Source organism: Oncorhynchus gorbuscha, linkage group LG03 (genome assembly GCF_021184085.1).
Source record: "Oncorhynchus gorbuscha isolate QuinsamMale2020 ecotype Even-year linkage group LG03, OgorEven_v1.0, whole genome shotgun sequence".
NCBI classification, from domain to species: Eukaryota; Metazoa; Chordata; class Actinopteri; order Salmoniformes; family Salmonidae; genus Oncorhynchus; species Oncorhynchus gorbuscha.
This window is the reverse complement of record NC_060175.1, coordinates 17,868,620-18,004,691: the sequence shown is the minus strand read 5'-3', so window position 1 is coordinate 18,004,691 and position 136,072 is coordinate 17,868,620. Positions and strand designations below refer to the sequence as shown.

Sequence of the window (136,072 nt, the reverse complement as noted above, 5' to 3'; positions counted from 1 at the left end):
AAATAGCAGCAGTAAAATAACAGTAGCAAGGCTATATTCGGGGTACCGGTACAGAGTCAATGTGCGGGGTCACAGGTTAGTCGAGGTAATATGTACATGTAGGTAGAGTTATTAGCGACTGCATAGATGACAGAGTAACAGCAGTGTAATAATTATCAATATATTCAGAGACAACCTATCAGATCCCCACTGACGGGCTGTGGCGCCAGGTGATAAAGGTAGGACACAACACAACCACCATGTGGGCCCCTCCGGGGTGTGTGCATAGTCCTCTCCTGTACTCCCTATTCACCCACAACTCTAACACCAAGTTTGCTGGCATGGTGGTAGGCCTGAACACCGATGTCGATGGGAGCCTTAAGGGAGGAGGTCAGAGACATGGCAGGGTTGTGCCAGGACAACAAGCTCTCCCTCAATGTTAGTAAGATCAATGAGCTGATTGTGGATTACATTTTTGAGAGGGGAGAGCATGCCCCCATCCACATCGACAGGACTGTAGTGGAGCAGGACGAGAGGTTCAAGTTTCTTGGCGTTGACATCACTAAGGGCTTAACATGGACCACACAGTCACGAAAATGCCACGGGAGCGCCTCTTCCCTTTCAGGAGGCTGGAAAGATTTGGCATGGGCCTTTTGGATCCTCAAAGTTCTACAACTGCACCATCAAGTGCATCTTGACTGGCTGCATCACCGCTTGGTATGGCAAATGCACCACCCTTGACCGCAAAGCACTACAGAAGTGCTGACAGCCCAGTGCATCACTGGGGCCAAGCTCCCTGCCATCCAGGACCCCCATTTCAGACAGTGTCAGAGGAAGGCCAGAAAAATTGCCAAAGACTCCAGCCACCCAAGCCATAGACTACAGTGCGGCAAACAGTACCGGAGCATCGGCTCTTGGACCAACAGGCTCCGAGACAGCTTCTATTCCCAAGCCAACAGACTGCTAAATAGTTAGTCCGGGTAACCGTTTTAATTATCTGCACTTACCTGACTATCCACATTCACAAGACTATATATACACACATTATATACTCACACACTGCACTGACACTAATGCAAAAACCCCTCACATACACACACACAACACCAACACACTATGCTGCGGCTACTCTGTCCTTTATTTTACTCGTATTATGATCTATCCTGATTCCTAGTCCCTTTACCCTGCTTTCATGTACATAACTACCTCAAAAACCTTGTATACCTGAACATTGATCTGGTACACCCTGTATATAGCTCAATTCTTATGTATTGTATTCCATTTGTGGTACTATTTTTCGTTCTATTATTTAACTGTATGGTTTGGAAGGGCTCGTAATCAAGCGTTTCACGGTTAAGTCACCATTTTATTGGGCGTATGTGACAAATTAGAGTAATTGTTTTACTTTAAGCTATGAGGTTTTGATTATACCAGATTTGATATGGGGAGGCAAACTGCATCCCAATTCCCAATTAATTGGAAAAAATGTAAATGAATATTTTGATAGGTTTTGAAGATACTCATCAAAACTGACATTTCTTGTACAGCACTTGTTCTACGGGGACATCAATTTTTTGTTTTCAAATGCACCGTAAACAACCGGTGTAGACTTTATGATAAAGGTTATTACTAACAATGAAGAGTTAAAAATATAAATCATTTAAATAACACAAGGAATAAAAAAACACAAGAATTAAGCAATATACAAGAAATACCATATCAATGTAATCCAGACATAAGTTACTTGTACAGCATTTCAACAGAGGCCTTTAGGTGGGTCTTTGTTACTGTTGGCAGCCAACAGTAATAATGCCTCCCCACAGACTCATCTCAACTTAATCTCATCACCATTATCCCCCATCACAGTGCAGATGTATACATTTCTCAACACTCGCTGACTGGCGCAATAGTGACATTAAAAAGCCATCAACTACATATTTCGGCCAGCTGTTGGTGATTCAGACTTCATTCTGTGAAAATATATTATTATATAATATAATTATTTATTAAAAGCTGAAATGTCTTGAGTCAAGTTTTCAACCCTGTTGTTATGACAAGCCTAAATAAATTCAGGAGTAAAAATGTGCTTAAGTCACAAATTGACTTAAGGACTCCCTTAGTGCAATAATAGTATTTAACATGATTTTTGAAAGGATACCTGATCTCTGTACCCCACTGACAATACTCTTTATGGTCCATCAGGCGAGCAGTGGATTTCAACCACAAAGACCATGGTTTTCCAATGCCTTGCAAAGAATGGCACTTATTATAGATTGGTAAAAATATAATAAAAAGCAGACATTGAATGTCCGTTTGAGCTTGAAGTTAAGTGAAGTTATTAATTACGCTTTGGATGGTGTATCATTTTTGTTTAACCAGGCAAGTCGTTTTAGAACAAATTCTTAATAACAATGACAGCCTACACCGGCCAAACCCGGACGACCCTGGGCCAATTGTGCGCTGCCCTATGGGCCTCCCAATAATGGCTGGTTGTGATACAGCCTGGGTTTGAGCCAGGGTGTCTGTAGTGACGCCTATAGCACTGAGATGCAGTGTCTTAGACCGCTGCGCCACTCAGGAGCCCGGTTGCTACAAAACAACAGGTGCCCTTCCTAACTCAGTTGCTGGATAGGAAAATAACCGCCCAGGGATTTCACCATGAGGCCAATGGTGACTTTAAAACAGTTTAATGGATGGATGGATCAGCAACATTGTAGTTACTCCACAATACTAACCTAATTGACAGAGTGAAAAGAAGGAACCCTGTATAGAATACAAATATTCCGAAACCTGTTTGCAACAAGTCACTAAATACTGCAAAAAAATGTGATAAAGCAATTCACTTTTTGTCCTGAACATAGTTATGTTTGGGGCAAATCCAATACAACACATTACGGAGTACCCCTTTCCATAACTTCAAGCATAGTGGTGGCTGCATCATGTTAGACTACCTGTGGTGCAGCAGGTAGTCGTGGTTAGAACGTTGGGCCAGTAACCGAAAGGTTGCTGACCCACTGGGAATGCGATGAAAGAAATTAAGGCTCAAATAAATCATTCTCTCTACTATTATTCTGACATTTCACCTTCTTAAAATAAAGTTGTGATCCTAACTAACCAAAGACAGGGAATTATTACTAGGATTAAATGTTGGGAATTGTCAAAAATGGAGTTTAAATGTATTTGGCTAAGGTGTTTGTAATCGTCCTTCTTCATCTGTATATGTAACGTTATTCCATAGAGCCCATTATATTAATTTGTATTTATGCAGTTCCTTGACAAGGACGGCCATTAATCAGCAATAATTAGATGTCAGTTTGCATTGTGCCGCAGTTAAACCTTCAGATAGAAATGAATTATGTTGAACAGATATGATTGTCATGCAGAATATGGAAGTGTCTGCTCTATTTCAATCTGCACCGTTGTGAACATTTCACCTCAATGAATAGACCCCATGGTGTGGTCCTGACCTGAACATGGATGTAAGTTTGTTTCTCTGGTGGTGATCACTCTTCAACCACCGCTGTGTACAGAACTCATGGTGGTGAGGGTCCTGCTGTGCCACCTGTCACCTCCCTCACACCTGTCTCGACAGGGACATGAGGGTCCTGGACTCCTCTGCTAAAACAGTCATCAGCTGCTTGATGATTTGCCTCAGGAATACTGACAGGTGTTTGTGTACACATTTTAATTTACTTGAATACTAGAAGTCCTTACAAGAATAGTAAACCACCTAAAATCCAGAGAATTGAGGACATTTTGCCGGTCCTTAATTGTAAAAAGGCTATTTTATGGTCAGAGAAAATAGGATTTTGAATTGGGAATTCAATGTTGGGGGGGAGGGGTGTAACTGTGTTTGTGTTCCCCACCCCCTGTTCTTTGCTGTGGAGTGTTATTCCTGATGGTTGGGCCGGAATACCAGCTGGCTCTCCGAGGAGGTCCAGCTCCCCATGTGACTCCTTCAGGACAGGAGCAGACCCTCTCCAGCCTCGCTACTTTTACTACCACAACATCCCCTTGATATATACAGTTCTAAAGGAACAGAGTCTTTCATTGTTTTCAGTTGAGAGAGATTTTTAGGGAAAACATAGAGGGTGAAGGGGTGAGAAATGGAGAGAACTACAGTGCTGATGTCCTGTGTGTGTTCTCTCCACAAGCAGAGTTTCAGGTTCCGGGTGGGTGGACAGGTTATTTGAGTGTGTGAGGCACTCTCTCTTGTCGTTCCCACATGACATAGAGAAGGAGGAGATGAAAAATGGTAGGAAGGAACCGTTTCACTGTCTGCTCCCTTCAAGTGCAAAGTTGCGGAGTCCGTGCAGGGTGTCGTAGTGAGCGGCGCTATCTAATCGCTCCCATATGAGAGGAGTGAAAGAGAGAGGCTGAACATACACCAAGAAATGGGGAAGGGCCGGATGTCAGCCTGACCAAAACAGCTGCCCCTCTCCCTGTAGAGGGGAGGGTCTGTGCAGCAAGCTGACAGGAGAGGGGGAACAGCTAGAGAGAACATTGTAAAAAGAGATGGGGAGCGACAGAGAGCAAGAGAAGGGTGTTTCTTTAAAGGTTGAAAGGGGAGAGAGAGGGCAGTCAGAGAGGTGTAACAGGAGATGAGAGAGAGGAAGGTTTGTGCAGGCTGGAAGGGAGAACAGCTAGTGACAGAGGGAGAAAGGGAGAGATGGGACAGCCAGAGAGAGGAGAGAGGGACTGAGTGGAGGCTGAGGGGTCCAGTCCTGGCAGATTAGAGTGAGCAGTCAAGGGGTTTGGGGGGGGGCTAAGAAGCAAAGGCAGAACCAAGATTCACTGTGAAGGAGTGAAGAAACGAGAGTGGGTCCCTTTGAAAAGAAATATAAGGAAGGAGAGCAGGTCCTTGGGATAACTGGATAACTGACATAAAAAACTAGAGAAGCGTACTACCATATCTATGGGATGTGTTCACAGTACCCAGCGCCTGATGGATCCACAAAGGTAGTGGTCCACGATGTCCCAGTTGAAATCCTGCAGCTGGCTGAGGTGAGGTTTAACCCTTCAGTGGTTAATGGTTGAGCATGGCATTTGCAATGTCAGGGTTGTGCATTTGAATCACACTGGGGCAACCCATCGGAAGATGTATGGATGTATTACTGTAAGTGGCTTTGGATAAAAGCATTGGCTAAATGGCAAATTCTAATATTACTACAATATTACCTCAGGAGACAATCATTTTGGGGGACTTGCATGGGATATGAATAGATTGACCATGATTCTGTACTATCTAGGTAGTTATACCACTTCTCAATTTATTGTGCTGTGAGTATCTCGCCTAATGCTTTTTGGAGTTGTCTTGTGACCCATCAACATGTAAACAAAACCAATGATTCTAGCCAGGACCCCCAGTCTTAAACCATAATGTAGCAACCTAGTCTATGGAGAATGCTCTGTCTGTGACACAACCAATAGCAATTTACGGGACATGTTTATGGATAGTGTCATGCAGGACCGCAACTTTCACTGGTGACGGGGTGGGCATGTTCCCCCCACATTCTGAAATTGCATTTTTGTCCCCTCCCCCATTTTTATAATTGGAATGTGATACAAAACGCGGTACCGGTGCGCTTTAGGAACATGCGGACACCTCCGAGCGGCCGTGTAGGCTATACACCCAACTGAAAATATATATAAATTAACAAAATACTAGTCCAATTGCCACCCCACTTTTAAAACCAAAGTGGCGCCCCTGGTGTCATGTGAGATATAACAAACACAATCAAAAACGGTTCAGATTGAACTTCTAATCAGTGGTTTCAAAGTCAGTTCCTCGAGGCTAGATGTATGTGCAATCGTTTTTGTTCCAGCCCAGCCCTACCACACTTCATCTAACTTAACAACACCCTGATTAGTTGAATCTGGTAGTGTATGTGGATAATTGTCATTTTAATCACAGTATCACATGGCATGGTGGTTACTGGAGTTTGCTAATGATTGTTCCTCACTGTCTTTTGGACTCTGGGCAATGTATGACTCCGTAGCTGTTGGCAGTATTTAACCATGTCAACCTGATTTAGCATGACACAGGACTTTGTAGGATGCTTTGACCTCATTCATTGATGTTGATAAGAAATACAGTATAATTTCCAATGGAATTATTACCTGGCGGAAATTGAATCGGTGGCTAACTTAGAGAATTCCTGAAGCACGTAGCTCGTAAAAATAGTCTGTCCTTGGTTGCAACACTCACAACCAAGTTCCAAACTGCCTTTGGAAGCAACGTCAGCACCAGAACTGTTTTTCAGGAGCTTGATGAAATGGGTTTCTATGGCCGAGCAGCTGCACACAAGCCTAAGATCACCATGCACAATGCAAAGCGTTGGCTGGAGTGGTGTAAAGCTCACCGCCATTGGACACACTTCACCATCTGGCAGTCCGGCGGACAAATCTGGGTTTGGCGGATGCTAGGATAACGCTACCTCCCCCAATGCATAGTACCAACTGTAAAGTTTGGTGGAGGAGGAATAATGGTCTGGGGCTGATGTTCATGGTCCCCTTAGTTCCAGTTGAGGGAAATCTTAACGCTACAGCATACAATTACATTCTAGATGATTCTGTGCTTCCAACTTTTTGGCAAAAATTTGGGGAAGGCTTTTTTCTGTTTCAGCATGACAATGCCCCAGTGCACAAAGCAAGGTCCATACAGAAATGGTTTGTCGAGATCGGTGTGGAAGAACTTTACTGGCCTGCAAAGAACCCTGACCTCAACCCCGTCAAACACCTTTGGGATGAATTGGAATGCCGATTGTGAACCAGGCCTAATCGCCTAACATCAGTGCCCGACCTCACTAATGTTCTTGTGGCTAAATGGAAGCCCCCGCAGCAATGTTCCAACATCTAATGGAAAGCCTTCCAAGAAGAGTGGAGGCTGTCATAGCAGCAAAGAGGGGACCAAGTCCATATTAATGCCCATGATTTTGTAATGACATTTTTGATCAATGTCCACATATAGTACCTGGACCTCAATGTCAGTTGCACTGCTTTCCCCCCCATTCTTCCCTCTTGTCAGGGACTGATTTACACCTGGGACACCAGGTGGATGCAATTAATTATCAGGTAGAAGAGCAAAAAAGCAACTGTACTCTGGACCTCCAGGGTAGGACTTGAATATCCCTGATCTAAAGAAAAAACAGTGGCATGGGTAGACACACACATGTAAACACAGCGATCCATTTGTCTTTATTTGTTGTATAATATTAATGTTTATGATGGGCAATGTTGTCTACACGTTACATTACTCCAACCCACGGATACTGCAATGTCACCAATGCACATCGCTCTCTTGTATGCCATTGCCAATGTTTGAGTTGTTCATATCAATGTTTGAGCCAAAATAGGGTCCTTGTTGACTAGGTGCATTCCTCAATGGAGAGCGATGTTTTGTCTTACACACGCTTTCCCATTCCTATTCGGAGAGTTGCATGGCTATTTTTGAGGTGACACTCCTGCTCATGGAAAGTGGGGATACACAGTGCCTTGCGAAAGTATTCGGCCCCCTTGAACTTTGTGACCTTTTGCCACATTTCAGGCTTCAAACATAAAGATATAAAACTGTATTTTTTTGTGAAGAATCAACAACAAGTGGGACACAATCATGATGTGGAACGACATTTATTGGATATTTCAAACTTTTTTAACAAATCAAAAACTGAGAAATCGGGCATGCAAAATTATTCAGCCCCTTTACTTTTTACTTCAATGTTTCAATAGTTGTTTTTTTAAAGTATGCTTGCGTAACACAGCCCTTCTAGGACAGCCATTCCACTTCCTATTAGTCCCATTCCAATGAATATAATTTGCAGTACGTCTTGCAGTGACAGCAGGTTAAGGGTAGAAAAAATTGAGGTTAGTTATAAAAAGTAATTTTATATAAATCAATGGAATTACATAACAACCCATTAGTCATATAGGCTATGTTAGTGATCATATCATTACTTTTATTTATTTAAGCAGAACTTTGCGCGTTTAAAAAAAAATTGATTGAGAAACAAAACAGTCGGTTGCTTTAGCAATGAGAAAATTCCATTGGTCATAAAGTAATATTCCTCTCACCTTGCGAGTTTAAATGAAATCACCAAATCGACGCATATCTTAGTGGCTAGCTATGTGAACAGTGTCTGGTAAACATTAACGTTAGCCAGTACAATCTTTGCTTCCGAAGCAGCACGTGGAAAATTGATTCAGATTATATGGTAAGAAATGAAAATAATAAATATGACGTACCAGAAGAAACCGAATTACATGTTTCATTCAATAATTAAGTGGATTGGAAAGGAGAAAGTATAATTGGTCCATTTGGCGCAAGCTACCTAACGTTCGCTAGCTTGCTATCGTTATCTAACGTGACCTGGCTGGCATGCATTTTGGTAATATAACTTAGTTAGCTAGCTAGATACGATGCCGTGCTTATCATGTCTTTGTAACGATATTTGATAAATTAACCAGTGATTTAAAAAATAAATAATAATTAGCTGTTAGGGCTAAACTATGACATTATATTAAAAGATTTTGAAAATTATATAGCTAGCTACAAGCTAACTAGCCAACTTTGAGTTGCGAGTGTGACTAACCTTGACTTTATAATTTGTATTGTTTGCATGTCCTTGCAGAGACCACATGGTATATTCAATTACAAACCAAAATAAAACACCGTCAGGAAAAAGTTTGGAGTAATGAAAACACGGAGGAGGCTATAGGGTCATGTCAATCAGTAATGGCATATGTAATGTTTAAAGTACCAAGGTCCACCACAGGTGACAGAAAAAGTGGAAAGGTTCCTTCCCCCCACCAAGGCCAGAGTGGCATACGGCACTGCCATTAGGAGTTAGAAGAAACTCCGGAGGTAACGTCACCCCATTAGGCCAAACATAGTGGTTGTTTTTTAGACGGAGGCAAAACCCCAGAGCATGCAGAAGGTAGACGACGTCCTTAATAGATGCACAGCCAACCAGGCTACAAAACCGGATATGACTGAATACTTTGAGCTCCTGGAGAAGACGCTGGAGCAACATGGGTTGAAGGATAAACCCTGTCAGATTTACAACTGTGCTGAGACAGGGTTCCAGATGGATGCATCTAAAAGAAAGGTCCTTGCACCAAAGCGCTCAAAATAATTGCATCCAGTCACTTGGTACACGTCACCGTGTGTCAGTACTGGCTTGCTTTAATGCGGCTGGTGAAGATGTCCCCCCTTTCATAATTTTTGTAAAGAGATTCCCAGGAGGACCTTACACCAAGGAAGGTACAGCTAATGCTCTGAAACATCGCCATCAGGATACATTGACTATGAACTCGTCAGGGGGTGGTTTAGGAATCATTTAATCAAGTATGCTGTGAAAACACGCCCCCTGCTGCTGGTGTTTGATGGAAACAAAAGTCACCTTGATCCGGATGTGATTGAGGCAGCAAGAAAATAACATTGTGGTCCTAGTTCTTCCTCCAAACAGCTCTCACGTTCTGCAGCCCTTGGATTTGACCTACTTCTCTGCTTTGAAGACTGGGTTTTTCAAGGTGGTTGGAGACCTTTGCCACTTAAACTCCGTAGTCATTTCCAATATGGACTTTCCCGTGGTTCTCCGTAAGCCGTACCAGCAATGTAAAGAGCGGAAGATTGTAGTCAGTGGGTTCAGAAAAATTGTGATCTTCCCCTTTAATCCCAGTGCCATAGATTGGAGTAAAGTAGTTCCCTTGACATCCAAAAAGCAACAGCCCCAAAAGACTGCGACTCCATCAGCGCCACTCCATCAGCGCCACCATCAGCAGTAACTCCCAGCAAGTACATGTCCACACCCTGGTGGCAGCAGGACTGAATAATCCAGAATTGGCTGAGGTCTTCACAGAGATGGATAATTAAAAGAAGACTGCACCAAGACCAAGTAAGATGAAGACCCCACTGTAAGCTAGGGTTATTGAGGAAGAGTATGAGAGGGAGATGAGACTGGAGTCTGCAAGGAAAAGAGACAGCAAGACACCACCTCCTCGTAGCACAACCCCCCCGATGCCACGGAGAACCTCCAACCAGCCCTGCTACTTCTCCATCAGAGGGGGAAACTGCATCTCCCGCAGGTAATTATCAGACATTTTAGTTCATAACGCCTGACTGAGAAATACGTTAATGATATAGAGTGGCTCATTATCATGAAATATATGTAGGCATGTGAATCATGCTTTCATCATGCTTTCAGCCATTTCAACTCGTATTAGGCTGAAATACTCACCTTAAAAATCCCACCGACGCCATCAATGTACACCCCCATTATACTTAATTTCTCTACAGTCAAATTAAGAAAAGGTGCCCCTCCCTGAACTCCGAGCAGGTCACATCAGAGTACTGAGGAGGGGAGAGACTGAGAACTGGAAGCTGAACAACAAAATAGCAGAGGTCCTCAAACCAAGAGAGCTGGGTTGAGGCACAAGAGATTGGACTATGGTGATAACTCCCAACGATGAGGATGGTTATGGTATCAATCAAGCCTCAGCCAAGGTAAGAGGAAATGTGATCATCTTTCACCTGACTGATTTGGAATGGGAGTTCTTCAGGTCTTGGAGTCTTTCAATACTGTGAATTTATTGGCTGAGCAAAGCTTTGAACAAGCAGGGCTGTATTGAATCTGCTATAATGTACCAGAATCTATGCATTTAAGCTATACTGTAAATATTCCCATAGATATTCACCTCATCCTAATCTTTACATGCAGTAAAGTGCAGAACTTCACTGGAATGCTAACACATGTTGTTCCCTGCAGACTATTTCTCCCCTGAAGAGAGTATTGCCAAACACACACACACAAGGATCGAGGTAGTACACAGAAATATGTGGCAACCATGTTCAGATGAGGATGTTTCTGAGATCTCTGACATGACCTCAACAGATTTTGAGGACAACGAATATGAACAGCAGGCTAGTTTAAATTAATTTGGATGATATAGGCTAAATTAGAGCTGGGCGATATAGACATAAATCCATATCGCGATGAATTGCCTGAACTGATGCGATAATGGTAAATAGAATGATATGTCTAACATTAATGTACACCACAGTTTTTATTCTCTACTACTACTAGTTTAATGGTTGTAGCCATCAATTGTCCCATTTACAAACACCATGTTAGCAAACTTATTTCATTGCAAACTTCATATTTCTCAAGTGTAAAATAATCATTGTAATAAATATCATCAAAATGCCTGTGAAAAGTGATCGGTACGGTCGGTGTCAATAATTTTCGCTTTATCGTCCCATGTCTAGGCTTAATGGCTGTGCATAGCAGGTTGTCATTAGTCTCTATATCGATTTGAGATTATTTGAATGTCATGTGAATGATGGTTTCTTAGTGACAGGTATTAAATTGGCCCCTGTTGGATTACAGATTGAAGCATTGAGGAGAGCAAAGATAAGGCGTTTGATGTAAAGGAAAACAGTTAGTTAAGACATTGCAGTTTAGGATGTGTAGGCCCGGAACAAACAACAATGTTAAACTGCAAGGTAGCCTAATAAATGCTTTCACAGGGTGCTCTATGTTTTTTACAGCACTGACACAACTCTTTAAAAAAAAAATGTGTATCTTTCAGAATCGGATGATGACATCACCGATGACAGTTCAGATGACGAACCCTTGGTTAAGATGATGACCAGGAAGCCATCAAATGAGGAGCTGAAAACAACAGTTAAGAAACTGGGTGCCCATGTCGACCTGGAGAAAGTCACAAGGACATTTTCAAGAAGGTTAGTCATTCTAATCTTTTAGTTCATTGAGTTCATACACTGAACGCTCACATATTTCCTCATGGATGAATTTAGGCTATACAGTGCATCTTAAGAACCTGATAGATTAACAATTTAAAAATATATATATATACATATATATAGTCATTGTCGTTACTTACAGTTTGCTTATTCTCTTACGATGGGTTTCAGGTTTTTAAAATGTACCCTCGTCATGACCTGTCAAACAAGAATTCCTACATCAAGGAGACAGTGAAAAAGGTGATTTCCTTTGTACCATGTTTGACTTCCCATTGCCATAAAAATAAAATGTTGCCAAAATGATAGCATATTTACAGTAACACGTCTTGAATAAATCTGCACAGCTGGAGTTTAAAATATAAGGTATAATGAGTTCTGTGATAATTATTATTCTAGCTTTGAATGGTTGTATTTATCCATTTTATCGTCCATGGTTGAATATGGTTTCCAACTCTGTTACACTATTGTGTTTTGCCTTTTTGTTTTTCAGTTGTCGGAGTGAAGTCTGGAGTTCTTTGCTAAACGCCACCCTCCATGAGGCGGCAGCAAGTAGCCTAGTGGTTAGCATTGGGACAGTAACCAAAAAGGTTTCTGGATCGAATCCCGTGCGGACAAGGTAAAAAGTGTCATTCTGCCCCTGAAGCAAGGCAGTTTAACTCACTGTTCCCCGTGCGCCGAAGACGTGGATGTTGATTAAGGCAGCCCCTCCCCCCCACCCCGCACCTCTCTGATTCAACTGACACAATCAGTTGTGTTGTGACTAGGTAGGGGTGGTATACAGAAGATAGCCCTATTTGGTAAAAGACCAAGTCCATTTTATGGCAAGAATAGCTCAAATAACCAAAGAGAAACGACAGTCCATCATTACTTTAAGACATGAAGGTAGGTTAAAATGGACTTTGAAAGTTTCTTCAAGTGCATTCACAAAAACCATCAAGCGCTATGATGAAACTGGCTCTCATGAGGACCGCCACAGGAGAGGAAGACCGAGAGTTACCTCTGCTGCAGAGTATAAGTTCATTATAGAGTTACCATCCTCAGAAATATCAGCCCAAATAAATGCTTCACAGAGCTCAAGTAACAGACACATCTCAACATCAAATGCTAAATGACTTAAATGTAAATGTTTAGAGTTGACTGCGTGAATCAGACCTTCATGGTTGTATTTCTGCAAGGAAACCACTACTAAAGGACACCAATAGGAAGAAGGGACTTGCTTCTGACGAGAAACACAAGCAATGGACATTAGACCGGTGGAAATGGTCTGAGTCCAAATTTACGATTTATGGTTCCAACCGCCGTGTCCTTGTGAGACGCAGTAAGTGAATGGATGATCTCCGCATGTGTGGTTCCCACCATGAAGCATGGAGTAGGTGGTATGGGGCGCTTTGCTGGTGACACTGTCTGATGTATTTATTTAATTCAAGGCACACTTAACCAGCATGGCTACCACACCATCCCATCTGGTTTGGGCTTAGTGGGACTATGACCCAACACATCTCCAGGCTGAGTAGGCTATTTGACCAAGAAGGAGAGTGATGGAGTGTTGCCTCAGATTACCTGGCCTCCACAATCACCCAACCTCAACCCAATTGAGATGGTTTGGGAAGAGTTGGACCGCACACTGACAGAAAAGCAGCCAACAAGTGCCCAAGCATATGTGCGAACTCCAAGACTGTTTGATAAGCATTCCTCATGAAGCTGGTTGAGAGAATGCCAAGAGTGTGCAATGCTGTCATCAATGCAAAAGGTGGCTACTTTGAAGAATCTAAAAATCTATTTTGATTTGTTAAATACTTTTTTGATTACTACATGATCCGTAAGTGTTATTTCATAATTTTGATGTCTTCATTATTATTCTACAATATAGAAAATAGTAAAAAATAAAGAAAACCCTAATGAGTAGGTGTATCCAAACTTTTGGTACTGTATGTTGCCCACATTGTTGACTGTACTATGCATTGTAGCCTATTTTACTGTATCATAGTGCTGTCCTCTTCCACTGATGGTCCTGTTAGTTTATTAAAGCTAATTCCAGTCAACCTTTTGAATTCACAATGAAACATTGTATCCTATGTTATTTAAAAACTAATTTTACCCATCAATGATAATGAATTACCAAATCACTTGTAAGAGAGGAAGTTCCTCCTCTCCTTACAGTCCCTGGTTCTCCAAAGCTTGCTCTCTCAGGCCAGGGTCCAACAGCGGAAGGGTTGCGTAGGGCAGCCTTTCCCCGGTCCAGGCCTGGTACTCCAGGGGTCCCTGTTCACCCACATCCAGAAGCCACTGAAGAAGCATGGACTGGTCCCTCTGGGCACGCTTTAAATGAATCAATTTCTGGAGCTGTTCAGTCTTAGACAGCAAGCTGGTGAGGTCTGTGATCCCTGAAGTGCTTCAACGCCTCCTTCCACATCTTGTTCTCCTGTACCATCATGTTTAGCTACAACCTTGCCTGCCCTGTGAACGGTCTTGGTTTCCACTGATGCGATGCTGCCTGGCCAGAGAAGGAGAGCTTTGGGGAACTTTCTCTGTTAGTGAATTACCAAATCAATTATCAGGTAAAAATGATTGGGATACAATTAGGATGGACAATATTATCATTATTATTTAATAATTATAACATTTTAAATGTCATCGTTATTTCCAATTCAAATAAAGATAACATGATATTGTTTGTTTGTAAGATTCTAACCACCTTTATCAAAGGCTCATAATCTTCTTTTGAGGGGGATTCAAGACAAGTTATCTTCATCAGGCAAATAGTGAAATCAATAAAGGTATTTGATAAGTTTAAATCCCTTGAGATAGAAAGAAGAATTCCAAATTGGTTTGGTACCGAATGTCTGCTGCAATGTGGCTGAGACCTATCTGCTCTTCTCCTTTTTCGCCACTAGGTGCTGCTATTTTATAATCTGCACTCATTGTAGGCTTGTGAGGGACTGACATGACAGGCAAAGATGAGAATACAGTGTGCACAATTTATCCTATTGTAAATGTTTTTAATATTTTAACCAAATTAATGTGGTAATATTATTCACATTGGTGTTTTGCGGGGACTATTTAATGAAGCTGCCAGTTGAGGACTTGTGAGGCATCTGTTTCTCAAACTAGACACTCTAATGTACTTGTCCTCTTGCTCAGTTGTGCACTGAGGCCTCCCACTTTCTATTCTGGTTAGTGCCAGTTTGTGTTGTTCTTTGAAGGGAGTAGAACACAGCGTTGTACGAGATCTTCAGCTTCTTGGCAATTTATCGCATGGAATAGCTTTCATTTCTCAGAACAAGAATAGACTGATGAGTTTTAGAAGAAAAGTCTCTGTTTCTGGCCATTTTGAGCCTGTAATCAAACCCACAAATGCTGATGCTCCAGATACTCAACTTGTCTAAAGAAGGCCAGTTTTATTGCTTCTTTAATCAGAACAACAGTTTTCAGCTGTGCTAACTGCAAAATGGTTTTCTAATGATCAAATAGCCTTGGATGAGCTCACACAGTGTGCCATTGGAACAGGAGTGATGGTTGCTGATAATGAGCCTCTGTACGCCTATGTAGATATCCCATTTAAAAAATCTGCCGTTTCTAGCTACAATAGTCATTTACAACATTAATGATGTCTACACTGTATTTCTTATCAATTTTGTTATTTTAATGCACAACAAATGTGATTTTCTTTCAAAAACAAGGACATTTCTAAATGACCCCAAACTTTTGACCTGTAGTGTACATCAGAATCAGATAATTAACCCTTAGTTTGACCTGGCCAATTGATTTGTGCATATCTGCTTTGTTGTTGACCTTACTCCCTATGTCGGCAATAGATCTGAAAGAGCGCACATTCGAGAAGAGCGACATAATGTTAGCAATGATATATGCTAAGATGTATGGACGTCATTAATCATATATGAACAATGTGAACAGGTTTTAAAAGAGGACCAAACCCCGAGACGAGTAAGGTATGAGGACTTGTAACATGCCCTAACCTGCCCTTATTCATCAATATATCGACAATTTAATTGAAAAACATTTTGTGTAGTCTTTTGCTCACATACGTCACTACGGTAAAAGCTTCTGTGTTAGATATTTCTGGCGAACGTATTGGTCTGTAACGTTAGCCTACTTCTGTCATTTTTTCATTGCTTATTATCTGCTTGCAAAAGTGAATGACTTCAAATTCTACCATTGCCAAATTATTGTACTCTTACCAAAACTGCTATGCCAATTCGTTGACTCCATTCAACAGCATTTATACTAAACTAAATATCACTTTACGAAAAAATATTGCAGTCAGAGTACAGTATAACTGTAGTATGCTGCAAATACTGCATCCAAAATAAGTTTATTTATTTATTTTTTAACTGCAGTAATTTTGCAGAGTAACTGCAGTTACAGTGCCGTTTAATTGCAGTTACTGTGTCCAAAACACCACAGTGGACAGCAGTTTAAAAATGGCAATCTTTTTTTGTAAGGGATAGGCTAGTATAGCATCTCATATTACACTACAATATTACGTTTAGAATACTTGTGAAAAATTGTATCATTCAATTTTTACTGAACTTTCTATCCACTTTTACAATTGAGTTTGAGTCAGTTAATTTCTAGATGGTTCCCACATATCTTACGTAGTCTAATTTTCCATGGATGGAAAGCATTACTTACAAATTAAACAAGTTAAGTCACTTGTCTTTGCTAGGGGTGTAGGCGAGTTCACATTGTGTCCACCACCCAAATCTTTTTCCAGATTCATCAGATATTTTCCCTTATCATTTGACTATTCTTTTAGAACACTGGAGTTTGGACACAGAATTGCTTAACTCAAATTGATTCCAGAAGAACTCACTAATGAGTTATATAACAGTGTATATCCTAATCTAATAGAAATTGTAGACATAGTATCGAATGAGAGGGACCTAGACAGAGATAGGCGCGCGAATTCATACATACATTCTGATGCATCCAGTCCCAGTTAGTAGCACTTTAATGAATGTGCGATGGGACCACGACCAGTCTGGACACATATCAATCAATCATTGAATAAATGTTCTATGTGTCTATTTTCACACTGTGCTCTGGCAATCTGAATGTCAATAGAATGGCCACTATGCTATTGAACATATGTCAGCTAGACATGTTAAAAGCATGCCAGGGGCATCATCAGTGGTCTACATGAACTCTATTCACACACAACATATTTAAATAATGTCTTAAGCATACGTTAAGCATTTACTGTACTAAGACCCATTAATGGTCTATTAAGCTTTTACGGTCTTCACTCAACATGATTTAAATCACGGCAAAGCTACATATTGTGATTGTGTGTCCTATCAGAATTTAGGATTGAAGGAGAGAGGGAGGGGCGGGCGGTCAACACAGAGATGTGCCTTGTGATGGAGTGAGTGAATAAATCAAGGTGTTTGCAAGGGTGTTTTTTGAGGGAGTTAGAGAGACTGTGAGGTGGTGTTTTGGGTGCCTAGTTCAATACCCCTCCTGTTCTTGAGTTAGATGGAAAAACGCTAACTTCAGAAATGCTCTTTCAGTCCAGAGAAATTCACCAGCCATTTAGTCAGAAGAGAAAGCCCTGTGTTTGTCGCTGGAGTTGGTGTAATTTGTTGACCCAGACTACACTCTCCACATCTCCTCCCTTCTTGCTCAAGGATAGATTAATGAGCTAATGTAGTTCACATGCAGTCAGATGCTACTGCTTTTGGAAGGCGTTGCCACAACGTTCGCAGACATTTGTCATACCTTGCTTTTTGCCCAAAATAAGCTAAGAGTGTATGGAAGCATAAAGGACAATGAGGCAGGAGAGGATGTAGATATTATAGAGCTACGCCCTAACAGAGACTGTCTGTGTACCCGTGTGCCCCTCCTGTCCTCTTCGGCTCCCCGACATCTTGTGATTTGACTCACATAAAAACCTTTCAAGTTGTATTGCGACCCACAAATAGGCAAAGCCATGCTTCAGCGAGCCTATTTGCCTATTTGTGGGTCGCAATACAACTTGAGGCTTTAGCCACAGGCATCAGTGGGATCCAATATGCCATTTGTTGTTCTAGATTTGACCTTTCTTTGTTTTTAGTGTCCTAGATTTAATCATTGAAGTTGGTGGTCTGCGGAAGCAACTGTTGGTAGTGCCCGCCTGGTGACCACTGTCTACCATAGATTTCCACTGAAAGGGACGGTGCCAGTCCAGGCAGCTGTGTAAACATCTCCTCTCTTCCTGTTTTGAGGAAAATAGGAGAAGAGGCCTCTTGTCTGTCACACTCTCTCAATTTCAATTTAAGGGGCATAATTGGCATGGGAAACATATGTTTATATTGCCAAAGCAAGTGAAATAGATAACAAAAGTTTTAAAAAATTACACTCACAAAAGTTCCAAAATAATTAAGACATTTGAAACGTCTCATATCTATATACTGTTATGTAATGATGTGCAAATAGTTCAATTGCAAAAGGGAAAATAAGTAAACATAAATATAGGTTGCATCTGTGTTTGTTCTTCACTGGTTGCACTTTTCTTGTGGCAACAGGTCACAGATCTTGCAGCAGTGATGGCACACTGTATTATTTCACCCAATGGATATGGGAGTTTATCAAAATGTGTTTTTTTTTCTTCTAATTCTTTTTGGGTCTGTAATCTGGCCTAATTCTACTCTGCATGCATTATTTGGTGTTGTACACAGAGGATATTTTTGCATAATTCTGCATGCAGAGTCTCAATTTGTCCCATTCTGGGACTTTTTCTGGTTGTATTTCTGGTCCTGGCGACAGGAACACCATTATTTTTATCTTCCTGAGATTTACTGTCAGAGCCCAGGTCTGTCAGGGCCCAGGGTAGCCTGGTGGTTAGAGCGTTGGGCTAGTGACCGGAAGGTTGCAAGTTCAAATCCCCGAGCTGACAAGGTACAAATCTGTCGTTCTGCCCCTGAACAGGCAGTTAACCCACTGTTCCTAGGCCGTCAGAATTTGTTCTTTACTGACTTGCCTGGTTAAATAAAGGTAAAATAAAAGTTCTGTCAGGGCCCAGGTCTGACAGAATCTGTGCAGAAGATCTGTAGACCCTCCTTGGTTGGGGACAGAAGCACCAGATCATCAGCAAACAGTAGACTTCAGATTCTAGTAGGGTGAGGCCGGGTACTGCAGACTATTCTAGTGCCCTTGCCAATTCGTTGATGTATACAGTACCAGTCAAAAGTTTGGATTCAAGGGTTTTTCTTTGTTTTCTACATTGTACAATATTAGTGAAGAAATCAAAACTATGACTAGTAACCCATAAAGTCTTAAACAAATCACAATATATGCATGCGCTCGTTCCTCTTGTCGCATTTCTTGAGGATTTAATCGACTGAGTGCAAGCTTAATACACAAGTTACAACGGTAGTTAAAGCGGTCAGGGTTAGTCGGCACAAGTTACAACGGTCAGGGTTAGTCGGCACAAGTTACAACGGTCAGGGTTAGTCGGCACAAGTTACAACGGTCAGGGTTAGTCGGCACAAGTTACAACGGTCAGGGTTAGTCGGCACAAGTTACAACGGTCAGGGTTAGTCGGCACAAGTTACAACGGTCAGGGTTAGTCGGCACAAGTTAGAGCGGTCAGGGTTAGTCGGCACAAGTTAGAGCGGTCAGGGTTAGTCGGCACAAGTTAGAGCGGTCAGGGTTAGTCGGCACAAGTTAGAGCGGTCGGGGTTAGTCGGCACAAGTTAGAGCGGTCGGGGTTAGTCGGCACAAGTTAGAGCGGTCGGGGTTAGTCGGCACAAGTTAGAGCGGTCAGGGTTAGTCGGCACAAGTTAAAGGTTCAGTAAAATGGGTCTCCCGGGTGGCGCAGTGGTCTAGGGCACTGCATCGCAGTGCTAGCTCTTCCACCAGGGTCGCAGCCGGCCGCGACCGGGAGGTCCGTGGGGCGACGCACAATTAGCCTAGCGTCGTCCGGGTTAGGGAGGGTTTGGCCAGTAGGGATATCCTTGTCTCATCGCACACTAGCGACTCCTGTGGCGGGCCGGGTGCAGTGCACGCTAACCAGGTCGCTAGGTGCACGGTGTTTCCTCCTACACATTGGTGCGGCTGGCTTCCGGGCTGTGTTACGAAGCAGTGCGGCTTGGTTGGGTTGTGTTTCGGAGGACGCATGGCCTTCGACCTTCGTCTCTCCCGAACTACTACCACGGAATTGAGGAGAAAAGGGGGTAAAAAAAATATATATATAATAAAAAAGGTTAAGTAAAATCAGTCAGGGTCAGGTTAGGGCAATATTAACCCAACACCAAAAGGTTAGTCGGTTAGGGTAAGTCAGGTTCACAGCCACCGTGCGTCTACACCTGCATTGCTTGCTGTTTGGGGTTTTTAGGTTGGGTTTCTGTACAGCACTTTGAGATATCAGCTGATGTACGAAGGGCTATAAACATCCATTTGATTTGATTTATTTGGCAGATGACAAATACGGTTTGATTTGATTATATATTTTGATACTCCTCTTCTGTGGTATTATAATAACTGTAACCTGACCAAAAACAACAGTAGGGCCGAAAGGCTTGTGAGGAGAGGTGAGGAGTGTGCATCACACAGAGTAATGATCAATCTGAAAAAGACACTAAGGTGGGTAAAATATAGAAGTAACCGTGGTGCTCGCAAGGGAGTGATTGGGGAGTGATTGACAGCAGGCACAAATAAGTGTGCGGCAGCTGGAGAAAGAGTGAGAGAGAAATGGAGAGAGAGAGAGAGGGAAGACAAAGGGAGTATGATTAGACAGCTTCCATCTGGGAATATTCAGAAATACACGAGGGTCACTACATGGCTACAAATGTTGTTTAAAAGCTTCACAGTAGAGTCAAGGCCATAAATGTAGTTTAAAAGCTGCACATTTTGCTTGTTTGATTGCCTTGTGGAGGGACGGTAATCAAATAAGTGAAATGTAGGTATAGGGACAAAGTGGAGTCGCAATTCAACGGCCCAGACAGGAGACGTATGTGGCAGGGTCTACAGGCAATCACGGACTACAAAAAGAGAACCAGCCACATCACAGACACCGACGTCTTGCTTCCAGACAAACTAAACAGCTTCTTTGCTTGCTTTGAGGATAATACAGTGCCACCGAAGCAGCCCACCAACCGAGGACTGCAGGCCCCCCCTTTCCTTCTCTGTGGCCGACGTGAGTAAGACATTTAAACGTGTTAACCCTCGCAAAGCTGTTGGCCCAGACGGTATCCCTAGCTGCGTCCTCAGAGCATGCGCAGACCAGCTGGCTGGTGTGTTTACGGACATTCAACTGCTCCCTATCCCAGTCTGCTGTCCCCACATGCTTCAAGAGGGCCACCATTGTTGCTGTTCCCAAGATTGCAAAGGTAACTGAAATAAATTACTATCGCCCCCTAGCACTCACTTCTGTCATTATGAAGACTAGTCAAGCATCACATCACCTCCATCTTACCGGTCACCCTAGAACCACTTCAATTTGCATACCACTCCAATAGGTCCACAGATGACGCAATCGCCATAACGCTGCACACTGCCCTATCCCATCTGGACAAGAGAAATACCTATGTAAGAATGCTGTTCATTGACTACAGCTCAGCATTCAACACCATAGTAATCTCCAAGTTCATTTTTTAATTTTTTTAATTTGACCTTTATTTAACTAGGCAAGTCAGTTAAGAACAAATTCTTATTTTCAATGACGGCCTAGGAACAGTGGGTTAACTGCCTGTTCAGGGGCAGAACGACAGATTTGTACCTTGTCAGCTCGAGGATTCAAACTTGCAACCTTTCGGTTACTAGTCCAACGCTCTAACCACTAGGCTACCCAAGCTGGAGGCCCTGGGTCTCAACCCCGCCCTGTGCAATTGGTTCCTGGACTTCCTGACAGGCCACCCCCGGCTGGTGAAGGTAGGAAACAACATCTCCACCCCGCTGATCCTCAACACTCGGGCCCCACAAGGGTGCGTGCTCAGCTCTCTCCTGTACTCCCTGTTCAACCATGCCTGCGTGACCATGCATGCCTCCAAATCAATCATCAAGTTTGCAAATGACACAACAGTAGTAGGCTTGATCTCCAACAACAATGAGACAGCCTATAGTGAGGAGGTGAGGGCACTCAGTGTGGTGTCAGGAAAACAACCTCTCACTCTATGTCAACAAAACAAAGGAGATGATCATGGACTTCAGAGGGCGCACCCCCCTATCCACATCGACGGGAAAGCAGTGGACAAGGTGGAAAGTTTTAAGATTCTCAGCGTACACATCACGGACAGGCTGATATGGTCCACCCACACAGACAGTGTGGTGAAGAATGCGCAACAGTGCCTCTTCAACCTCCGGAGGCTGAAGAAATTTGGCTTGTCATCTAAAATCCTCACAAACTTTTACAGATCCACAATTGAGAGCATCCTGTAAGGCTGTATCACAACTGCAGCACCCACAACCATAGGGCTCTCCAGATGGTGGTGCGGTCTGCAAAACGCATCACCGTGGGTAAACTACCTGCCCTCCAGGACACCTACAGCACCCGTTGTCACAGGAAGGCCAAAAACATCAAGGACAACAACCACCCGAGCCACTGCCTGTTCATCCCGCTATCATCCAGAAGGCGAGGTCAGTACAGGTGCATCAAAGCTGGGACCGAGAGACTGAAAAACAGCTCAAGGCCATCAGACTGTTAAACCGCTGTCAGTAACACACAGAGTCTGCTGCCTACATACAGACTTGAAATCCTTGGCCACATTAATAAATAGATCACTAGGCACTTTAATAATGCCACTTTAATAATGTTTATATGTTTTGCATTACTCGTCCTATATATATATATATATATATACACACTGTATTTTATACCATCTATTGCATTTTGCCTATGCCGCTCGGTCATCGCTCATCCATGTATTTATATGTATATATTCTTATTACATCCCTTTACTTAGATTTGTGTGTATTAGGTAGTTGTTATGGAATTGTTAGATTACTTGTTAGATATTATTGCACTGTCGGAACTAGAAGCACAAGCATTTCGCTACACTTGCAATAACATCTGCTAACCATGTGTATGTGACCAATAAAATTGTTTGATTTGAGCCGAAACAAGGCTACAAATGTTGTTTAAAAGCTCCACAGCATGCTATCTCCCCCCCCCCCCATTGTTCTCTCAATATATTTTCCATTCTCCCTACATCCCTCTGTTTCTCTCTCCATATCTCTTTTACTTCATGTCCTATGACTATGTATTTATCTCCAATATTTATTTTTCTTTATTAAATGATTCTGGTCAATTGTTTTGGATTGGCATGGCTGTGCAATGCAGTGTTACCCTACTTAAGGTGATACACAGTTATTTGGTCATACAAGTTGGATGATAATTTGATCAGTTTGCCTGTCTATCACAGTCCTCTCCTTTTTCTTTCCCTCTCATCTGTCGCTTTCTTCATACCATTTCTGTTTCTCTCTCTCTCTCCCATTCTCTCTGCCTCTTTCAATATGTTTTCCTTCCTCTCCCTCTCTTCATTTATCTCCCCTCTCTCTTCATCTCTCTCTCTCTCGCGTTAACACATTCTCTCTGTCCTCTCCCCTCCTATCCACTCTGCCTCTTTATCTTCCCTCCCTCCATCAGTGTCTCTTCACTCCCTCCCTCTATCAGTGTCTCTTCCTCTCCCTTCCTCCCTCTATCCATCTTCCTCACCCCAAGGGAGGGAATAGGGCGTCAGTAACCAGAGCCCTTTGACTGCCCAGTTGTGCCCATGGGGGTGTGTGTGCTGGCACATTGGATTTGTATGTGTGTGAGTGTGAGAGAGAGAAAGGAAGTGAGGGAGGGAAAATATTACTGTATCGTATGCCTGCACAGCGGCAGCGCGTGTTACTGTTAGAGGGCGAGAGAGCGAGAGAGGCACTGTATAATGTTCTCTCTCTACAGAGAAGGCTCTTCTGTGACAGAGAGAGAGTTAAGAGGGAACTGAAGCAGCTTGCTGAAAGGTAAAATGCGCTCCATGGTTCATTCATGATATTGAGGAAATAGAGTAGTGTTGAGTTTATAATGGGCACTGAATGGAAAGATTAACAGCATAATCTTCCCATCTTGTGCACTGCTTTGTGTACTGTGTTTGCACTATGATTTGTTAAACCCTTATCTATTATAGGTTTTCAAGTGGCAGACGTGACGAGAAGAGAGTATTGAGTAGTACTGTATATAGAGTATTGAGTAGTACTGTGTACAGAGTATTGAGTATTGTGTATATAGAGTACTGCGGTACAGCAAAGCTGAGAAGTATGGTAAGAGCTAGCTAGTTGAAAGCAGTGGAAGAATACTTCGAACGCGTGTGTGTCTGTTGTGTGTGTCTAGACGATTCTGTTTGAAAGGACACAGAAGCAACAGTGTTCGGGAAACAGCCAGCTGTCCTAACAATATCTGTGGACCTACCGCTTCTGGTCGTCTGAGCAATACAGATTGTCATGATATATGCACTTTGTCAGCTGTTCAGAGAAAGCACTGGTCTGTTGACATGAATTGAGGTAGAGATCAGAGTGATATGTTACACTCATGTATTAGTGTATGGATGGTTTAGAATGTAAAAGGGTAAAAAGGTCACCTGTTTTTATGGAGTTCGTCCCATTGTTTTTATACTTAATTAATTTGTCCACTAATAATTTTTTATTGCACTGTGCAATGACCTGCTTACAATACATTTAATGTAAAATTTAAGCCAAATAACTACAGATAGTAGCAGGGTGTCTTGATAGGGTGAAATTCAAGACATGCTATCCCTTCATAGCAAGCTCTAGGTATAGCAGGAGATTGCTTGCAAGTCAGAAATAGTTCTGTCAGTTTACATAGAGCTCTCTACTGTAGTGCTAGAGCTCATTAGCAAAGGAGGTGAAGTGGATTGTTCTTTAGAAAGGACATGCATCCTTAGAACTAAATGTCATGCAGGTGAAAGAGGACCCAAAAGCGACTTGGCGAAAACAGAGTCTTTAATCCAGTAAAGTAAATACAAACAAAAAACACAACTTTCACTCGAAATGACGAGGACAAACTGGAGACTCGATCTTGAACAGCAGGTGAACAGCAGGTTGCCTCGGGAAGGCACTTGAACCAGACAGACTCAGACACCTGCTCACCACGCAGCATCTGAGGAAAACACGACACGACAGGGCGATACACAAACACAGCACGGTGAATTCTAGACAAGGAACCGACAGGACAGGAACGGAACACAAAGGAAGAAATAGGGACTCTAATCAGGGGAAAGGATCGGGAACAGGTGTGGGAAGACTAAATGATTGATTAGGGGAATAGGAACAGCTGGGAGCAGGAACGGAACGATAGAGAGAAGAGAGAGCGAGAGAGTGAGAGAGGGAGGGGGAGAGAGAGGGATAGAAAGAGGGAAAGAACCTAATAAGACCAGCAGAGGGAAACGAATAGAATGGGAAGCACAGGGACAAGACAAGATAATAAATGACAAAACATGACAGTACCCCCCCACTCACTGAGCGCCTCCTGGCGCACTCGAGGAGGAATCCTGGCGGCAACGGAGGAAATCATCAATGAGTGAACGGTCCAGCACATCCCGAGACGGAACCCAACTCCTCTCCTCAGGACCGTAACCCTCCCAATCCACTAAGTATTGGTGACCCCGTCCCCGAGAACGCATGTCCATGATCTTATGTACCTTGTAAATAGGTGCGCTCTCGACAAGGACGGGAGGGGGGGAGGGAAGACGAACGGGGGTGCGAAGAAAGGGCTTAACACAGGAGACATGGAAGACAGGATGGACGCGACGAAGATGTCGCGGAAGAAGCAGTCGCACAGCGACAGGATTGACGACCTGGGAGACACGGAACGGACCAATGAACCGCGGAGTCAACTTACGAGAAGCTGTCGTAAGAGGAAGGTTGCGAGTGGAAAGCCACACTCTCTGGCCGCAACAATACCTTGGACTCTTAATCCTGCGTTTATTGGCGGCTCTCACAGTCTGTGCCCTGTAACGGCAAAGTGCAGACCTCACCCTCCTCCAGGTGCGCTCACAACGTTGGACAAACGCTTGAGCGGAGGGAACGCTGGACTCGGCAAGCTGGGATGAGAACAGAGGAGGCTGGTAACCCAGACTACTCTGAAACGGAGATAACCCGGTAGCAGACGAAGGAAGCGAATTGTGAGCGTATTCTGCCCAGGGGAGCTGTTCTGCCCAAGACGCAGGGTTTCTGAAAGAAAGGCTGCGTAGTATGCGACCAATCGTCTGATTGGCCCTCTCTGCTTGACCGTTAGACTGGGGATGAAACCCGGAAGAGAGACTGACGGACGCACCAATCAAACGACAGAACTCCCTCCAAAACTGTGACGTGAATTGCGGGCCTCTGTCTGAAACGGCGTCTAACGGGAGGCCATGAATTCTGAATACATTCTCGATAATGATTTGTGCCGTCTCCTTAGCGGAAGGAAGTTTAGCGAGGGGAATGAAATGTGCCGCCTTAGAGAACCTATCGACAACCGTAAGGATCACAGTCTTCCCCGCAGACAAAGGCAGACCGGTAATGAAGTCTAGGGCGATGTGAGACCATGGTCGAGAAGGAATGGGGAGCGGTCTGAGACGACCGGCAGGAGGAGAGTTACCCGACTTAGTCTGCGCGCAGTCCGAACAAGCAGCCACGAAACGGCGCGTGTCACGCTCCTGAGTCGGCCACCAAAAGTGCTGGCGAATAGACGCAAGAGTGCCTCGAACACCGGGATGACCAGCTAACTTGGCAGAGTGAGCCCACTGAAGAACAGCCAGACGAGTGGAAACAGGAACGAAAAGGAGGTTACTAGGACAAGCGTGCGGCGACGCAGTGTGCGTGAGTGCTTGCTTAACCTGTCTTTCAATTCCCCAGACTGTTAACCCGACAACACGCCCATAAGGAAGAATCCCCTCGGGATCAGTAGAAGCCACAGAAGAACTAAACAGACGGGATAAGGCATCAGGCTTGGTGTTCTTGCTACCCGGACGGTAAGAAATCACAAACTCGAAACGAGCGAAAAACAACGCCCAACGAGCTTGACGGGCATTAAGTCGTTTGGCAGAACGGATGTACTCAAGGTTCTTATGGTCTGTCCAAACGACAAAAGGAACGGTCGCCCCCTCCAACCACTGTCGCCATTCGCCTAGGGCTAAGCGGATGGCGAGCAGTTCACGGTTACCCACATCATAGTTGCGCTCAGATGGCGACAGGCGATGAGAAAAATAAGCGCAAGGATGAACCTTATCGTCAGACTGGAAGCGCTGGGATAGAATGGCTCCCACGCCTACCTCTGAAGCGTCAACCTCGACAATGAATTGTCTAGTGACGTCAGGAGTAACGAGGATAGGAGCGGACGTAAAACGTTCTTTTAGAAGATCAAAAGCTCCCTGGGCGGAACCGGACCACTTAAAACACGTCTTGACAGAAGTAAGAGCTGTGAGAGGGGCAGCAACTTGACCGAAATTACGAATGAAACGCCGATAGAAATTAGCGAAACCTAAAAAGCGCTGCAACTCGACACGTGACCTTGGAACGGGCCAATCACTGACAGCTTGGACCTTAGCGGAATCCATCTGAATGCCTTCAGCGGAAATAACGGAACCGAGAAAAGTAACGGAGAAGACATGAAAAGAGCACTTCTCAGACTTTACGTAGAGACAATTCTCTAAAAGGCGCTGTAGAACACGTCGAACGTGCTGAACATGAATCTCGAGTGACGGAGAAAAAATCAGGATATCGTCAAGATAGACAAAAACAAAGATGTTCAGCATGTCTCTCAGAACATCATTAACTAATGCCTGAAAAACAGCTGGCGCATTGGCGAGACCAAACGGCAGAACCCGGTACTCAAAATGCCCTAACGGAGTGTTAAACGCCGTTTTCCACTCGTCCCCCTCTCTGATGCGCACGAGATGGTAAGCGTTACGAAGGTCCAACTTAGTAAAGCACCTGGCTCCCTGCAGAATCTCGAAGGCTGATGACATAAGGGGAAGCGGATAACGATTCTTAACCGTTATGTCATTCAGCCCTCGATAATCCACGCAGGGGCGCAGAGTACCGTCCTTCTTCTTAACAAAAAGAACCCCGCCCCGGCCGGAGAGGAAGAAGGCACTATGGTACCGGCGTCAAGAGACACAGACAAATAATCCTCGAGAGCCTTACGTTCGGGAGCCGACAGAGAGTATAGTCTACCCCGAGGAGGAGTGGTCCCCGGAAGGAGATCAATACTACAATCATACGACCGGTGAGGAGGAAGGGAGTTGGCTCGGGACCGACTGAAGACCGTGCGCAGATCATGATATTCCTCCGGCACTCCTGTCAAATCGCCAGGTTCCTCCTGAGAAGTAGGGACAGAAGAAACGGGAGGGATGGCAGACATTAAACACTTCACATGACAAGAAACGTTCCAGGATAGGATAGAATTACTAGACCAATTAATAGAAGGATTATGACATACTAGCCAGGGATGACCCAAAACAACAGGTGTAAACGGTGAACGAAAAATCAAAAAAGAAATAGTCTCACTGTGGTTACCAGATACTGTGAGGGTTAAAGGTAGTGTCTCAAATCTGATACTGGGAAGATGACTACCATCTAAGGCGAACATGGGCGTAGGCTTCTCTAACTCTCTGAAAGGAATGTCATGTTTCCGAACCCATGCTTCGTCCATGAAACAACCCTCAGCCCCAGAGTCTATCAAGGCACTACATGTAGCACCCGAACCGGTCCAGCGTAGATGGACCGACAAAGTAGTACAGGATCTTGATGGAGAGACTTGAGTAGTTGCGCTCACCTGTAGCCCTCCGCTTACAGATGAGCTCTGGCTTTTACTGGACATGAATTAACAAAATGTCCAGCAACTCCGCAATAGAGGCACAGGCGGTTGGTGATCCTCCGTTCCCTCTCCTTAGTCGAGATGCGAATCCCTCCCAGCTGCATGGGCTCAGACTCTGAGCCAGAGGAGGGAGATGGTTGCGATGCGGAGCAGGGAAACACCGTTGATGCGAGCTCTCTTCCACGAGCCCGGTGACGAAGATCTACCCGTCGTTCTATGCGGATGGCGAGAGCAATCAAAGAGTCCACATCTGAAGGAACCTCCCGGGAGAGAATCTCATCCTTAACCACTGCGTGGAGTCCCTCCAGAAAACGAGCGAGCAGCGCCGGCTCGTTCCACTCACTAGAGGCAGCAAGAGTGCGAAACTCAATAGAATAATCCGTTATGGACCGTTCACCTTGGCATAAGGAAGCCAGGGCCCTAGAAGCCTCCCTACCAAAAACTGAACGGTCAAAAACCCGAATCATCTCCTCTTTAAAGTTCTGGAACTTGTTAGAGCAATCAGCCCTTGCCTCCCAGATAGCTGTGCCCCATTCTCGAGCCCGGCCAGTAAGGAGTGAAATGACGTAAGCAACCCGAGCTCTCTCTCTAGAGTATGTGTTGGGTTGGAGAGAGAACACAATCTCACACTGCGTGAGAAAGGAGCGGCACTCAGTGGGCTGCCCGGAGTAGCAAGGTGGGTTATTAACCCTAGGTTCTGGAGGCTCGGCAGGCCAGGAAGTAACAGGTGGCACGAGACGTAGACTCTGGAACTGTCCAGAGAGGTCGGAAACCTGAGCGGCCAGGTTCTCCACGGCATGGCGAGCAGCAGACAATTCCTGCTCGTGTCTGCCGAGCATGGCTCCTTGGATCTCGACGGCAGTGTAACGAGCGTCTGAAGTCGCTGGGTCCATTCCTTGGTCGGTTCCTTCTGTCATGCAGGTGAAAGAGGACCCAAAAGCGACTTGGCGAAAACAGAGTCTTTAATCCAGTAAAGTAAATACAAACAAAAAACACAACTTTCACTCGAAATGACGAGGACAAACTGGAGACTCGATCTTGAACAGCAGGTGAACAGCAGGTTGCCTCGGGAAGGCACTTGAACCAGACAGACTCAGACACCTGCTCACCACGCAGCATCTGAGGAAAACACGACACGACAGGGCGATACACAAACACAGCACGGTGAATTCTAGACAAGGAACCGACAGGACAGGAACGGAACACAAAGGAAGAAATAGGGACTCTAATCAGGGGAAAGGATCGGGAACAGGTGTGGGAAGACTAAATGATTGATTAGGGGAATAGGAACAGCTGGGAGCAGGAACGGAACGATAGAGAGAAGAGAGAGCGAGAGAGTGAGAGAGGGAGGGGGAGAGAGAGGGATAGAAAGAGGGAAAGAACCTAATAAGACCAGCAGAGGGAAACGAATAGAATGGGAAGCACAGGGACAAGACAAGATAATAAATGACAAAACATGACACTAAATGCAAAAGCAGTGGACTGAGCAGATGTTACGGTGTTGAGCTTATTGGTCATCTCCGTCACCATTCCAGCTGAAACCTCTGCATTTACTGTAATGTACAGTGCATTCGGAAAGTATTCAGACCCCTTCAAATCCAATCAAATGTATTTATATAGCCCTCGTACATCAGCTGATATCTCAAAGTGCTGTACAGAAACCCAGCATAAAACCCCAAACAGCAAGCAATGCAAGTGTAGAAGCACGGTGGCTAGGAAAAACTCCCTAGAAAGGCCAGAACCTAGGAAGAAACCTAGAGAGGAACCAGGCTATGTGGGGTGGCCAATCCTCTTCTGGCTGTGCCAGGTGGAGATTATAACAGAACATGGCCAAGATGTTCAAATGTTCATAAATGACCAGCATGGTCAAATAATAATAATCACAGGCAGAACAGTTGAAACTGGAGCAGCAGCACGGCCAGGTGGACTGGGGACCGCAAGAAGTCATCATGTCAGGTAGTCCTGAGGCATGGTCCTAGGGCTCAGGTCCTCCGAGAGAGAGGAAGAAAGAAAGAGAGAGCACACTTAAATTCACACAGGACACAGGATAGGACAGGAGAAGTACTCCAGATATAACAAATTGACCCTAGTCCCCCAACACACAAACTACTGCAGCATAAATACTGGAGGCTGAGACAGGAGGGGTTAGGAGACACTGTGGCCCCATCCGATGACACCCCCAGACAGGGCCAAACAGGAAGGATATAACCCCACCCACTTTGCCAAAGCACAGCCCCCACACCACTAGAGGGATATCTTCAACCACCAACTTATCATCCTGAGACAAGGCCGCGTATAGCCCACAAAGATCTCCGCCACAGCACAACCCAAGGGGGGGGCGCCAACCCAGAACCGGCCAGGCAGAGACAGCAAGGGCGGTTTGTTGCTCCAGAGCCTTTCCTTTCACCTTCACACTCCTGGGCCAGAATACACTCAATCATATGACCCACTGAAGAGATGAGTCTTCAGTAAAGACTTAAAGGTTGAGACCGAGTTTGCGTCTCTCACATTGGTAGGCAGACCATTCCATAAAAATGGAGCTCTATAGGAGAAAGCCCTGCCTCGAGCTGTTTGCTTAGAAATTCTAGGGACAATTAGGAGGCCTTCCCCCTTTCCACATTTTGTTACGTTACAGCCTTATTGTAAAATGTAATAAATATTTTTTTTGCTCATCAATCTACACACAATACACCATAATGACAAAGTGAAAACAGGTTTTTAAACATTTTTCAGTATTCAGACCCTTTGCGACGAGACTTGAAATTGAGCTCAGGTTCGTCCTGTTTCCATTGATCATCCTTGAGATGTTTCTACAACTTGTTTGGAGTCCAGCTGTGGTAAAGTCAGTAGATTGGACATGATTTGGAAAGGCACACACCTGTCCATATACGGTCCCACAGTTGCCAGTGCATGTCAGAGCAAAAACCAAGCCATGAGGTCGATGTAATTGTCCGTAGCGCTCCGAGACAGAATTGTGTCGAGGAACAGATCTGGGTAAGGGTACCAAAACATTTCTGCAGCATTAAAGGTCCCCAAGAACACAGTAGCCTCCGTCATTCTTAAATGGAAGAAGTTTGGAACCACCAAGACTCTTTCTAGAGCTGGCCGCCTGGCCAAACTGAGCAAGAAGGGCCTTGGTCAGGGATGGTCACTCTGACAAAGCTTTTTTCAAATTTTTGTTATGTTGCAGCCTTGTTCTAAAATGGGTTGAATTGTTTTTTTGCTCAGTCTGACAGAGCTCTGACAGAGCTCCAGAGTTCCTCAATGGAAATGGGAGAACCTTCCAGAAGTACAACCATCTCCGCAGCACTCCAGCTAGTAGACCTTTTTATGGTAGAATTGCCAAATGGAAGCCACTCTTCAGTAAAAGGCACATAACCGCCCACTTTGAGTTTTCAAAAGGTACCCAAAGGACTCCCAGACAATGAGGAACAAGATTCTCTGGTCTGATGAAACCAAGACAGAACTCTTTGGCCTGAATGCAGAGCGTCACGTCTGGAGGAAACCTGACACCATCCCTACAGTGAAGCATGGTGGTGCCAACATCATGCTGTGGGGATGTTTTTCAGTGGCAGGGTCTTGGAGACTAGTCAGGGTTGAGGGAAAGATGAACGGAGCGAAGTACAGAGCGATCCTTGATGAAAATCTGCTCCAGAGCTCTCAGGACCTCAGACTGGGGTGAAGGTTCACCCTCCAACAGGATAAAGACTCTTAAGCACACAGTTAAAACAACGCAGGAGTGGCTGTGGGACAAGTCTCTGAATCTCCTTGAGTGGCCCAGCCAGAGCCTGGACTTGAGCCCGATGGAACATCTCTGGAGAGACCTGAAAATAGCTGTGCAGTGACCCTCCCCCTCCAACCTGACAGACCTTTAGAGGATATGCAGAGAAGAATGGGAGAAACTCTCTAAATACAGGTGTGCCAAGCTTGTAGCATCATACGCAAGAAGACTTGAGGCTGTAATCACTGCCAAAGGTGCTTCAACAAAGTACTGAGTAAAGGGTCTGAATACTTATGAAAATGTGATATCAGTTTTTGCTTTGTTATTATGGGGTATTGTGTTTAGATTGATGAGGGGAAAACAACTATTTCATCCATTTTAAAGGCTGTAATATAACAAAATGTGCAAAAAGTCAAGATGGCTGAATACTTTTCAAATGCACTGTATATGCTTTAGTGGATGCATACTGCGTAAATGTCTTAAGCCTTCTCCCCACTTAGTATGGAAGCAATACAGGGAAAACGTGCCCACACACAACGTGTGTGTTTATATTTACCCAGGGTTTTTCATTTCCTGTGTAGCTGAGCTGGGAGATACAGACAACAATAGGCCTCATCTAACTGGGAATAGAGGGTTGCTATTTTCCGCACTGTGGCCATGGCAAGACCTCTGGTACTACTGAGGCTTAAAGGGTCTTTAAGTTGTTTCTTTTGTTACGGGCATGACTTTTGGATTGATAGGGTTTAATTGATTTTTATGAATCAAATATAGTTGCTTTTGCCTAGGAAGTTGGCTAGATTAGTTACACTGAGTATACAAAACATTAGGAACACCTTCCTAATATTGAGTTTCACCCCCCCGCCCCTTTTGCCAATAGAACAGCCTCAACTCGTCAGGTCATGGATTCTATAAGGTGCTGAAAGCGTTCCATAGGGATGCTGGCCCATGTTGACTTCAATGCTTCCCACAGTTGTGTCAAAATGGCTGGATGTCCTTTGGGTGGTGGACCATTGTTGATACACATCGGAAACTGTTGAGAGTGAAAAACCCAGAAGTGCTGCTGTTCTTGACACAAACATTTCCCCCTAAATAAATCCTTATTAACCAGTCTCCTCCCCTTCATCTACACTGATTGATGTTGATTTAACAGGTGACAACAATAAGGGATCACAGCTTTCACCTGGATTCACCTGGTCAGTCTACGTCATGGAGAGAGCAAGTGGAATATCCAGAAGCATGAAAGGGTTAGAGAGAGAGAGAGAGAGAGAGAGAGAGAGAGAGAGAGAGAGAGAGAGAGAGAGAGAGAGAGAGAGACCGGTTTGTGTGTACAGTTTCATGCACACTTGATCATTTGCCTGTGTCAAAAAACATGGTGAAATAGCAGGGTCTGTACACTTTGTAAAGCTGTTACATGAACAGCAAGTCGAGATCTGAGTTGACGAATGAACAAACAAACAAATGCCTTGATGAGCGCTCAGAGCAGTGTAGGGTCTAAAGTAAGGAGGTCTACCAAACTCTGTCTGGTCTCAATGGTTGAAAGACATTTTCAGCTGTTGATACCCCCCCAAGCACTCTTTCACTCACTAACTCACATGCTCGCTCACATTCTCATTCCCTCTCTCTCTCTCCCCTTCTCACTTTCCATCATTATTTGTCTCTGTCTACCCCAAGGTCTCCCCTTCTCTTTCACCCAAATGCTTTTGTTCTCCCACCTTCTCCTCCAAGCTTTTTCTCCCCTCAGCTCTTGTGTGCCCACTCCCTCTATCCAATGTCTCTCTTCCCCATGCCTCGTACCCCCCCCCACCCATCCTCTCGTGCATTATCTTAATCTCTGTGTCTTTTGTTTATTTGGTGGAAAGGGGGAGGAGAGGTACATGCTTGTGTCCCATGGCGGCATGACTGTGGTTAGTGTACATTTGACTGTAGCCCCTGTACATAAGGACCCGTGGGACAGACAGACAGACAGGCAGGCAGATGGAAACAGAGAGAGGGAGAGAAAGAGCTTTCTCACTGCCTACTTATTCATAGCAACATGGCTTCTAAATCTAGCCTGTGCTCTGTGTGGAATGTGGAAACGTTTCCACTGTCTGTCTCTTTGACTCAATTACACAGTGGTTAAGAGGAGAGAAGAAGATGCTTAGAATATATAAGATGTAATATATTATTAGATCCTTGAGAGTCAGACTTCGAGCTGGAGTGGAGATTGTGTGTGTCAGCTGTCTGAACTGCTGTCTTAGAATATTCTCAGCTCAACAATCTCAGAGTTTAATTGTTTATCTCACTATGTTAAAAGTGTATGATTTACTCACTTCTTCCCCCTCTCTCCTCCCTCCCCTCTCTTTTTGCACTAACAACTGGAAATTAGGTCTGTTCTGTCTTGGAAGTCGTCCTGATAAAACCTATTATTGGATGACAGAGAGAAAGTAACCTCTGACTCAAACTGTCAGAATTAGTCTTTGGTCCCACTGACTCAGAATACCTAGCCACTTTCTTTATTTGCCTTTTGCCTTCCTGCTGCTGAGACCTGGCCCAAAATAGCACCAGACAAAGTTACAGCCAATGACCAACATTGAATATCCAATAGCAGGCCTACAATAAGCAAAAAAAAGGGTCACAAAGTAGTTTGAGTGGAAATTCCGCCCCAATAGCCTAGATCTGTATGCCCAGATCCAGAGCACTCCCAAGTCTCAGGAAGGCAGTAGTGATGCACTTATTTATCCGCTTCATATAGTTAGGCTCATGCTTGGCACAAGTTTGAGCAAGATGTCTGTGTCCTGAAAAAGTATTTTGTGGTTCATTGGAATCCATTTATATTGTGTCATGATGGCATTGGCAGTCATATGTGGCACTCCCATTCATTGGAATCCAGTCGTCTTTCCATCGCAGTAAAGTTCTACTAGGTTGTTAGGTCACAGCTGCACTGAGGAAGGTACTGTTGTCTAGTTCTTCTTTCTATGCCCATGACTTGGCCTCTCTGTCTCATGCTGGCTGTAGGGAGGGCCACATGGGCAGCTGTACTTGTGTAATACCAGTCAGTAGTCCCTGAGGGTTGGATGGGAGACGGGCAGGCACCTCTGTAAGTGGTAGCTAGTCTAGCTGATGGACAAGGCAAACGTAACCAGATGGCCCTAGCAGCACACTGGCTAAAGGATCTAATGAAGCTCCTCAGGCTGCTGCTGCCCTGGACACGTGTCCAGTGTGTGTGTGTGTGTGAACATCCTGTTGACTCATGAGGTTGTGTGTGTGTGTGCACTAGGCTACTATGTTCAACACCAATCTTGAGGGGCTTCAGTCCATGTCTGTCTGCATCCTTTCCTTCCTGTGGCTTACTCCATCACTTTATCCCGTTTACCACCATTATTACAACCAATTAATTAACAGTGGCTTCCTACCCTGTCGGATGAATCTCTATTCAAAAACTAGAGATATGTCCCAAAAGCCCTATGAGCCCTGGTGAAAAGTACTGCATTAGAAAGAGAACAGAGCCCTATGGGCCTGGTGAAAAGTACTGCATTAGAAAGAGAACAGAGCCCTGTGGACCCTGGTGAAAAGTACTGCATTAGAAAGAGAACAGAGCCCTATGGACCCTGGTGAAAAGTACTGCATTAGAAAGAGAACAGAGCCCTATGAGCCCGGGTGAAAAGTACTGCATTAGAAAGAGAACAGAGCCCTATGAGCCCGGGTGAAAAGTACTGCATTAGAAAGAGAACAGAGCCCTATGAGCCCGGGTGAAAAGTACTGCATTAGAAAGAGAACAGAGCCCTATGGGCCCTGGTGAAAAGTACTGCATTAGAAAGAGAACAGAGCCCTATGGGCCCTGGTGAAAAGTATTGCACTATAAAGGGAATAGGGTGCCATTTGGGATGTTGCCTAGAACTGTTGTGCTTTCCTGCTCATCTGGGTTGCGTTCAATGGGACGCAATGTTAGAGAACATTCACATATAAATAGACCATGTGGAACAGACATGCTTTTCTGTCATGTAGGACAGGGAATCGTGTCAGTCTCTATGCAAGTCATTTCTATCTGCTCCCGAACATGACCCTGGTAAACAGGTCACATGGTCATGATGTCATGACTTCTGGTTACATAAAACACACACACACACACACACACACACACACACACACTTCCACTGGAACTCTGCCATTGATTTTATAATGGCATAATGTTACTGTTCTATACCAGGGTTCTATACCACTCCCTCTCTCCCTCAATTGAATTGACATTCAATTCAATGAGCTTTCTCGGGAAATGACAAGTCAATGTTTCCCACATTGCGACAGTGAGTGGAACACATCAAAATTAACAAGGAGAAATTTTAAAATATATATATTTTCTTCATGTTCATCCTTTTCAAACCTCTCTCAACTCTTCTCTATCTCTTCCTCTCTGATTCTGACTCCCTTTCCCTCCCTCCGTCTTACACCCTTTCTAGCACACTCTGTCTGTTTCTTTCTCTTTCTCTGTTTTTTTTCTTGTCATGTTAGGACAGGCAGCAGAGTGAAGTGGTTGAAATGAAGTGGTACACTCAGCTGTGATCGAGGGCTGTTCAACAGGCTGATGATGGTGTTTAAAGAGCTGCCTGCAGAAGCTCCCTCAGCCCAGCAGTAAACAATATGACACAGCACAGACCTTTCTCTCTCTTTATCTCTCTTTATTTTACTCTTTCTTTTACTCCGTCTCTCTTTCTTTCTCTCTCACTCCCTCTTTCTCCTCACCCTGTCCATCCCTCCACCAGAAACATGAGCGAGGGAGAAGGTTGTATGTGTGAGACAGGGAGAGAAAGAGAGGCTCTCTCTCTCTCTCATCACACAAACAACTCTCTCCCCATTGCTCGTGTTTCTGTCCTTCTCTCTTTCCCTCCCTCGCTTCTCTTTGACTCCCTGTTTAGTTTCATATCACACCTCTTCACATTTTGCCCTGTTGAGTTTTCAGTCCAAACCAAGATTAGATTTTGTCTAGTTTAGCACAAAATGGCAGATATGGCTTAGTCAGGGTCAATGGGTCACGGTCTGGCTGCTTTGTATAGATGTGTGCATCACATGGTATTAACATGGTATTGACTTAGAACCGGTACACGTGTGTGTGTGTGTATGTTTGTGTGTGTGTGCGAGCGAGCGAGTGAATATTCTATCTTAATGTGTCCATTAGTATGTGGAATGAAGAGGAGGCCTCTGTGCATTCAGGAAACATCTGTCTAACTGCCAACCAGGGAGGGAGATTTAATGTGGTGCTTTACCCCCCCCGTCCTCCCCTTCCCCTCCTGCTTTTCTCTTCTTCTTTTCTCTCCGTCTCTCAGATAAAGATAGGTAGGGACGGTGTGACCGTCCAATAAACAGATTGGAAAGTGTAATGATGTTAATAAATTGTATATAAAGCTCTTGACCTTTTCGTTAATGTGGACAGTGCTTTACAATGACAATCTTCAAAGCTTCTTCTTGAGGTGATTCTGTCTGGTATTTCATACTTGTGTAACATGTTGACATTCACCTGTCAACAACTAGTAGACCTTAGCCCAAGGGTCAAATGCCACTCATGTCCTGTCAGTGCAATGATGTAATGAGGTCAGAGGTAAAAATGGAATGACATTTATCCTTTGGGGCGACGTTCTGCTCCCCTATCCTCCTCTCTAATGTCTGCAGTGTGCACTTGCTCGACTCCATATATTATATTGGTGTAAGGTAAGCTTAAGCTAGTGGGGGTTTATCCTATTTCTTACACCAGACAATGAGGGGAAGTGCAGACCAGGAAGAGGGGTAGAGAATAGGACCTCAGCTTATGGTTTTGGAAGGACTCGGGTTGTGTCCCAATATCTGAGATGGCATCTTTTCCTCATCTCCTTTCCTTCATGACCAAAAAGATCTTGATCAATACTTGATCAATATAAATTCATGGAACATTGAGGACAACATACATTCTGTATTATCACATGTTGTGAGGATCGCAATTATGAGAAGTATGGAAAACGACACATTTCTGTCTAGGAATACAGAGAACTTTATACCGATTCATCTCTGGAACATGATGCTACAGAGTGCAAACCGGTGTGTGTCTAGTCTGGCATCACGCCCCGCTACTCTGTCATAGGGAAGGGGTACTCTGGAGTCACGCCCCGCTACTCTGTCATAGGGAAGGGGTACTCTGGAGTCACGCCCCGCTACTCTGTCATAGGGAAGGGGTACTCTGGAGTCACGCCCGCTACTCTGTCATAGGGAAGGGGTACTCTGGAGTCACGCCCCGCTACTCTGTCATAGGGAAGGGGTACTCTGGAGTCACGCCCTGCTACTCTGTCATAGGGAAGGGGTACTCTGGAGTCACGCCCCACTACTCTGTCATAGGGAAGGGGTACTCTGGAGTCACGCCCCGCTACTCTGTCATAGGGAAGGGGTACTCTGGAGTCACGCCCCGCTACTCTGTCATAGGGAAGGGGTACTCTGGAGCCACGCCCCGCTACTCTGTCATAGGGAAGGGGTACTCTGGAGTCATGCCCCGCTACTCTGTCATAGGGAAGGGGTACTCTGGAGTCACGCCCCGCTACTCTGTCATAGGGAAGGGGTACTCTGGAGTCACGCCCCGCTACTCTGTCATAGGGAAGGGGTACTCTGGAGTCACGCCCCGCTACTCTGTCATAGGGAAGGGGTACTCTGTCATAGGGAAGGGGTACTCTGGAGTCACGCCCCGCTACTCTGTCATAGGGAAGGGGTACTCTGGAGTCACGCCCCGCTACTCTGTCATAGGGAAGGGGTACTCTGGAGTCACGCCCCGCTACTCTGTCATAGGGAAGGGGTACTCTGGAGTCACGCCCCGCTACTCTGTCATAGGGAAGGGGTACTCTGGAGTCACGCCCCGCTACTCTGTCATAGGGAAGGGGTACTCTGGAGTCACGCCCGCTACTCTGTCATAGGGAAGGGGTACTCTGGAGTCACGCCCCGCTACTCTGTCATAGGGAAGGGGTACTCTGGAGTCACGCCCGCTACTCTGTCATAGGGAAGGGGTACTCTGGAGTCACGCCCCGCTACTCTGTCATAGGGAAGGGGTACTCTGGAGTCACGCCCTGCTACTCTGTCATAGGGAAGGGGTACTCTGGAGTCACGCCCCACTACTCTGTCATAGGGAAGGGGTACTCTGTAGTCACGCCCCGCTACTCTGTCATAGGGAAGGGGTACTCTGGAGTCACGCCCCGCTACTCTGTCATAGGGAAGGGGTACTCTGGAGTCACGCCCCGCTACTCTGTCATAGGGAAGGGGTACTCTGGAGTCATGCCCCGCTACTCTGTCATAGGGAAGGGGTACTCTGGAGTCACGCCCCGCTACTCTGTCATAGGGAAGGGGTACTCTGGAGTCACGCCCCGCTACTCTGTCATAGGGAAGGGGTACTCTGGAGTCACGCCCGCTACTCTGTCATAGGGAAGGGGTACTCTGGAGTCACGCCCGCTACTCTGTCATAGGGAAGGGGTACTCTGGAGTCACGCCCGCTACTCTGTCATAGGGAAGGGGTACTCTGGAGTCACGCCCCGCTACTCTGTCATAGGGAAGGGGTACTCTGGAGTCACGCCCCGCTACTCTGTCATAGGGAAGGGGTACTCTGGAGTCACGCCCGCTACCCTGTCATAGGGAAGGGGTACTCTGGAGTCACGTCCCGCTACTCTGTCATAGGGAAGGGGTACTCTGGAGTCACGCCCCGCTACTCTGTCATAGGGAAGGGGTACTCTGGAGTCACGCCCCGCTACTCTGTCATAGGGAAGGGGTACTCTGGAGTCACGCCCCGCTACTCTGTCATAGGGAAGGGGTACTCTGGAGTCACGCCCCGCTACTCTGTCATAGGGAAGGGGTACTCTGTCATAGGGAAGGGGTACTCTGGAGTCACGCCCCGCTACTCTGTCATAGGGAAGGGGTACTCTGTCATAGGGAAGGGGTACTCTGTTTGTATGGATGAGAATGTTTTTAGTTACCATCATTATGAAACTGGTATCTTCTGTATGACATATGTATGATATACCAATATGTATTAATAAAGTACAGTACTCTATATTCAAAAAGTGTTTTTATATTGATGTGTAGATTTTGTACTTACCTGTGTTCTGTCTTTCAGGTGACATCCACCTGCGTCCCAGCCCCAGACCTGGTGAGGATTCATTTAACTCTGTCCTCCTGCCTTCATGTCATTGTAATTTGGTTTGTTTGAACTTAGTTTGGCATTAGTAAGGTGTTCTCCACTTTGTCTTCACATTCTGATACTCACTGCAATGTTGTACTACAAAAGCCCCAAACTAAAATAGTTGATCTCTTTCCCTCATTCTCAGCAGGGCTCCACAAGGTCTTCGTCCCAGAAGAAGAGGAACTCCCTTCCCAGGTACCAATCACATATTTACCAGTGAAGGACTTGTTATATTTCTACTTAGTAGTGAAGGACGTGTTCTCTTTCAGTCAGTAGTGAAGGACTTGGGACAAGATTAAATCTGTTGCAGGTAGTGTATTATTTACTCAGGAGTGTGAGTGTGGAGTAATTAGATTTATTAGGATCCACATTAACCAATGTCACGTCCTGACCTTAGTTCCTTTTGTATGTCTCTGTTTTAGTTTGGTTGGGGTAGGCATTCTATGTTTTTGTTCTATGCTTTCTATTTCTATGTGTTTGGCCTGGTATGGTTCCCAATCGGAGGCAGCTGGCAATCGTTGTCTCTGATTGAGAACCATACATAGGCAGCCTGTTTTCCCACTATGGGTAGTTATTTTCTGTTTAGTGTTTTTGTTGCACCTTGCGAAACTGTTAGTTTGTCGGTTTGTTGTTTTTGTTTGAGTATTCATCTTTATTAAAAGTATCAGTCAAAAGTACCAGTCAAAGGTTTGGACACAACAACTCATTCAAGGGTTTTTCTTTATTTTTTACTATTTTCTACATCGTAGAATAATAGTGAAGACATCACAACTATTAAATAATAATGGAATCATGTAGTAACCAAAAAAGTGTTAAAAAAATCAAAATATGTTTTATATTTGAGATTTTTCAAAGTAGCCACCATTTGCCTTGATGACAGCTTTGCACAATCTTGGCATTCTCTCAACCAACTTCATGAATGCTTGTCCAACAGTCTTGAAGGAGTTCCCACATATCCTGAGCACTTGTTGGCTGCTTTTCTTTCACTCTGCGGTCCAACAAATCCCAAACCATCTCAATTGGGTTGAGGTTGGGTGATTGTGGAGGCCAGGTCATCTGATGCAGCACTCAATCACTCTCCTTGGTCAAATAGTCCTTACACAGCCTGGAGGTGTGTTTTCGGTCATTGTCCTGTTGAAAAACAAATGATAGTCCCAAGCACAAACCAGATGGGATGGTGTTTCGCTGCAGAATGCTGTGGTAGACATGCTGGTTAAGTATGCCTTGAATTCTAAATAAATCACTGACAGTGTCACCAGCAAAGCACCCCCACACCATCACACCATGTTTCATGGTGGGAACCACACATGCGGAGATCATCCGTTCACCTACTTTGTGTCTCATAAAGACACGGTGGTTGTAACCAAAAATCCCCAAAATCTCATCAGACCAAAGGACAGATTTCCACCAGTCTAATGTTCATTGCTCATGTTTCTAGGCCCAAGAAAGTCTCTTCTTCTCATTCTCGCTTGATGGTTTTTGCGACTGCATTTGAAGAAACTTTCAAAGTTCTTGACATTTTCCAGATTGACTGACCTTCAGGTCTTAAAGTAATGATGGACTGTCGTTTCTCTTTGCTTATTTGAGCTGTTCTTGCCATAATATGGACTTTTACCAAATAGGGCTATCTTCTGTATACCAATACTACCTTGTCACAACATAACTGATTTGCTCAAACACAGTAAGAAGGAAAGAAATACCACAAATGAACTTTTAACAAGGCACACCTGTTAATTAAAATGCATTCCAGGTCATGAATCTGGTTGAGAGTATTTCAAGAGTGTGCAAAGCTGTCATCAAGGCAAAGGGTGGCTACTTTGAAGAATCTCAAATCTCAAATATATTATGATTTGTTTAACACTTTTTTGGTTACGACATGATTCCATATGTGTTATTTAATAGTTTTGATGTCTTCACTATTATTCTACAATGTTTGCTAAGAGCTGGCAGCAAACTGATAGGTCTGCTTTTAGAACCAGTAAAGGTTGCTTTACTGCTCTTGGGTAGCAGAATGACTTTGTCTTCCCACCAGGCCTGAGGACAAAGACTTTCCTCTAGGCTCAGATTAAATAAAGGAGTGACTATAGAGTCAGTTACCATCCTCAGTAGCTTTCCATCTAAGTTGTCAATGCCAGGAGGTTTGTCGTTATTGATCAAAACTAATAATAATTGTTCTACTTCTCCCACACTAGCTTTACAACATTCTAACTTACATTACTTTTCTTTCATTATTATTTTTTTTATGCATGAGTATGATGGCTCACTTTCAGTTGTTGGCATATCCTGCGTAATTTTGCCCACTTCACAAATTAAATTAATCAAGACCTGGCCAGATGAAAAACGCAAAGTGATTGTTTTTGTGGTTTCCCAGCAAGAAATGTGAATCTTTGAGTGGGTGATGAAGGAGAAATGAAGATAGACAGCGATGATGGAGAGATCGATAGAGTAATTGACCCTCTTTCTCCCTTTCCTCCTTCCCCTCTCTCCTCTCCTCCAGGAGTGTGAATCATGTGATGGAGAGAGTGATGGCGAGGCACTATGACTTTGACCTCACCTACATCACTGAGCGGATTATTTCTGTCTTCTTTCTGCCTCACCTGGAAGAACAACGTTACCGTGGCAACCTACAGGAAGTGGCTGCTATGCTCAAGTCCAAACATCAAGATAAGTTCCTGGTGAGTTGGGGGAAGGGGGAGGGGGGGGGACTACTGTATTTGGAAAAAAGCAATTCACACATCCAAAATGTGAACTGTGTTGGCAACTAAGCAGACTGAAACAGGGAGGGAGGAACTATGCTCGTTTAAAAGTTCTTGCAAATTGTTTTCAAACTTTTGCGTGCGATAATGAACATGACCCTGGTGCTGGCAACATCAGTCGATACATATGTATAAAAAGAAGCCCACATGCCGTGTTGCCACTCCACAGATTTAATTTATTGTCTTATCACCCCGCCATGAGAGGACTGGCATGGGTGCGGGCTTTTGCTCCTGCCAAGCAGTAACATTCCTAATTCAATTTATCAACTAATCATTGTCCTGAATTAAGGCTCTGATTTTTGGAATGGGGCGTTATAATACTTGGGTGAAGTAAATACATGTACCCACAACGGCCCTTACAAGGTAAGGTTTCCCACTTCTGTCCATATGGAGATAAAATGGACATTTAAATGGAATACATTTATTGTATGATCCATTTTATCAAACATTATACTCACAAATTGCAAAGAAAAGGAGATCACATTTAATTTGAAACAGATTTTAATTTGTCCCTGACACTTTTATAATACCAAAAACAAAGGTGTGTGTGTGTTTGTTTCCTTGTTCTGGCAGAAATGTAATGATCCGTGAACAACAGTGTTTTGTATCGTAACCTGCGAACCATTGAGCGCTAATGCCATCTTCTCCCATTAGTCTTTTATGTAGCTAGTAAGAGACCATAAGTCATGCTTACATTCCGTTTCGGTATTAACTACGTTACTGTGTGGTGTTATGAAGAAGCAATGCAAACAGTATATTGTTGTTTGTAAACAAACGCTCATTGTTTTGTTTCCTGTAATCACATACGTGATGTGCATTTTTGCCACACAACTTGCAGTCAACGTTGAGACAAAGTTGTGTTGTGGTTGTGTGCTTGCCGGGTATGACATTGTTGATTTCCTCGTCTTTTTGTCTCAACATCTACCTCTCCCAGCTCTTAAACCTGTCTGAGAAGCGTCATGACATCACACGACTCAGCCCCAAGGTAGGTTGACTACATACACACTAGGGCTGACCCCATGTAGTCAACTGATCGTTTGTTTGGTCGATAGGCTGTTGGTCGACCAAGATTTTTAAAGTTTTTAGTCAAACAGTCGTAAATATATAAATCAGACAGGTGTCACGATGTCTGATTCATGCCTGTGTGAGTGGACTAATCCATTGTGGAGGCCGTGGGGGTGGCACACCAGTATCACCAGTAGTACATTTACCGTTAATTGCCATAATTTCTCATCTGCAATGTTTACCGTTCTCATTGTCAAGACTGGAAACGTTGTTTTCAGATCGCACCACCTCGGCATTTCATTCCATTTATGAGTTGTCAATTTATTAATTGTCTTTCATTTGTAGTTCTCCTGTCAGTGTTGAGTAAGGACGAGCACCTGATTATGCAGAGAAGTAGGCCTTAGGCTACATGGCATGCGCGCAAATATAGGCCTATAAAATGTGCCCATTTGGGGATCTGTTAGCATTTAAAAAAAAAATATATATATATTACTTGAAAGGGTTTTCTTTTGCAATTCTGTACAAACAAAAGCACACAAGAAAAAAAAAGAAAGTAAAACACAGCTGCCAGACATATGAAATGAAGTATTGCTTAGGCAAGACAAATCAAATCAAATTTTATTTGTCACATACACATGGTTAGCAGATGTTAATGCGAGTGTAGCGAAATGCTTGTGCTTCTAGTTCCGACAATGCAGTAATAACCAACAAGTAATCTAACTAACAATTCCAAAACTACTGTCTTATACACAGTGTAAGGGGATAAAGAATATGTACATAAGGATACCAATTTGTAAGTCGCTCTGGATAAGAGCGTCTGCTAAATGACTTAAATGTAAATGTAAATATATGAATGAGTGATGGTACAGGGCAGCATAGGCAAGATACAGTAGATGGTATCGAGTACAGTATATACATATGAGATGAGTATGTAAACAAAGTGGCATAGTTAAAGTGGCTAGTGATAAATGTATTACATAAGGATGCAGTCGATGATATAGAGTACAGTATATACGTATGCATATGAGATGAATAATGTAGGGTAAGTAACATTATATAAGGTAGCTTTGTTTAAAGTGGCTAGTGATATATTTACATCATTTCCCATCAATTCCCATTATTAAAGTGGCTGGAGTTGAGTCAGTGTCAATGTCAGTGTGTTGGCAGCAGCCACTCAATGTTAGTGGTGGCTGTTTAACAGTCTGATGGCCTTGAGATAGAAGCTGTTTTTCAGTCTCTCGGTCCCAGCTTTGATGCACCTGTACTGACCTCGCCTTCTGGATGATAGCGGGGTGAACAGGCAGTGGCTCGGGTGGTTGTTGTCCTTGATGATCTTTATGGCCTTCCTGTAACATCGGGTGGTGTAGGTGTCCTGGAGGGCAGGTAGTTTGCCCCCAGTGATGCGTTGTGCAGACCTCACTACCCTCTGGAGAGCCTTACGGTTGAGGGCGGAGCAGTTGCCGTACCAGGCGGTGATACAGCCCGCCAGGATGCTCTCGATTGTGCATCTGTAGAAGTTTGTGAGTGCTTTTGCTGACAAGCCAAATTTCTTCAGCCTCCTGAGGTTGAAGAGGCGCTGCTGCGCCTTCTTCACGATGCTGTCTGTGTGAGTGGACCAATTCAGTTTGTCTGTGATGTGTATGCCGAGGAACTTAAAACTTGCTACCCTCTCCACTACTGTTCCATCGATGTGGATAGGGGGGTGCTCCCTCTGCTGTTTCCTGAAGTCCACGATAATCTCCTTTGTTTTGTTGACGTTGAGTGTGAGGTTATTTTCCTGACACCACACTCCGATGGCCCTCACCTCCTCCCTGTAGGCCGTCTCGTCGTTGTTGGTAATCAAGCCTACCACTGTTGTGTCGTCCGCAAACTTGATGATTGAGTTGGAGGCGTGCGTGGCCACGCAGTCGTGGGTGAACAGGGAGTACAGGCGACGGCTCAGAACACCCCCGTTGTGGGGCCCCCGTGTTGAGGATCAGCGGGGAGGAGATGTTGTTGACTACCCTCACCACCTGGGGGTGGCCCGTCAGGAAGTCCAGTACCCAGTTGCACAGGCGGGGTCGAGACCCAGGGTCTAGTCTCTCAAAGCACTTCATGATGACGGAAGTGAGTGCTACGGGGCGGTAGTCGTTTAGCTCAGTTACCTTAGCTTTCTTGGGACAAGAGAAAAGCAATGACAGTTACAACAGCAATACGTGTTCCTAGTTAGTGTTCACAGTCAGTCTCTGTGCAGACGGTCCAGAAACAGACCCCAAACCTTGAGAAAACTGCTGGAGGAGTTGGTCCTAAAAAAACTAATATTTTCCAAGTTAATAGTGTTAATAATTTCTGCTAGCCATCTACTGAAGCAAGGGGGGTGACTTCCATTCTGTGAGGGTTTCGTCTTTGCAGCCAAAGAGAGTGAGATCTGCCTATGGGTCAATGGCCCTCTCAGTTGAAGTCGAAAGTTTACATTAGGTTGGAGTCATTAAAAATTGTTTTTCAACCACTCCACAAATTTCTTGTCCTAACCGACGTGCCAAAACTATAGTTTGTTAACATCTACTTTGTGTATGACACAAGTAATTTTTCCAACACTTGTTTACAGACAGATTATTTCACTTATAATTCACTGTATCACAATTCCAGTGGGTCAGAAGTTTACATACACTAAGTTGACTGTGCCTTTAAACAGCTTGGAAAATTCCAGAAAATTATGTCATGGCTTTAGAAGCTTCTGTTAGGTTAATTGACATAATTTGAGTCAATTGGAGGTGTACCTGTGGATGTATTTCAAGGCCTACCTTCAAACTCAGTGCCTCTTTGCTTGATATCATGGGAAAATCAAAAGAAATCAGCCAAAAAATTGTAATTCCTTGGGAGCAATTTCCAAATGCCTGAAAGAATCACGTTCATCGGTTCAAACAATAGTACGCAAGTATAAACACCATGGGACCATGCTGCCATCATACCGCTCACGGCAGAGACACATTCTGTCTCTGGAATGTACTTTGGTGCAAAAAGTGCAAATCAATCCCAGAACAGCAGCATAGGACCTTGTGAAGATACTGGAGGAAACCGGTACGAAAGTATCTATATCCACAGTAAAACGAGTCCTAAATCGACATAACCTGAAAGACTTGTGTTCCATATTTGGCCACTGCCCAGTTGCCAGTACGTTAATGCCCTGGCATTTGCAGCCTAGTAATAATTATTGAAGATAGGTAGGCAGGCCTAAGCCGCCACTTTCCTTGGGCTTTTGCAAGTGTGCTTTAGGAATAAGTGGTTTTTGTAACCCCAGACAAATTACAAGATTGTAAAAAAATGATTAGGTAATACAAATTGGGAGATTCTGGCAAATAGTGGCTTCATACAATGATTTTGGCAAAATATTATTTTCTGTTGAATCAGTGAACATCCTGAGTAAGAGGGGAGCGAGAGCTTCGCTGAAGGTTTTATAAAATTCACAGCCAAAACCATCCGGGCCTGCAGCCTTTCCAGGTGGGAAAGCTTTTATTGCCTCGATTCATTCCTCTGTTGTGAAATTTGAGTTAAAACATTTTTTTTTACGCTATCATCAAGTTTTGGTAGGCTGGCGGAATCAAAGAAGATGCATCAGTTCCAGAAGCATCGGATCTGGAAGAATAGAACTCTGAGTAAAATTCTTTGAAGCAGTTGTTTATCTTTTTAGGGTCTGTCAGCAAAGTACCTGCCCTAGACCAGATTTCACGGATTGCTCTATTTGCCTGGGCGCCCTTTAGATGTCTGTCCAGCAACCTTTCCGGTTTGTCCCCTAGTTCAAATTATTTTGTCTCAGTAGGAGGTTACTGACCTGTGAACCAAGAATAGAATTGTATTCATACTTTAATTTGAAAATATTGTTGAAGTTCTGTATGTCTCCTCTAACCGACTCCGTTTCCCTTTTTTTATGGCAGACTGAAATAATATGACCTCTCATAACCACTTTAAATGTGTCCCATAGTGTAGAATCAGATACCACTCCTGTGTCATTAGTCTTGAGGAACTCTGTGAGCAGGAGCGGTTAAAACGCCAACTGTAATTCTGTTTTGGTAAAGAAAGATTGAGGGACAACATAATTGGACTGTGGTCGCTTATTAAGATGATATGGTGTTTAGAATTAAGCACATCAGTTTGGAATCTATAAGGAAGTAGTCGATTCTAGAATAAGACTTGTGAACATGACAGTAGAATGAGTACTCTTTGTCTGTGTGATGTTGCAGTCTCCAGATGTCCACTAGATTCCTGGATTAGATTATTTAGATTATTTAGAACCTGGTCAGAGGTGATATTTGAAGTAGTACATGTAGACAGTCAGTCAAGATATGGAACAAGGTAACAAATAAAATCACCTCTAATTATTAAATTAGTGGTACTAAGATCTGGGAGCAAATCAAAAACATCACGAAATAAATGTTAGAGCCATAGACGTTCAATAAGGTGACAGGAAAAGAATGAATGTTCCCTGATACATGTGGGTCTGTAGACATGGAGGAGAGTTGAAAATGGATGTTTTTATGAAAGAGAGTAGCGACACTTCTAGCTTTGGAGGAGAAGGGTGATTGATAAACTTGAGAAATTCAGTTGGATCTCAGATGCCGCTGCACCGTGGCTAAAGTGCATTTCTTGCAGGAAAATTGTCAGCACCAAGTGATTTCAAGTGCTTTAATACCGTGCGCCGTTGCTCCATCGCCTCCACCTCTCCATTGGTCTGCAACACATCTCGGAATGTGCACCGTTGCTCCATCACCTCCACCTCTCCATTGGTCTGCAACACATCTCGGAATGTGCACCGTTGCTCCATCACCTCCACCTCTCCATTGGTCTGCAACACATCTCGGAATGTGCGCCGTTGCTCCATCACCTCCACCTCTCCATTGGTCTGCAACACATCTCGGAATGTGCGCCGTTGCTCCATCACCTCCACCTCTCCATTGGTCTGCAACACATCTCGGAATGTGCGCCGTTGCTCCATCACCTCCACCTCTCCATTGGTCTGCAACACATCTCGGAATGTGCGCCGTTGCTCCATCACCTCCACCTCTCCATTGGTCTGCAACACATCTCGGAATGTGCGCCGTTGCTCCATCACCTCCACCTCTCCATTGGTCTGCAACACATCTCGGAATGTGCGCCGTTGCTCCATCACCTCCACCTCTCCATTGGTCTGCAACACATCTCGGAATGTGTGCCGTTGCTCCATCACCTCCACGGTGTAGTCGGGGAAGATTCAAATCTTTTGACCTTTGTATTCCATAGCTCGCTGTCGTCCAAGTCGTAGAATGAGCTCCTTTTCCTTAAAGTGATGTTCCCTTTGCAATTATGGTGTGCAGCCTCACCTGGTGAGGGCTTTATCTGTAGAGAGTGGTGTGCACGGTCAATGATGAGGGGCTTTGGGAAGTCATCATTGCCCAGCAGCTTGGTAATGAGCTTGGATGCAAACTATGTGGGTTTACCATGTTCTTCGTCCTCCAAAATCCCCACAAGTTTGATGCTCAGCCTGCGACTTTGGCCTTCTAAGTCAAGAACCTTGGCTTGGAGCGCCTTGTTCTTTTTTAAAAGTTGCGCACAGGTGGTTTCCAGGCCTCCGATCCGGTTGTCATGGTCAGACAGGGCCTCATCAGCTGTGTCCATGCAGCTCTTCAGTTCAGCCTGTGCTATCTTTAGAGACTCAAAATTTGTTTAGAACCTGTCAAAGCGATTGTTGCTAGTTTTTATTACAGCCTCTTTCATTTGTTGACACATTGCCGTGGCATAATCTTGTTTGCTGGGTGTCTGAAGAGATGTCATCTTCAGTACTCAATGGCGCGAGCTGCTGCTTGTTGGGCCTTTGTAGGTTTTGCGTCAGCTGTTCTGTTGGTTAGTGCCTGGGTTATGTACTAAAAAAACTGTAGATATTTTAGCAATTTGGAACTAAAACGGTAATAATTAAAGATTTCAAAATAAGCAGAGAGGTGATCTGAAGGAACGCTTGTACTCCATGCACACTAGCGCCCCGATCTGATGTTATTTCTGATTGTCTTAACTCACCACCACTGTGGAGCTTCTTAAATATGTTTTTCTTCACCTCAAATGCAAGTAAACAAAGTCTATTTTTACATCCATTGAGAATGACAATAGTTCCTCAATGTAGCCTATTTGAAAAATATTTCCAGCTCTCTTTCACTCCGAATGAAAGGGAATTTTCTTTTGTGCTCTGTCATAAAATAGGCCTACCTGATTACTTCTTATCCCTTGCACAAGTAGCCTACAACTTTGTCCGTCCGGAACTCACTGGCTCAGGTAACTCTGAGTGCCCAAAATATTTTATACAATGTTGCAAGTTTGCTAGCATGAGCTTCAGGCTAGACCCAACATGTTTCAAGGTCCTTGCAGACAGGCCATGTGTAACCAATGCGATTTATAGGATATTTATTTTTACCTGAATATTTTCTACATGCAGGGTGCAATGTTATATTGTTTGGCTTTATGTAGGCTATATGGCAATAGAAATTAATTTTAGAGTTTTGAATAACCACATGATAATGATTTTGAGATATGAAGACTTTATTCTAATTGAAATGAAAAAAGGCAGAAATATCGGTAGAAATAAATTGGTACTCCAAATGGGAAAGGGTGGCAACCCCTGGTGTAGCCTATCATCTACCAACAACTTCAGGAGCTTAATGGCAGAATCTGGTTAGGCGATCTTAGTCTCTGGCTCCCTATTGAGTAATTTGTGTGTCTTAATTATTTAATCACAGTGTGCTTAAAGCATCAGACAAGCTCAGTAGCCTAGATATAGTTGGTTTTATTAAAACACATAGGGTGTGTCTATATAGGGACAAATACACATTTAAACATTTAGAACAATCAATTTGTCGGAAGAACAGACCACTCCAGGTCGACCAAGATTTTTTTGGGGGGACAGACCTAAACACACACTTCAGAGTGCTACTAGTCCAGTATTCATGTGTGAATAAGTCGATAAATAATAGCCTGGTCCACATCTGTTTGTGTTGTCTTGCCAACTACTATGGTCATATTGTCATTCCAAACATGACAATATACTTGCAAGAAAGTACAAACAAGTCTGGGAGCAGGCTAACTAAATAGCCCTCAGGACCTAAAATGTTCTCATCTTCAGGTTGAAGACTTTGGCTGGCCCGACCTACACGCCCCTCCGCTGGAGGGGATCTGTGCCATGTGTAAGGTCATGGAGACTTGGCTGACCTCTGACCCCAGCAACGTGATCGTCCTTCACTGCAAGGTCAGGGAGGGTTTAGTGATGTATTGTGTTGTGTTTTCTGTTCAAATATGTCCAGTTATCTTACATCTCTCTTGTATTTTTTTCTCTCTCTCTCTCAGGGAAACACAGGGAAGATTGGGGTCATTGTGGGTGCCTACATGCACTACAGCAAGATCTCTGCAGGGTATGTGATGAGAGTGTGTGTGTGTGTGTGTGTGTGGGGAGGGGGGGGGTAGTAGTAGCCTGTTTATTGATAGACTGTTTGTGTGTGTGTAGAGCGGACCAGGCCCTAACCACTCTGGCCATGAGGAAGTTCTGTGAGGATAAAGTCTCCTCCTCGCTACAACCCTCCCAGAACAGGTAAGAGCATCTCTCCTCTCCCTCTTTCTCTTATGCCATGCAACTTTCCTGCATATTCCTCCCATTTCTCCTCCTTGTGTGTTTTACTCCTAATTTTATAACCCAGTCTCTCTCTTGCACTCTCCTCCCCAGGTATATGTACTACTTTGGGGGTCTGCTGTCGGGGGCGATCAAGATGAACAGCAGTCCTCTGTACCTTCACCATGTTCTGATCCCCAGCCTGCCCAACTTCCAGGCAGCAAGGGGAGGTCAGTGTCCTACTGTACAATGTAATGTAGTACACTACAATGTCAAATCTGTGTTGTTTCAACATCAAATATAAATTACCATGATGCCTAATGGTTATAATTTCAGTCAACTCAGAAGATCAAGTTTAGTTGAAAATGAAAGGTCATATGTGTGTAGGAACTCTTCTTTTCAAGTTGAAACAACAGAAAATGTTGATGGAAATTAGTTGGAACTTATTAGTCTAGTACTGTTAGGAGTATCAACATTAGTATTTTTAGAATAAACTAGTATTTTTATTTAACTTCAAAACTTTGGGGGGATAGATTTCAACTCCTTTAATGACATCACATCAACACCCTCTTTCTCCCCCTGCTGTCTCCTTCTTTCTCACACTCCTCCTCTCTGCACAGGTTACTATCCTTTCCTGAAGATCTACCAGTCTCTACAGCTGGTCTACACCTCGGGCATCTAGTGAGCTAATTCATGTTGTTAACGGTGATTGTGGTGAATAATAGCATATGATCTCTACTGTGTTTTTCACTGTGTTCCCTTTCCACCGTCACACACAGTTGGTACTTGTGTACCTTTGTTGGGACTTGTTTATACGTGCTACTGTCTGTGTTTACATGTGTGCTGGTTTGAGTTTACTCCAACTGAACATGGTTTACCTGTGTGTTACTATGTTGAGGTGTGTTTTACTATGTTAGCATGTGTTTTGACTATGTTTATGTCTGTCTGTATGCATAGCGACCCCCAGGGCTCCAGGGCGAGGAAGCTGTGTGTGACGCTCGAGTCTGCGCTACTGTTGAAGGGGGACATCATGGTGAGAGAGCACTGTTAGACACAAAATTGATGCCCAGTGGCGAGCTTTCACTCCTGTCAATCATACTCTACTATCTCCTATTGGATTATAGCTACAGAAGTAAGCAAACTATCCTCCATATTGCATTTGAATAAGAATTGATTAGAGCTTTTGTTGCCAATGTGGCGCAAAAATAAGCATTTACACTCCAAATTGTATTCTCTCCCTCTCTCCCAACCTTCTCGGTCTCTCCCTCTCTCCCCCTCTCTCTATCCCAACCTTCTCGGTCTCTTCCTCTCTCTCCCAACCTTGTCGGTCTCTTCCTCTCTCCCCCTCTCTCTCCCAACCTTGTCGGTCTCTTCCTCTCTCCCCCTCTCTCTCCCAACCTTCTCGGTCTCTTCCTCTCTCCCTCTCTCTCTCTCAACCTTCTCGGTCTCTTCCTCTCTCCCCCTCTCTCTATCCCAACCTTTTCGGTCTCTTCCTCTCTCCCCCTATCTCTATCCCAACCTTCTCGGTCTCTTCCTCTCTCCCACTCTCTCTATCCCAACCTTCTCGTTCTCTTCCTCTCTCCCCCTCTCTCTATCCCAACCTTCTCGGTCTCTTCCTCTCTCCCCCTCTCTCTATCCCAACCTTCTCGGTCTCTTCCTCTCTCCCCCTCTCTCTATCCCAACCTTCTCGGTCTCTTCCTCTCTCCCCTCTCTCTATCCCAACCTTCTCGGTCTCTTCCTCTCTCCCCCTCTCTCGATCCCAACCTTCTCGGTCTCTTCCTCTCTCCCCCTCTCTCGATCCCAACCTTCTCGGCCTCTTCCTCTCTCCCCCTCTCTCGATCCCAACCTTCTCGGTCTCTTCCTCTCTCCCCCTCTCTCGATCCCAACCTTCTCGGTCTCTCCCCCTCTATCCAGGTGAAGTGCTACCACCGGCGGCCGCGTGGCTCAGAGAGGGAGGCGGTGTTCAGGCTGCAGTTCCACACCTGTACGGTCCACGGAGCTCAGCTGTGGTTCGGCAAGGGAGAGCTGGACCTGGCCTGTGCAGGTACCTTTATCAGGGGTGGGGTAGAGGGGATGTCAGGGAGTTTAGGAAGGAGGGGGAGGGAGGGGAGCAGGGAATGGTTGTGTTTCAGGATGATATGCAGTTGCTTATTATTGGAGGCAGTCAGATAGACAGACACACAAGCACGCAGTCGCTCTCCTTTGCACACGCACACTTGCTTGCTCACTAACACACACACACACACACAAACAGAAATCTGACTTGTAGGCAAGACGCAACACAATCTGACAAGAAGCAACCATTTTTGATAAAATATTTTATTTTTTATTTTAAATAGAATATTGATATACAAATAAACAAGTTATTAGCAAACCTATACCTGCCAATATCCTAACTGATAGCTCAGAGGCAGAGAGTAAGCACATCTCCACTGCCAACTCCAACATCCCCAGAATGGTCTCCAGGTTCTCCATCTCCTCATCAGAAAAGAGCCACTGGGCCTTCCAAGTGTCGCAGCGGTCTTACTGCATCGCAGTGCTTGAGGCTTGACTACAGACCCGGGTTCGATCCCAGGCGCACATTTGGCCCAGCGTCGTCCGGGTTAGGGAAGGGTTTGGTATGCTGGGATTATCTTGTCCCATTGCACTCTAGCAACTCCTTATGGTGGGCCAGTACAACACTTGGAGACTGGGGATGGCCTCCTGCACATGTAGCAGAATAGAGCAAGGGAGAAGTAGATAGAGGGGTATTTACTGAGCTGGTGAAGTCACTTACAGAGCTGGTGAAGTCACTTACTGAGCTGGTAAAGTCACTTACTGAGCTGGTAAAGTCACTTACTGAGCTGGTAAAGTCACTCACTGAGCTGGTGAAGTCACTTACTGAGCTGGTAAAGTCACTTACTGAGCTGGTAAAGTCACTTACTGAGCTGGTAAAGTCACTTACTGAGCTGGTAAAGTCACTTACTGAGCTGGTGAAGTCACTTACAGAGCTGGTAAAGTCACTTACAGAGCTGGTAAAGTCACTTACAGAGCTTTTATCCAAAGCGACTTACAGTCATGTGTGCATACATTCTACGTATGGGTGGTCCCGGGAATCGAACCCACTACCCTGGCGTTACAAGCGCCATGCTCTACCAACTGAGCTACAGAAGGACCACTACAAGTGAAGTCACTTACTGAGCTGGTGAAGTCAGGCTGGGGTAGTGAAGTCACTTACTGAGCTGGTGAAGTCAGGCTGGGGTAGTGAAGTCACTTACTGAGCTGGTGAAGTCAGGCTGGGGTAGTGAAGTCACTTACTGAGCTGGTGAAGTCAGGCTGGGGTAGTGAAGTCACTTACTGAGCTGGTGAAGTCAGGCTGGGGTAGTGAAGTCACTTACTGAGCTGGTGAAGTCAGGCAGAACAGCCTCAACTCGGAGCATGGACTCTACAAGGCCCATTAAAAATCCTTCTTTGACCTGTCTCCTCCCCTTCATTTACACTGATTTGAAGTGGATTTAACACGTGACATCAATAAGGGATCATAGCTTTCACCTGGATTCACCTGGTCAGTCATATCATGGAAGTCACTTACAGAGCTGGTGAAGTCACTTACAGAGCTGGTGAAGTCACTTACTGAGCTGGTGAAGTCACTTACTGAGCTGATGAAGTCACTTACTGAGCTGATGAAGTCACTTACTGAGCTGATGAAGTCACTTACTGAGCTGGTGAAGTCACTTACTGAGCTGGTGAAGTCACTTACTGAGCTGGTGAAGTCACTTACTGAGCTGGTGAAGCCAGGCTGAGCTGGTGAAGTCACTTACTGAGCTGGTGAAGTCACTTACTGAGCTGGTGAAGTCACTTACTGAGCTGGTGAAGTCACTTACTGAGCTGGTGAAGTCACTTACTGAGCTGATGAAGTCACTTACTGAGCTGATGAAGTCACTTACTGAGCTGGTGAAGTCACTTACTGAGCTGGTGAAGTCACTTACTGAGCTGGTGAAGTCACTTACTGAGCTGGTGAAGTCACTTACTGAGCTGGTGAAGTCACTTACTGAGCTGGTGAAGTCACTTACTGAGCTGGTGAAGCCAGGCTGAGGTGGTGAAGCCAGGCTGAGGTGGTGAAGCCACTTACTGAGCTGGCGAAGTCACTTACTGAGCTGGCGAAGTCACTTACTGAGGTGGCGGAGTCAGGCCGAGGTGGCGGAGTCAGGCCGAGGTGGCGGAGTCAGGCCGAGGTGGCGGAGTCAGGCCGAGGTGGCGGAGTCAGGCCGAGGTGGCGGAGTCAGGCCGAGGTGGCGGAGTCACTTACTGAGCTGGTGAAGTCTCAGGCTGGGGTTGTGAAGTCTCAGGCTGGGGTTGTGAAGTCTCAGGCTGGGGTAGTGAAGTCACTTACTGAGCTGGTGAAGTCAGGCTGGGGTAGTGAAGTCACTTACTGAGCTGGTGAAGTCAGGCTGGGGTAGTGAAGTCACTTACTGAGCTGGTGAAGTCAGGCTGGGGTAGTGAAGTCACTTACTGAGCTGGTGAAGTCAGGCTGGGGTAGTGAAGTCACTTACTGAGCTGGTGAAGTCAGGCTGGGGTAGTGAAGTCACTTACTGAGCTCGTGAAGTCAGGCAGAACAGCCTCAACTCGGAGCATGGACTCTACAAGGCCCATTAAAAATCCTTCTTTGACCTGTCTCCTCCCCTTCATTTACACTGATTTGAAGTGGATTTAACAAGTGACATCAATAAGGGATCATAGCTTTCACCTGGATTCACCTGGTCAGTCATATCATGGAAAGACCTGTTCATAATGTTTTGTCGACTCAGTGTATTTATAACATACTTAAACTAAAATGAAATATACTGTGTATAAGATACACACACATGAAATATGTAATGTGTGTGTATCTTATACAGCATATGTAATGTATATTTGATGTATGATTTATATGAGAGAGAGACATTTATATAAAACTGCTTGTTTGGATGCTGATTGGTTGATACAGTGGGGAGAACAAGTATTTGATACACTGCCGATTTTGCAGGTTTTCCTACTTACAAAGCATGTAGAGGTCTTTAATTTTTATCATAGGTACACTTCAACTGTGAGAGATGGAATCTAAAGCAAAAATCCAGAAAATCAGTGTATGATTTTTAACTTCTTGAGTCTTGAGGGTCGGATTTTCGTTTTTTTGGCTAAAAAATATACCCATTTGAAACTGCCTATTTCTCAGGCCCAGAAACTAGAATATGCATATAATTGTCAGATTAGGATAGAAAACACAAAAGTTTCCAAAACTGTCAAATATTGTCTGTGAGTATAACAGAACTGATATAAACCGGAGGAAAATCAAACCAGGAAGTGCTGTTTTTCCTGAAAGCTCTTTGTTCCATTGGATGCCTTCCCTCCATTTAAAGGGATGTCAACCAGATTCCTATGACTTCCTCAAGGTGTCAACTGTCTTTAGACAGAGTTTCAGGATTTTATTTTGAAAAATGAATGAGAAAGACAACATTACGTCAGTGGATAGCTGGGTGTTCGCAGAGTTTTGCTTGCGCAACAGAGTGGGGCAGCCATTGTCTCTCCCTCTCCTATTGAAAAAGTGACAGTCGATTATATATTTGAAAAACAACCTGAGGATTGATTATAAAAAAAACGTTTGACATGTTTCTGTGGACATTACGGATACTATTTGGAATTTTCGTCTACGATGTCATGACCGCTCGAGCCTGTGGATTACTGAACATAACGCGCCAAACAAATGGAGGTATTTTGGATATAAAAATAATCTTTATGGAACAAAAGGAACATTTTTTTTGTAACTGTGAGTCTCGGGAGTGCAAGCATCCAAAGATCATCAAAGGTAAGCGATTTAATCTATTGCTGTTCTGACTTTCGTGACCAATTTACTTGGCTGCTAGTGTTTAATATTTTGTCTACTGAGAGAGATGTTCTTACATAAACGTTTGTTATGCTTTCGCTGAAAAGTTGTATTGAAATCTGACACGCCAGGTGGATTTCGCAACATGCTAAGCTGTGTTTTGCTATATTGCACTTGTGATTTCATGAAACTAAATATTTTTAGTAATTTAATTTGAATTTGGCACGCTACAATTGTGTTGATGAAAATGATCCCGCTAAAGGGATGGGTGCTAAAGGGATGGGTGCGTCAAGAAGTTAAGTAATTAATTAGCATTTTATTGCATGAAATAAGTATTTGATCACCTACCAACCAGTAAGAATTCCGGCTCTCACAGACCTGTTAGTTTTTCTTTAAGAAGCCCTCCTGTTCTCCACTCATTACCTGTATTAACTGCACCTGTTTGAACTAGTTACCTTTATAAAAGACACCTGTCCACACACTCAATCAAACAAACAGACTCCAACCTCTCCACAATGGCCAAGACCAGAGAGCTGTGTAAGGACATCAGGGTTAAAATTGTAGACCTGCACAAGGCTGGGATGGGCTACAGGACAATACGCAAGCAGCTTGCCCGAGATGGCATAGCAGTTCAGACGTCTTTTGTCCTTGTCTTGTCGTGTCCTGTATATAAAAATATATTTACAACTTTTTTTCACATACATTTTATTTTTATTTTCCATCAACTCATCTTCAAAACACTCTCCTGCAACCCGCCTCACCAATTTATATTTATAAATAAGTATTATTTACCTCAAATCTGCAATCCTCCAAGAAGCTAGCCAGAAGCTAGTCAGAAACTCCAAGAAGCTAGCCAGAAACTAACCAGAAGCTAGCCAGGAGCTAGCTAGAAGCTAATCAGAAGCTAGTTCAGAAGCTAGTTAGCTTCTTTACTGGCAAATCGTTAGTATTCAGCTAACCACGGTTTGTGGTCATCAGCTATCCTTTAGCTCGAAAATCTATCGCCAGTTTTGTACGGCGCAGCGCGGCTCGGAACAGAACATACCGGACCAATTTTTCTCTCCATGTCCTTGGATTTCAACTGCTCTCTGGACATTCATTCCCGGATCTCACAGCTAGCTAGCTGCTATCCGTGTGTCTATCTGCTCTCGTCGATTCCGGAGCAAACATCAATTACTCCGGAGCTAGCCAGCTCCGTCAATCACTCCTGGGCTCCGTCAATCACTCCTGGGCTGCAGTCACCTATCCGGACCCGTTTTACTGCCTACGCGAGCCCCACCGGGCCTTCACAACTGGACTGCCGATCCGGCTGGCTACTCCGTCGTGGCGTTACCTGAACGCCCATCTGCGGCCTGCTAACCGTTAGCTGTCTTACCGGCTGCTCTCAGAATAGACAATCGGACAATTTATTTATTATTATTATTATGTTTCTTCTTGGGCCTCTATAACTATATATATTTTTTTCTATTTTATTTTTGTTGTTGTGTGATTTGGACTAATCCCCTCTACCACACGGAACCCCACTAATCTACTGACGGAACGCAAGAGGTGGCTAACAACAGACCTCCATCCTATGCTAGCTTGCTACCGATGTCCTGGCTAGCTGTCTAAATTGCCGTGACCCCCAAACCAACCTCTCCACTCACTGGACTCTTTTGATCACTCGACTAAGGATGCCTCTCCTTAATGTCAATATGTCTTGTCCATTGCTGTTCTGGTTAGTGTTTATTGGCTTATTTCACTGTAGAGCCTCTAGTCCTGCTCACTATACCTTATCCAATTTATTAGTTCCACCACCCACACATGCAATGACATCTCCTGGTTTCAATGATGTTTCTAGAGACAATATCTCTCTCTTCATCACTCAATACCTAGGTTTACCTCCACTTTATTCACATCCTACCATACCTTTACATTTGTCTGTACATTATACCTTGATGCTATTTTATCGCCCCCAGAAACCTCCTTTTACTCTCTGTTCCAGACGTTCTAGACGACCAATTCGTATTGCTTTTAGCCGTACCCTTATTCTCCTCCTCCTATGTTCCTCTGGCGATGTAGAGGTGAATCCAGGCCCTGCAGTGCCTAGCTCCACTCCTATTCCCCAGGCGCTCTCTTTTGATGACTTCTGTAACCGTAATAGCCTTGGTTTCATGCATGTTAACATTAGAAGCCTCCTCCCTAAGTTTGTTCTATTCACTGCTTTAGCACACTCTGCCAACCCGGATGTTCTAGCTGTGTCTGAATCCTGGCTTAGGAAGATCACCAAAAATTCTGAAATTTTAATTCCAAATTACAACATTTTCAGACAAGATAGAACTGCCAAAGGGGGCGGTGTTGCAATCTACTGCAAAGATAGCCTGCAGAGTTCTGTCCTACTATCCAGGTCTGTACCCAAACAATTTGAACTTCTACTTTTAAAAATCCACCTCTCTAAAAACAAGTCTCTCACCGTTGCCGCCTGCTATAGACCACCCTCTGCCCCCAGCTGTGCTCTGGACACCATATGTGAACTGATTGCCCCCATCTATCTTCAGAGCTCGTGCTGCTAGGCGACCTAAACTGGAACATGCTTAACACCCCAGCCATCCTACAATCTAAACTTGATGCCCTCAATCTCACTCAAATTATCAACGAACCTACCAGGTACCCCCCAAAGCCTTAAACACGGGCACCCTCATAGATATCATCCTAACCAACTTCCCCTCTAAATACACCTCTGCTGTCTTCAACCAAGATCTCAGCGATCACTGCCTCATTGCCTGCATCCGTAATGGGTCAGCGGTCAAACGACCTCCACTCATCACTGTCAAACGCTCCCTAAAACACTTCTGCGAGCAAGTCTTTCTAATCGACCTGGCCCGGGTATCCTGGAAGGATATTGACCTCATCCCGTCAGTCGAGGATGCCTGGTCGTTCTTTAAGAGTAATTTCCTAACCATCTTAAATAAACATGCCCCTTTCAAGAAATTTAGAACCAGGAACAGATATAGCCCTTGGTTCTCCCCAGACCTGACTGCCCTTAACCAACACAAAAACATCCTATGGCGTTCTGCATTAGCATCGAACAGCCCTCGTGATATGCAGCTGTTCAGGGAAGCTAGAAACTGTTATACACAGGCAGTTAGAAAAGCCAAGGCTAGCTTTTTCAAGCAGAAATTTGCTTCCTGCAACACTAACTCAAAAAAGTTCTGGGACACTGTAAAGTCCATGGAGAATAAGAACACCTCCTCCCAGCTGCCCACTGCACTGAAGATAGGAAACACTGTCACCACTGATAAATCCACCATAATTGAGAATTTCAATAAGCATTTTTCTACGGCTGGCCATGCTTTCCACCTGGCTACTCCTACCCCGGTCAACAGCACTACTTGAAATGCTTTTTACGAAGCCACTCCTTCATTGCCCGGGCGGTGTGTTTGGGATCATTGTCATGCTGAAAGACCCAGCCACGTTTCATCTTCAATGCCCTTGCTGATGGAAGGAGGTTTTCACTCTAATCTCACGATACATGGCCCTATTCATTCTTTCCTTTACACGGATCAGTCGTCCTGGTCCCTTTGCAGAAAAACAGCCCCAAAGCATGATGTTTCCACCCCCATGCTTCACAGTAGGTATGGTGTTCTTTGGATGCAAGTCAGCATTCTTTGTCCTCCAAACACAGTTTTTACCAAAAAGTTATATTTTGGTTTCATCTGACCATATGACATTCTCCCAATCTTCCTCTGGATCATACAAATCCAAACTTCAGATGGGCCTGGACATGTACTAGCTTAAGCAGGGGGACACGTCTGGCACTGCCGGATTTGAGTCCCTGGCGACGTAGTGTGTTACTGATGGTAAGCTTTATTACTTTGGTCCCAGCTCTCTGCAGGTCATTCACTAGGTCCCCCCGTGTGGTTCTGGGATTTTTGCTCACCGTTCTTGTGATCATTTTGACCCCACGGGGTGAGATCCTGCGTGGAGCCCTAGATCAAGGGAGATTATCAGTGGTCTTTTGTCTTCCATTTACTAATAATTGTTCCCACAGTTGATTTCTTCAAACCAAGCTGCTTACCTATTGCAGATTCAGTCTTCCCAGCCTGGTACAGGTCTACAATTTTGTTTCTGGTGTCCTTTGACAGCTCTTTGGTCTTGGCCATATTGGAGTTTGGAGTGTGACTGTTTGAGTCTTTTATACTGATAACAAGTTCAAACAGGTGCCATTAATACAGGTAATGAGTGGAGGACAGAGGAGCCTCTTAAAGAAGAAGTTACAGGTTTGTGAGAGCCAGAAATCTTGCGTGTTTGTAGGTGACCAAATACTTATTTTCCACCATAATTTGCAAATAAATTCATTAAAAATCCTACAATGTTATTTTCTGGATTTTTTTTCTCATTCTGTCTGTCATAGTTGAAGTGTACCTAAGATGAAAATTACAGGCCTCTCTCATCTTTTTAAGGGGGAGAACTTGCACAATTGGTGGCTGACTAAATACTTTTTTGCCCCACTGTATGTGTTTGGGTTGTTTAGTCTGGGCTGTTTGTCTCTCCATAGATGACCGCTTCCCTCCAGATGCTACAGTGGAGTTTATCTTCTCCTACGGCCCAGAGAAAATGAAAGGTACTGAGAGAGAGAGAGTGTGTGTGTGTGTACAAAGCTGTGTGTGTGTGTACAAAGCTGTGTGTGTGTGTACAAAGCTGTGTGTGCACATGTGTGTACAAAGCTGTGTGTGCACATGTGTGCACATCCTTGTTAGTGTGTTGTGTGTGGGTCTGAATTCCAGGTGTGTGTGATATCTAGTATCAATCTCTTTCTTCACAGGGCGAGAGTACTGTAAGAATGACCCATCTGTTACAGTGGACTGCAACACCTCAGACCCAGTGATGCGCTGGGACTCCTATGAGAACTTCAATCTGCACCACCAGGATAGCACTGAAGGTAAGGGTGAAACACACACACACTCATACACATAGGAAGAGTGGGGTAAGTTGAGCCAAGGGGGTAAGTTGAGTCACCCTTGTTTCTAGGAAACCATACTCAAAATGAATCACGGTGTCTGTGAAGGAAGAAACCACATGGGAAAAGTGGTAAGCAAGTTATGTCCAAAAAACAGATTTTCAAATGTATTTATTGTGTTAAAGGTTTTATGATGCTTGTATCTAAACCTAAGTAGATCATTTTAAGATTGTTCTATACATCAGTTGGTGTCTCTATAAGCTTCAATATAAGGCCCTACACCTAGCATGAAAGTCCACCTTTGTAGCTGTGTGGTCTTACATTGTTAAAATGTTTGCCTTGGGGTAAGTTGAGCCAATGACCATGTGGTAAGTTGAGCCAATTGAAACGTTTTCTCCACTGGCATAATGCAAGCCGTTATCACTGGGTTATGAGGTTAAAATGGCCTATGTTATGAGTGTTATGAGTGTTTTTTTTAAAAAGTACAAAATGTGTGTTCTGTTAAGCCTGTGTTAAAATATGCTTAAAATGATTGAAAGACAACGAAGCGATTGTGATTAATTGTGTTTGGGAAATAAAGATAGACATGGTTTTAAAAGGTTGTGGTAATATTTCATTCAGTACAGAAATCCCATACCCGGAATAAGTTGTGCCAATTGACCACTTTCTTTTGGATAAGCTATGTTTAAAAAAATGTAATGTTTACATGAATTCTGATTATTTCTCGAGTTACATTACTTAGCATCCTGAAATATATTTAGATATATTTGCCAGAAAGAATAATAGATTTCCCTTGGAGTGATACTGAATGTAAAAAATAGCTCAACTTACCCCACTCTGACCTACAGATATACATAGTTTATCATGCACGCAACTACACCCACACATCTCTGGTGTACATACTCACGCCACCAAGACAACATTCCTGGACTCATACACACAAGCTAACCCTGAATCCCTCTCTGGTTGTCAGACATCTCCCACACGCGTGGTCCTCTGGATGGCAGCCTGTACGCCCAGGTGAAGAAGCATCGAGGCCGGGGTTTTCGCAATGCATGCTCCACAGGCAACCCCACAGCCAAGCCCCCTCCACCGGCCCAGCCTCAATCTCAACCTCAACCTCAGCCCCTGTCCCTCAGCTCCGACTCGGGACACTCCTCCACCCCCTCCGACCACATGGAGGACCCCCCTCATTGCCTCCTGTCCCACCTGGAGAATGAGAATGAGAAGGAGGTGGTGGACTGTCTACTGCGGAGGGGGGAGGGTGGAGAGAGAGACAGGGCAATGCAGAGGGAGAGGGACCGGGAAATGGCAATTTTGGATGATGGAGACTCTGTTCCAGAAGGAGGGCTGAGGCGGGAGCAGTGGTCCTGCCACGGTCGAAGATGTCAGAGGTGTGGGGAGGCATCGGGTTGGGAGAGGGAGCCGTGCTTTGCTAACGGACATTGTATGGCCCGCTGTAACAGCAGCACCAAGGGGAACCTAAAGAGCCGAGCATTATCCGCCTTACCCTCCCAGCAGCCGGTGTCTCCTCGCCCCCTGGAGCCCCATCTGGACATGTGCCATCTCCATAGTGCCCATCCCCTGCCCAAGTTGCCGTGGGAATGTCCCCCACCCCCTTTACCCTGTCTCCATCGGCCATGCTACCCCTACCCCGCCCCTGAACACGCCCCCCCAAACTCCCACACCATCCCGGCCTCCAATAGGCTCTTCTGCGGTGGAGAGGAGTGTCGGGTCTTTCATTACCCCGCCACCCGCCCTGCCCCACCTCGCCTCTCCCACCAATCCCTGCCCTCCAGCCCATATAGGGAGATGTTTTTCAGCCCGGCGGCTCCTCCTCGCTCTGATGGCTGCCCATGCCGAGACTGCACCTGCAGGCAAGAGCACCAATCGGCTTCAGCCAGAGCCTTCCACCCGCTGTGCCCGGACCAACCAGAGAGCCTGCACTGGCCCCGAGGGCAGGACTCTGTGCTGTGGGACAGGGATGCGGGGCTGAGGCGGGGGAGGGAGGGGCCTTCTCAACTATGGGAGCCAGATAATTCGTGGGAGGCGGAGAGAGAGGCAGAGTTTTGGCAACGGAGTTCAGTGAGAGGGATGTCACCCTATGTAGGTTGTCACTCCCCCCTGGGTCAGGGTCCCGGGTACCCCAGCCCCCAACCCCTCCTGGACAACCCCGGTGGCAGCAGTGGGTACAACACACCCCTACCCCCCTGCCACTCCTACCCTTGCTCTCCCTACCAGCAGGACCCCCCCTCGGAGAGCCACGGGAGCCCGAGGTATGCCTCGGGGTACCAGTCTGGGTCCACCTTACCCCTGCCCCCTGGTAGCCCAAACCCTGGTGACTCCCAATCGGAACCACCCACCGACTTGCAGCAACAGACTGAAACTTGTAAGTGATGCAACCTCACACAGTGGTGAACCGTGACTATAGGACCTAGGCCTTCAGAGGGACCAAACATTTTCCAATATGTTGTATCAAACAAAAAAATCCAGAAAATAACAGAAAACATAGCATCACTTAATGCGCCTGACATTACATCTAGTTGTAGTGAAGGAGGAGCAATACTTTTTGATGATAAACATGCCTGGCTGCGCTTCGGGCTGCCATACACACAGAGAAAGAACCGACATGGACACAACATGACACACAGCATAAAATAATGCATTTTTTTCACCATTTTTGGTAGCCGACACCAGAGTTGGGACCAAGTCATTGCTTTACAAGTCATAACTAAGTCTCAAGTCTTAGCACTCAAGTCCCAAATCAAGACCGTCAAGTCTCAAGTCCTTAACTTTGAGTTGAGTCCTAAACAAGTCATAATGTGCTCTTCACCAAATGTAGTACCATTTCATATTTTTAACAAGAGTAATAGTATATTACATTTACGCAAATCATGAATGCTTTTCAAAATACTTATATATTTATTACTTTCCAAATAAACGTCATATTTCCATGGAAATACATGGGTAGCCATGAGAAAGACATCACCCCCAATAGTGACTGACTATCGAGGATCGCAATTCGGCGATGTAGGCTTGAACAAGTCGCCCACACTCTGTGTGGTTACAGTAGGCTAACATATGTTAATGGTTTTAGGAACAACAGAAACATCAGGCAGGATTTAGGCTACCAACTGCCTAGCCATTTGTAGCTCAATCTTGGGTGCAATGATCACGTTCCCATTTACATTTACATTTAAGTCATTTCCCGCACTGACTGACTGTGTGGAGGCTCATTGATTTAACGTTACGTTAGCCTACATGATACACCAGTAAAGTAATAAAATATATAGCTGTCGGCTATATTAGCCACGTTCTTTGCAGCTTCAAATGTCGAACAAAGTTGGAAATTGTTGCGCCTCTGTCTGTAATTTTCTTCCCGCATGTTTTGCAAGTTGCGATCTGTTTCTTGTTGATACAGATTCGTCTTTATATCCAAAAATAATCCTTTTTGGGTACCATCTTTTCAAGGCCTGCATCTGAATTCACCCGCCGACGTTCCTCTGCACGGCCACACACAACTTTTTCTCAGCTGGCACAATTTGATTAGCTGCTGTCCGATTCAAACTGTAATCCGTTAATTGAAGAGTTGATGCTCTGCACACTTTTTTAATTTAAAAAAAGGCTCAAGTCCAAGTCAAGTCAAGTCACGAGTCATTGGTGTTGAAGTCAAATTTGAGTTGCAAGCCATCGTATTTCTGACTTGAGTCTGCCTTGAGTCCAAGTCATGTTACTCGAGTCCACACCTCTGGCCAACACCACAATCACCAACAGCGACAAGAACAGTGTCACATCAGAGGTGACAGGCTCATGGTGCTAAAAGTACAGCGACTGTAATACGTGTCCATTCCATGGTGCTGAAGGAGAGACAGTTTTGGTCTAACACATAGACAGGGCTGATAGACAGGCGACAGCAGTCACACACAGCATCAAATAATGTTAAAGGATAAGCAGCCCATTCACTCCAGTATGCCCCATGAAATCATACCACTACAAAATCGCAAGCAGTTCACGCCAACATTTATATTAACAAACCAGCTATGTCTTCCCATTTCAAATATATTTTATCACGTTCATCACACTAACCAGTGATCTAGAGTTTAAATGCAACAATGTTTCACAGTCATGATTTTCAAAGAGATAGCTAACAGCAAGCGAGCTGCAACAACAAACAGTTTCACTCACCAGATAAGGATAAATTGTAAATGAAGTTTGAAAGTTAATCTTAAAAAGGGTTACGCTAACAAACTAACAACCGCTGCTGCAGCCGCAGCCGCCGTCACCTTTGTCACACTACTACAACGGAAACTAGCTAACATAACTAGCATTAGCGTGTGAACTAGTGCTTGCGACAGATTTTTTTTGTCTTGCACTCCCTTCTTCTTCTTTAAGGTTTTATGGCAGACTACAACCTATTAGTATATTGCCACCACCTACTGTATTGGCTACTATCAGCATACTATTCTGTGTAGTGATTAATTACCTCTTACGCTCTCAGTAGTGTCCTGTCGAGGCCTTGTCCCACCCATTGCAAGTCAAAATATGATTGGTTAATTCCACTGTCACTCCAAAATTCTGCACTAATACAGTTGAATGGCAGAGGCCTTCTGTCCAGTTTCTGAAGGTCAGCCAATTGTTGGCTGAGCTAGCTAGTTTTATCTACCCAGAGACCACCAAAGAAAATCCTGATTGGATTATTTGTTCTATTCAGTGTTAACCCTTCTCTTTCCAACACAAACTGAAGAGATGAAATCAGGAAATTATTACAATTATTGTAAAGATGAAAAAGAAATTAAAACAACATTTAATTTTTTTAAATGATACATTTTTATAAATCCTTAGAGCTTCTCTGAAGGCCTAGAAGGCCCTGACGGTTCCACACTGATCTCACAGGTACTGTATTATGCACATGTTTACACGAGACGGATAAAATGCAACATTACTTTCTTTCTTGAACTCTCCTCTCTCATTTACTCCCCCCTCTCTCCTTCTGTCGCTATGTCTCTCGCTCTCTTTATTTCTCTCTAGGTGCATCATATGTGGTGCAAAGCAGTGTGGGTATGGAGGACTCTTCTTCCCAGGGGTCGCTGGGGCAAAGGTTAGTATTGGGATAGTGGGAGCGGTGTTTGCTTTAGGTTTGTGTTTTCAGTGTGAATTGTGTGACACATAGTGGTGAAGAAAACTCTGGAGCAGGATATGTCATCTTTTTCAGCATCAGACCTGCCTAATTCTCACTTTAAACATTGTTTTTGTGTTTAATAAGCCAAATTACACATTCGGTTAACATGTGACCCCAAAGTGAACTGTTCTTGCAATTTGTAGTAATTTCAGATATACATATATTACATATATTTATTTTACAAAGTAGTTTGGATGTAGTGAACTACTTTTTCAAACTTTAATTATGTAAACTAAACTACTTAACTTCTTCCAGTGTGAAGTAATTGGTAGCTTGGTAAACTACACTGCTCAAAAAAACAAAGGGAACACAAAAATAACACATCCTAGATTTCAATGAAATATTATTATTAAATACTTTTTTCTTTACATAGTTGAATGTGCTGACAACAAAATCACACAAAAATGATCAATGGAAATCAAATGTATCAACCCATGGAGGTCTGGATTTGGAGACACACTCAAAATTAAAGTGGAAAACCACACTACAGGCTGATCCAACTTTGATGTAATGTCCTTAAAACAAGTCAAAATGAGGCTCAGTAGTGTGTGTGGCCTCCACGTGCCTGTATGACCTCCCTGCAACGCCTGGGCATGCTCCTGATGAGGTGGCGATGGGATCTCCTCCCAGACCTGGACTAAAGCATCCGCCAACTCCTGGACAGTCTGTGGTACAACGTGGTGTGGAGCGAGACATGATGTCCCAGATGTGCTCAATTGGATTCAGATCTGGGGAACAGGCGGGCCAGTCCATAGCATCAATGCCTTCCTCTTGCAGGAACTGCTGACACACTCCTGCCACATGAGGTCTAGCATCGTCTTGAATTAGGAGGAACCCAGGGCCAACCGCACCAGCATATGGTCTCACTAGGGGTCTGAGGATCTCATCTCGGTACCTAGTTGCAGTCAGGCTACCTCTGGCGAGCACATGGAGGGCTGAGAAATGCCACACCACACCATGACTGACCCACCGCCAAACCGGTCATGCTGGAGGATGTTGCAGGCAGCTGAACTTTCTCCACGGAGTCTCCAGACTCTGTCACGTCTGTCACATGTGCTCAGTGTGAACCTGCTTTCATCTGTGAAGAGCACAGGGCGTCAGTGGTGAATTTGCTAATCTTGGTGTTCTCTGGCAAATGCCAAACGTCCTGCACGGTGTTGGGCTGTAAGCACAACCCCCACCTGTGGACGTCGGGCCCTCATACCACCCTCATGGAGTCTGTTTCTGACCGTTTGAGCAGACACATGCACATTTGTGGCCTGCTGGTCATTTTGCAGGGCTCTGGCAGTGCTCCTCCTTGCACAAAGGCGGAGGTAGCGGTCCTGCTGCTGGGTTGTTGCCCTCCTACGGCCTCCTCCACGTCTCCTTATGTACTGGCCTGTCTCCTGGTAGTGCCTCCATGCTCTGAACACTACGCTGACAGACCCCTCAAACCTTCTTGCCACAGCTCGCATTGATGTGCCATCCTGGATGAGCTGCACAACCTGAGCCATTTGTGTGGGTTGTAGACTCCGTCTCATGCTACCACTAGAGTGAAAGCACCGCCAGCATTCAAAAGTGACCAAAACATCAGCCAGGAAGCATAGGAACTGAGAAGTGGTCTGTGGTCACCACCTGCAGAACCACTCCTTTATTGGGGGTGTCTTACTAATTGCCTATAATTTCCACCTGTTGTCTATTCCATTTGCACAACAGCATGTGAAATGTATTGTCAATCAGTGTTGCTTCCTAAGTGGACAGTTTGATTTCACAGAAGTGTGATTGACTTGGAGTTACATTGTGTTGTTTAAGTGTTCCCTTTATTTTTTTGAGCAGTGTATATTTTTCTTACGGGGAGCTTAACTTCTTCCAGTGTGAAGTAATTGGTAGCTTGGTAAACTATATTTTCAGAGTAGCTTCCCCAACACTGTATACAGTTATATATATTAAACCAGTAATAAACCAGTGATGCATTCTGCCAATGGAGCTCGCCAGCTTGTAGTCCTAAAAAACTGAAATTTGTAACTTCTGGTTTGTTCAGCCATTCCCATGAGGAAAATGAATGTAGAAAGAATAGGGTTTTGGGATAAACGGCGAAAATAAGGTCTGAGGTGAACACAGGGTTTGGAGATCTCTACGTTTTGTTCTATAAGATAATATCAGTCATTTAACATGACCTTTAAAAATGAGGAAGCCTTTGTGTGTTTTATTTAATTACATAAATCATTCAAAATTCACCAAAGGTGACGTTAGCTGATGAAGATTATCTCATACAACAAAAAGTATAAGATCTCTTAAGCCTGTGTTCACCTCAGACCTTATTTTCTGAGTTTATCTAAAAACCTGACAAATTCAGCTAGGTCCCTCCCCATTTTGGCCCGCTTGCCTCCGTTTGGTTCTTAGTGAATACTGGAAAATCATTATGTACCTTTTCTACTATGTTGTCTTCAGCACTTTTAAAATGTGTAAATGAGCAGAAACAAATCTCTCTCTCGCTCTCCTCCAGTGAGAGGAAGCCAGATGAACAGACATTTGACGACACTGTAGAAGGTTCCCCCCTGAGTCCTCCAGATGGTCGCCAGGAGCCAAGTCAAGGGCCCCAGCAGATAGAGCCCCTCAGTGGGACCCCCATTTCTGCAGAGCCAGCCTCCACCTCCACCATCCTGGAGCTTAACACCAGTAGTAACAGTAGCACGCCGGAGATCGAAAGGACACCGCACCAAGCTGTAAAATCCACAACCACACCATCGACAGATTCACAAAAGCAAGGCAGTGACAGCTGTTCTAAAGAGTCCATACAGAAGCTGAGTGAATGTGTGAACCCTAGTGACTCACAACAAGTGCACATGGAGGTGCACACTATAAGTGCAAGTGTGCATCCACCTCCCACTACAGCTGAGGATGGGGAATTGAAGGTCGCGGAGAAAGTACTAGAGATGTCCACTCAGACGGCTGCTGTCCCGAGCTCAAGGCATTCAATCGTCCCTGTCCAAGTGAAACTCAATGGCAGCGGCTCACCCCAATCAGGAAGAGGCTGCAGTGCATCACCGAGCCCTTGCTCTGCCCCTCCCTCACCACACCTTTACATTGGCTCCCCAGAGCGACGTCCCTCCCCTCAGCCCTCTCCATTGGCCATGGACCCAGCTGGGCGAAGACTTACCCCTGTGAGTGACAGTGACCCCAAAACCCCATCCCCTGTCCCTGACAACACCCCCACCTTCCCCCTGGCATCCTACTACTATCCCCTTCTCAACATCCCCCACATCCCATACTCGGGGTACACCGCTGTCACTATCCCCGCCGCCCAGCCCCCACTCCCCGAAAAGAGGCGCCTGTCTTCCATGCCAGGGTACCGCAGCGGGCATGGCTCCCAGTCCATCCTGAGTTCCTCCCTGGGTGCCATAGGACCCATGGGTACCTCTCCCCAATCTAGCCCCCTCCACGTCACTGTCTCCCCCTCGGTGGGGGTGGGGGGACTGACGCCCCCTATTGTCAGAGAGGAAAGCAGCAAAGTCAAATCCAAGTTTGTACAGGACAGCTCCAAGTTCTGGTACAAGCCTGGCATCTCCAGAGACCAAGGTAAGGGTACAGGCCTGGGTTAAAGTTTTGAAGGATTCCCTTTTGTCCCCCTTCCCCCCAGATCTAGAGAAGCTCACTCTCAGCAACTTGTGTCCTGTGTTGACAAGCAAACAGGGTGGCAGGTAGCCTAGTGGCTAGTAACCAAAAGGTTGCAAGTTCGAATCCCCGAGCTGACAAGGTACAAATCTGTCATTCTGCCCTTGAACAAGGCAGTTAACCCACTGTTCCTAGGCCATCATTGAAAATAAGAATTTGTTCTTAACTGACTTGCCTAGTTAAATAAAGGTAAAAATAAATGTACGATCATCTTGATTTGAGAAATACTGTTGTAGTGTATACTTGAATTAACTAAGGTAACTAATTTCTACCGTAGTAATACTTACTCTAGTGTCCCCCTTGTAGCCATCGCTGTATTGAAGGACAAAGAGCCCGGCTCCTTCCTGATCAGGAACAGTAACTCCTTTCAAGGGGCCTACGGTCTGGCCCTCAAGGTGGCCAGCCATCCTTCAAACAACATCAACAACAACATAGGTAATGGGGAATTAATTATTTATTTCACAAAGCATTGAAAAAAATACATTGCCTATTCTATTTTGTTAGAAGTAATATAATATATATATTAATTTTTTTCACACACACAATTTAAGTCTGATGCTGATATTTAATCCTAGTAAAAATTCCCTGTCTTATGTTAGTTAGGATCACCACTTTATTTTAAGAATGTGAAATGTCAGAATAATAGAAGAGAGAATTATTTATTTCAGCTTATATTTCTTTCATCACATCCTCAGTGGGTTAGAAGTTTACATACACTGGTAGCATTGCCTTTAAATTGTTTAACTTCGGTCAAATGTTTCAGGTAGCCTTCCACAACCTTCCCATAATAAATTAGGTGAATTTTGGCCCATTCCACCTGACAGAGCTGGTGTAACTGAGTCAGGTTTGTGGGCCTCTTTGCTCGCACACGCCTTTTCAGTTCTGCCCACAAATGTTCTTTTGGATTGAGGTCAGGGCTTTGTGATGGCCACTCCAATACCTTGACTTTTTTGTCCTTAAGCCATTTTACCACAACTTTAGAAGTATGCTTGGGGTCATTGTCCATTTGGAAGACCCATTTGCGACCAAGCTTTAACTTCCTGACTGATGTCTTGAGATGTTGCTTCAATATATCCACATCATTTTCCTGCCTCATGATGCCATCTATTTTGTGAAGTGCACCAGTCCCTTCTGCAGCAAAGCACCCCCACAACATGATGCTGCCACTCCCGTGCTTCATGGTTGGGATGGTGTTCTTCGGCTTGCAAGCTTCCCCCTTTTTCCTCTAAACATAACGATGGTCATTATGGCCAAACAGTTCTATTTTTGTTTCAACAGACCAGAGGACATTTCTCCCAACAGTACGATCATTGTCCCCATGTGCAGTTGCCAACCGTAGTCTGGCTTTTTTTATGGCAGTTTTGGAGCAGTGGCTTCTTCCTTACTGAGCGGCCTTTCAGGTTATGTCGATATAGGACTCGTTTTTACTGTGGACTTTCGTACCTGTTTCCTCCAGCATCTCCACAAGGTCCTTTGCTGTTGTTCTGCGATTGAGTTGCACTTTTCGCACCAAAGTATGTTCAACACTAGGAGACAGAATGCGTCTCCTTCCTGAGCGGTATGACGGCTGCATGGTCTCATGGTGTTTATTCTTGCATACTATTACTAACGTGGTACCTTCAGGTGTTTGGAAATTGCTCCCAAGGATGAACCAGACTTGTGGAGGTCTACAATTTTTTTTCAGATGTCTTGGCTGATTTATTTGGATTTTCCCATCATGTAAAGCAAAGAGGCACTGAGTTTGAAGGTAGGCTTTCAAATACATCCACAGGTACACCTCTAATTGACTCAAATGATGTCAATTAGCCTATGAGAAGCTTCTAAATCCATGACATCATTTTCTGGAATTTTCCAAGCTGTTTAAAGGCACAGTTAACTTAGTGTATGTAATATTCTAACCCAATGGAATTGTAATACAGTGAGTTATAAGTAAAATAATCTGTCTGTAAACAATAGTTGGAAAAATTGCTTGCGTCATGCGCTAAGTAGATGTCCTAACCGACTTGCCAAAACTATAGTTTGTTAACAAGAAATCTGTAGAGTGGTTGAAAAACCATGACTCCAACCAACTGTCTATATATATATATATATATATATATATATATATATATATATATATATATATACACACACAGAGATTATTGGTCTTAGAATACCTACCCCTTCAATGTTTTTCTTTATTTTTGCTATTTTCTACATTGTAGAATAATAGTGTATATATCAAAATTATCAAATAACACATATGGAATCATGTAGTAACCAAAAAAGTGTTAAAAAAATCAAAATATATTTAATATATGAGATTCTTCAAAATAGCCACCCTTTGCCTTGATGACAGCTTTGCACACTCTTGGCATTCTCTCAACCAGCTTCATCTGGAATGCTTTTCCAACAGTCTTGAAGGAGTTCCCACATATGCTGAGCACTTGTTTGCTGCTTTTCTTTCACTCTGCAGTCCGACTCATCCCAAACCTTTTCAATTTTGTTGAGGTCGGGGGATTGTGGAGGCCAGGTCATCTGATGCAGCACTCCATCACTCTCCTTGGTAAAATAGACCTTACACAGCCTGGAGGTGTGTTGGGTCATTTTCCTGATGAAAAATAAATGATTGTCCCACTATACCCAAACCAGACGGGATGGTGTTTTGCTGCAGAATGCTGTGGTAGACATGCTGGTTAAGTGTGCCTTGAATTCTAAATAAATCATAGACAGTGTCACCAGCAGAGCACCCCCACACCGTAACACCTCCTCCTCCATGCTTTTCGGTGGGAAATATACATGTAGAGATCGTCCGTTCCCCCACACCGCATCTTTGAAAGACATGGCAGTTGTAACCAAAAATCACATTTGGGCTCCAATGTCCACCGGTGTCCATTTCTCGTGTTTCTTGGCCCAAGCAAGTCTCTTCTTATTGGTGTCCTTTAGTAGTGTTTTTTTCTGCAGCATTTTGACTATTAAGGCCTGGTTCACACAGTCTCCTCTGAACAGTTGATGTTGAGATGTGTCTGTTACTTGAGCTCTGTGAAGCATTCATTTGGGCTGCAATTTCTGAGGCTCGTAACGCTAATGAACTTATCCTCTGCAGCAGAGGTAACTATGGGGCTGCGGTCCAAACACTTAAAAGACACCCCCCCGTCCACTTACCCTCACCTTATGCCCTTGGGGGAATCCCCGTCGCTATCTTGGAGGTCGGTCCAAATGATTAGCCAAGCAAGGGAAGTTTGCAACGTAAGCCCCTCAGCCCTCGTTTTTAGTCGGCTTTGCGAGTGTACTATTCTGTTCACTCCGGGACCTAAAAATCCCCATAATTCAATTTGCGACGATTGTACATCGGCCATAAAAAGTCAACGAAAACTTAAAAACAACATTAATGGAGAAGTCAACATGCAAGTGTAAGTTAAAATGAATGGTTATCTTTGGAAATTGTAGAAATAAAACATTTTCCTTCAGAAGTTCCAGCTAGGCAGCCTAACGTTAGTTAGATAATTAATTTGCTAGCTATCATACAGTATATTTATAATTATATATTTAATATAAGTAGACATGCACTCATAATTGACTGTAACGCATATAAAGCTTCCACAATCTACCGGTGGCTGAAAACACAATCATGGCGGGATGATATATTTATTTATTTATTCAAATAATTCCTTCCTCCCTCACCCCTTGAGGGGATAGGGTGTGTTTTTTAAAAAGTGTTTGGACCTCAGTCTGGGTCTTCCATTCCTGTGGCGGTCCTCATGAGAGCCAGTTTCATCATAGCGCTAGATGGTTTTTGCGACTGCACTTGAAGAAACTTTCAAAGTTCTTGAAATTTACGCAATGACTGACCTTCATGTCTTGAAGTAATGATTGATTGTCGTTTCTCTTTGCTTATTTGAGCTGCTCTTGCCATGATATGGTATTTTAGGGCTATCTTCTGTATACCCCTCTACCTTGTCACAACACAACTGATTGGCTCAAACATATTAAGAAGGAAAGAAATTCCACAAATGACCTTTTAAGAAGGCACACCTGTTAATTGAAATGCATTCCAGCTGACTACCTCATGAAGCTGGAGGAGAGAATAGCAAGAGTGTGCAAAGCTGTCATCAAGGCAAAGGGTGGCTAATCTCAAATTTCAAATATATTTTGATTTGTTGAACACATTTTGGTTACAACATGATTCAACATGTGTTATTTCATAGTTTTGATGTCTTCACTATTATTCTGCAATGTAGAAAATAGTAAACATGACTGAAAACCCTTGAATGAGTAGGTGTTCTAAACCTTTTGACCGGTAGTGTCTCTCAGCCTCACTCTCTCTCCCCCTCTCTCACTATCCCTCCCCCTATCCCCCTGTGTCTCTCTCGCCCTGTCTCTCCCTATCCCTCGCTCCTCTCTCTCTCTTCCTCCCTCCTTTTCTCTCTCTCTGTCTCAGTGGTTGATCAGGAGCATCTGGTCAGACACTTCCTCATTGAGACAGGCTCTCGCGGGGTCAAGATAAAGGGCTGTCAGAATGAGTCCTATTTCGGTGAGTCCTATTTCTGTCCTGCAGATGTCACTGTTGGCCTCACAATTCAGTTTATCATTACCCTTTTTACACTATCATGGAATTCAGTGCTGGCTCAGATATTTCATTTCACATTATCCTTCACAGGACATTTCCAGGAACTATTGTGTATGCGTAACCAGGTCAGCGCAGTGCAGCTCTGCCCGGCTCAGTAGTGTGGAAATAGTTAGAAAGTGACTTTCCTTCCTCGTCTCCGCTCCTTCACCTGTGTTGATCTGCTATGCGTGTTTTAGGAAGTTTATCTGCCTTGGTGTACCAGCGCTCACTCAGCCCTATCTCCCTGCCATGCGCTCTATGCATCCCTGAGAAAGGTAAATCCCTGTGTTTCAACGGAATCACTTTGTATCAAACAGAATGGGGGCCGATACTCTTTGTATACTATACCTGTATCAATATGGCATGGGCTATGTGTGTGTGTGTGCACGACACAATATACAAATAGACGATGAGTGTACAAAACATTATGCAACTCAATATTAGGAAGGTGTTCTTAATTAATGTTTTGTGCACTCAATGTATATTTACATTTAAAAGAGTGTATGGTGTGCACGTGTCTATGAGGAATGTGTATTGGGAGTGTATAATGTGTAAGTATGGATGTACGTATGCATGTACGTACACAGAGAGTTGGCATGGTTTAGTGGTGTCATGGGGAAATATCCTAACGATATTGTGGTGTTCCAGATCTAGTCGGAGAGCTGCAAAGTGTCAGCAACACCAGTACGGCAGCTGACCTCCTGAAACAGGGCGCAGGTGAGAGAAGGTTTGAGGGTCAAATACAGCTGCAATGCAGGCTTTGGCCAGTAGTGGCCGCTCAAGGTCCATGTAGAGAGATGGGTAAACAGAGTGGAATGCTAGCATGACTTAGTAAAATATACCCTATTTACATCAACGAACACTCACATTCTATCAATGCATTGAGCTCGGCAAGCTTATCTCAAGTTCGGTGGGGCCTTGTGTAGGTGTGACATGACCCATCTACATCTCGAAATACTGTTCATCCATCATTCCTAATCTCTGTCTCTCACTCTCCCTCCTTCCCACCATCCTCTCCCATCCTCCCCCTCTCTGTCTCCCTCCCTCCATCCCCAGCCTGTAACGTGCTCTACCTAAACTCTGTGGAGACAGAGTCACTAACGGGGCCTCAGGCTGTCTCCAAGGCGACCAGGTACACTCTGACCCAGAGCCCTCAGCCCATGACCACCATGGTCCACTTCAAAGTGTCCACTCAGGGCATCACACTGACCGACAGTCAAAGGAGGTGTGTTTTAAAACATTTTGCAACAGAACACAAAAATTTGCTTTTCTTATTGGACCATGGTGTACGTGTAGGCAGTCCCTCCTTGTTTGATTCTGTTTTCTTCCGTTTGGTGCCTAATGAATACAACCACTATGCAGACTCTTCTTCAGGAGACACTACCCCATCAACAGTGTGACCTTCAGCAGCGTGGATCCTCAGGACAAGAGGTGGGCCCAACGTCAGGCTAACGTTAGAGTAGCCTTAAGACAACGCATGGAACAATGGGGTCTGATGCTCTGGCTTTAGGCCTATATGCAATCACTGCGACATAGACCTTGTGCACATGTGAATACCACCGAATGAAAGTTGAAATGTGATGTGTCGTGAGAAATGACTTATACGTGCTGTGTAGAGATGTTGACCTTGTATTTTGACAGGCTGAACACTACTTTGTTGTGGTTCAGGATTGGGTCAATTAATCTCTGTATTGTGCAACTACAGTATAGTATGCCTTTTTTGATTTAGAACAACAATCATGACAGTATGACTGCTCTTCTTTCTCAATGCATCTAAGACATGTTGTCTGTATGTCCCTGTCTGTCTGTCCCTGTCTGCTTCAGGTGGACTAATTCTGATAACAAGTCAAGCAAGTAAGTGCTTGTTTCTCTGCTTCTGACTGTGTGTGCATCATGGCAATTTATCATAGTGTTCTCATTTTATAAAATGATGACTCTTATCAAATAGATCCCTACATTGAATGAACCTGAAGAGAGCTACAGTGACTATAGTAATGTGATGCTCCAGAGTTTCCTGTCATATCTGTGCTTCTCATGAGAAGAGTGCATTGAAAAAACTGTTTTCTACCATCATAGATTAAAAAAACACATCCTATTCTCTTTCACCTCCTCTCATCCCGCTCTCTCTCTTCATCCCTCACTCCTGCAGGGTGTTTGGTTTCGTGGCCAGGCGGACTGGCAGCACATCGGAGAATGTGTGTCACCTGTTTGCCGAGATGGACCCAGAGCAGCCGGCTGTGGCCATCGTCAACTTCATCAACAAGGTCATGCTGGGGTCCCAGCAGCAGCAACGCAGATGAGTTAGGACTCCCAGGGGCCACAGAGAAAGGGCATAACTTGGTATAAATCGGTGTGTGGAAGGAAATTGGTGGTTTGGGTATGTGTGTTTTTGCATGTTTGAAGACAGCTGTCAACTGGTGAGGAACCGGATTGGGCACATGTCCTTCAGGACGGTATATTACAAAGGTACAGAATAACTTTTGAGGTGATAGCTTTAAGCTTTTCCTCTACAATTGAGTGGATTAACACCACCTCTGCCAGGGGAGATTTTGCATTTCATTATTTTGTAACGTCAATTCAGTTACTGTTTGCCATCACCTTTCATTTATTCATGACTATGAAGTATTTGTCATTTTAAATAGGAAAGCCTTGTAAAAGCCTGTACGGTGTCAATGACTACCCAGTTTGCACACATGCACATATGGAAAATCACTTGTTTTGTTGGTCAGTATTATGTTACCCAATGTCTGTATAGTCAACCTCTTTGAAGAGAAAACAGTCCGGAAGGCATGGATTGTGTATGTGGGCCATTCAGAGGGTGAATAGACAAGACAAAAAATGTAAGTGCCTTTGAACAGGGTCTGGTAGTAGGTGCCAGGCACACCGGTTTGTGTCAAGAACTGCAACGTTGCTGGGTTTTTTCATGCTCAACAGTTTGTATCAACAATGGTCAACCACCCAAAGGCCATCCAGCCAACTTGACACAACTGTGGGAAGCATTAGAGTCAACATGGGCCAGCATCCCTATGGAACGCTTTCAACACCTTGTAGAATCCATGACCTGACGAGTTGAGGCTGTTCTGAGGGAAAAGGGGGGGTGCAACTTTATATTAGGAAGGAGTTCTTAATGTTTTATACACTGTGTGTATGTGTGTGTAATGGAATGTCAGAAATAGGAAGCGGATTGGGAGTCATTTTACTGCATTTATAGTTGCACTGAAAGGTCAGCATTTCCTGGGTCATGTTCATTAATAACCAAACAAACTGAAACAGGGAGGGACTACCTGGAGGAAAGGTTTTCCTTGCGTGTCCTAATGAACATGTCCATAGTCTTTGTTATGGTTTCTTTTTTTAATTCACACACAATATCCCAAATAATATTATAATAAACTTGTTTTTGATATGATATCAAACTATATTTCATATGCAAATGAAATCAACCTGCTAATGAACCATGCAGTCAACTGTAGCTTTAAAATAGTCCCAGCTCAACATGCTTCACAGAATGGGATACAGCAAGAAAAGAAGGACCATAACTGAATAGTTGTATGATCTTATTTTTAATGTGTTATCTTGGAGAAAGAAGTCACTTACTGGAATCTGAGGACAACTATAATATCACATTAGAAAAAGTCATCCATCAACACTAAAGGGGTACAAATTTGTATTGTCTAATTGCCTAGGTATGCAAATCAGTTTCACTGAAGCCAAAGACAATAACCAAGCACTCATATTTTGTTTTGTATAGGTATACTGCATTATTGAGACTTGGTTATTTTATACTCTTTTTGCTGTTTTGTTGTCATCGAGTGTTTTCTATGAAAAAAACATTTGGAATAAGTACGTGTTTGTATTTTTCATATGACAGAAATAATATATTTTAAGTGTCTGAAAAAGTTTATAGGCCTACAAATGGTGTAAGAAAAACATGTATCTTTTTTTACTGAAAATGTAGTAAATAAAATGGTTGAAAATGAATTATGTCTGCCTTTATTGCAAATTCCCTCTGAAAAATTTGATATTTTCTTGGGATTTTATTAGATCCAGCAAAATAGGCCTGTGGTGGTAGACTATTTATGGGGATATCAAAGAATGGATGAGACCACAAATTCACATTGATCCATGATTTAAATCTGAGATATAACCACCATTAATTGTAATGTTAATAAGATGGGTAATTTATAAATTGTGTGACGAAGGATATTTTAAATCAAAAGGACGAGGTCCTACCGAGATTTGAACTCGGATCGCTGGATTCAAAGTCCAGAGTGCTAACCATTACACCATAGGACCGCTCTCGGCTTAAACCTCTACAACTAGTGCTGTTATGCAGTCGTTGCTATTCTACCCCGTAAACAAATTGCTCGTGTTTTAGTAACGCTATTCAGGTTTGTAGTTGCAGCTTTGACAGCAGCAATTTACATAGTGGAATTGCAGAAAGATTACTACAAGCCTAAATGAGGGCAAAAGAAAAAGACATGGTTAGCTAGCAAACGAATTATCTAGTTGACCAGCTACTGAATAGAGCAGCAACAATGGCTAGCTTTCCCCTCGTAGTTTTCTGCTAGTTATCTACGTACAGCTAGAAAATAACACCGATCTTATGAATTATTTCGTCCTCGATTCTATTTTCACAATTTTAATCGCTAGATGAGGGTTTCTCCTAGCAAGCAAACGTCACCATCCAGCTAACGTCAGCATAGTTAGGCTATCTGTTTAGCTAGCTAGCTACATTGAACCAAAAAGGCATTACGGTTCGTAAATGTTGAAGACGAATACTGGTTTCTGTTGGACAAAATACGGCATACAACTAGGAAAGTTCAATTTGCGTAGCTAGCTGCGCTGCAAGTGTGTATGCTGCATGTTCATGATGGTATTGCTTCCGGCCCTGGTTAGGTTGCAGCTGACATATACAGCCCTTCTGAGTGGGATAGATGCCGCGTTCACGTTAAGGTCGTAACTATTTATTATTAGTATTATTATTAACAACAAATCAATATAGGAAGTATAAATAATATACAAAGGACAATTGGGCTTGGGGCGGGGCTAGGGGGTAAAATATCACATTACACAAGGACTTTAAGGGACATACATACACTTATAATTCTAACAGCTTTTTTGTTAGTAGAGTATTTCATTGTCTTAAAATTCAGTTCAATTTATTTTTGTAAGGTAAGAAAATGTGGTGTTTTGTTTGTAAAATTTACATTTGTGAATATGAAATTTGGCCAAAAGAATAATTAAATTAATTACATAAAAATGTTTCAGCGTATTTCTGTTGTAGGTAAATAATCCAAGCAGTACATCTCTCCACAACAGTGTAAGATCTTCATAAATGTGTTAAATTATAAACCTACTGATGTCTTGCCACAGTTTTCTTACATGAATAGAATGCCAAAAAAGATGCAACACTGTTTCTGGGTGGTCATTACCAAAGGAACATTTTGAGTTTATGGTTTCCTTAAACTTCTTCATATTGTGGTTAGCAGGATAATATTTATTAAAAGGAAACTTCCTTAATTTTGTTAACAAGTAGGTATGTGTGTGGCAACATCCAAACTTTTTTCCAATAGATATTATCAATACATCCATTCCAATAAGGCATGACATAAGGTATAGATACAACATCCTGCTGAAACACGTTTCGTATCGCTATGTTGTTGAATGGACCAAAAGAAAAACAAATCTTTCCTACTGATGAGTCAACAGGGTCAATAGAAGGTAGGCTCTGGGGGTCAGGTCTTTCCTATTGATGAGTCAACAGGGTCAATGGAAGGTAGGCTCTGGGGGTCAGGTCTTTCCTATTGATGAGTCAACAGGGTCAATAGAAGGTAGGCTCTGGGGGTCAGGTCTTTCCTATTGATGAGTCAACAGGGTCAATAGAAGGTAGGCTCTGGGGGTCAGGTCTTTCCTATTGATGAGTCAACAGGGTCAATGGAAGGTAGGCTCTGAGGGTCAGGTCTTTCCTATTGATGAGTCAACAGGGTCAATAGAAGGTAGGCTCTGGGGGTCAGGTCTTTCCTATTGATGAGTCAACAGGGTCAATGGAAGGTAGGCTCTGAGGGTCAGGTCTTTCCTATTGATGAGTCAACAGGGTCAATGGAAGGTAGGCTCTGAGGGTCAGGTCTTTCCTATTGATGAGTCAACAGGGTCAATGGAAGGTAGGCTCTGAGGGTCAGGTCTTTCCTATTGATGAGTCAACAGGGTCAATGGAAGGTAGGCTCTGAGGGTCAGGTCTTTCCTATTGATGAGTCAACAGGGTCAATAGAAGGTAGGCTCTGGGGGTCAGGTCTTTCCTATTGATGAGTCAACAGGGTCAATGGAAGGTAGGCTCTGAGGGTCAGGTCTTTCCTATTGATGAGTCAACAGGGTCAATGGAAGGTAGGCTCTGAGGGTCAGGTCTTTCCTATTGATGAGTCAACAGGGTCAATGGAAGGTAGGCTCTGAGGGTCAGGTCTTTCCTACTGATGAGTCAACAGGGTCAACAGAAGGTAGGCTCTGGGGGTCAGGTCTTGACACGTTCCTGAATAATAAAGCAACACTTGAGGGAATGGCATCTAAAACAATTGCAACATCTTTAGGTGTTAGAGGGATCTTGTAAAGTGATAAGAATTCCTTATAATGTAGTAAAAGTCCCTCTGCATTTACCAGTTAACTCACAGGTTAGCCTAGTGGTTAGAGCGTTGGACTAGTAACCGAAAGGTTGCAAGTAAATCCCCGAGCTGACAAGGTACAAATATGTCGTTCTGCCCCTGATCAGGCAGTTAACCCACTGTTCCTAGGCCGTCATTGAAAATAAGAATTTGTTCTTAAAACTGACTTGCCTAGTAAAATAAATAAATAAATAGGATATTATTTCAGGACCAATATTCTAAAAACAAAGAAGTATTTTTATACAATATATCCTGATTATTCCATATATAATATCAGTGTGGAGAAAAATGATGCTTATAAATTAAGGACCATGACAAGAACCTGCCGATGAAAAGCAGAACGTTTCACTGGCACTTTGTCAATATTATAATTGCAAACCAATATGAAGTTGGCCACCAAAAGTAGAGAAGACATGATAAGGAATAAAATTCCACATAGAAGTGGGTCTTCTTAGGAATTATTTTATCCAATTGATCTTAAAAGTATTATTTAAGGTAGTAAAGTCCACCAAGTGTTCATCAGAACAGTTTTTCTAATCTAATGGGTACGGTTTCTCCACAGAAAGTTGAAAAGCATCTGGTCTATCTCCTTGCTTATTTTAAGATATAAAGATAGAGAGCCATATGTTAGTCTAGAGATACATTCAGCCTTGGTTATTAGGACTCTACCTTTTAAAGATAAGTCCCTCTGTAGCCATTGATTTAGCTTCTTCTGGGGTTTTTTAATAAGAGGGTTCAAATTTAGTAAGCCTCTAGACTTCTGATCCTTTGTAATGGTTATGCTTAAATATGGAAGTTCTTATTTTACTGGAATACCATAATATGAAGGGGTTAAGATATAGACCAGACGTTTTGGAAAAGGATTGTATCACATTGATCGATATGGGAATTTGGTTAGCGTCTTTCAGAAAAAGTTCCGTATCGTCAGCCAGCTGGCTTAGTCGTAACTAGGAAACTTGGAAATGTGCTAACTGGTTGTACTTATACACGTGCCATGTTAAATTAAACACGTCCCGCGCTAAACTAATCAGAAAGTCAAGGTGCAAGGGTAGGATGGGTCAAATTACTGTAATGCCATAGAATTTATACTGTACTGTCTTTGGTCATCCTCAACCTAAAAACTGGAAATGAAACTGGTTTGTTCAGCCATTCATTCATTCTGATTTGTTCAGCCATTCATTAATTCTGGTTTGTTCAGCCATTCATTAATTCTGGTTTGTTCAGCCATTCATTAATTCTGGTTTGTTCAGCCATTCATTAATTCTGGTTTGTTCAGCCATTCATTAATTCTGGTTTGTTCAGCCATTCATTAATTCTGGTTTGTTCAGCCATTCATTCATTCTGGTTTGTTCAGCCATTCATTCATTCTGGTTTGTTCAGCCATTCATTAATTCTGGTTTTTTCAGCCATTCATTAATTCTGGTTTGCTCAGCCATTCATAAATTAACGGTGACAATAAGCTCTGAGGTTAACACAAAAAGTGACATTAGCTGATAAAAATATATATATATTTCACCATTATTTAACCAGGTAGGCCAGTTGAGAACACCTTTATTTAACCAGGTAGGCCAGTTGAGAACAAGTTCTCATTTACAACTGAGACCTGGCCAAGATAAAGCAAAGCAGTGTGACACAATCAACAACACAGAGTTACACATGGAATAAACAAACGTACAGTCAATAACACAATAGAAAAAGTCTATATACAGTGTGTGCAAATGGCGTGAGGAGGTAAGGCAATAAATAGGCCAATAGTGGAAGTAATTACAATTTAGCAAATTAACACTGGAGTGATAGATGTGCAGATGATGATGTGCAAGTAGAAATACTGGTGTGCAAAAGAGCAAAAAAAGTGAATTAAACAATATGGGGATGAGGTAGGTAGTTGGATGGGCTATTTACAGATGGGCTGTGTACAGCTGCAGCGATCAGTAAACTGTACAGATAGCTGATGCTTAAATTTAATGAGGGAGATCTCCAACTTCAGCTATTTTTGCAATTCATTCCAGTCATTGGCAGCATAGAACTGGAAGGAAAGGCTACGGGTGGGTGTTGTTATGGTAACCAGTGAGCTTTCCAACCTGTGTTTTCCCCCGATTGTATTTGAAATATTGCAAAAGTTCTATTTTTTCTGCATGCTGCTTTTTCTCCTAGATTGTAGCGTGTTCCCGACTATAGGCTATTCCTTGTTATTGGGCTACAATCCACAGCTAGGCTATTAAAAAAAGATTAAGCTATTGATCCTCTGTGGGTGAATTATAGTCCTTCTCATGGTGTAGTAGGCTATTCTGAATGATTTAATTTCATTCTGAACAGACATCAGTAATTCTATAATTTTGGCAAATGTATTTCAATTTATCAGGTGCGCTGCAGTCTATCAGAGCAGAGAGGGAGAGAGATCATAAAAAGTTAATCTCATTGTAGTTATGTAAGAGTTACTTGTGTGCTTCTAACACAGCCAAGACCAAGCTTTGGTCTCAAACATAGGTTACAATTTTGCACAAACCATAAACCCGGGACCAAATGCGAATCAATTTATAGAATATTAGGCCAGGGCTGAAAATCGACTTTTTCACATAACCTGTTTTGTCGGGGCAGGGGAATTAATGAAAAGTCAACTCGAATAACCTTCAATCACTTTAAATAAAAAAATGTACTTTGCGAAAAGTTAAAATTACTTTTCATGCCACGAGAGGTACCGGATAGGTTCCAGAACAAAATAGTCCAAAACTGAGGGGTGGAACAGGATCTGGCTCAAATTAAGGACTGGATATGTGACCAGAGGTCTCTTCACAGTCCCCAAGTCCAGAACAGACTATTGGAGGCACACATGACTACATAGAGCCATGGCTACATGGAACTCTATTCCAAATCAAGTAACTGATGCAAGCAGTAGAATTAGATTTAAAAAATGGATACAATTATACGTTATGGAACAGCGGGGACTGTGATGAGACACACACAGGTACAGACACATGCATACACACGGATGATAATACACTATACACACAGATTTTGTTTTTTTGATATGTGGTAGTAGATTAGTGACCTGAGGGCACACATTTAATGTATTGTAATATTTTATTAAATTGTATAACTGCCTTCATTTTCATGGAGCCCAGGAAGAGTAGCTGCTGCCTTGGCAGGAACTAATGGGGATCCATTGTACAAATACTTTTTACATCTATTATAGATCTATAAATATTCTTTACATCTTCAACATAGGAATCTTCAACATAGCAATCACTACTAACCCTCTTGTATGACCTCTTCTACATTAAATTAGGCCCAGCCTTTGGAAGTTTGGTTTTCCTAGATACAGTGCCTTGCGAAAGTATTCGGCCCCCTTGAACTTTGCGACCTTTTGCCACATTTCAGGCTTCAAACATAAAGATATAAAACTATATTTTTTTATGAAGAGTCAACAACAAGTGGGACACAATCATGAAGTGGAACGACATTTATTGGATATTTCAAACTTTTTTAACAAATCAAAAACTGAAAAATTGGGCGTGCAAAATTATTCAGCCCCCTTAATTTAATACTTTGTAGCGCCACCTTTTGCTGCGATTACAGCTGTAAGTCGCTTGGGGTATGTCTCTATCAGTTTTGCACATCGAGAGACTGAATTTTTTTCCCATTCCTCCTTGCAAAACAGCTCGAGCTCAGTGAGGTTGGATGGAGAGCATTTGTGAACAGCAGTTTTCAGTTCTTTCCACATATTCTCGATTGGATTCAGGTCTGGACTTTGATTTGGCCATTCTAACACCTGGATATGTTTATTTTTGAACCATTCCATGGTAGATTTTGCTGTATGTTTTGGATCATTGTCTTGTTGGAAGACAAATCTCCGTCCCAGTCTCAGGTCTTTTGCAGACTCCATCAGGTTTTCTTCCAGAATGGTCCTGTATTTGGCTCCATCCATCTTCCCATCAATTTTAACCATCTTCCCTGTCCCTGCTGAAGAAAAGCAGGCCCAAATCATGATGCTGCCACCACCATGTTTGACAGTGGGGATGGTGTGTTCAGGGTGATGAGCTGTGTTGCTTTTACGCCAAACATAACATTTTGCATTGTTGCCAAAAAGTTCAATTTTGGTTTCATCTGACCAGAGCACCTTCTTCCACATGTTTGGTGTGTCTCCCAGGTGGCTTGTGGCAAACTTTAAACAACACTTTTTATGGATATCTTTAAGAAATGGCTTTCTTCTTGCCACTCTTCCATAAAGGCCAGATTTGTGCAATATACGACTGATTGTTGTCCTATGGACAGAGTCTCCCACCTCAGCTGCAGATCTCTGCAGTTCATCCAGAGTGATCATGGGCCTCTTGGCTGCATCTCTGACCAGTCTTCTCCTTGTATGAGCTGAAAGTTTAGAGGGACGGCCAGGTCTTGGTAGATTTGCAGTGGTCTGATACTCCTTCCATTTCAATATTATCGCTTGCACAGTGCTCCTTGGGATGTTTAAAGCTTGGGAAATCTTTTTGTATCCAAATCCGGCTTTAAACTTCTTCACAACAGTATCTCGGACCTGCCTGGTGTGTTCCTTGTTCTTCATGATGCTCTCTGCGCTTTTAACGGACCTCTGAGACTATCACAGTGCAGGTGCATTTATACGGAGACTTGATTACACACAGGTGGATTGTATTTATCATCATTAGTCATTTAGGTCAACATTGGATCATTCAGAGATCCTCACTGAACTTTTGGAGAGAGTTTGCTGCACTGAAAGTAAAGGGACTGAATAATTTTGCACGCCCAATTTTTCAGTTTTTGTTTTGTTAAAAAAAATTGAAATATCCAATAAATGTCGTTCCACTTCATGATTGTGTCCCACTTGTTGTTGATACTTCACAGTTTTATATCTTTATGTTTGGAGCCTGAAATGTGGCAAAAGGTTGCAAAGTTCAAGGGGGCCGAATACTTTCGCAAGGCACTGTATGTCTACTATATTATGATCACTACATCGGTTAGTTGTGGATACTGTTTTAGAGCTGACCTCTGCAGCATTAGTAAAGATGTGATCAATACACGTGGATGCTGTTGGTAAATACCCTGGTAGGTTAATAACTGATAACCGGAAACAGGTTGGAGGCACTGGTAACAGCTTGAGGCTTTTTCTTGAGTGAACAGCTTGATGATAGACAGTCAATATTTAGGTCACCCAGAAAATATACAGTACCTCTCTGTTGATGTCACATACATTATCAAGCATTTCACACATATTATCCAGCTACTGACTGTTAACACTTGGTGATGGTCTACAGCAACTTCCCACATGAATAGGCTTTAGGTGAGGCAGGTGAACCTGTAGCCATATTACTTAAACAGCATTTGACATAATATCCTCTCTAAGCTTTAAATGTGGTTTTGAATATGAACACCAACACCTCCCCCATTGGTATTCCTGTCTCTTCTGTAGATGTTAGAACCATATATTGCTACCACTGTATTATCGAATGAATTATTTAAGTGAGTTTCAGAGATAGCCAGTAAATGTATGCTCTCTGTTTCTACGAAGTTATCTATTTCAATAAAACCTTGTTGCTTAGGCTACACATGTTAATGTGGGATATTTTTAATGTTTTTCTGAGTTTCTTTATTGTTTTGCTGGGAGGCTTATCAGAGGTAGACATTACAGTGATATTGATATTTGAGCTGATAGTACAGGGTGACCTGCTCACAGTGGGCTTCCTAACAGTCTTCGTGCTAACAGTATACCTCAGGTTCATAGGCCCATGATTACTGCTGACAGTAGCTGTCGAATTGACAGAGGCATTAAGAGGAACATAAATTAGGTTGCTTACATTATGACTGGCAACACTCCTGGGAAAATGTACATTTGCAGCAGCACTACAACAGCTCAGCAACACAATTATCAGAGCAGGGCTTGGGTCACTGATGAATAATTGTCTGAACGCGGCCTTGAAATGTGCAGACAGGGTCCAGGCATCAAGGTCATTTGGATGGACTCAGTCATTCCTGTCTAGAGCATCTTCTGTTTCCAAAAGGTGTCAAAGTTATGTATAAAAATGGACCAAAATGCGGCATGGTATATGTTCATAGTGAATTTTAATAAAGAGAACACTGAACACTGCAACACTATACAAAAGAGAAACAAAAACAATAAACCAATGACGCTACTAATGAGACCTGTGCTGACACAAGCCACTAACATAGACAATCACCCACAAACAAACAGTGCAACCCAGGCTACCTAAGTATGATTCTCAGTCAGAGACAACTAATGACACCTGCCTCTGATTGAGAACCATACTAGGCCGAAACATAGAAATCCCCAAATCATAGAAAATCAAACATAGACTGCCCACCCAACTCACGCCCTGACCATACTAAATAAATACAAAACAAAGGAAATAAAGGTCAGAACGTGACAAATTGGCCCAATACATTATCACTGCACATTGGCTTCACTTGAATTGCCCTACCAATGTTGTTATTCTCTGACCATTTTGAAATTGTATTTAAAAATGTTAGGTATATGATCACACTGATCATTTGTTGTATGACTTGTGAGGTGTTTTTTGTACAGTAATGTTTGGTGATCGACTAGGAAAACCCATCTGGTTATTTGTCTTGCGAGCAGTGGTGGAAAAAGTACTCAATTGTCATACCTTAATAGAAAATAACTCAAGTAAAAGTGAAAGTTACTCAGTGAAATACTGCTTGAGTAAAAGTTAAAGTATTTGGTTTGAAATATACTTAAGTATCAAAAGTAAATGGAATTGATCAAATATACTTAAGTATCAAAAGTAAAAGTAAAAATAATTGTGTATAAGAAGTGTTTAGCTTTTTTTGTATTTATTTCAGATAGTCAGGGGCTTACTCCAACACAATTTACAAACAAAGCATTTGTGTTTAGTGAGTCTGCCAGATCAGAGGCAGTAGGGATGACCAGGGATGTTCTCTTGATAAGTGTATGAATTGGACAATTTTCCTGTCAAAATGTACTGAGTACTTTTCGATGTCAGGGAAAATGAATGGGGTAAAAAGTACATTATTTTCTATAGGAATGTGGTGAAGTAAAAGTAAAAGTTGCCAAAAATATAAATAGTAAAGTACAGATACCTCAAAAAACTACTTAAGTAGTACTTTAAAGTATTTTGACTTACTGTAAGTACTTTACACCACTGCTTGCGAGCATGGAGAGGCCAGAGTTTGCCTGGACTAGTAAATTGGGCTAAGGAACAGAAGTTGGGTTTTGGTGAAAGGACATTAGTGCGTGTTGTCCAAACAATATACTGGATCAAGGCACTGCAAGAGTCTTGTAAAAGGAAAGTTGTGATAATGGACAGCTTGGAAGAAGGAGAAGAGTAGAGTGCAGAGGGAAGATGTGTGTTGAGGAAGAAGACCTGTGACTTGCTTTGCTCTCTGGTGAAGGGTACCTTTGAAAGGAGTGATTACTGGGGTGGCGGTTAAGTGTTGAGGTGGAGCAACTGAAATGGAAGATTCCCTGTGTCTGTAACTCCCGCCGTTTGTGCTACACAGGCCCGGTGGCAAGCATGAGGAAACTCAGAAGACACTGTCTGTCCTTTTGAGTTTTGAAGCAGAGTCTTTACCTGACAAATTCATGTTAGGATATGTCAGTTATCCCGTGAGAGCTTTTGTGCCGAACCCACTAAGGTGTTTCAGATGCCAAGCTTATGGTCATGTTGCAATAGTGTGTAGGACAGAGATTCCCGAGATGTGAGAATTGTACAGGAGGTCATGGGCCAAATGAATGTGTAGTATTGGTGGGAGAAAATGGAGTCATGGGGTGCCCATGTTGCTGGGGATCAGAAGTGTCCAGTGCAAGAGAGACCAGTTTAGGTTGTCAATGTCAGAGTAGAATACAAGGTGTCATATGCTGAGGCAGTGAACAAAGTACAGGATGATGGGTCAAGGGTACATTGTGAATTTGTGCTTCAGTAAGGTTGGCTTCTTAGTATTCATTGCCATGCTTATCAACTGTAGAGCAGAAATGGAACGTAAATCACAGAAAATACAGTGGGGCAAAAAAGTATTTAGTCAGCCACCAATGGTGCAAGTTCTCCCACTTAAAAAAAGATGAGAGAGGCCTGTAATTTTCTCTGCAGGTCATTCACTAGGTCCCCCTGTGTGGTTCTGAGATTTTTGCTCACCGTTCCTGTGATCATTTTGACCCCACGGGGTGAGATCTTGCATGGAGCCCCAGATCGAGGGAGATTATCAGTGGTCTTGTATGTCTTCCATTTCCTAATAATTGCTCCCAGTTGATTTCTTCAAACCAAGATGCTTACCTATTGCATATTCAGTCTTCCCAGCCTGGTGCAGGTCTACAATTTTGTTTCTGGTGTCCTTTGACACCAGACTATTTGAGGTTGTGGACAGGTGACTTTTATACTGATAACAAGTTGCAAACAGGTGCCATTAATACAGGTAACGAGTGGAGGACAGAGGAGCCTCTTAAAGAAGTTACAGGTCTGTGAGAGCCAGAAATCTTGCTTGTTTGTAGGTGTCCAAATACTTATTTTCCACCATAATTTGCAAATAAATTCATTAAAAATCCTACAATGTGATTTTCTGGATTTTTTTTCTCATTTTGTCTGTCATAGTTGAAGTGTACCTATGATGAAAATTACAGGCCTCTCTCATATTTTTAAGTGGGAGAACTTGCACAATTGGTGGCTGACTAAACACTTTTTTGCCCCACTGTATATGTTGTGATGGCAGCTGCAGAGAAGTACTTGGGTGTATGAGATTTGACTGCAGAAGAGGTAAGAAGTGTTGAAGAAAGAGTCCAGCCCCTCCCAGGCAGTCAGCCAGTTGTATTATCAGTTAGGGTTAAAGTAATGGAATGTTTTTATTGTTATGGAATAGTGGGTGTTAGGGGAAATGTACGGAGTAGAAAGTACATAATTTTCTTTAGGAATGTAGTGGAGTAAAAAAAAAGTTGTCAAAAACATAAGTAGTAATGTAAAGTGCAAATGCCCCAAAAAAACACTCAAGTAGTACTTTCAACTATTTTTACTTTAAGTACTTTACACCACTGTATTTTGGTGTCACAAAATGTAACATGGTCCTGTGTTGGTAGATTATCGCACTTGCAACGCCAGGGTTGTGGGTTTGATTCCCACGGTGGACCAGTATGAATAAATATGAAAATATATGAACTCACTACTGTTAAGTTGCTCTGGATAAGAGCGTCTGCTAAATGACTAAAATGTAAATGTGATCTCCCACACAGTAGGTGGCGGCATGCACAAACAAAATGTGTAAGCGCCATAATGTCAAAGAAGAAGAAGCAGTTTCGCCCCCTGCAGGAAACAAAAGATGGGGGTGAGTGGTTTTTGTTTGAAGTGTCATCCGGGAAGAGTTTGGGGGATATTTATATTGGCTAAAAGTTGTACATACGATACAATGTAACCAACGTTCTACAACTACAAGATAGCAACTCTGAACAGAAACTGCATCAATACTGAGATTTGAAAGCACGTCTGACTAAACAAAACTGAAGTATACTGCTTCCTTCAGAGGCCATTACAGAATATTGCGAAAGGGTGGGATTTCTTAAAGAAAATCGCTTCCAAACATTCTCTCCAATAAGATGATTTATCCTGTGTCATCTTCAGGGATCCCATACTCTTGTAGAGTAGCCACATCTGCTGTATAGACGGTCTGAAGGAATTATGGAGACAAAAAGGCATCTCGGGAATGTCCCGTTTGCTGTAGAAGATCCTCAAAGGTAGAACCTCCTTAACCTGGTTTTAAAGAAGTTGTGTGTGGGCTTCTCAGATGAGAGGGTCTGAGGTGCTCTGCGGTCTGCATGGCGAGAAACTCTAACCTTTCTGTTGGTATGATAAACAGCCAGTGTGTTTGGTGTGTCATACTTTTAAAAAACACCAAAATGCAAACCACAAGTTCTGTCCCATCAATGAAGCTGCACAGAATTATAAAGTAGGGGAAGCTACTCTGAAAATATACTGTAGTTTACCAAAGCTAACAATTACCTAACACTGGAAAAAGTTAAGCTACATTGAATGCTAAATAAAGTAATGTTTGAAAAAGTATTTCACTACTTCGTGAAATATGTAAATGTCATAGACTAAATTGCAAGAACAGATCACTGGAGTCAGATATTAGTTTGCCTAATATCAGTTTGTGACAAAACAAGCAAGTGTAGAAAATCATTGTACCATCATTCTAAGCCACTGTGAAATATATTTTCAATAATTAACATTAAGGGTTAATGAACAAGAGGTTACGCGTTCTATGGAAAATAATGAACAACGTGGAAATAATGAACACGACGCGCTAGCGTAGTGTAACTAGCCTTCCACGGAGTTGCATTATTTCCCAGAGAACGGAGTTGCATTATTTCCCAGAGAACAGAGTTGCATTATTTCCCAGAGAACGGAGTTGCATTATTTCCCAGAGAACGGAGTTGCATTATTTCCCAGTGAATGGAGTTGCATTATTTCCCAGAGAACGGAGTTGCATTATTTCCCAGAGAACGGAGTTGCATTATTTCCCAGAGAACGGAGTTGCATTATTTCCCAGAGAACGTTGTTGCATTATTTCCCAGAGAACGGAGTTGCATTATTTCCCAGAGAACAGAGTTGCATTATTTCCCAGAGAACAGAGTTGCATTATTTCCCAGAGAACAGAGTTGCATTATTTCCCAGAGAACGGAGTTGCATTATTTCCCAGTGAACGCACAGAGCCACGAATTTATTATCCCTTTCATACCATGGCTGTAATTTAACACATTCAACGTCCAGTGAAGTAGCTAGAAAGTTTACGAGATACACAGTAGTTGCCTTGATAAACAAACAGACAAACAAACAAACAGAATCGCTAGTTTAGTTAACCAAACCATCAGTCCCAGCTTGCTGTTATGAAAGCAATTTGACGTTTGCTTTGATAAGGAGCTCAAACATATAACATGTAAGAATGAACTATAGTTAATGAATTATACCGTTTAAATATGCACGCTCTATACTGCCAATCAGAAACAAGTATTCAACAATGCCATGGTATAACCAAAAATATAAGTATTTTCAGTGTTTGAAGCTGGTGTACAAAACCGAAAGTAAAATACGCAAAAACGAAACTTACGGCTAGCCACCGCACGCACCTGAGGGTATTTGTCCCCCATAATCATATCGCAATCAGGTTTTACCAGTTGAATGTAGACACAAATATGTAGACACAGATAGTTTTTGTATTAAAATTTCTCTGAAATATTGTCAAATCAAAATAAAATGTTATTAGTCATATGCACCAAATACAACAGGTGTAGGCCTTACAGTGAAATGATTACTTACAGCCCCAAACCAACAATGCAGTTTAAAAAAATACGGATAAGAATAAGAAATAAAAGTAAAAAGTAATTAAAGAGCATATTGTATTAAAATATGCACATGTGGTGATATCAGATTAAATATGCACATGTGGTGATATCAGATTAAATATGCACATGTGGTGATATCAGATTAAATATGCACATGTGGTGATATCAGATTAAATATGTACATGTGGTGATATCAGATTAAATATGTACATGTGGTGATATCAGATTAAATATGCACATGTGGTGATATCAGATTAAATATGTACATGTGGTGATATCAGATTAAATATGCACATGTGGTGATATCAGATTAAATATGCACATGTGGTGATATCAGATTAAATATGTACATGTGGTGATATCAGATTAAATATGTACATGTGGTGATATCAGATTAAATATGCACATACGGTATTTGCATTTGAGCAAATCCCTGGCTATTAAATGAACGGTCTGGTGTTTTCACGTAAAATATTAAAAGGGCTCTGTACACAGGAGGACTGACCGTTCTGTGTTTTACTTTGGACCCAGATGTTTGACGACAGACTCAAGTTTGCGTATTGAGCTTTTCTGGTGTCAAATGTGTTTTTCAATTTTCAATCCTTCTTTTAGGACCGGACTTGTCCAGAACAGATTGTGGATGAATACTGTTTTCAGCTTTCAATCTGTAAAATACTAAATACATATGTCAAATTGTTTAAAATAAAATCTGATTTAAAATAAATTGGGCAAGTCTGGAGAATATATGAAAGGATAAATAAACAAAATTTGACATTTTAATGTTTACTTTTTGAACATACTAATATTAATGGGCCAAAATACCAACAAATCTCAGAATTGATAGGTAGATGCAAAAATGTAATTTCAGCCAGAACGAGAAGGATAGAAAAAAAGTAGTGTCGTTCTTTAGTAGTTAGATACACCACTAAGTAATGAACTACTGAAAACACTACCAAGATTTGAATTGAGTTAATCTACCACGAAGCTACTGCAAAACGTAATTCAATTTACTAGTTGAATTACATTTACATTTACATTTAAGTCATTTAGCAGACGCTCTTATCCAGAGCGACTTACAAATTGGTGCATTCACCTTATGACATCCAGTGGAACAACCACTTTACAATAGTGCATCTAAATATTTTAAGGGGGGGGTGAGAAGGATTACTTTATCCTATCCTAGGTATTCCTTAAAGAGGTGGGGTTTCAGGTGTCTCCGGAAGGTGGTGATTGACTCCGCTGTCCTGGCGTCATGAGGGAGTTTGTTCCACCATTGGGGAGCCAGAGCAGCGAACAGTTTTGACTGAGCTGAGCGGGAACTGTACTTCCTCAGTGGTAGGGAGGCGAGCAGGCCAGAGGTGGATGAACGCAGTGCCCTTATTTGGGTGTAGGGCCTGATCAGAGCCTGGAGGTACTGAGGTGCCGTTCCCCTCACAGCTCCGTAGGCAAGCACCATGGTCTTGTAGCGGATGCGAGCTTCAACTGGAAGCCAGTGGAGAGAGCGGAGGAGCGGGGTGACGTGAGAGAACTTGGGAAGGTTGAACACTAGACGGGCTGCGGCGTTCTGGATGAGTTGTAGGGGTTTAATGGCACAGGCAGGGAGCCCAGCCAACAGCGAGTTGCAGTAATCCAGACGGGAGATGACAAGTGCCTGGATTAGGACCTGCGCCGCTTCCTGTGTGAGGCAGGGTCGTACTCTGCGGATGTTGTAGAGCATGAACCTACAGGAACGGGCCACCGCCTTGATGTTAGTTGAGAACGACAGTTTGTTGTCCAGGATCACGCCAAGGTTCTTAGCGCTCTGGGAGGAGGACACAATGGAGTTGTCAACCGTGATGGCGAGATCATGGAACGGGCAGTCCTTCCCCGGGAGGAAGAGCAGCTCCGTCTTGCCGAAGTTCAGCTTGAGGTGGTGATCCGTCATCCACACTGATATGTCTGCCAGACATGCAGAGATGCGATTCGCCACCTGGTCATCAGAAAGGGGAAAGGAGAAGATTAATTGTGTGTCGTCTGCATAGCAATGATAGGAGAGACCATGTGAGGTTATGACAGAGCCAAGTGACTTGGTGTATAGCGAGAATAGGAGAGGGCCAAGAACAGAGCCCTGGGGGACACCAGTGGTGAGAGCGCGTGGTGAGGAGACAGATTCTCGCCACGCCACCTGGTAGGAGCGACCTGTCAGGTAGGACGCAATCCAAGCGTGGGCCGCGCCGGAGATGCCCAACTCGGAAAGGGTGGAGAGGAGGATCTGATGGTTCACAGTATCGAAGGCAGCCGATAGGTCTAGAAGGATGAGAGCAGAGGAGAGAGAGTTAGCTTTAGCGGTGCGGAGCGCCTCCGTGATACAGAGAAGAGCAGTCTCAGTTGAATGACTAGTCTTGAAACCTGACTGATTTGGATCAAGAAGGTCATTCTGAGAGAGATAGCGGGAGAGCTGACCAAGGACGGCACGTTCAAGAGTTTTGGAGAGAAAAGAAAGAAGGGATACTGGTCTGTAGTTGTTGACATCGGAGGGATCGAGTGTAGGTTTTTTCAGAAGGGGTGCAACTCTCGCTCTCTTGAAGACAGAAGGGACGTAGCCAGCGGTCAGGGATAAGTTGATGAGCGAGGTGAGGTAAGGGAGAAGGTCTCCGGAAATGGTCTGGAGAAGAGAGGAGGGGATAGGGTCGAGCGGGCAGGTTGTTGAATTACCTGTAGTTCAATACATTTATGACTACAACCTCAATCTGCTGAGGTTTGGACATTTTATACCAGCATATTTATATAAAGTAATAAAAACCCAAATAGACTTTCTTCAAAGTAGTGTCCATTTTTCATTCCAGGCGGAACTCACAACTCCATTGAAGCCCTGTACCATCATTCTAAGCTGCTGTGAAAGTTGAAGGTCTTTAAAGAAATAAAACTAACCTGTGATGAAACATAAATTAAGGTGAGTTTGCTGAATAATGCTGTTCAATACAACTGCGCAGACGTGAGTTTGTGTACTGAATGTAAGAATGGTAGTTATATTCAAGTATATTTGACATATTTCTCTCACGGCCTCCAGCTACAGGCCCAGGACAGAGAGGCAGATTGAGAAGGAGTTTGAGAAGCTTCACCAGTTACTTTGAGAGGACAAAGGCAGCCAGACTAGCTACTCTGAAGAAGGAAGAGAAGAACAGTGAGATGATTGAGGAGATGAGCGGAGGGATATCATCACTTTCAGACACAGAGCCGTAGAGAAGGAGCTGAAAGCAGAAGACGTCTCATTCCTGCATGTAAGAACCAATAACTTGTTGATATTATTTGAGATACATTTCTTGATGAACTAATTTGATATCATGTATTGCACTGTTTACATGTATTATTCATTTGGTATTTTGTTCTTCTGCAGAACTATAAGGCCACAGTGAAAAGGTAAGTGATCTGCCTCTTGTCTCTCTTCTCTGTGGTTCTTAACAAAGTTATGCCAACCCCACAGTACAACTGATGGTGCACACTGCCGAATCCAGAGAAGGTTTCAGAACCACTGATCCATGTGGCCAAGCATCTTGGCAACCTGCATAGATCATGTGTGAAGATACAGGAAATTGTTACAGAGGTTTTTCAATATAGTGAGTATGATTATGTTACAATGAACACATTTATTTACTAACTTAAGTGAATACATAATGCCCATTTTTTAAAAGTATGCAATTGTGAGACGTTGCTTGGTCCTGGACTAAGACGAAAAAGGTGTTGCGTGAAAGCGCCCTCTAGAGTCTAGGCCTGAATCAATTACATATAATGTAGTGCTTCAATTACTGAAAAATACACGTTTAAAAAAGTATTTAGATCACAGGTGGCACTTTAATTGGGGAGGACAGGCTCGTGGTAATGGTTGGAACGGAATGAGTGGGATGTTATCAAAAACATCAAACACATGGCTTCCTTTTGTTTGATGCCATTCCATTCGCTTCGTTCTAGTCATTATTGTGAGCCATCCTTCTCTCAGCAGCATCCACTGATCTAGATATAGTGATTTAAGAATATTGGAATGTATTTGGAAACAGGAAAGTCTTTGACAACACTTTCAAAAACCTTTTGGTAGAATTTTACAAGTAGACATTCCAATACTTCAAATAGGGTAGTTGTTTTGAGCTATGTTTTTGAAAAAAACTCCAATACATAAATCATGTATTTGAACCCAGGTCTGACAGTCTACTTCCTGTCTAGCTTCTGTGACTCTGAACCCCAAGACTGCTCACCCAAGTCTCATTCTGTCTGAGGATTTGACCAGTGTGAGATTCGGTGTGGCTCAAAAGCTTCCTGACATCACAGAGAGGTTTGATCATGCATTTGTTCTGGATTTTGAGGGCTTTAACTCAGGGACACACTTCTGGGATGTTGAGGTTGGGGAAAACGCATGGGCTCTGAGTGTGATCACAGAATCTGTACAGCGTATACGCAGTGGATTATAATTCTGAAGGTGAATAGTCAGCAGAATCCCCACCAAAGCCAACCATTCCCCTCACAGTGAGACAGACACCCCAGAGGATCAGAGTGAAACTGGACTGGGACAGAGGAGAGCTGTCATTCTCTGATCCTATGAATAAAACACAACTCCACACAATCACACAAACTTTTAATGAGACAGTCTTTCCTTGCTTTTGTAACTTCTCTAAACGGAAGCCTCTAAAGATCGTGCCATGACAATGGAAAAATAGTTAGAGCTGATAGTTTCTTACTATACAATGTTGAATCAACCACCGAGCTACTGCTTGAAAACAAGTTAAGATATTATAGTGACTTGATCGAACGTAACATTCAAAAACACCTAGTACTCTGCCCTATACCTTAAAGACATAGTCACTTTAATTATGCTTACCTAGTGTTTTACCCACTTCATATGTATATACTGTATTCTAGTTAAGGCTCATCCTATATAACTACTGCTGTACACACCTTTTCTATTCATATACTGACTATACATGCCATTATTTTTTAAATATATGTATTCCGGACTCTGATTTGCTTAATTTGAGGGGGGGGGGGGGGGGGGGGGGGGGGGGGGGCAGGATTTGTGTTTATTGTAAGGTATTACTGCACTGTTGGAGCTAGAAACATAAGCATTTCGCCGCATCTGTGATAACATCTGCAAAATATGTGTATGTCAACAATAACATTTGATTTGATTTAGTCTAAGCTTAGTGGAGTATAAACCTGTTATTTATTTTTCGTAGATATGTTTGATTTGTTAATCATTAGCTCTTATTGTCTTAAGAATACAGTTATGTACATGACTGCTGATCAATTACATATAAATACAAAGCCATATTGTAACTGTCAATCCTTATTCTATGATTAAAGCAAATACATGCTATTGTTTTTTGTTTCTATCTGTAAGTGTGGAACAGCTTACATGTAGCACAGTAAAAGCTGATCATGTCTTCCCATAATGTTACACCAAACTACTATCCTAACCCACTGGTAATCCCATTATTTCATCTTCTCACACTAGTATAGAATACTTTTTGACAGCTGGAACAAGCACAGAAAGTTTCTTCAGAAATGCCCATAAAATGTCAATTGTATGTAGTTATGGCCTGTAGAGGGGGTTAGAGTCACAGCCCAGGGTCAGGCAATGGTCACCAATAACGCTCAACCAGCGAGGGATATTCAGGAAATAAAGCAGATTTGGCTGAACCTAACTGCATTGAATTCAAGCACTTTCCACTGGAGGATTTTCTATTTCCAAACATAGTGTGTGTTCATGTTTGTTTGTGTGACTGGTGATAGGTCATCAAAATACTTTACATGTGACTTACTTTTTATGACAGTGAATTCATGCCAGCTGTCCTGGGTAAAGTCCCTCACACTGTAGCATTCAGCTTGCATCAGTTATAGGTGTAGTTTACCAGGGCCCGGTTTCCCAAAATCATATTACAGTGATTGAGATGATTTTCGGATCCTGTGGTTGTAATGATGAACTTAGCCTTTAAGATGACTTTGGGAAACCGGGTCCTGACATTGGATACGATATAGGACTCAAAATTAATCAAACTTTTTCTACCATTACAAGATAGCAACTCTGAAGAGCAGGAGAAAACTGCATCAATACTGAGACTTGAAAGCACATATGACTAAACAAGACAAGTACACTGCTCCTTTCAGACAATCAGAATTATAGAGGATGAGCTGAAACCACAATATAGCTCATTATTACATCATAGAGGAGCTGAAACCACAATATATGTCATTATTAAATCATAGAGGAGCTGAAACCACAATATATCTCATTATTACATCATAGAGGAGCTGAAACCAGAATATATCTCATTATTACATCATAGAGGAGCTGAAGCCACAATATGTCATTATTAAATCATAGAGGAGCTGAAACCACAATATATCTCATTATTACATCATAGAGGAGGAGCTGAAACCAGAATATATCTCATTATTACATCATAGAGGAGGAGCTGAAACCACAATATATCTCATTATTACATCATAGAGGAGCTGAAACCACAACATACCACATTATTACATCATAGAGGAGGAGCTGAAACCACAATATATCTCATTATTACATCATAGAGGAGGAGCTGAAACCACAATATATCTCATTATAACATCATAGAGGAGGAGCTGAAACCACAATATATCTCATTATAACATCATAGAGGAAGAGCTGAAACCACAATATATCTCATTACATCATAGAGGAGGAGCTGAAACCACAATATATCTCATTATTACATCATAGAGGAAGAGATGAAACCACAATATATCTCATTACATCATAGAGGAGGAGCTGAAACCACAATATATCTAATTATTACATAATAGAGGAGGAGCTGAAACCACAATATATCTCATTACTACAGGTAAGAACCAACAGCTCTGTGACAACAAGACATTATTTGAGATACATTTTGTCATGTTTGTCATTTATTGTCATGTCTTGTCCCTGTGCTCCCCATGCTATTCGTTTCCCTCTGCTGGTCTTGTTTGGTTCTTTCCCTCCTTCTATCCCTCTCTCTCCCCCTCCCTCTCTCACTCTCTCGCTCTCTCTTCTCTCTGTCGTTCCGTTCCTGCTCCCAGCTGTTCCTATTCCCCTAATCATCATTTAGTCTTCCCACACCTGTTCCCGATCCTTTCCCCTGATTAGAGTCCCTATTTATTCCTTTGTGATCCGTTCCTGTTCCGTCGGTTCCTTGTATTGTATTCACCATGCTGTGATTGCGTTTCGCCCTGTCCTGTCGTGTTTTTGCCGTGATTGTGTATCACCCTGTCCTGTCGTGTTTTGTGCCTTCATCAGATGCTGCGTGTGAGCAGGTGTCTCAGTCGACTACGGCCTGCGCCTACCCGAAGCGACCTGCAGTCTGTGGCCGCTTCTCCAGTTGTTTCCCCTCTACGAGTCTAGAGGATTTCTGTTATTCCGTTTTGGACTTTAATAAACTCTGTTTCTGTTAAGTCGCGTTTGGGTCCTCTTTCACCTGCATGACAGAAGGAACCGACCGTAATGGACCCAGCGACTTCAGACGCTCGTTACACTGCCGTCGAGATCCAAGGAGCCATGCTCGGCAGACACGAGCAGGAATTGTCTGCTGCTCGCCATGCCGTGGAAAACCTGGCTGCTCAGGTATCCGACCTCTCTGGACAGTTCCAGAGTCTACGTCTCGTGCCACCTGTTACTTCCTGGCCTGCCGAGCCTCCAGAACCTAGGGTTAATAACCCACCTTGCTACTCCGGGCAGCCCACTGAGTGCCGCTCCTTTCTCACGCAATGTGAGATTGTGTTCTCTCTCCAACCCAACACATACTCTAGAGAGAGAGCTCGGGTTGCTTACGTCATTTCACTCCTTACTGGCCGGGCTCGAGAATGGGGCACAGCTATCTGGGAGGCAAGGGCTGTTTGCTCTAACGATTTCCAGAACTTTAAAGAGGAGATGATTCGGGTTTTTGACCGTTCAGTTTTTGGTGGGGAGGCTTCTAGGGCCCTGGCTTCCTTATGCCAAGGTGAACGGTCCATAACGGATTATTCCATTGAGTTTCGCACTCTTGCTGCCTCTAGTGAGTGGAACGAGCCGGCGCTGCTCGCTCGTTTTCTGGAGGGACTCCACGCAGTGGTTAAGGATGAGATTCTCTCCCGGGAGGTTCCTTCAGATGTGGACTCTTTGATTGCTCTCGCCATCCGCATAGAACGACGGGTAGATCTTCGTCACCGGGCTCGTGGAAGAGAGCTCGCATCAACGGTGTTTCCCTGCTCCGCATCGCAACCATCTCCCCCTCTGGCTTTGAGACTGAGCCCATGCAGCTGGGAGGGATTCGCATCTCGAATAAGGAGAGGGAACGGAGGATTACCAACCGCCTGTGCCTCTATTGTGGAGTTGCTGGACATTTTGTTAATTCATGTCCAGTAAAAGCCAGAGCTCATCTGTAAGCGGAGGGCTACAGGTGAGCGCAACTACTCAAGTCTCTCCATCAAAGTCCTGTACTACTTTGTCGGTCCACCTACGCTGGACCGGTTCGGGTGCTACATGTAGTGCCTTGATAGACTCTGGGGCTGAGGGTTGTTTCATGGACGAAGCATGGGTTCGGAAACATGACATTCCTTTCAGAGAGTTAGATAAGCCTACGCCCATGTTCGCCTTAGATGGTAGTCATCTTCCCAGTATCAGATTTGAGACACTACCTTTAACCCTCACAGTATCTGGTAACCACAGTGAGACTATTTCTTTTTGATTTTCCGTTCACCGTTTACACCTGTTGTTTTGGGTCATCCCTGGCTAGTATGTCATAATCCTTCTATTAATTGGTCTAGTAATTCTATCCTATCCTGGAACGTTTCTTGTCATGTGAAGTGTTTAATGTCTGCCATCCCTCCCGTTTCTTCTGTCCCTACTTCTCAGGAGGAACCTGGCGATTTGACAGGAGTGCCGGAGGAATATCATGATCTGCGCACGGTCTTCAGTCGGTCCCGAGCCAACTCCCTTCCTCCTCACCGGTCGTATGATTGTAGTATTGATCTCCTTCCGGGGACCACTCCTCCTCGAGGTAGACTATACTCTCTGTCGGCTCCCGAACGTAAGGCTCTCGAGGATTATTTGTCTGTGTCTCTTGACGCCGGTACCATAGTGCCTTCTTCCTCTCCGGCCGGGGCGGGGTTCTTTTTTGTTAAGAAGAAGGACGGTACTCTGCGCCCCTGCGTGGATTATCGAGGGCTGAATGACATAACGGTTAAGAATCGTTATCCGCTTCCCCTTATGTCATCAGCCTTCGAGATTCTGCAGGGAGCCAGGTGCTTTACTAAGTTGGACCTTCGTAACGCTTACCATCTCGTGCGCATCAGAGAGGGGGACGAGTGGAAAACGGCGTTTAATACTCCGTTAGGGCATTTTGAGTACCGGGTTCTGCCGTTCGGTCTCGCCAATGCGCCAGCTGTTTTTCAGGCATTAGTTAATGATGTTCTGAGAGACATGCTGAACATTTTTGTTTTTGTCTATCTTGACGATATCCTGATTTTTTCTCCGTCACTCGAGATTCATGTTCAGCACGTTCGACGTGTTCTACAGCGCCTTTTAGAGAATTGTCTCTACGTAAAGGCTGAGAAGTGCTCTTTTCATGTCTCCTCCGTTACTTTTCTCGGTTCCGTTATTTCCGCTGAAGGCATTCAGATGGATTCCGCTAAGGTCCAAGCTGTCAGTGATTGGCCCGTTCCAAGGTCACGTGTCGAGTTGCAGCGCTTTTTAGGTTTCGCTAATTTCTATCGGCGTTTCATTCGTAATTTCGGTCAAGTTGCTGCCCCTCTCACAGCTCTTACTTCTGTCAAGACGTGTTTTAAGTGGTCCGGTTCCGCCCAGGGAGCTTTTGATCTTCTAAAAGAACGTTTTACGTCCGCTCCTATCCTCGTTACTCCTGACGTCACTAGACAATTCATTGTCGAGGTTGACGCTTCAGAGGTAGGCGTGGGAGCCATTCTATCCCAGCGCTTCCAGTCTGACGATAAGGTTCATCCTTGCGCTTATTTTTCTCATCGCCTGTCGCCATCTGAGCGCAACTATGATGTGGGTAACCGTGAACTGCTCGCCATCCGCTTAGCCCTAGGCGAATGGCGACAGTGGTTGGAGGGGGCGACCGTTCCTTTTGTCGTTTGGACAGACCATAAGAACCTTGAGTACATCCGTTCTGCCAAACGACTTAATGCCCGTCAAGCTCGTTGGGCGTTGTTTTTCGCTCGTTTCGAGTTTGTGATTTCTTACCGTCCGGGTAGCAAGAACACCAAGCCTGATGCCTTATCCCGTCTGTTTAGTTCTTCTGTGGCTTCTACTGATCCCGAGGGGATTCTTCCTTATGGGCGTGTTGTCGGGTTAACAGTCTGGGGAATTGAAAGACAGGTTAAGCAAGCACTCACGCACACTGCGTCGCCGCGCGCTTGTCCTAGTAACCTCCTTTTCGTGCCTGTTTCCACTCGTCTGGCTGTTCTTCAGTGGGCTCACTCTGCCAAGTTAGCGGGTCATCCCGGTGTTCGAGGCACTCTTGCGTCTATTCGCCAGCGCTTTTGGTGGCCGACTCAGGAGCGTGACACGCGCCGTTTCGTGGCTGCTTGTTCGGACTGCGCGCAGACTAAGTCGGGTAACTCTCCTCCTGCCGGTCGTCTCAGACCGCTCCCCATTCCTTCTCGACCATGGTCTCACATTGCCTTAGACTTCATTACCGGTCTGCCTTTGTCTGCGGGGAAGACTGTGATTCTGACGGTTGTCGATAGGTTCTCTAAGGCGGCACATTTCATTCCCTCGCTAAACTTCCTTCCGCTAAGGAGACGGCACAAATCATTATTGAGAATGTATTCAGAATTCATGGCCTCCCGTTAGACGCCGTTTCAGACAGAGGCCCGCAATTCACGTCACAGTTTTGGAGGGAGTTCTGTCGTTTGATTGGTGCGTCCGTCAGTCTCTCTTCCGGGTTTCATCCCCAGTCTAACGGTCAAGCAGAGAGGGCCAATCAGACGATTGGTCGCATACTACGCAGCCTTTCTTTCAGAAACCCTGCGTCTTGGGCAGAACAGCTCCCCTGGGCAGAATACGCTCACAATTCGCTTCCTTCGTCTGCTACCGGGTTATCTCCGTTTCAGAGTAGTCTGGGTTACCAGCCTCCTCTGTTCTCATCCCAGCTTGCCGAGTCCAGCGTTCCCTCCGCTCAAGCGTTTGTCCAACGTTGTGAGCGCACCTGGAGGAGGGTGAGGTCTGCACTTTGCCGTTACAGGGCACAGACGGTGAGAGCCGCCAATAAACGCAGGATTAAGAGTCCAAGGTATTGTTGCGGCCAGAGAGTGTGGCTTTCCACTCGCAACCTTCCTCTTACGACAGCTTCTCGTAAGTTGACTCCGCGGTTCATTGGTCCGTTCCGTGTCTCCCAGGTCGTCAATCCTGTCGCTGTGCGACTGCTTCTTCCGCGACATCTTCGTCGCGTCCATCCTGTCTTCCATGTCTCCTGTGTTAAGCCCTTTCTTCGCACCCCCGTTCGTCTTCCCTCCCCCCCCTCCCGTCCTTGTCGAGAGCGCACCTATTTACAAGGTACATAAGATTATGGACATGCGTTCTCGGGGACGGGGTCACCAATACCTAGTGGATTGGGAGGGTTACGGTCCTGAGGAGAGGAGTTGGGTTCCGTCTCGGGACGTGCTGGACCGTTCGCTCATCGATGATTTCCTCCGTTGCCGCCAGGATTCCTCCTCGAGTGCGCCAGGAGGCGCTCGGTGAGTGGGGGGGTACTGTCATGTTTGTCATTTATTGTCATGTCTTGTCCCTGTGCTCCCCATGCTATTCGTTTCCCTCTGCTGGTCTTGTTTGGTTCTTTCCCTCCTTCTATCCCTCTCTCTCCCCCTCCCTCTCTCACTCTCTCGCTCTCTCTTCTCTCTGTCGTTCCGTTCCTGCTCCCAGCTGTTCCTATTCCCCTAATCATCATTTAGTCTTCCCACACCTGTTCCCGATCCTTTCCCCTGATTAGAGTCCCTATTTATTCCTTTGTGATCCGTTCCTGTTCCGTCGGTTCCTTGTATTGTATTCACCATGCTGTGATTGCGTTTCGCCCTGTCCTGTCGTGTTTTTGCCGTGATTGTGTATCACCCTGTCCTGTCGTGTTTTGTGCCTTCATCAGATGCTGCGTGTGAGCAGGTGTCTCAGTCGACTACGGCCTGCGCCTACCCGAAGCGACCTGCAGTCTGTGGCCGCTTCTCCAGTTGTTTCCCCTCTACGAGTCTAGAGGATTTCTGTTATTCCGTTTTGGACTTTAATAAACTCTGTTTCTGTTAAGTCGCGTTTGGGTCCTCTTTCACCTGCATGACACATTTACTGATGAACTGATTTCACCTCATGTGATTTATTATTGGTCTTCAGTTAAAAGGCCACAGTGAAAAGGTAAGCGTCTGGTCTCCCTCTCTTCTTGCTGGTTCTTAACCTATGGTGCTAAGATTATTCTTAACCCAACCCCAAAGTAGAACTGACTCCTGAATATTCTTCCAGCGCACACTGTCGGATCCAAAAGGTTTCAGGAGCACTGATCCATGTGGCCAAGCACCTTGACAACCTGCACATATTTTGTGGGAAGATGCAGGAAATTGGTTAAATGTTTGCTGATTAAGCAAGCAGCATACCACCCTTCATACCACTGCTAGCTTGCTTCTGAGGCTAAGCAGGGTTGATCCTGGTCGGTCCCTAGATGGGAGACCAGATGCTGCTGGAAGTGGTGTTGGAGGGCCAGAAGGAGGCACTCTTTCCTCAGGTATAAAAAAATATCTACTGTCCAAAAAAACATTGCTACATGTCTGAAGTTTGCAAAAGTGCACCTGGATGTTCCACAGTGCTACTGGTAAAATAATGGAACTACAGTTGAGTTGTTTGGAAGGAACACACAACACTATGTGTGGAGAAAAAAAGGCACACCAACATCAAAACTTCATCCCAACTGTAAAGTATGGTGGATGGAGCATCATGGTTTGGGGCTGCTTTGCTGCCTCAGGGCCTGAACAGCTTGAAATCATTGAAGTAAAAATGAATTCCCAAGTATATCAAGACATTTTGCAGGAGAATGTAAGGCTATCTGTCTGCAAATTGAAACTCAACAGAAGTTGGGTGATGCAACAGGACAATGACCCAAAACACTGAAGTAAATCAACAATAGAATGTCTTCAACAGAAAACAATACGCCTTCTGGATTGGCCCAGTCAGAGTCCTGAGTCCAGCATTAAAAATGAAAAGCTGAAATTAGTCAATAAGTAATCAACCCCTTTATTATCTCAAGCCTAAATAAGTTCAGGAGTAATAATGTGTTTAACTAGTCACATAATAAGTTGTATGGACTCACTCTGTGTGCAATAATAGTGTCTAATATGATTTTTGAATGACTACCTCATATCTGTACCCCACACATACAATTATCTTTAAGGTCCCTCAGTCGACCAAGGAGACACAGATTCAATCACAAAGATTAGGGAGGTTTTCCAATGCAGGAAGGTCACTTATTCGTTGAAAGGGAAAATGTGAAAAGCAAACATTGAATACCCATTTGTGAAGTTATGAATTGCTCTTTGGATGGTGTATCAATACAAAGATACAGGCGTCCTTCCTAACTCGGTTGCCGGAGAGAAAGGAAATTGCTCAGGGATTTCACAATGAGGCCAATGGTGACTTAAACAGTTACCGAGTTTAATGGCTGTGATAGGAGAAAACTGAGGATGGACCAACAACATTGTACTTACTTCACAATTCTAATCTAATTGACAGAGTGGCGAAGACCGGGTTAATCGAGCCATCCAACAGCCCTTAGTAGTCATTGTCAAGAAGATGGACAGCTCATGGCGCTTCTTGGCGGACTACAGACAGCTGACCTATGTGGGGCAAGGTGATTCAGTTCCCTCGATCTCCGCAGTAGTTATTGGCAATTGGAGCTTGCCCCTGAAGCCAGGCCGAACACCAACTTTTCGATTGGACAAGGACTGTGGCAGTTCACCATGATGCCCTCTGCCAACCTTAGAGCGTCTTATGGAGCAACTGCTGGCTACAATCCCCCACAACAAGTGTGTGGTCTACCTGGACAACCTCCTTGTTCATGCAGTAGACTTCCATGGATCTCTGGTGAAGGTTCTACTTGTTATTTGGCAGGCAGGACTCAAGCTCCACCTCAAGAAGTTGTCAGGACCCGGTTACGAACCCTGCAAATAATAATGGGGATCAAGGGAAAACAAAAGGTCAAAAGGCACAATGGGGGCATCTAGTGACTAAAAACCGGAACAACCCTGGCCAAATCCTGACAGAATCCCCCCCCCCTAGGAACGGCTCCTGACGTTCCTACCAGCTCTCTCAGGGTGGAGGGCCCTGAACTGATGAATGAGGTCAGGGTCCAGTATGTCTTTGGCAGGAACCCAGGAGCGCTCCTCGGGACCGTAGCCTTCCCAGTCCACCAGATACTGCCAGGACCGCTACACCCGGCGGGAATCCAGTATCCGATGGACGGTATAAGCCGGCTGGCCTCCAATGACACAAGGTGGAGGGGGAGGTCTGTCTGCCGGGACAAGGGGAGAAAAAACAACAGGTTTTAATAAGGAAATGTGAAACGTGGGATTAATCTTAAGGGATCTGGGTAAGTGTAGGCGATAAGAAACTGGGTTAACTCTCCTGGCAACCTTAAAGGGACCGATGTATTTTTGGGACAGCTTGCGAGACTCCACCCGTAGTGGTAAGTCTCTTGTGGAGAGCCAGACTCTCTGTCCGGGGCGCAGGGTAGGCCCGGGACGGCGACGTCTGTTGGCTTGTTGTTGGTACCTCTGTGAGGAACGCATAAGATTAAGACGGGTCTTCCTCCACATAAGCCGACAGCGACTGACGAACTTCAAGGCTGAAGGCACTCTGACTTCTGCCTCCTGGTCCGGGAACAATGGAGGGGCATAGCCAAACTGACACTCGTGCGGGGACATACCAGTGGAGGAGGAGCGCAAGGTGTTGTGCGCGTATTCGGCCCAAACAATGAAGGACGACCATGTGGACGGGTCATACATCGGAGGGTGGTTTCCAGCTCTTGATTCATCCTCTCAGTTTGGCTGTTGGACTCCGGATGGTACCCTGAAGATAGACTGGCAGAAGCCCCCATGAGTTGGCAGAAGGCCTTCCAAAACCTAGAGGCGAACTGGGGACCTCTGTCAGAAACCATATCTTGAGGAATGCCGAAGACTCGGAACACATGATTAATTACCAACTCAGCCGTTTCCTTGGCAGAAGGTAACTTAGTCAGAGGGACGAACCTGGCCGCCTTTGAAAACCTGTCGATAATGACTAGGATAGTAGTATTGCCATGGGATGGAGGAAGGCCAGTAATGAAGTCCAACGAGATATGGGACCAGGGTCTGTGGGGAACAGGTAAAGGGTGAAGGAGTCCTTGCGGGTGGAGGTGAGAAGATTTGCCCTGGCAGCACACGGGGCAGGCATTGACGAAAGTGGCAACGTCTTCTCTTATGGTAGGCCACCAGAAATTACGCCGGATGAACTCCAAGGTGCGACCTACGCCCGGGTGACAGGTGAGGCGAGAGGAGTGCCCCCACAGAAGGACCTGAGTCCTCACTGCCTTGGGGACAAACAACCGATTGGCAGGACCTCCTTTCGGGTCCGGTTCGATAGCTTGAGCTCGTCTCACGGTATCCTCAACTTGCCACGAGATCGGAGCCACGATCTTAGCAGCAGGAAGGACAGGCATGTCCGTGTCATCTCGAATTGCAGGAGCGTAGACTCGGTTCAGCGCATCCGGTTTGAGATTCTTCGACCCGGGCCGATAGGTGAGGATAAACTGGAATTGATTGAAGAAAAGAGACCATCTAGCTTGTCTAGAGTTCAACCGCTTCGCCTGCTGGATATACTCCAGATTTTTGTGGTCCGTAAGCACTTGAAACGGGTGAGAAGCCCCCTCGAGCCAGTGTCTTCATTCCTTCAATGCCATCTTAACCGCTAGGAGTTCACGATCCCCCACATCGTAGTTCCTCTCAGCCGGGGTAAGCCGGTGTGAGAAGAAAGCGCACGGATGAAGCTTCTTGTCTTCACCCCTCTGAGACAGGACAGCTCCAACACCAACCTCTGAGGCGTCTACCTCCACCACAAACGGTTCATCCGTAGTCGGTAGTATCAGGATGGGAGCAGAGAGGACGCGCTGCTTGAGTCCTTGGAAGGCCGTCTCAGCTTCTCTTCCCCACAAAAACCTTGCATTGCCACCCTTGGTTAAAGCTGAGAGAGGGGCTGCCACCAAGCTGAAGTTCTTGATGAACTTGCGGTAAAAGTTAGTCAAGCCCAGGAAACGCTGAACTTCCTTAACGGATTTGGGGGTGGGCCAATCCGCTACCGCCCCTACCTTCCTGGGGTCCATTTGGACTCGACCGGGTTCCACTACAAATCCCAGGAATTGTACTCGGGATGAATGGAATTCACATTTTTCCGGCTTAACGTACAGATGGCTGTCTAGGAGGCGTTTGAGTACTTGTCTGACATGCTTTGTGTGTTCTTGAAGAGAGCTTGAAAAGATGAGGATGTCATCCAAGTAAACAAACACAAATATGTTAAGCATATCCCTAAGCACATCGTTTATGAGCGCTTGGAACACCGCTGGGGCGTTGGTCAGGCCGAAGGGCATCACCAAGTATTCATAGTGACCAGTAGGCGTGTTGAAAGCGGTCTTCCACTCGTCACCAGGTCTGATCCGCACAAGATGGTATGCGTTCCGCAGGTCAAGCTTAGTGAAAACAACTGCTTCCTGGAGCAGCTCGAAGGCTGTGGCCATAAGGGGTAGCGGGTAACGGTTACGGACGGTTATGGCATTGAGTCCCCGGTAGTCGATGCAAGGACGTAATCCACCGTCTTTCTTGGCCACAAAGAAAAACCCTGCTCCCACCGGGGAGGTGGATGGACGCATGAGGCCTGCTTCCAGAGTGTCCTTGATGTAGGTATCCATAGCAGCTCGATCGGGTGGAGATAGGGAAAAGATCCGACCCCTGGGAGGGCAAGTGCCCGGAAACAGTTCGATGGGGCAATCATAAGGTCTATGGGGTGGTAGCATGGTGGCCCTCTGTTTACTAAATACCAGTTTGAGGTCATGGTAACACTCGGGAACTCGGGTCAGGTCGATGGATTCTAAAGACTCGGGAGTAGAACTCGGGGAATTCTGGAAAATACAAGTAGCTTGGCACGTAGGACCCCACTGCTTGATAGTGCCCACAGACCAGTCGATGTGAGGGTTATGGCTGTGAAGCCAGGGGTATCCCAGGACGAGAGGGAACTCGGAACAGGAGATCAAATTAAAGTTCATCAATTCCTGGTGTTGTGAAACTGAAAGTCGCAAGGAGGTAGTGACATGAGTGACAAGTCCAGATCCCAAAGGGCTTCCATCCAATGTAGTAACCCTCATGGGGTCACTTAGAGGTTCAGAGGGAACGCCATTCTCCTACGCCCAGACACCATCCATGAAGTTACCTGCGGCTCCAGAGTCTACCAAGGCTTGAAGGTGAAGTTTGTGGTTGTCCCAAGAAAGGGTGACTGGAATGAGCAGACGGGAGTTGGACGGATGGGAGGAGGTTATGTTTCCCGTTACAGTTCCCCCCGGTCTGTACGGGACAGAGCGTTTCCCTGGAGCCCGGGACACGTGGAACGGAAATGGCCCGTTTTGCAGCAATATAGACAGCGTCGCTCCCTCATCCGGCGGTCTCTCTCAGCCTGGGAGATGCGTCCAATCTGCATGGGTTCCGGTGGAGCCAGCGAGGATAAAGGTGGGGACTCTGAGCTGGGACTGATAGGGGCTAGAGGTCTACGGTTGAGTTCTCTCTCTCAGACGCTGGTCAATGCGTGAGGCCAACTTGATCAGGGACTCGAGATTGTCCGGTGGTTCCCGAGTGGCCAGTTCATCTTGGATAGTGTCGGAAAGGCCTTTCAGAAAGCACACCGTGAGCGCCTCGTTGTTCCAGCCACTCGCTGCTGCCACCGTGCGGAACTGGATGGCATAGTCTGCGCCGACCTTGGTGGAGAGTCAGGAGCTGTTTGGCTGAGTCAGGACCACTGCTTGGGCCTTGAAACACTCGTTTGAATTCCTCAGCAAAGGCAGAGTAGCTGGCACAGCAGGAACTATTGGCATCCCACACAGCAGTAGCCCAAGCCAGGGCTTTTTCCGACAGCAGAGTGATGATATATGCGATCTTAGACCGGTCGGTGGGGAACGACGAGGGTTGCAGCTCGAAGGAGAGAGAACATTGGGTGAGAAACCTTTTACAAGCACTTGGATCACCTGAGAACCGTTGGGGAGGTGGAAGACGAGGTTCAGCCAGAGGGTTAACTGCCATGGGTACGTGAATCTGAGGTACTGGGACGGGAACTGTTGCCGGGGTAAGTCGATCAGATATCTGCTTTATGGAAGTCAGCATCTCCGACAGAAGACGAGAATGTCTAGCCATTAAGGCCTCTTGCTGAACCAGGGAGGCTTCGTGGCATTGGACAGTCTCCTGGTGGTGGGACAGCATGGCAACAAGGTCCTGGGAACTGGCTGCCTCTGGGTTCATTTTTGGCTCTGTGTTTCTGTCAGGATCCGGTTACGAACCCGGGTCTCCGGAGTGAGAAACAGTCACTTAACCAACTGAGCCACGAATAGTCGGCAGAACCCAGAAGATGAGGCAGACACAGCAGTACTTGAGACGGTGTATTTAATGAAGTAAAAAGTGAAGTTCTTCAGGAAAACATGTAACTCCACAACCTCAAAAGGAATCCTACAAGAACAAAGGTAATCCTCCAAGACAAAAAAGGTAAATCCACAAGGTGGAAGGTAAAGCACAAAAAGCCTCAAAAGATAGTCAAAAAACAAACAAACAAGAACAAAAAACAGAATTCCACAAGAAAGTCCACCGGGATCAACAAGAGTTCTCAGAGTACTAGGGCTGGGTGCTAACATACAAACACAGAGCAAAGAACAGAGGAAAACAAAGGGTTTAAATACAATCAGGGGAAACGAGGCACAGGTGCAAATAATAATGAGGATCAAGGGAAAACAAAAGGTCAAAAGGCACAATGGGGGCATCTAGTGACCAAAAACCGGAACAACCCTGGCCAAATCCTGACAGAAGTGTCACCTACTGCAGTGGGCGGTCAAGTTCCAACACTATGTTGTCGGGGCACTGGCCAACCCCCAAGGACCTCTCTAAGTAGAGAAGGTTCTACTCGTTGGCCTAGTTTCTTATTACGGGTGGTGGCCTTTTACAGTCAGAGCCACAACCGTGCCGAGCGCAATGCACTCCAGAATTGCACTCCAGAATTTCTGACCCTGGCTTGTCGTCTCCTCACAAATGCTGATGCGTTGTGTAGCCGGCCATGAGAAGAGGAAGACTGCAAGCACTGCCCACGCTTGGAACAAAAGGAGAGTCTCCTGTCCACAGTGGCGGCAGACAGGATCTCAGCACCGGAATGACAAAGACCTGAAGAGGTAGCAGGAGGTGACCCGACGTTGGAAACTGTTCGGTACTGGTTGGAGACCGGCCAGCAACCTGCCTGCAACAGAGTCTCACCCCTGTGCCCCAAAGCCAAGGCCTACTACTCCCAGTGGGACAACCTTTCCATTCACAATGGGGTGCTGTTTTGAAGATGGAGGGAACCAACACAAAACTCGGTGGCAGCGGCTGGTGCCTCGTTCCATGTGTGCCCATGGAACGAGCTGTCCATGGGTTGGTGGGGGCAGACCACCAGGGTACCACAGCCAATGCCAACAAGCTGGTGGAAGAACTCCAGAGTGATCAGGGGAGAAATGTTGATGCTTTGGTGTTCAACAAAGTCTGTGAGAAGCTGGGTGCGTGCAATAAAAGGACCACCCCCCTGCATCCCCCAAAGCAATGGGCTCATCGAACGGTTTAGTCAGACTTTGATGATACAGCTGGCCACTCTCACCTCTAACCACCAGAGGGACTGGGACTGACATCTGCCATTGGGCTTGTGGGCCTATCAGTCAGCAGTGCAGGAGTTCATAGTCTGCATCCCAGCAGCACTGATATTTGGCAGAGAACTATGCACTCCAGTGGACTTGTCTCTTTGGAAGACCTCCAGACCCTGAGGTTCCTGGAGCCGCAGGCTTGGAGTACCTCCACCACTTTCAGCAACACCTGGACACAGCCCACGACTTTGCACGGCATCGCTTGATGGAAGCAGCGGTAAAGAAGAGGGCACATTACACCCGCTGTCAAGGTCAGCCTTTCCAGCCTGGCCAAGAAGTGTGGGTGTACAGCGTCCGGTGCAAGCATGGTATGAGGCCGAAACTAACGAGTCACTGGGAAGGCCCATGAATGGTTATTGAACGACTTTCTGACGTGATGTACCGCATCCAGCTTCGGATTCGTGGACGAGTTTTGGTCCTCCATCAAGATCAGCTGGCACCTTGTGAAGTGGAAAGCAAGGATGATGTGGTGGTTACTCCTCCTCACAGCCCTGGACTATCGGACAATGCCACCAGGGCACCACTGATGCAGGATCACATCTCAAGGTCAGGATTGCACCCCTTCACAGCAATACTGGTTCCAAGATGGCGTAGCAGTAAGTCGTCCTGTCGTGTCGTGTCCCTTGTATATATAGTTTTTTTTCTAGTTTTTACATATTTTTCTTCGCATTTCTTTAAAAACATTTTGCTAAACCTAAGCTTCCAAATACTCTCCTGCAACCCGCCTCACCCAATGTAGCTATTTTCCTAAAGTATTTATATTTACTTCGGAACCGGAACCCCTCAACTGAAGCTAGCCAGCTAACTACCAGCTATGCTAGCGGTCTTCAGCTAACCGGTCATCAGCTAACCTTAGCTCGGAAAGCTCTCGCCAGTTCGAACAACGCGACTCTAACCAGAGCATAACGGAGCTATTTATTTTTTATCCTCGGATTCCCACCGCAAGCGGAACATTTTTCAGCTGGATCTTCACAACTAGCTATCTAGCTAAACCGCAACCCCGGATGATTACTCCTGGCTAGCGTTTCACCCACTTAGCTTGAAGCTAGCCCGGCCAGAGCCCCTGTGCTACCACCGAAGCATACTCCTGGGCTACAATACCCGGGCCCACGACAGGTCTATCGATGTCACCGCATGAAGAGGAATAAACAGACTCACCCCATCACGACGTCCCCCAAAGGCTAACTCTCTAGCCCTTGCTATCTCCTTGCTTGCAAATTCGGCCTGCTAACTGCTAGCTTGTTTAGCCCCGGTCCGCTAACTGCTACCTTGTTTAGCCCCGGCCTACTAACTGTTAGCTTGTTAGCACAGGCCTGCTAACAGTCTGAATCGCCGCATCCCAAACACTCACTGGACCCATATTTACTTTCTATCTCTTTTCGATTTTTTATTTGTTTATACCTTCCGGAAACCTGCCTCACCCAATGTGATACGGAATCGCTATTATTTTTAATTTTTGGAACACACTCAAGAACCTCCAGAAGCTAACCAGCTAACTAGCTACAAGCTATTTAGTCATTGTTAGTTTTTTAAAACCTGGATAACACTCGCCAGTCCAGCTTCCCTGCCCCCTCCACCGCTGCCCCCTGGACATTGATCACTTGGCTACATAGCTGATGCACGCTGGACTGTCCATTAATCACGGTACTACTGCTTGTTTGTTTTATCTGTCGGCCCATTGCCTAGTCAACGCCATTTTACCTGCTGTTGTTGTGCTAGCTGATTAGCTGTTGTTGTCTCACCTACTGTTTTAGCTAGCTTTCCCAATTCAACACCTGTGATTACTGTATGCCTCGCTGTATGTCTCTCTCAAATGTCAATATGCCTTGTATACTGTTGTTCAGGTTAGTTATCATTGTTTTAGTTCACAATGGAGCCCCTAGTTCCACTCTTCATACCCCTGAGACCTCCTTTGTCCCACCTCCCACACATGTGGTGACCTCACCCATTACAACCAGCATGTCCAGAGATACAACCTCTCTCATCATAACCCAGTGCCTGGGCTTACCTCCGCTGTACCCGCACCCCACCATACCCCTGTCTGCGCATTATGCCCTGAATATATTCTACCATGCCCAGAAACCTGCTCCTCTTATTCTCTGTCCCCAACGCTCTAGGCGACCAGTTTTGATAGCCTTTAGCCGCACCCTCATACTACTCCTTCTCTGTTCCGCGGGTGATGTGGAGGTAAACCCAGGCCCTGCATGTCCCCAGGCACCCTCATTTGTTGACTTCTGTGATCGAAAAAGCCTTGGTTTCATGCATGTCAACATCAGAAGCCTCCTCCCTAAGTTTGTTTTACTCACTGCTTTAGCACACTCTGCTAACCCTGATGTCCTTGCCGTGTCTGAATCCTGGCTCAGGAAGGCCACCAAAAATTCAGAGATTTCCATACCCAACTATAACATCTTCCGTCAAGATAGAACTTCCAAAGGGGGAGGAGTTGCAGTCTACTGCAGAGATAGCCTGCAAAGTAATGTCATACCTTCCAGGTCCATACCCAAACAGTTCGAACTACTAATTTTGAAAATTACTCTCTCCAGAAATAAGTCTCACTGTTGCCGCCTGCTACCGACCCCCCTCAGCTCCCAGCTGTGCCCTGGACACCATTTGTGAATTGATCGCCCCACATCTAGCTTCAGAGTTTGTTCTGTTAGGTGACCTAAACTGGGATATGCTTAACACCCCAGCAGTCCTACAATCTAAGCTAGATGCCCTCAATCTCACACAAATCATCAAGGAACCCACCAGGTACAACCCTAACTCTGTAAACAAGGGCACCCTCATAGACGTCATCCTGACCAACTGGCCCTCCAAATACACCTCCGCTGTCTTCAACCAGGATCTCAGCGATCACTGCCTCATTGCCTGTATCCGCTACGGAGCCGCAGTCAAGCGACCACCCCTCATTACTGTCAAAAGCTCCCTAAAACACTTCTGTGAGCAGGCCTTTCTAATCGACCTGGCCCGGGTATCCTGGAAGGTCATTGACCCCGTCCCGTCAGTTGAGGATGCCTGGTCATTCTTTAAAAGTAACTTCCTCACCATTTTAGATAAGCATGCTCCGTTCAAAAAATGCAGAACTAAGAACAGATACAGCCCTTGGTTCACTCCAGACCTGACTGCCCTGGACCAGCACAAAAACATCCTGTGGCGGACTGCAATAGCATCGAATAGTCCCCGCGATATGCAACTGTTCAGGGAAGTCAGGAACCAATACACGCAGTCAGTCAGGAAAGCGAAGGCCAGCTTCTTCAGGCAGAAGTTTCAGGCAGAAGTTCGGTCACCACCGATAAATCCAAGCATTTCTCACCGGCTGGCCATGCCTTCCACCTGGCTACTCCAACCTCGGACAACAGCTCCACCACCCCCCCCCCCCCCCCCCCGCAGCTCCTCGCCCAAGCCTCTCCAGGTTCTCCTTTACCCAAATCCAGATAGCAGATGTTCTGAAAGAGCTACAAACCTGGACCCGTACAAATCAGCTGGGCTTGACAATCTGGACCCTCTATTTCTGAAACTATGCGCCGCCGTTGTCGCAACCCCTATTACCAGCCTGTTCAACCTCTCTTTCATATCGTCTGAGATCCACAAGGATTGGAAAGCTGCCGCAGTCATCCCCCTCTTCAAAGGGGGGAGACACCCTGGACCCAAACTGGTACAGACCTATATCCATCCTGCCCTGCCTATCTAAGATCTTCGAAAGCCAAGTCAACAAACAGGTCACTGACCATCTCGAATCCCACCGTACCTTCTCCGCTGTGCAATCTGGTTTCCGAGCCGGTCACGGGTGCACCTCAGCCACACTCAAGGTACTAAACGATATCATAACCGCCATCGATAAAAGACAGTACTGTGCAGCCGTCTTCATCGACCTTGCCAAGGTTTTCGACTCTGTCAATCACCATATTCTTATCAGCAGACTCAGTAGCCTCGGTTTTTCAGATGACTGCCTTGCCTGGTTCACCAATTACTTTGCAGACAGAGTTCAGTCTGTCAAATCGGAGGGCATGCTGTCCGGTCCTCTGGCAGTCTCTATGGGAGTGCCACAGGGTTCAATTCTCGGGCCGACTCTTTTCTCTGTATATATCAATGATGTTGCTCTTGCTGCGGGCGATTCCCTGATCCACCTCTACGCAGACGACACCATTCTATATACTTTCGGCCTGTCATTGGACACTGTGCTATCTAACCTCCAAACGAGCTTCAATGCCATACAACACTCCTTCCATGGCCTCCAACTGCTCTTAAACGCTAGTAAAACCAAATGCATGCTTTTCAACCGATCGCTGCCTGCACCCGCATGCCCGACTAGCATCATCACCCTGGATGGTTCCGACCTTGAATATGTGGACATCTATAAGTACCTAGGTGTCTGGCTAGACTGCAAACTCTCCTTCCAGATTCATATCAAACATCTCCAATCGAAAATCAAATCAAGAGTCGGCTTTCTATTCCGCAACAAAGCCTCCATCACTCACGCCGCCAAGCTTACCCTAGTAAAACTGACTATCCTACCGATCCTCGACTTTGGCGATGTCATCTACAAAATTGCTTCCAACACTCTACTCAGCAAACTGGATGCAGTTTATCACAGTGCCATCCGTTTTGTCACTAAAGCACCTTATACCACCCACCACTGCGACTTGTATGCTCTAGTCGGCTGGCCCTCGCTACATATTCGTCGCTAGACCCACTGGCTCCAGGTCATCTACAAGTCCATTCTAGGTAAAGCTCCGCCTTATCTCAGTTCACTGGTCACGATGGCAACACCCATCTGTAGAACGCGCTCCAGCAGGTGTATCTCACTGATCATCCCTAAAGCCAACACCTCATTTGGCCGCCTTTCGTTCCAGTACTCTGCTGCCTGTGACTGGAACGAATGACAAAAATCGCTGAAGTTGGAGACTTTTATCTCCCTCACCAACTTCAAACATCAGCTATCTGAGCAGCTAACCGATCGCTGCAGCTGTACATAGTCTATTGGTAAATAGCCCACCCATTTTCACCTACCTCATCCCCATACTGTTTTTATTTATTTACTTTTCTGCTCTTTTGCACACCAATATCTCTACCTGTACATGACCATCTGATCATTTATCACTCCAGTGTTAATCTGCAAAATTGTAATTATTCGCCTACCTCCTCATGCCTTTTGCACACATTGTATATAGACTCCCCTTTTTTTCTACTGTGTTATTGACTTGTTAATTGTTTACTCCATGTGTTGTCTGTTCACACTGCTATGCTTTATCTATGGCCAGGTCGCAGTTGAAAATGAGAACTTGTTCTCAACTAGCCTACCTGGTTAAATAAAGGTGAAATAAAAAATAAATAAAAAATCAAGCCACCGATTACCCCCGTCCAGGTTTCAGGACTTTGTGAAGGATTTTGGGGTTGTCGGTGACAACTGACCCCTCAGGAGGGGGCTATGTAGTGGCAGCAGCCTATTAGAGGATCTGGAGGTGTGGCTTGTTGGAGGCGTGCCCTTAGGTTAGCTCTGTTGCGAAAACTGCGGGTGAAAGTGTCATGTTAGTTCAGCTATTCTGTTGTAAATGTCAAGCTTGTACACTTCCAGTTCTGCATTCTTAATAAAACTGACATAATTGCATGTGACACCAAAGCACCTACGAGTGTTCCATTGTTAAGACAGTCACCATTTTGTTATAATATGGTTATTGTTTAGTAGTCAGAATAATATGAGTTTGATTTAAATGTCTACATGCCTTGCAAGAACAATGATTTCCCTGACATCTGAAATCTGGTTACCTGATGGGATTTTGATATATGCACAACATTGCCAATCAAAATAAACATTCTACCACAGAGACCATGTTATTTTGGGGTAGCCTATTTGATTTTGAGTTCAGACATATAAAGTGTGTATGTGAAAACGTTGCATACTTTCAGTTTTTTCGAACTCACTTCACTCGTGCATGAGTATAAAGAGAGGCCTGAGCTGCGGGCACATGCGCAGATCAAATACACTGCTTGTAGTTGATGTAGCTTCTCAACTCAATCGCAGAATGTGATGATAGAACTGAAGCAAATCGTACAATCTGTCCAGGTTGATATCAAGATTTTAATTTGGTAACTTCGCACAGTATGACGTTATCATCGTAAAAGACTGAATCCGACGTACAGTCTGCAAATACTGAGGGGTAGTACATAGCTAGATGTACCCAGGCTTTTCTGAAATTAGCTAGCTTCACATTCCATCTCAGACTTCATTCGTACTACCATGGTTGATATTGTTTGTCCACATGCTGCTAAATCTAGCAGGTTTGCAACTGCACGTGCATGTGGCTAGTCGAAGGCCGAATTCTTCATTGAGGCAATGTTGAAACATCAATCCATTGGCAAGTCAGTGCCACATTTTCATTTTTGCCAAAATAAACATGAAATAAAAGTTATCTTGCAAATTCAGCAGACTATGACGTGAAATAGGCTTATTGATGTGCCGCACATTACGCCCTATCGTTAAGGCCGTCTTTGATGTGTTTTGGTGGGCTTATCAATAAACACAGCACTTTTTCCACACTCCTATGATAATGTCTTACAATTTTTTTTACTGTGCATGCGCTTTCAAATGCATCATGTTATTACTAAATATATGTGATAGGTATTTAAAAATGACTGTTTTTGTTACACACAACAACAACAAAAAAGATTAATAAAATATTTAATCGGTGTAATGATCTTCGTCTGTTGTTTGTAGAAAGTCAGACCGAAATGACTTTTAATGAAGAATATGCTGTACATGAAATAACTGAAAATACGAAAACAACAAACGAGTGAAACTAATACAGCCTATCTGGTGACTAACAATAAGACAGGTACAATCACCCACGAAATACAACGCGCACTCAGGCTGCCTAAATATGGTTCCCAATCCGAGACAACGAGAATCAGCTGACTCCAATTAGGAATCGCCTCAGGCAGCCAAGCCTAACTAGACACACCCCTACTAATACACACTCCTAATTAATACAAACCCCAATACGAAATACAACATATAAACCCATGTCACACCCTGGCCTACCCAAACATATAACAAAAACACAAGATACAATGACCAAGGCGTGACAGAACCCCCCCCTAAGGTGCGGACTCCGGGACGCACCTCAAGAGCATAGGGAGGGTCCGGGTGGGCGTCTGTCCATGGTGGCGGTTCTGGATCGGGACGTGGACCCCACTCCATAAATGTCCTAGTTCCTCCCCTACGCGTCCTAGGATAATCCACCTTCTCCGCCGACCATGGCCTAATAGTCCTCACCCTGATCCCCACATAACTGAGGGGCAGCTCGGGACAGAGGGGCAGCTCGGGACAGAGGGGCAGCTCGGGACAGAGGGGCAGCACGGGACAGAGGGGCAACTCGGGATAGAGGGGCAACTCAGGATAGAGGGGCAACTCAGGACAGCGGGGCAACCCAGGACAGCGGGGCAACTCAGGACAGCGGGGCAACTCAGGACAGCGGGGCAACTCAGGACAGCGGGGCAACTCAGGACAGCGGGGCAACTCAGGACAGCGCGGCAGCCCGGGACAGAGGGGCAGCCCGGGACAGAGGGGAAGCCCGGTACTGAGGGGAAGCCCGGTACTAATGGGAAGCCCGGTACTGAGGGGAAGCCCGGTACTGAGAGGAAGCTCGGTACTGAAAGGGAGCTCAGGCAGGTAGTAGGCTCCGGTAAATCCTGGCTGGCTGGTGGACCTGGATGATTAAGGTTGTCTGGCCGATCTAGAAGATTTTGGTAGACTGGCACTTCTGGCGGATCCTGGCAGACTGGCACTTCTGGCGGATCCTGGCGACGCTGGGCCGACTGGCGGTGCTGGGCAGACAGGAGACTCTGGCAGCGCAGGAGAGGAGAAAGGCTCTGGCTGCGCTGAACAGGCGAGGCGCACTGGACGCGCTGGGCCGACTGGGAGCACTGGTGGCGCTGGACAGACAGGAGACTCCGGCAGCGCAGGAGAGGAGAACAGCTCTGGTTGCGCTAAACAAGCGGGAGACTCCGATAGCGCAGGAGAAGAGAACAGCTCTGGTTGCGCTAAACAAGCGGGAGACTCCGGCAGCGCAGGAGGGAGAAAAGCACTGGCTGTGCTGAACAGGCGATGCGCACTGGACGCGCTGGGCCGACTGGGAGCACTGGTGGCGCTGGACAGACAGGAGACTCCGGCAGCGCAGGAGAGGAGAAAAGCTCTGGCTGCGCTAAACAGGCGAGGCGCACTGGAGGCCTGGTGCGTGGTGCTGGAACTGGTGGTACTGGCGCGAGGACACGCACAGGAAGCCTGGTGCGGGGAGCTGCTACCGGAGGACTGGTGTGTAGAGGTGGCTCTGGATAGACCGGACCGTGCAGGCGCACTGGAGCTCTAGAGCACCGAGCCTGCCCAAGCTTCCCTGGCTCGATGCCCACTCTAGCCCGGCCAATAGGAAGAGCTGGTATGTGCCTCACCGGGCTATGCTCCCGCACTGAAAACACCGTGCGCTCCATAGCATAACACGGTGCCTGCCCGGTCTCTCTAGCCCAACGGTGAGCACAGTATGCGCAGGTCTCCTACCTGGCATAACTATTCTCCCTTCTAGCTCCCCCCCAATAATTTTTTTGGGCTGTTTTTCCGGTTTCCTTGCCAACCGTGTTCCCTCGTATCGTCGGCTCCTATCTCCCGCTGCCTCTGCTCTCCTTAGTGCCTCCACCTGTTCCCATGGGAGGCGATCTCTTCCGGCCAATATCTCCTCCCAAGTGTAACAACCTTTACCATCCAATACGTCTTCGCATGTCCATTCTCCAAATAATTCATCCTCCCTTTGCTGCTCCAGCTGTCGCTGCCTGTTTAAACCAGCGCCTCTCCGTTTTTTTCCGGCGTGTCTTTTTCGGGTGATTCGATTCGCCTGTAGCCCTCTTCGCATTGCTGTAGGGAATCCCAGGCGGGCTCCTGCACACGCACTGGGTCGGCTGCCCACCTGTCGATTTCTTCCCACGTCGTATAATCCCTGCTTCTGCCGTCCATATCGTCCTCCTTTAGCTCCTGCCAGTTCACACGCTGCTCGGTCTGTGAATCGTGTGGGTGATTCTGTAATGATCTTCATCTGTTGTTTGTAGAAAGTCAGACCGAAATGCAGCGTATAGGTTACTCATGACTTTTAATGAAGAATATGCTGTACATGAAATAACTGAAAATACAAAAACAACAAACGAGTGAAACTAATACAGCCTATCTGGTGACTAACACTAAGACAGGTACAATCACCCACGAAATACAACGCGCACTCAGGCTGCCTAAATACGGTTCCCAATCCGAGACAACGAGAATCAGCTGACTCCAATTAGGAATCGCCTCAGGCAGCCAAGCCTAACTAGACACACCCCTACTAATACACACTCCTAATTAATACAAACCCCAATACGAAATACAACATATAAACCCATGTCACACCCTGGCCTACCCAAACATATAACAAAAACACAAGATACAATGACCAAGGCGTGACAATCGGTCATCTTCCTCAAATGAAGGGGATGATAATGCAATCTTTGCTAGAGGGAATCTGTTTGAATTGGTCCTCAACTCACTCTTCATTCAGGATAAATGGAGTTAGCAAAGAGTTAGCCTGTCCCGGAGCAGGTTCCCACGGGGCAAAAACTAACGTTGAGTCAACGTAGGCAACTGATTGGATTTGCATAAAGTCATCAACTTATCCTTTTTGTCTTTTTTTTTTACCCAACTTTTAACATTAATCCAACGATTTCACATTGAATTCAAGTTGGTTGACAACTCAACAAAATATAAATCGAAACTAGATGTTGAAATGACGTCTGTGCCCAGTGGATTACTTCTTAAGCATTCGTTGACATAAATTTACCTGGCTAAAGGGTGAGCCACATTCATGGTACTGGTTATCCTGAGCTGAACTCAGAGTTGACCAAAGTTACCTCGCTAACTCCTCAAACCAGGTATGTAGGATACCCCTCTGGTCCATTTTGCTAATATGGAAATGGATAGGTCTACTGATCGTATCATAATTATAATCATTATTAATTCAACAGCTACATTTCAGCAAAAATCACATATTACCACAGTGAGGAAAAGAAGGTGGCAGGTCATGAGAAAATATAGGTATCTTTTGTTTCACTAGAAACTCAGGTTCAAGTACATTGTAAGGATTTGAAGAAAATATTCTTAGGCTATAGATAAATCTTTCCTATCTCCATCTGCGACTGAAGTGTCTTCACTCCTAAGTTCACTAAAGACATGCAACACAATAAAGGTGGCATTATATTGTGGCTGTGTTAAGGACTTTGATGTTTATAGGGACGATTATGCCTTTTCTCCAGTCTATATGTGTTTACCATTCTGTTTTGAACATAGAAAACATGTGATGATACAATGTCACGTTTTAAAGACATGTTTTGGAACTTTGGAGACTACTTAGTTATTTTTAAACCTCCTGCTTTGGGCTGGATGTGTCAATGTTAGTGGTGTGCACGGTATTTGAATATTCAATATCCCAACAGACGTTAGTATCTAAATTCAGTGAGAATAAAAAATATATATTTGAACACTAATGGGTTTTTTCTAAATTAAATGAAAATGTGACATTTTTACATACAAGGATTTACCGTGACATTACAAAGTATTAATTTAATAAAACAACAAACTTTTCTATGTAGTGTTTATAACGTGCGTCCCATAAAAAGGCCGGTAGCTGACTGGTAGCTCTCATGTGTGTAGCTTGTTGTTTATGTTGGCCAAACAAAGCGGCAAACAGGCTAAATGTCTAGCAAGTGGAGTGAGAGATCACTAATGCAATGCAAGATGGAATAAAGTTACAGAATTAAAAGTTAGCGAAATGAGAAGGAGTAGGCTACATCAAGCAACCAACAGGCAGGCTGATGTTGTATCTAAATGGGGTTGGGGAGAAAGCGCAGCATGTTGCCTCAATTAGCCTAGCTAGCTTCTCTAGGCTACTCCAGTCAAAACCGGCACTGTTATATGGGATTATAAATAACATTGTGGCTGCGACAGGTTAGCTAGTCTTGGCTCTAGCCAAGTTTCTCTCCCTCTACCTCCGATCGATCCCATCTGATCACACAGGCCCCTCCACAACTGCAGCAATAGAGCGCCAGCCTCTCTCCGGTGTGCAGCAGCCCTCAGGTTAAAACGTACGTTTAAAAAAAAATATATCCAGATATCCAACAAAAATGTATGATACTATTTCAATAGTGGAGTTATTTAAAATGTCCATTCATAATCAATGTGTAGTTCATACATGCATAATATATTAGCAGAATTACTGTTTTACCCCAATTAGCCACATAATCCCTAGTTTGAAAACGACTGTTTTTCTGGAAACTGTGCCATTTTCCTTGCATTTTCCCCCACGTGGGCCAGCCCCCTAGCAATTCTTGTTCTATATAATGAGCTATCTGAGTGACAGCTAGCAAGATGCACAAACAGCATAACGAGAGCGAGAGCAATGATGTGGTGCACATATCGACACATATGTGAGGAAGTACCAATTTTGGCTTGTGAACCGCTATTTTCTGAACTACTGGCTAAAATGTATGCAAAAGTACCGGAGAATCCCTTTAAGGATGTTTTCCCTGAAAAGACAGATATATCTATATATCATAATGATATTACCTTAGAGAGATACCGAACCTTAGTAAATGTGTCATGTGGTCATGTTTTCGCAGAACAATGCATGCCTACATATTGGTGCTTATATGGGTATACCGATCGTTGATTCATACAGTTCATTAATGTAATATCATTCCCCTCTCCTGAGGTTTTGATAATGTTCAATGCAAGACAGAGATTGTACTGCAGCATCCCAATTTGTATGATTGATAAACTTATTGATAAGACTCAACAAACAGAGCTATATATTTTCATACTAATTTATTTGAATAGGGACAGATACAATTACACCATAATGCTTTTGTAGTAATTCCCAGAGTCAGACCCTAGATTAAAATGACTTTGAAATTAAATTGATGGTACCCTAGATGGGATTTAAAATATTTTGATTTAACCTTAATTTAAACAGGGAGTCACATTGAAATTAAAATCTTTTTTTTTTCAAGAGAGCACTGTACACATGACAATAAAAACATAATATTAAAACATACATGTGTATAAAACAATCAAATTGAGCACAATAACAAATTAAAAACATTTAATAAAAGCAATCACATTCAACTACATACACAATCAATAATGTAAACTGCCTAAGTGGCACCAGCACATCTAATTGCAGTGAATTTTTCAGATTATTACACAATTTTGGGGCAAAATAAAACAAAACAGCATGATTTTAAATGGTTCACAGTGGCACATATGCTTGCCATTCTTTAAAGCCAGTTTTTTTCCCCCACTTTCTGTGAAAAATGTATCTAACTCTCGTAGAAGTTTGAAGTGATCTGGAAGTGATTTCCAGAAACAGACACGATTTATATTTCCATTCACATGTGTCGCAGCATTAGCCCCACCCACTCAACTCTGGCCCACTCGAGCTTATTTCGTCACTCAATGCCACGTTAGGTTACTCCCTGCCAACCTGCTTAACTGCCAACCTGGCTACTGGGTATTTGAGGACACAAAATGGCTGTGCCAGAAAATATGTCTGACTGAGGTGTCATGGAGCTAAATAAATCCCCATTAATAGAAAAGCTTGATCCTGAGCTGGTGCCAGTTTGAAGGCAACCCAAGCTTCAGGACAAGGATCAACTCTCCACTATACACTTTCCAAGGCTTCTAAACTTCAACACTCATAGTTATGAGATAAACCATAATGTATTAACACACTCACTCAATGTCAGATCCAGTATTTCTAAAGTTTAGGATGAGATTAAAAATAATGAATTAATGGATCATTCTAAACATGTTGCCTACTTGTAGGCCTAGCACGTCGCATACGGTCAATTATATCTATGGATGAAGTGATTCCATTTTATAATTTGAATTGACATGATGTCCCTTCACTTTAAACCACACAGATGTCGGGCTGAGATTGTGGAATCTAATGGAATTTGTTATGTTGCAGAAAATGGCCCAGGTTCCAGATGCAAGTGAAACCTTCAGTCAGTGGTGCCGAAGCAGCAGGGGGGACATAGAGCCCCCAGCATTGTGCTGATGATCAATGCTATCTGGGGTGTTTGGGACGTGCCTGCCCTTAAACCCTTACCCAAACCTTAACCCTTTACCTTAACCAAAACCCATACCTAACCCTAACCTTAAACCTTACCTTAATAATTTTACATTTCAACTTCAATGGAGTAGTAATGTCCCTAGGATAGCACGAACCTTGTGCTGATGGTTGGATCGTTCCTGAGATAAGTGGGAAGGTGATGAGGCTGCAATATACTTGATGGGTGTTGGAGAAACACAATATGGCACAAGTAGATTTGAAAGAAGATACTTCTGCATTTGGTCCTCTTTGGAGTACATGGTGCATTAATAAACACACAATATGAAGACACTATCTTATTTGATTAGGTGAATATGTCATCAAAATAGACCCCAGAATAAAAATATTAACCAGTTTGAGTAGGCCATGAACGCTTCAATGTATTACTGTATTGTTACATTGACCTGGCATTTAAATGTAATAACATTTCATTGAAAGACACTATTCCCAACATTCCTTGAATATGTAGCCTATTCCTTAACAAATCATACCTTCTAGTAGCAGCTATTCCGTGCCCTGCCTTTAATTCCGTTGATTTTGTAGGGATTAGGGAGTTTAGATTCGAAGGGTATGTATGGGCCAATGGGGCCCCTCTCTCGTTTCTTTTATGTCGCATTTGCTGTGTTTACACAGTCGACACACCCCAGACCTTCAACCGAACCGCCTCCCCCAGTCCTGTCACACACACAACGTGTATGTCACTGACACAATAAATCAATAAACTCTACAATCAATCATGACGATGCAAGTCAACCGAACCGAAACCACCTAAAAATATAAATTGCAGGATGTAACGTCGGATTTGAGTCCTTACCCTCCTTCCGTGGTTATCCTGGTTTGTCCGAAATGAGAGGGAGAGAATATCAAGGTAAACTATAGTTTCAACCATTTACATAACAATCTTGGCATCAAAGCATGTTTCTGCTACTTTAGGCAGCTGACACGACATCCGCAGCACACTGCAGACACACCCCTTTTGCTCTCATGCGCACACGCTTCTGCATACGCACAATGCTGAGTAAGATGAAAATAATAATACAAACACAGAGACAATGAAATGATCGGTGTCATGTATCCATCCCGACACTACTATGTTCAAATCCTAGCCTGTAACGCAATACTTTATTACAATGCTGCAACCTCACAAAACATGTGGCCACATAACAAAGAGTAGTGCATAGCACATATTTGTGGCAGATAATCATATCGTTTCCTTTTCAGTGCATATATTATCATATTGTTACAACGTTATAGTAAGTAGCGCTGTAGCAGATCAGTGCTTGCGGTGAAACAATGTTGCTTTAAAGCTCACGCGGTCAAAGTTGTTTACCTCTTCGTTACCTCTGACGTCATGACACACCCCTGTGTTTGGGGGAAGGGGACTAGCTCGCACACGTTACGAGCATTTGGCTCGACCAAGCATGGCAGGGTTGGTGTAAAATGCCACCAACCAAAACACGGGATTAACGCAGATTACACCTTTGATTGGCTATTGGAGAGGTTTACGGAACATATTATATACTGTGGACGTCCAGGGGCGGGGCATAACAAAAAGTAATGGCCATTTATTTAGGGTCTGGCAAGACAGTGGATTTCACAGTTATTCTATAGAATTCGCCGTTTGTAGAGCATGACAAAAAGGTAAATACCGTAACCATTATTACTAGGCGTTTTCGTTCATAGCAGTCGCGTTCTGTCTGAATACAATTGATACATCGCCTAAAACTGATTGCGCAATTAGGGTTAACCAGCCCTACACGCTAACGATCAGTATCAGCTCTAGAGCCAGCATTTAGAGCCTTCGTTTGGGCGTGATAGTTTTGACATTTCGAGTCGATCACGTACGGGTCTTTGTAATACACAGTTATTACATAGTATCGAACATATTTACTGCAATTCAACATGGAGAGGATTTTTTTTCTGTAGATATTGACGAAGAAAAACGGACTAAGGGCAACTTGGTCTTGGGAAAAGTTGTACACAGGTATGAAACTCTCATGCAGAGAAGGAATGTGAAAGCTACAACTATTCTGCTGCTAGAACTCAAAATGAACGCAGTGTTAAAGGATGTCAGTGTACCAAAATAATCTTTACAATCCAACCATTGCACGCATGTTTCTCAAATTATTGTCTTACATTTTTTTTTACAGAGATACAAATTGTATTATTCAAGCAACCAAACTGTCTGAAACAAAGTCTGAATTGATTAAGCCAATTTATACTTTTTCAGGATTAGAGATATATAAATGGTTAAGAGAGTTGTCAAGTCTTTATCCTCCATCTACAAACAAGGGCATGCCAAAATATCAGGTAAGGTACTTTGATCTGATTTAAATCCATGCATTTATATACATTCATGCAATACATCTATCCATTCATGCAATTAAGCTCAGCTCCAGATTCCCAAAATATTTATTATCTGTCATAGCTTTGAAACAATGTAGCTAGATAAGCACTTTAAAAGCTGGAGTGTATTGCAGACACCCTTGCCCCAAATATGCCAGACTACTACTATTTGACATAACATGAGTTACATTTTAGGCTTCTGTTACTAGACCTTCAAAATGGGCCTCTCGTGTCTCACACTGGCAACTTTTTCCTCTGATTTAACATCTACCATGTTCTTAATGGGTTCAATACGTAGGTTAAATCAAATCCACTGGGGTCCAGAATGATTGAGTCCCTCGATGGAGATGATCAAAAAATACTGTATTGTATGGTCCAAAAGAGAAAACAACTATATTATTTTATACTAATACAATTGTGCTGAAAAATAGGTGTTGTTAACAATTAATACAAAAAACCCCTAAGAAGGTAGGGGTTGAAAGTGATTGGATCCCCTGTTTCCACCGTCCCTGTTTCCACCGTCCCTGTTTCCACCTTCCCTGATTCCACCGTCCGCTTGCGAGGATAACAACATTGAGCCTTTTTCTAAAATGTTTTATGAAATTGGAGAACACTTTGGGAGGGGTCTTAGACCATTCATCCATACAGAATCTTTCCAGATCCTTGATATCATTTGTCTGCCCTTATGGACTGCCTTCTTCAATTCAAACCGCAGGTTTTCAATGGGGTTCAAGTCTGGAGACTGAGATGACAATTGCGAAATGGAATGAAATGGGTAAACCTACCTGAATTTGTCCAATAGAAACTATCATTTGCAATTGTTTGTACATCCTAGATCAGCTAGATGCAGGAAAGAGTGTTCGAGGCAATATTGAATGTGTCACTATCTGTCACCTACCTTATAAACTTTAATTCGTAGGCTAGGTTGTAGCAACCTCATGATGGGTATAGGGAAAATTTTTGTATCATGTAGTAGACTAAACCTATTGATGCTACATTGAGCTGGGTGAATGGAACATGAATGACAGTCATTCAATATGCTTTAATAGAAATAAGGCCATGCTGATAAATCAAAAATGTTTTCCCTCCCAAATATTAAATAGCACTGACTGCCACTGATGTTTAAATAAAATCAGTAAGGGCTTATATTTGTTTTTCTTGTCAAATATATCACCATATGCCTAAAACTATCCTGGAAATAGATGACGTGTAAGTAGCCTTACCTCACACTCTTTTTTTTCTGTCACAGTTGTGTCTTTAGTCACAGTAGGACACAAGGTCGGAAAACGATTTCAAACTGAAAACAAATCATTGCTCTTATTGGACACGTTCACATGCAGCAACTTTTCTGTTTCAAAACGTTTTGTCCCATTTGCTCCTACTGAACACGGCTCCAGTTTCCATTTAGAAGTGGGTAATGTCCTTTCTTTTCCTTCTACGCAGCCTTTGTAGACAAAAGTGTTGACGAGTGATGCCGTATAAGTGTTCACTATAAGAAATGACGAGAATTCAAAATACTGCCTCTCTCTAAGGGAATTGAGTCAACTGACCCAACAGGTCATGTTATTGTAGGTAGCACACTTTCGTTGGCACTAATGAATCCAACGAAAATGTGAATTTGATATTTCCCCCCGAGCTATTAAGATTAGTGAAGCGATATCAGGGTACTGTATTTGTGCATGAGCTCTCTGTGATTTTGATATGTTATTTCTCTCATGTTGACTCTGATAGATCTTTACTCAGGCCTAGATGATTGAAAAGGTTTAGACCAATAAACCTCTTCAACCAGATTAGAATCCTCATGTATTAACACTTTACATAACCATGTTCTTATTCCTGTGTAAATATTTCTGTAAGTACAGTATAGTAAAGAGCATCAGGCCTACTCATTGTTTTACTGCATTACAACAATATACCTAATGTAAACCTTAGCCCTACCCCAAACCCATACCATAATCCTACTTACAGTGCAAGTACATTGTAACAATAAGTCATGACAATAGCATTTACCCTGTACTCTGTGTACACTTACTGTTAGTAATTACAGCGAGTCCTAAGAGCACTGTAATGTAAAGTATGACTCCCTTGTTTTCTTGATGATGGGGTAGGGGTAGGGGTAGGCCTACTGCTGGCTAAAGTTATATGTTACCCCCTAGAGATAGATCTCTATGATGTGTATGGCGGGTAACACCTTGACCAAACCGGGCCTGCGCGTGCGGTATCGTGTGCATGTTGATTTTGTCAGTCCCCACCAGACGCATTCATGACACGTAGGTTAAAATAGCAAAAGCAACTGTGAACCAACTATATTCATTTGGGGACAGGTTGAAACACACATTAAACATTCATGGACATGTGGCTAGCTTGCTGTTGCTAACTAATTTGTCCTGGGAGGTGAACATTGGGTTGTTATTTTACCTTAACCTGTGTGTCATGAATGGGCCTTTTTGTTGTTGGATCTTTGTATAATTTTGACCTCGAGTCTCTACTCTGACAATTAATCCACAGTTAAAGGGGAAACCAACTAAGTTAGTTTCTAGTTAATTTTCTATGAATAAGCTCTCACCCACGTGGGTTAGTTTTCTCCTGAAAACCAATGAGTAGATGGGAGAGGCAGTACTTGCAGCACGTCTAGCGTCTCAAATATAATAAATGTTTTATTTTAGCGCCTGGCTATGCAGACGCCTGTGAGCAGTTTGGATGAAATGATGGAATAACATATACTGTACATTTATTTTGCAATGATCGTGCACGCGATGTGGCTGGTCTAATCAGGGTGTAACATGCAATATAGGCTTGTATTATGTATATGTCAAGTGTGGGATGTACAGAGTGGCATGTTATAGACACTTTGAATGAATTAGGCTGTTTGAATGAGGGGTGTGCTGATTAGTCGGACAAAACAAGTAACGGATATGGCCAATTTTCTGGATCCGTTTGTGAGCCGAGTATTGTTTGTATTCGGGTGCCAGCAAGCATCTTTCTCATGTCAGTCAGTCACAGAGTTTCTAAACCATACTGTACTGTCTTTGCGTCCAGCCTATAGACAGAAACTAAAACAGGAAGCTCCCGCTCTCAGGTCTGTTCAACGTTGTTCCGACCAATCTGATTCCTCGCTTCAAGATTGCTTCGATCACGTGGATTGGGATATGTTCCGCATTGCGTCAAACAACAACATTGACGAATACGCTGATTCGGTGAGCGAGTTCATTAGCAAGTGCATTGGCGATGCCGTACCCACAGTAACTATTAAAATATCTTCCAACTAGAAACCGTGGATTGATGACTGCATTCGCACTAAACTGAAGCGGACCACTGCTTTTAACCAGGGCAAGGTGACCGGAAACATGACCGAATACAAACATTGTAGCTATTCCCTCCGCAAGGCAATCAAACAAGCTAAGCATCAGTTTAGAGACAAAGTAGAGTTGCAATTCAACGGCTCAGACACAAGAGGTATGTGGCAGGGACTACAGTCAATCCCGGATTACAAAAAGAAAACCAGGCCCGTCGCAGACCAGGATGTCTTGCTCCCAGACAGACTAAACAACTTCTTTACCCGCTTTGAGGACAATACAGTGCCACTGACATGGCCCACTACCAAAACCTGCGAACTCTCCTTCACTGCAGCCGAAGTGAGTAAAACATTTAAACGTGTTCACCCTCGCAAGGCTGCAGGCTCAGACGGCATCCCCAGCCGCGTTCTCAGAGCATGGGCAGACCAGCTGGCTGGTGTGGTTACGGACATATTCAATCAATACTTATCCCAGTCTGCTGTTCCCACATGCTTCAAGAGGGCCACCATTGTTCCTGTTCCCAAGAAATCTAAGGTAGCTGAGCTAAATGACTACCGCCCCGTAGCACTCACTTCCGTCATCATGACGTGCTTTGAGAGACTAGTCAAGGACCATATCACCACCCTACCTGACATCGACTACAGCTCAGCATTTAACAACATAGTACCCGCCCTGTGCAACTGGGTACTGGACTTCCTGACGGGCCACCCCCAGGTGGTGAGGGTAGGTAACAACATCTCCACCCCGCTAATCCTCAACACTGGTGCCCCACAAGGGTGCTTTCTGAGCCCTCTCCTGTACTCCCTGTTCACCCACGACTGAGTGGCCTTGCACGCCTCCAACTCAATCATCAAGTTTGCAGACGACACTACAGTGGTAGGCTTGATTACCAACAATGACGAGACGGCCTACAGGGAGGAGGTGAGGGCCTTCGGAGTGTGGTGTCAGGAAAATAACCTCACACTCAACGTCAACAAAACAAAGGAGATTATCGTGGACTTCAGGAAACAGCAGAGGGAGCACCCCCCTATCCACATTGACGGGACAGTAGTGGAGAGGGTAGAAAGTTTTAAGTTCCTCGACGTACACATCACGGACAAACTGAAATGGTCCACCCACACAGGCAGCGTGGTGAAGAAGGCGCAGCAGTGCCTCTTCAACCTCATTAGGCTTAGAAATTCGGCTTGTCACCAAAAACACTCACAAACTTCTACAGATGCACAATCGAGAGCATCCTGTCGGGCTGTTTCACCGCCTGGTACGGCAACTGCTCCGCCCACAACCGTAAGGCTCTCCAGAGGGTATTGAGGTCTGCACAGCGCATCACCGGGGGCAAACTACCTGCCCTCCAGGACACCTACACCACCTGATGTCACAGGAAGGCCATAAAGATCATCAAGGACAACAACCACCCGAGCCACTGCCTGTTCACCCCGCTATCATCCAGAAGGCGAGGTCAGTACAGGTGCATCAACCCTGGGACCGAGAGACTGAAAAACAGCTTCTATCTCAAGGCCATCAGACTGTTAAACAGCCACCACTAACATTGAGTGGCTGCTGCCATACATGTAAAAAATGTATCACTAGCCACTTTAAACAATGCCACTTAATATGATGTTTACATACCCTACATAACTCATCTCATATGTATATAGTGTACTCTATACCACCTACTGCATCTTGCCATCTTTATGTAATACATGTATCACTAGCCACTTTAAACAATGCCACTTAATATAATGTTTACATACCCTACATTACTCATCTCATATGTATACACTGTACTCTATACCATCTACTGCATCTTACCTATGCCATTCTGTACCATCACTCATTCATATATCTTTATGTACATATTCGTCATCCCTTTACACTTGTGTGTATAAGGTAGCTGTTGTGAAATTGTTAGGTTCGATTACTCGTTGGTTATTACTGCATTGTCGGAACTAGAAGCAGAAGCATTTCACTACACTCACATTAACATCTGCTAACCATGTGTATGTAACAAATACAATTGGATTAGATTCATGTGTGAGGTTCTACGTGGTCGAAATACCTTAACTGTCTCGTTTGCCTGTGTGTAAAGAGAAGGGCGGTCTGTACATTGATCCTGCTGCTTTGATTGGATCGATTGAAGTTGTTTCTCCATCCACTCACTTCATAATTTCACCCGATCACTTTTCCTCGTATGTGGTCTGATAATTTAGATTGCTGCTGCCTGCTACTATGATAAATCACATGGCAAGGACGTTTACTATGAAACTATCAATGTGCATAATATCTAACAAGCGGGGCAAGTGTAGGGAAAATTTTAACCGGTGATGCACATTCTGACCGAGTGAAAGCAAACTTGGCTGCCTGCTGCAAGTTGAAGGCACACAGACCCACCCCTCTGCACGCTGCTCCAAATCTGCAGGTTGTTTTGCAGTGAGAATGTGCAGTGAGCTATTTTGCCAACATCGAATTAGGCATATTAAAACACTTATGTATCACCCGATCCGACTATCAACTGTCAACTTGCGGATACGATTCCGAATACGAGTATGGCCATGTCGGCACACCCAGAGTTTGAATCCTAAGCAGCCTGCCTACACATAGTTTGAAGTACAATAGACAAACATAGCTACTGTAGCAGGTCAAAGCTGTGTGCTGGAAAAACTTGGTAGAGCATGGGTGGAGTAGTTATAGTGGTGCTCATGAATTTCCTTTCTTTTTTGACCAATGCCTACTTCTCTGCCATCACTATCACCTCATAATGCACTCGAGAGCATTTATAAGCGCATGATAACGTATTGACAAAATACACAGCAGCACGCCCCTAATTAAGTCGGTGGCACACAGCCACATGCGTGCAGTTCCTTGTTGCTAGACGTGCCAGAACGTGCAGTTCCTTGTTGCTATGTATAAGACCGTGTAATAAGATTATCTGAACCTAGTCGGGATGCCAAATTTCTCCCCACAACACTACCTCGCTCAATCACATTTCCTCTGCCAAAGAGGTGATGATGAGGGAAGTAGAGATGTCAAGTCATCTAGCAGACATGTTTGGAGGCCTGTAGAATCAATGTATGGTACATGCAGCTCTAGCCTAGAGAATGGGAGATCTTGGATAAACATGATACGATCGAAAGAAAGCAGGATGAATAAAACCAATTCCTTGGCCTATTCCCTTCCCCTAGTCCCCACGTCTTCAGTTTTTTCAGATCTGACTGAGTGGATAAGTGCATCCGGTTGCTTCCCAGTCAAAATAGTTCGGAAGAGTTTTCATTTATAATGTAGAAAGTTTGTGATGTTTTTGTTCATTATGGACTTCGGTA

General features: G+C 44.3%; 2 protein-coding genes, 2 long non-coding RNA genes and 1 other non-coding gene across 16 annotated transcripts in view; 4 read left to right on the top strand and 1 right to left on the bottom strand.

Annotated features, from left to right (window-relative positions):
• Positions 1-4,736: 4,736 nt before the first annotated feature.
• LOC124027150 lies at positions 4,737-12,463 on the top strand. 4 transcript variants are annotated; one of them, XR_006837369.1, is made up of 6 exons: positions 4,737-4,983; positions 8,607-10,062; positions 10,314-10,480; positions 11,566-11,719; positions 11,912-11,980; positions 12,231-12,463. It is a non-coding gene; the product is annotated as an uncharacterized LOC124027150 (long non-coding RNA). The 4 variants fall into 4 exon arrangements; XR_006837367.1 differs by lacking the exon at positions 4,737-4,983 and adding an exon at positions 7,633-8,189 and having other exon boundaries at positions 10,274-10,480; XR_006837368.1 differs by lacking the exon at positions 4,737-4,983 and adding an exon at positions 7,635-8,363.
• Positions 12,464-23,560: 11,097 nt separating this feature from the next.
• On the top strand, positions 23,561-78,893 carry LOC124027113 (tensin-2-like). Of its 3 annotated transcripts, none has more exons than XM_046339646.1 (25): positions 23,561-23,683; positions 40,352-40,384; positions 40,566-40,612; positions 42,915-43,092; positions 44,108-44,158; positions 51,302-51,424; positions 51,523-51,587; positions 51,680-51,763; positions 51,896-52,011; positions 52,402-52,462; positions 52,739-52,814; positions 53,696-53,825; positions 62,161-62,226; positions 62,428-62,544; positions 63,536-64,951; positions 67,591-67,660; positions 70,227-71,299; positions 71,702-71,830; positions 75,816-75,908; positions 76,181-76,258; positions 76,632-76,700; positions 77,040-77,208; positions 77,346-77,414; positions 77,808-77,837; positions 78,133-78,893. In XM_046339646.1, the coding sequence occupies exons 4-25, from the start codon at positions 42,931-42,933 to the stop codon at positions 78,281-78,283; spliced, it is 4,398 nt and encodes a 1,465-aa protein (XP_046195602.1). In that variant the 5' UTR covers positions 23,561-23,683; positions 40,352-40,384; positions 40,566-40,612; positions 42,915-42,930; the 3' UTR covers positions 78,284-78,893. The 3 variants fall into 3 exon arrangements, with proteins under 3 accessions (XP_046195602.1, XP_046195603.1, XP_046195601.1); XM_046339647.1 differs by having other exon boundaries at positions 40,563-40,612; positions 77,040-77,115; XM_046339645.1 differs by having other exon boundaries at positions 40,563-40,612.
• Positions 78,894-80,204: 1,311 nt separating this feature from the next.
• On the bottom strand, positions 80,205-80,276 carry trnaq-uug. Its single transcript has one exon. It is a non-coding gene; the product is annotated as a tRNA-Gln (tRNA).
• Positions 80,277-91,918: 11,642 nt separating this feature from the next.
• LOC124018734 lies at positions 91,919-98,959 on the top strand. Of its 3 annotated transcripts, XR_006835670.1 has the most exons (6): positions 91,920-91,954; positions 92,248-92,360; positions 96,794-96,900; positions 97,018-97,228; positions 97,345-97,564; positions 98,166-98,959. It is a non-coding gene; the product is annotated as an uncharacterized LOC124018734 (long non-coding RNA). The 3 variants fall into 3 exon arrangements; XR_006835668.1 differs by lacking the exon at positions 92,248-92,360 and having other exon boundaries at positions 91,919-91,954; XR_006835669.1 differs by lacking the exon at positions 91,920-91,954 and having other exon boundaries at positions 91,969-92,360.
• Positions 98,960-128,500: 29,541 nt separating this feature from the next.
• Positions 128,501-136,072, top strand: part of LOC124027074 (vitamin D3 receptor B-like) — a 108,251-nt gene continuing 100,679 nt past the window's right edge. For 2 of the 5 annotated variants that reach the window (XM_046339626.1, XM_046339640.1), the window contains exons 1-2: positions 128,502-129,097; positions 129,344-129,423. In XM_046339626.1, the coding sequence (XP_046195582.1) occupies positions 129,360-129,423 (64 nt within the window). In that variant the 5' untranslated portion in view covers positions 128,502-129,097; positions 129,344-129,359. Of the gene's footprint in view, positions 129,098-129,343; positions 129,424-136,072 lie in introns of those variants that run through there. The other 3 variants (XM_046339631.1, XM_046339634.1, XM_046339644.1) reach the window with 3 other exon arrangements.

What these genes read in the sequence shown, in the direction of transcription:
- LOC124027113 (XM_046339646.1), top strand. Translation starts at nt 42,931, where the DNA reads ATGGAGAGAGTGATGGCGAGGCACTATGACTTTGACCTCACCTACATC. An exon ending in TACAGCAAGATCTCTGCAGG is followed by an intron (nt 51,588 to 51,679) that starts GTATGTGATGAG and finishes GTGTGTGTGTAG; the next exon opens with AGCGGACCAGGCCCTAACCA. An exon ending in GCAGCAACAGACTGAAACTT is followed by an intron (nt 64,952 to 67,590) that starts GTAAGTGATGCA and finishes ATTTCTCTCTAG; the next exon opens with GTGCATCATATGTGGTGCAA.